This window comes from Cryptomeria japonica, chromosome 10 (assembly GCF_030272615.1).
Source record: "Cryptomeria japonica chromosome 10, Sugi_1.0, whole genome shotgun sequence".
NCBI lineage: Eukaryota > Viridiplantae > Streptophyta > Pinopsida > Cupressales > Cupressaceae > Cryptomeria > Cryptomeria japonica.
Genome location: NC_081414.1, coordinates 221,341,966 through 221,486,144, shown reverse-complemented (window position 1 = coordinate 221,486,144; position 144,179 = coordinate 221,341,966).

Sequence of the window (144,179 nt, the reverse complement as noted above, 5' to 3'; positions counted from 1 at the left end):
ATTACATGTTTCTCTGGTGATCTTTTCCCTTTAATAGTTGCCTTGGTTAGCTCATTCTGGTGTGTTAACAAGTTTACCAATCTAGGACCAAGTTTGTTCTTTAACTCTCGGGTTTTCATCTTTAACCTTGCTTTCTCTCTTTCTAATTTTTCAATCTTCTCTTCATAAATAACCCTTTCCTGATCCAAAACTGAAGTGAGTTTTGAAGAACCAATCATATTGTCAACAATATCATCAATCTCTTTCTATGTTTTCTTTATTTTCTCATCAATATCTTCTGTTAGATGGTGAGGCTTAGATGGTTCTCTATAAAATTCCTTGTATTTGAGAATGGTGGAATTCAGTGTTGGTATTAATGAATCAATTTGTTTTGTACAGGCCTTTATTGTTTTGTCAAAGAATTCATCTGTCTCCTTATTTACCCTTTCCTTAATGGTCTCCTCATTTATCTTATCTACAGTTTGAATGTTAGAAGAACTGAATTTGGGTAATGTGCCCAATTTACCTAAAGATCCAACAATGTGATCAACCTTGCACGTTGGTGCAATCATCTATAAAATTGGTAAAGAATCATCAATAGCCTTAAATGTAAGGCATTGCATTTTGTTATCTTCTTTATTGAATCTAATATTACATCGGTAACATTTGTTGGTCTATAATCCATAGTGGAAGTACTGGGAGGAGTGCTAGGTTCTGCAATTAGTTCCTTTTCTTCTCCAAATACTTGGTCAGTTACCTTAACCACTTCTTCTACCTTGTCGTCAACCTTATCCTCATTTTTACTTAGTGTCTATTTAGATTCTTTTTGTTCTTGTTCTATTTCTACCGGTATCTCAATGTTCAGCTGAGTGTCAACAGGAATGGATTTTGATTTCTTATCCTCAAAAATTTTCTTATACATTACAATATTGATATCCTAAGTGTCCACATTCATTGTGAAAAGAATGTCTAATTCCAGATCAATATCATCTCTTGTCACTTCCTCTGACTTCTCTTCTTTAGGCAAATTTTCCATTTTTGTCGGTGCCTCTGATACTACCAGTGGGGTGTCCTATGCTAGTGGCGATAAGTTGTCCTTAACTATGATATCAGGTAAACTGGAAACCATACCCTTACCTTTATCTGCTTTCTGATAAACTTTATTGAATGATTTATCAACCTTTTGTATATCTTTCTCTTCTTTCTTCTCTCTCTCAATAAAAAATATATCCCATCTATTAGTTGGTTCGTCTGCAATTTATTTTACTCTATCGACCATAAGACTAACTTGCCAGTGACCACTCACAAAAATAATCCTATTAGCTTCAGATATTAAATCATCTATTTCTTGCTTAGAATTTACAGGATGCATAGCTAACAGAGCTTCAACCTTCAATTTCTTATCTAGCTACATAATAGACATTCTTTATGCTTCAAGTCATACATACAAATCATTAGGAAGACCATCTATAACCTCAATAAGAACCTTCTTATATATGTATAGATACAAAATAATGCTCTCCTCAATAATGTCCTTATCCGAATCAATAAAAGAATGATAGAATTTATTAACATTGCTAATATTACCATCTAGAGTAATTTCATTAAACAACTCTTTCGGTGAAAGAGTATCCGGTTCCTTTTGTTCAATTTGTTTCTTTGGTGTGACTTTCTTCTTGGGACCACTGGGCTCTCTTACAGACTGTTGTTTCTTTCTCATTGTCCTTGATTTCTTTGGTGATGGAGTAGGTGCCGGTGAGGGTTTTCTCTTCTTTCTTTTCGCCCTTTTGAATTCAGCTGCCTTATTACTGTTAGAATCAGATGAAGTAGCCACATGAGAAATATGTGCTACCAGTTTCTATTCTGATTTTCTTTCTTTCATGGTCATAGCAACACCACTAAGATTCAATAGCCCCTTTGTAACATCTTCAATAAATTTGGAAGCACCTTTTAGTATTTTCTCTCTTTTCTTCCTCTGCTTCTGCATATCAACATCTTTCTCAATTGTTTCAGCATTTCCAAATATTTTCTCTATTGGTTCTGGTGGACCATCTAGGAGTATTTTGGCATATGATTCCAAGATATGTGAATCCACCTCATAACCCATTTTTGTTATCTAGACAATTCTAGGTCTAACTGCCTCCATCCATACATCATCTCTTTTAATCACAAAGCATATTTGTTTATCATACTTGTCAACAATGCTTTGGGGAATCCTTTCCCTTTGTCTCATTTTTGATTGAAATGTTTTGAAGTATTCTCTTACCAGTTTGTCACCATCAGATCCCATGTTGGTAATTGCCTCCTTTATCTGTTTTCCAAGGGAAATATCATAGGCAAAGCCCTTGTGTCCAATATCGGGAATCTCCTTTGAGAAATATAACATTAAGCACACAATCAAATTTCCAAACTTAAATGTCCCTTTCTTATCACCTTTAATTTTATCTAGATTTTCTAATAATTCATCTTTCAACCATTCACAAATGTCAATTTTCGCATTATTCATGATCATCTCATAGGCACTATGAATACATAAACTTGAAACAAAATTTAGCCTATTAGTGTGTGCAACTTTGTATCCAATGACCATACTTGCATATTTGACATTGTTATTTGTTATATCACTAACCCTAAGTGATATGTTATCTGATGTTGCTCCAGATAAGTTCATAACTTATTTGTTTAGAATTTTCTTTTTCTTGTCAGGCCTAGTTCTGATAGAAGGTAAACCAGTAACAACCCTTATCGCTTCCTTAGCGATCTTTAAAACTAAATCTAACCACAAAAATTCATTGTGAATCCTGCTAAGAACATAACAAATAGTCTCATCTCAAACCTCACGCATGTGAAGGATGTCAATGAACCCTAAATCTTCAACAATATTGTGTTCTGGTTTAACTATACCTTGTTTGTCAGTGATAACATTCATGAACATATTCTTTAAATCTTCGCACCCTAACATTTCAATGTTACAATGTATGTATGCCCTAGGGTCTTGAATAAATGCAAATCCCTTTGGGATTTTTGAAAATTCACCAATGGAGTCATCAACTTTTCTATCTTAGGGATTATCTTGAAGATGGGTTTAGGTCGTTTTATGTTTTCCACAATACTAGGGTTTGCAACAAATTCAAGAATGGAGGATTCAGAAGTCATTATGTAAGATAAATACCTTTTAACTAAGAAACCTTTGAATGCCTTGAAAAACCTTTGTTGCTTCACCTCTAGAATGCATGTGCTCAATTTCGTGCTCTTCGAATGCTTGAATGCTTGGTGAGTTGAAATAAGAACTTATAGTGCTTTATAACCAAAAAGTTAACTTACAACCATAATAAATGCTTTGCTGGTGAATTAAATACTCAATATGTCTGCCGATAAAGAAGAATTATGATTTCTTACCACCAATTGAGGGTAAATGAATAATCTTAAATTAGTTGCCTTACCCCTAAGGATTATTCCTTAGTTAGATGAAGAATCTCCTGCCGGTGCAAGATTACCCTGTTCTACCGGTGTACAGACATATTCATCAATTCTTTGATCTCTCTTCCTGATCCATTGTTTAGAAAATTCTTGCTTGATTTCATTAACCTTTTCCTTGCCTTTGTCATTAGATCCTTTGTTGTTCGTCAGTACAGTCTTACTTCTGCAAAATCTTGCAATTTTCTCAATCTTGTTACATGCATAACAAGTTACTTTGTTCCTCTAAATAGATTTTCCATAACCTTGACTGGTTTGAGTTCTACATTGATTAGATAAATGTCCAAATCTACCACAAGCATAGCATTTTACATTCAATATGCAATTATCTAAGTTATGACCATTCTTATTGCATTTGGAACATTGACCTGTGGGTAAGTTTGTATTATGATTATTCCTAAATCTGCATTGATTTTCTCTATGACCAAATTTTTTGCAATTAAAACATTTCCCATTGAATTTATAAGCATTAGGTTGCCTTACCGGTTTGCTCTAATCATGATTGTTTACAGTCCCGAAACTTACTCCATGTTCAAATCCAAGTCCAGTTGTTTCTCCATCAGGTTTATGACTTTTCAACATATCATCAAACTTGTCTAAACTCTTCTTTAAATTTGTCTTTGTATTCATTTGTGGTGACCAACTCACTTTCCAGAGTGCTAACTTGTCTCATAAGTTCCTCTTTATCATGTTGCATGTGAATCAACTCCGTCTTAAGCATATCATTTTCATGACTAAGCCTTAGAGATCCATCATCTCTTTCATTAAATATTTTGGCCAAATCTTCTTGATCCCTCTTTTTATCTTCAATATCCTTACATAGTCTCATGGTTAAATCTTGCATCTCATTCTTCATGCTAATGTTCTCTTGTCCCAATTTTTCTGCAATATCTCTGATAGTTTCCTTTTCTTCATCATCTTGTTTCTGCATTTACTCACGAAGTTCATTTATCTTATTTTGTGTCATAACCAAGTTTTCTTGAAGTGCTTTAATGAGTTCCTGGGCAGTTTTGAGTTCATCTTCCATGTTGATATTCTTCAATTTTTCTTCATCAAAATCTTCAAGGGCTCCTTCCAACTGTTGTCTCAAACTTTCCATCGGTACCCGTTTCAGAAGCTTCCTCAAGCTATTAGGCTTCTCCAAATATAGGACTGGGCTCTGATACCAATTTTCACATACTTGGTTAGTCCCAAAGACACTGAGAGGGGGGGGGGGGGGTGAATCGGTGTCTAACCGGTAGAAGAAAGATTTAAACTTATTTGCAACTTTACAACCCAAATTAATATACTGATAAACTAATAATAAAGTAGTAAAGAGAAGAAAAAGTATAAGCATCAATGCACACCATAACAAAGATATTTTTTTCAAGGAAACCCGGTAAGGGAACAACGTCAGTGGGATTTGTGACAAGCAATATTTACTCACTAGCCAATATGAATAAATATTACTTAGTACGATAGGGGCTTGGACATGCAGGAAGGCCAACATTCTAGAGCTCACTGCTCAACATTAAAATGGATTCCCACTAACCACAATTGGATGGTTAAATCCAATAACAACGTACTGCTTCAAAATAGCATCTGCAATGTTGGATTCAGTAGCAGTTTAAGCTCTATCTGATACCATTACCAAAAACCTTGCCGGTAAATGATTCTGCTTTCATATAATAGTTATCGCTCTACTCTGCTTCTTATTCGCTCTCAAAATAAATACATCAAAGTGCATAAACAACTATCAGGTATCATAACCTATAATATCTCACATGCTGCTTATTTCTTTGCCTTATCATATTGTAAAATGTGTAACCCCTGCCCTAATCAATTTCTAATCTCGGTTTAATCTTGGTCAGTTTATCTTAATATAATGTTATAGTCAGATGTTTGAGTTAATGCATAGCTGTTGATGTGGCTTTCACACTAGTTGTATGCAAGTTGTTCAGTGTTCCTTTTTCATGGTATTAATATCGAGCTAATGCTTTCATTAAGTTTATATATGTATGCATGTATGACTCTTGGTTGCAGGAGATTCCAGGTACAACGCGCATGAGTGCGAGGTTCATCTTCACCTGGATTTGCAGGTTTGAGTGTACCTCTTTAATACTTAGAGCTGGATTAGGTGGTCGTAAGACCCTAGTTGACCATAGTTGTGCTCAAGTGAGCATCGTCAGTCGTCGTCGGTATTCCCTTTTTGTTGGGTTTGCGAGTCGCTTGTCTGGTTGACTTTCTTGGTCTGCGTGCTTGGTGTGTATGGTTAAATTGATTAATTAGTCCTTAGTATTTAATTTGATTAAATATGTGTTTGTGCATTAAAGATTAATGGACTAAATTAATCGGGATTTAGTTATGCGATTATCGTTGATATTGGATTGCTCGTCTTAAATTGGGAGTAAGTTCAATTAAATGGTTGATTTTGAATATTAAATGCATTTTGTATATGCTGTTGAAAAAGAAAGATTTAAATTTAATTACAATAGAATTAATTTAATCTTTTGGCATTTTTGAAATAGAAAGGTTAAATTTCAGTTGAGTGAGAAAATCAATTTTAAATGGGAAAAGCAATTCAATTTATTGATTTAGTTAGAAAAGAATTATTTTTGAAAATTATTTTAAATAAAAATTTTAATTCCAAAAAAAAGAAATTTTGGTCAACTCTTCCATATAACCTAGTCTTTTGGAAAATTTTGGGGATTGATATTTTGAAAAAATGTTTGTTGGAGAAAAAAAGATTTTTGGAGGAAAATTTGGGGGTTTTTGAGGAGGAGAAATTTCTTGAGCCTCAGGATTGGGCTTTCCTCTGATCTTGCCAAGATTGCTGAATCAGGTAGTCCTCTGATTTTTTTTCTTGGGTTCTTGCTTAAAGAAAGTCATTTTTGGTGTTTATGTAGAAATCTGGTTGTAGATTAAAAATCTTATGCTTTTGGGAAATAGAGAAATTGTGGTTTGAATTTCTAGATCTTAAATTCTCCTTACTTCCTTTCCAAACCTCAAGATGGCAATTCTGTTTGTATAATGGATTCTCAAAAAAAATAAATTTAAAACCAAGTTTTGGGGGTTTGGCTATTCTTGAGAAAAATTCGTTTAAAACTCCAATGATTCTCTCTTATATAAGTTTAAAAATGGAATTTAGATTGGGGTTAGACAGATGTGATGTTAAAATTGTGTAAATCCATCTCTTTTTGCCTGAATGGTATGGTATTGGAAAGATTTCCCTTCTCAAATCTGGATATTTGGTAAATGAAGAAAAGAAAAAAAAAAATTAATAATTTTTTTTTTTTTAAATGATTGTCATTGGTTGGGAAGCTACGTATCCCATTGGGACAACAACGCACCCCAAGGGGTGCTACGTGCTTCCCTTGGGAACAACAACGCTCCCTTTGGGGAGAGTTGCGTGCTCCCTTGGGAAGCAGCGCTTCCCCTTTGGGGACTGCGTGAGCTTTCCCATGGGGACCACATGGGGTCCACGTGGAAACCCCCACCCCCTCCTTTTTTAATTTGCATTTTTTTAAAATTATTATTTTTTAGTTAAAAAAAAATAATAAATTAATAAATAAATTTATTAGTTTTAAAAGTTTTTTTTTTATAAAGTGTTTAATTAATTATTAATTAATATTAATATATATTTATCAATGGGAATAAATGTATATATGTTGATTAATACTTAATTGGATTATTATGCAAGATTTAATATTAATTGTGTATATTTTGGGAAGATGAAATATTGTTGTATTGGAAATTTTTTTTTTGAGATAAAGCAGACTTTATTCAAGAATATATATTGCTTGAAGATTTTAATGATATAGGCCATCTGGAAATGTTAGAAATGAATATTTAACCCTTGGACATTATGAATTTAAACGATGTGCTTTTGGAAATTTAATTAAGTATCATTTGGGAAAATTGTTTAGTCACTAATATTCTCATTTAGTAAAATGAATGGTTAATTTATATTTTTCCTTTGTTTGAGAAATAGACAATGGTACTATTGCAAATTGTGGTAATGTACTCACCTGGTAACGGTGATTTTTCCGTCAATGCATTTTGAAAACTTAGATCAATCAGAGAATTGGATCAACTTTTATGCTTAAATCAATATGAGAAAATATTGTCTCTTCCGATTATTGCCTTTGCGAGTTTAATTTATGTTTTCGCTTTTGCTTATGTAATGGCGAGTCGTGCTTGGTTTGATAGGACCCTGTCATATGGATTGATATGGGATTCCTATTTCAATCCTCTGATCCGAGTTGACTGTTGTTTTGTGGTAGTGTCGTATTTGGTCATATCCTTTGTGTGGGTGTCGAATGTTGATTCGTGTTTGACCATGGTTGGTTAGGTCTCTGGTTAGAGTACCGTTAGTAAGTGTACCACTTTTGAGTCGCGTTTGACCAAATGGTTGTTTCCTCCTTTGTAACTCCATTCATCTGACCATGGTTACTCCTTGGTCTCTGAGTTCGTCTGAGTATAGTCTAGTGTCGTATGGGAAAGTGGCTTTTGATTGGGGGCCGCGCCCAAAGTGGCTGCTGGGTAAACCATTGAGAGTGAGTCTACTACGTGATAACCTATCAGTAGATTAGAATGTAATCTCTAAGTAAGATAAAATTTGCCTCACACATGGGACGAGTGCTAACATAGACCCGACATGCTGTGAGAAGGCCTGAAATGGCAAACCATCATCCTTGTCTTCACGAGAGGATGTGTGGGTCCACATAAGGCTTGGATGGGCCGGAGGCTCAGATTAGGTTGCCAGGGTAACCCAATGTATGGGGCCGGGACCTATGAAGACCTGCCATGGTAACCGTACCAGGTTGTGTGATGACACTTGTCCCTACGTTTGCTAGTGTGTTGTCGTTTTGTCCTGTTAGGAGTACCTTTGTGGGTCGTCCTTTTGTCTATGCCCTTGTGAGTATCAGTTTCATGTTAGACCTTGGGTGGTGATGGCTCAGTCTTGTGGATGCTCTCCTGGAACTTTGTATTAGCTTTGATTATGTTCAGCTGGATCCTTTTCTTTTTAGGGATTGTTTATGTATTAATTGACCGATGCGGTCGCTTTTATATTGTTTATGTTTCGCCTTGATGGCAGGATTGTAATGGTGTAACCTCTTGTATTCTTAACTTTATTAATTATCAGAGGGGTCTTGCAGTTGAGCAGACCCGGAGATGTAGCCCTTTAGGGGTGAACTCCGAGATCATTATGGTGTTATGTGATGTTATTCTCTTATGTTTCCCTTATTCAACTTTATCATGTATGAATAGCTTATGTTAGAATGTATAAGTGGATAAGATGGAATTAACTTTAAATGTTTATATGCAGTTCTTTCTTGAATGCCATTTTGTTCGAATGCATAAGTGGTTTAGATGAGATTTATCGTAGATGCATGTATGCAATCATTTTTTAAAAATGCAATAAATTGGAATATGAAAGAATGTAACTTAGAGCAATGGAATATATTCAGTTGTTGTTAAGGAAATTAAGTATGCTTGAAAAGATCTCATATGTTTATGATGAAATTCTAGTGTGTTAGAATATTAGATGTATGGCTTGTATTTTTATGAAAAGCTTAAATGTAAAGTATGAATAGATCTTAATGGATGAATCTTTGCTTGTGATTTATATTTCCATCTTCTGAAAGAAATTATCCTGATTAAGAATTATCTCATTATTAAGATAATCAGCTTATTGGATTAATTGTGTGAGTTAAGTGAATTGTGTAATTTAAGTAATCTCGTTGGGAAACTCTTTAGGTACTAGTTGATGTCTTTCGCTATGTAATCTGAATCTTTGATATCTTGTTGTATCTTAATGTGGTGTAACTTTAAATTTTTTTTTTTATTGCACTCTATTCTTGTGTTTTGGCTTATCCCTTTGGGGTTTCCTAGCGGGGCATTACATTTGGTATCAGAGCCCATGTTGCAAACACTGGGATCTCTGGTGTCGCGTGTGCCCACTCTTTTGGTGTGAGGTGTATCGACCTTATGTGTATGCTTGTCCTCCATTTTTATGTGAGTGATTGAGCAAATCGTAACTTGTGTGTAACATTTGTGTGTTCACACCTTGTTTCCACCTTCTTGATGTTGGTGTTTGAGTGTTTATATGTGCATTGTTTGAGTGTTGATGTCCGGGTCTATGATTACTCATATTTTGAAAGAGAGTCATATGTATCTTCCCTTATTAAGTGTTGTACTTTTTAGACTAATCCATTTGGGTTGGTCAGTGCTTGTCTGGAATCTGAAAGTGCGTATCGTGCTTGTTTAAGATTATGATCTAGCTTAGTGTTGTCCACTTGAAGGACTAGTATGGCAAATATTGAATGCTTATTTTGTAGAAAATTAAATGATCATCACCATTCTCCTCTCTCTCTCTCTAGAAATTAAAATGATTAGGATATGTGTAATTATCTTTGATTTGAGTTTTCTGTATTTTGCGAGAGAAAGGTTGTGACTTCTTGAGCCCTTGTTTGAGCCTCGTGATAATTATGTGTTTTTAAATAATAAAAGGGCTTTGGGTTTGGAAGTTAATATTGGCTATTGGGAGAAAGTTGTATGTGTGCAATTAAAGAATTCTCCATGTGTATTTTGTAGGAGTAGCACAATTAAATTCTATTTTAGTAAGGTGCATTACTATGCAAATAGTTGAATTATATGAAACTGCTTGGTTTGTAGAAGAAGTATTAAAAGGAGCATATTATTGTAGCTTCGAGAGAGTATTAATGTGTTCCCCGAAAGATTGTTTTATGTGTTTCATTAAACCAGTTTGATTGAAGATTTATTTTAGCAAATGCTCCATTGAACTTGCTTTTGGGTATATGTAATTACCTTAATGTGTTTAGAAAGTGCGAATGAAAAGCTTGTTTGATGTGCATGCATTAATATGTTTTATTTGGGTAATAGCTCCTTGCTTATCTTTGATCGTAATGTGATTTCTATAATAGGTTGCAAATTATGACATGTGTCTGTATTGTATTATTATAAGTGAGTGTTTTCAAGAGGTTTGGTATTATCGAAAAGATTGCCTGTCTTGATCTCTGTTTTGTTTGGAAAACCAGAACCTCCTGTTGCAACCATAATTATTGGAAGTGTTTTGTTAGGCTGATTGTCATCCTTCTAAACAATAGTGAAATGGAAACTGTGTAATTAACATGATAGGCTTATAGTGAGAAATTTTATATTATAGTGTGATCTTGATTGATCTTGTGTCTTGTAGGAAATAGTTTGGTTATCAAACTCTCTTTCCCTTCTCTTTGCCTAATCATAAGATTTTTAGAAATGGTATTAAAGAATGCATTGATTTAAATAGAATGTTTATAAAACATGTGAAATTGTACTATTGCATTTTGGCTCATATTGAAAGATGAAAGTCCTCTCTGGAAAAGAATTTGCATAGCTAAGTAATTTAGTTACGGATGCTTAGTGAAATTTGAGAAAGATATAGGAATGATGTTATTTCCTTATGTAATTGTGAATTGTTAATAATTTCAGTACCTAAATCTAGAGTAAACTTGATTCAGTCATTTATATAGAAAGCATAATTAAAATCTTCCTTGAATAGATGTTAGCGTACTGAAAAGTACTCCCCATAAATGTGACTAAACCAGTACTAGTGTAATTGTGTGTATTGTAAGAAACCAGTGCTTATTATATGTGCCCATGGATTGGTGAAGTAATCAACCATGGAGGATATGTTGCTTATGAGTATGGGAAACCATACTATTTATGTGATGTTGCTTAATTGTTTCCCTACTGAGTACCAAACTTTGGGTTGTGGGTAACTCAGTATGTTAAGGGGTAGTATTTGAAGTAACCGTTCCTTGAATAGTATGGATTGGTGTACGAGTAATGTTAGCGCGAAGCAACTTTAGCTTCTCTACTTCGAGGAATGATATAGTTGTACTATTAAACTGTATCAAAGGTGTACTCAATACTTTCCCTTTTGATGAATCTATTTATAGGTTTATATGTGGCAGCCTATTCCTCTCCTTTATTTGAGCATATGGATGGTGATTCTTGTGTATAGTGATGGTGTAATTTGGAGGATCCTTTGCCTTGTCTTCATGAAAGGTAGGTTTATTCACATGTGCTGCCAGTTAGTATGTGTTGGTGGGCATGTGGGTGGACCCTAGTCATGTATACCTCTGACTTACGGCGAGTATCCTTCTAGATACGTCGCTATGCGGGATGTGACTTGCGCGTGCTTTTTCTGTGAGGTACACTACCATGCGGGATACGTCCATTGCATGTGTTCTTTGCTTGGGGTATTGCCATGTTGCGTGACGACGTGATGCGGGGTGATGTCGAGGTGCACACCGCCATGCCATGTGGGTAGTGTGACTATGTCGCACCACATGATGAGCTACTGCAATAGCTAGTCAGTTGTTCCTTCCTTCCTCGTTGGTGGCTAGATGTTAGTCACATAGTGATGTTATGTGCAATTGTGATATTCTTTGTATTTCTTTGGGGACCAGCAATTTATTTTACTTTGACTTTGAAGGTTTAGCCACGATCTTGTGATCTTTTGCACTTTTGATTTGGTGTTGCAATTTTGGATTATTTTCTTGCCTTACTGTTGGAATTGATGATTTATTATCCTTATTCATCTGTACTTTGGTGGCTAAACTGGATTATCCTTATTGTTTTCGTATGCTGGTCTGGTGTTGAAATGTGAAATTCCTCTCCAAGGACGTATGATACGGATTTGGTAGAGTGTGTGCGAGGAAGTCGATGTAGGGAACCTTGAGGATGGGGGTATGTGAGGCTGTGATGCAGCTAGGATCCACTACCTACCTATGTGTGGTGACTATCTCTTGGAGGCTAACCACCTTGCTCAACAAGGGATATTCACAAAGGTCTTGTATGGAAGGTAGCACTGCTATGGTGTGCCTAGCACCATCGAGCCTTTGAGTGAGATATTGGATATTTATGATCATATTGTTGTTTCGAGATCAGGCATAGAGATGCTGATCGTGCATGTTATCCTTGACCGAGCATTAGACATGCTCACATGTGGCCTTTTGTGTTATGCATTCTAGTTATGTGGATGGTTATTATGTGTATCATGGAGTAAATTATGTTAACTTGTCACTATGTTATGGGACATAGTCTTTGGAAAGGTTTTCTTATGCCTGGCAAGTGTAAACAATTGAGTTATTTATGTTGCTCTTATTTCATGAAAGTTAATTTGGTTGTTGAAATTGATATTTTAAGCTAGTTCTATGTTATAAAGTTTATGAAAAAGATGTATTGGTAAAAGAATTGATCATGATGGCATGTTTTCTTATCATTTTTGGTAGATGATTATGGTAATTGTTGTTTACCTCTTTGTAATGCTTTAATTTGGTGTAATGAAAGGGAGAAAGTTCTTGTATCTCTCCTATGATTATTGATAATTCCTAGAATATTTTAAGGAATGTATGGTTTTAGATGTATCTTGCCAATGGACAATGGCGTTTGTAAAGGATTTTGCAATAATATTTCATTTGATTATGGAAATATTTCTATGTGCAATTTGATCTTTGTTGAATGAGTTTCAGGGCTGATGCGTACGACATGTTCTCCATCTAGCCTTACGACTTCCAGGCTTAAGTCGGAACCTAGGGGGGGAGAATGTAGTACCCCTGCCCTAATCAATTTCTAATCTCGGTTTAATCTTGGTCAGTTTATCTTAATATAATGTTATAGTCAGATGTTTGAGTTAATGCATAGCTATTGATGTGGTTTTCACACTAGTTGTATGCAAGTTGTTCAATGTTCCTTTTTCGTGGTATTAATATCGAGCTAACGCTTTCATTAAGTTTATATATGTATGCATGTATGACTCTTGGTTGCAGGAGATTTTAGGTACAACGCCGCATGAGTGCGAGGTTCATCTTCACCTGGATTTGCAGGTTTGAGTGTACCTCTTTAATCCTTAGAGTTGGATTAGGTGGTCGTAAGACCCTAGTTGACCATAGTTGTGCTCAAGTGAGCATCGTCAGTATTCCCTTTTTGTTGGGTTTGTGAGTCACTTGTTTGGTTGACTTTCTTGGTTTGCGTGCTTGGTGTGTATGGTTAAATTGATTAATTAGTCCTTAGTATTTAATTTGATTAAATATGTGTTTGTGCATTAAAGATTAATGGACTAAATTAATCGGGATTTCGTTATGCAATTATCGTTGATATTGGATTGCTCGTCTTAAATTGGGAGTAAGTTCCATTAAATGGTTGATTTTGAATATTAAATGCATTTTGTATATGCTGTTGAAAAAGAAAGATTTAAATTTAATTACAATAGAATTAATTTAATCTTTTGGCATTTTTGAAATAGAAAGGTTAAATTTCAGTTGAGTGAGAAAATCAATTTTAAATGGGAAAAGTAATTCAATTTATTGATTTAGTTAGAAAATAATTATTTTTGAAAATTATTTTAAATAAAAATTTTAATTCCAAAAAAAAGAAATTTTGGTCAACTCTTCCATATAACCTAGTCTTTTGGAAAATTTTGGGGATTGATATTTTGAAAAAATGTTTGTTGGAAAAAAAAAAGATTTTTGGAGGAAAATTTGGGGGTTTTTGAGGAGGAGAAATTTCTTGAGCCTCAATCCTCTGATCTTGCCAGGATTGCTGAATCAGGTAGTCCTCTGATTTTTTTTCTTGGGTTCTTGCTTAAAGAAAGTCATTTTTGGTGTTTATGTAGAAATCTGGTTGTAGATTAAAAATCTTATGCTTTTGGGAAATAGAGAAATTGTGGTTTGAATTTCTAGATCTTAAATTCTCCTTACTTCCTTTCCAAACCTCAAGATGGCAATTCTGTTTGTATAATGGATTCTCAAAAAAAAAAATTTAAAACCAAGTTTTGGGGGTTTGGCTATTCTTGAGAAAAATTCGTTTAAAACTCCAATGATTCTCTCTTATATAAGTTTAAAAATGGAATTTAGATTGGGGTTAGACAGATGTGATGTTAAAATTGTGTAAATCCATCTCTTTTTGCCTGAATGGTATGGTATTGGAAAGATTTCCCTTCTCAAATCTGGATATTTGGTAAATGAAGAAAAGAAAAAAAAAAATTAATAATTTTTTTTTTTTTAAATGATTGTCATTGGTTGGGAAGCTGCGTATCCCATTGGGACAACAACGCACCCCAAGGGGTGCTACGTGCTTCCCTTGGGAACAACAGCGCTCCCTTTGGGGAGAGTTGCGTGCTCCCTTGGGAAGCAGTGCTTCCCCTTTGGGGACTGCGTGAGCTTTCCCATGGGGACCACATGGGGTCCACGTGGAAACCCCCACCCCCTCCTTTTTTAATTTGCATTTTTTTAAAATTATTATTTTTTAGTTAAAAAAAAATAATAATAAATTAATAAATAAATTTATTAGTTTTAAAAGTTTTTTTTTTATAAAGTGTTTAATTAATTATTAATTAATATTAATATATATTTATCAATGGGAATAAATGTATATATGTTGATTAATACTTAATTGGATTATTATGCAAGATTTAATATTAATTGTGTATATTTTGGGAAGATGAAATATTGTTGTATTGGAAATTTTTTTTTTGAGATAAAGCAAACTTTATTCAAGAATATATATTGCTTGAAGATTTTAATGATATAGGCCATCTGGAAATGTTAGAAATGAATATTTAACCCTTGGACATTATGAATTTAAACGATGTGCTTTCGGAAATTTAATTAAGTATCATTTGGGAAAATTGTTTAGTCACTGATATTCTCATTTAGTAAAATGAATGGTTAATTTATATTTTTCCTTTGTTTGAGAAATAGACAATGGTACTATTGCAAATTGTGGTAATGTACTCACCTGGTAACGGTGATTTTTCTGTCAATGCATTTTGAAAACTTAGATCAATCAGAGAATTGGATCAACTTTTATGCTTAAATCAATATGAGAAAATATTGTCTCTTCCGATTATTGCCTTTGCGAGTTTAATTTATGTTTTCGCTTTTGCTTATGTAATGGCAAGTCGTGCTTGGTTTGATAGGACCCTATCGTATGGATTGATTTGGGATTCCTATTTCAGTCCTCTGATCCAAGTTGATTGTTGTTTTGTGGTAGTGTCGTATTTGGTCATATCCTTTGTGTGGGTGTCGAATGTTGATTCATGTTTGACCATTGTTGGTTAGGTCTCTGGTTAGAGTACCATCAGTAAGTGTACCACTTTTGAGTTGTGTTTGACCAAATGGTTGTTTCCTCCTTTGTAACTCCATTCGTTTGACCATGGTTACTCCTTGGTCTTTGAGTTCGTCTGAGTATAGTCTAGTGTCATATGGGAAAGTGGCTTTCGATTGGGGGCCGCGCCCAAAGTGGCTGCTGGGTAAACCATCGAGGGTGAGTCTACTACATGATAACCTATCAGTAGATTAGAATGTAATCTCTAAGTAAGATAAAATTTGCCTCACACATGGGACGAGTGCTAACATAGACCCGACATGCTGTGAGAAGGCCTAAAATGGCAAACCATCATCCTTGTCTTCATGAGAGGATGTGTGGGTCCACATAAGGCTTGGATGGGCTGGAGGCTCGGATTAGGTTGCTAGGGTAACCCAATGTATGGGGCTAGGACCTATGAAGACCTACCATGGTAACCGTACCAGGTTGTGTGATGACACTTGTCCCTACTTTCGCTAGTGTGTTGTCGTTTTGTCCTGTTAGGAGTACCTTTGTGGGTCATCCTTTTGTCTATGCCCTTGTGAGTATCAGTTTCATGTTAGACCTTGGGTGGTGATGGCTCAGTCTTGTGGATGCTCTCCTGGAACTTTGTATTAGCTTTGATTATGTTCAGCTGGATCCTTTTCTTTTTAGGGATCGTTTATGTATTAATTGACCGATGCGGTCGCTTGTATATTGTTTATGTTTCGCCTTGATGGCATGATTGTAATGGTGTAACCTCTTGTATTCCTAACTTTATTAATTATCAGAGGGGTCTTGCAGTTGAGCAGACCCAGAGATGTAGCCCTTTAGGGGTGAACTCGGAGATCGTTATGGTGTTATGTGATGTTATTCTCTTATGTTTCCCTTATTCAACTTTATCATGTATGAATAGCTTATGTTAGAATGTATAAGTGGATAAGATGGAATTAACTTTAAATGTTTATATGCAGTTCTCTCTTGAATGCCATTTTGTTCGAATGCATAAGTGGTTTAGATGAGATTTATCATAGATGCATGTATGCAATCGTCTTTTAAAAATGCAATAAATTGGAATATGAAAGAATGTAACTTAGAGCAATGGAATATATTCAGTTGTTGTTAAGGAAATTAAGTATGCTTGAAAAGATCTCATATGTTTATGATGAAATTCTAGTGTGTTAGAATATTAGATGTATGGCTTGTATTTTTATGAAAAGCTTAAATGTAAAGTATGAATAGATCTTAATGGATGAATCTTTGCTTGTGATTTATATTTCCATCTTCTGAAAGAAATTAACCTGATTAAGAATTATCTCGTTATTAAGATAATCAGCTTATTGGATTCATTGTGTGAGTTAAGTGAATTGTGTAATTTAAGTAATCTCATTGGGAAACTCTTTAGGTGTTAGTTGATGTCTTCCGCTATGTAATTTGAATCTTTGATATCTTGTTGTATCTTAATGTGGTGTAACTTTAAATTTTTTTTTTTATTGCACTCTATTCTTGTGTTTTGGCTTATCCCTTCGGGGTTTCCTTGTAGTGCATTACAAAATGACTTACAAGATCTCATACATATATGAGTCTTCAGAATACATCATGTCAGCTATACAAATACAATTACAATACAAAACAATATTATTTCCATGTCGGCTTAGAGTGCTAGTATGATCTGTTGTCAGTGTGAATAAACCTTGTAGTGATTGTTGCTGCCCGTAGATGATTTTTGTTGCCGGTGTAACCTTTGAACTCTGTAACCAGTTTGTTGCCATCAATGAAAACATCAACCATTCTCATCTGCGTGTATAATGCCAACAATCTCCCCCTTTGGCATTGATGGCAACACTCATGAAAAAAATCCAAAAACCGATAGACAAAAATTGAAGTCCAAAAACTGATCCAAAATTGAGAGTGCTCCCCCTGAGCAAATGATCTCCTCTATACATTTTTCTCATTACACTACTCCCCCTTTGACATCAATGACAAAGTATGTCAAAAAGAATGTACCTAGAAACTTGTAGCCGATTATTTACAATCTGAAAAATGTCTGCAAAACCAAGTTAAGACTTTGCAAAAACTTTGTACTGTTAGAAATTATAGTCTTTGTCTGTCGGATTATCTCAATCAGATAATGCATTTGTTGCTCTGGTGATCTTTCCCCTTTAATATTCACCTTCATTAGCTCATTCCGATGTGTTAACAAGTTATCCAATCTAGGACCACATTTGTTCTTTAACTCCCAGGTTTTCATCTTTAACCTTGCTTTCTCTCTTTCTAATTTTTCAATCTTCTCTTCATAAATAGCCATTTCCTGATCCAAAACTGAAGTGAGTTCCAAAGAACCAATCATATTGTCAGCAATATCATCAATCTCTTTGTATGTTTTCTTTATTTGCTCATCAATATCTTTTTTTAGATGGTGAGGCTTACACGCTTCTCTGTAAAATTCCTTGTATTCTAGAATGGTGGAATTCAGTGCCGGTAATAATGAATCAATTTGTTATGTACAATCCTTTATTGTTTTGTCAAATAATTCATCCTTCTCCTTATTTTTCCTTTCCTTAATGGTCTCCTCATTTATCTTATCTACAGTTTGAATGTTAGAAGAAATGAATTTGGGCAATGTGTCCAATTTACCTGAAGATCCAACAATGTGATCAACCTTGCACGTCGGTGCAATCATCTGCAAAATTGGTAAAGATTAATCAATAGCCTTAAATTCTAAGGCATTGCATTCTGTTATCTTCTTTATTGAATCTAATAATACATCGGTAATGTTTGTCAGTCTATAATCCATAGTGGAAGTACTAGGAGGAGTGCCAGGTTCTGCAATTAGTTCCTTTTCTTCTCCAGATACTTGCTTAGTTACCTTAACCACTTCTACCTTTTCCTCAACCATGTCCTCATTTTTATTCACTGTCGGTTTAGATTCTTTATGTTCTTGTTATGTTTATGCCAATATCTCAATGTTCAGTTGAGTGTCAACAAGAATTTATTCGGATTTCTTATCCTTGACAGTTTCCTTATCCATTACAATATTGACATCCTGAGTGTCCACATTCATTGTGAAAATAATGTTTGACTCCGGATCAATATCATCTGTTGTCACTTCCTCTGACTTCTCTTCTCCAGGCAAATTTTCCATTTGTGTCAGTGCGTCTGATACTACCGGTGGGGTGTCCTATGTTGGTGGCAAGAAGTTGTCCTTAACTGTGATGTCAGGTACACTGCCAACCTTACCCTTACCTTTATCTACTTTTTGAAATATACTTTAGTGAATGATTTATCAACTTTTTGTATATCTTTCTCTTCTTTCTTCTCTCTCTCAACAAAAAATATATCCCATTTATTAGTTGTTTTGTCTGCAATTTCTTTTACTTTGTTGGCCATAAGACTAACTTGTCAGTGACCACTCACTAAAATAGTCCTATTAGCTTCAGATATTAATTTATCTATTTCTTACTTAGAATTTCCAGGATGTACAACTAAGAGAGCTTCAGCATTCAATTTCTTATCTAGCTCCATAATAGACATTCTTTTTGCTTCAAGTCTTAAATACAAATCATTAGGAAGAACATCTATAACCTCAATAAGAACCTTCTTATATATGTCTAGATACAAAATAATGCTCTCCTCAATAGTGTCCTTATCTGAATCAATAAAAGAATGATAGAATTTATTAACATTGCTAAGATTACCATCTAGAGCATTTTCATTAACCAACTCTTTCGGTGAAAGAGTATTGGGTTCCTTTTGTTCAGGTTGTTTCTTTGGTGTGAATTTCTTCTTGGGAGCATTGGGGTCTCTTACATCCTGTTGTTTCTTTCTCAGTGTCCTTGATTTATTTGGTGATGGAGCAGGTGTCGGTGAGGGTTTTATCTTCTTTCTTTCTACCCTTTTGAATTCATCTACCTTATTACTGTCAAAATCAGATGAAGTAGCCACAAGAGAAATATGTGCTACCGATTTTTATTCTTATTTTCTTTCTTTCATGCTCGTAGCAACACCACTAAGATTTAGGAGGAATATTCCTCACACTTGTTCTTCAGATGCCCCTTCTCTATTTTTATTTGGCATTATTGGTGGGGGGTGTGGAAGCATCCTTGTGTCCAAGAGGATTCATTGGTGGAGTTCTGGAGCAGTTTGGGCAGACCTCCTATCTTGTCCTCCTTCCTCTAGATTGTCTGGTATATTGGGCCCATCTTCATTTTGTGGCAGATCTAGCTCGAGAGGAATAGGAGGATATTTTGTGTGGTTATATTGTTTGTTCAAAAAGTTTGGAATAGGATCATTGTTATGATTCGGTAGACAATGGAAGCTAAATGTGAGGTTAATTTTCCTCTAGGTAGATATGAGGCAGATATCGTGAGTAGGTTTGGTATGCAGGAGTTGTCTCCTACCTCAACTTGTGTCAAGAGAGGTAGACGAGCTATGAATAAGGTGCAAAGGTGGGAAGGTGGATACCCCCTCAGGATGAGCTTATCAAGATTAACACTGATGGCTCATCTAGGGGTAACCCAGGCCCTGTTGGAGTTGGTGGTGTTGGCATGAATAGCATGGGGGAGGTAGTTTTCCTCTTTTTGGTGCATAAAGGGTGGAAGTCTAATAATTTTATGGAGAGATTTGTGATTCTCTATGCCCTAGAGCATTCTTGGGAGTTGGGACAAAGGAAGGTGATTTGTGAATCAAATTCACAAATTGTTGTTAACTTGTTGACTGAGCAAAAGGTGAGTGGGATTCAATGGTAGTTGGCAAGGATTGTTCAACAGATTCTCCAAAATAGTTCTTTAATGGAGAAGGTGTCTTTCATCCACATCCCTCGAGAATGGAATAGAGTAGTTGATTGTTTAGCCAAGTGGGGCTCAGAACATGGCAGTGATTGGAAAGTTGAAGGTTGGGAGCATATCTCTGGGGATTACTGTCAGGACTTGCAGAAGATTTTTACTGAGGACATGGTTGGTTATGAAGCTGGATGATCTGGGGCTGGTTCGGTGGTTCTTTTCTGGGGCCTTGGAGCTCTGGTTCTCTTTGTAATTCTTGTGTCTGATTTTCAATAAAGTTTTTACCACTTTATTAAAAAAAAAAAGACCACTAAGATTCAATAGCCCCTTTGTAACATCTTCAACAAATTTTGAAGCATCTTTTAGTATTTTCTCTCTTTTCTTCCTTTGCTTCTGCATATCAACATCTTTCTCAATTGTTACAACATTTACAAATATTTTCTCTGTTGGTTTCGGTGGAGCATCTAGGAGTATTTTGGCATATGAGTCCAAGATGTGTGAATCCACCTCATAACCCATTTTTGTTATCCAAATAGTTCTAGGTCTAACTGCCTCCATCCATACTTCATCTCTTTTAATCACAAAGCATATTTGTTTATCATACTTGTCAACAATGCTTTGGGGAATCCTTTCCCTTTGTCTCTTTTTTGCTTGAAATTTTTTAAAGTATTCTCTAACCAGTTTGTCACCATCATATCCCATGCCGGTAATTGCCTCCTTTATCTATTTTCCAACAAAAATATCATGGGAAAAGTCCTTGTGTCCAATACTAGGAATCTCCTTTGAGAAATATAACATTAAGCACACAATCAAATTTCAAAACTTAAATGTTCATTTCTTACAATTCATCTTTCAGTCATTCACAGATGTCAATTTTAGCATTATTCATGATCATCTGATAGGCACTATGAATACATAAACTTGAAACAAAATTCAGCCTATTAGTATGTGTAACTTTGTATCCAATGGCCATACTTGCATATTTGACATTGTTATATGTTATATCACTAACCCTAAGTGATCTATTATCTGATGTTGCATCAGATAAGCTCATAACTTCTTTGTTTGGAATTTTCTTTATCTTGTCAGGCCTAGTGTCAGTAGAAGGTAAACCAGTAAAAACTCTTATTGCTTCCTTAGTGATCTTAAAAATTGAATCTAACCACAAAAATTCACCATGAACCCTGCTAAGAACATAACGGACAGTCTCATCTGATAAATCAAGCATGTGAAGGATGTCAATGAACCCTAAATCTTCAACAATATTGTGTTCCGGTTTAACTATACCTTGTTTGTCAGTGATAACATTCATGAACATATTCTTTAAATCTTCATACCCTAAAATTTCAATGTTACAATGTATGTATGCCGAAGGGTCTTCAGCAAACACAACTCTCTTTAGGATTTTTGAAAATGCACCAATGGACTCATCCAACTTTGTTATATTAAAGATTATCTTGAAGGTGGGTCTAGGTCATTTTATGTTTTCTACAATAGTAGGGTTTGCAATGAATTTAGGAATGAGGATGAAGAATCCATTACATAAGATAAATACCTTTTAACTAAGGAACCTTTGAATGCCTTGAAAGAACTTTGCTTCTTTGCCTCTAGAACGCTTGCGCTCAACTTCGCGCTCTTTGAATTCTTGAATGCTTGGTGACTTGAAATAAGAAGTTACAATTCATTATAACCAAAAAGTTAACTTACAACTGCAATAAATGCTTCGTAGGTGAAGTGAATACTCAAAATGTCTGTCAGTAAAGAATAATTATGACTTCTTACCACCAACTGAGGGTAAATGAATGATCTGCAATTAGTTGCCTTACCCCTAAGGATTATTCCTTAGTTAGATGAAGAATCTCCTGCCAGTGCAAGATTACCCTGTTCTACCAGTGGAGAGACATATTCATCATTTCTCTAATCTCTCTTCTTGATCCATTGTTTAGAAAATTCTTGCTTGATTTCATTCACCTTTTCCTTGCCTTTGTCATTAGATCCTTTATTGTTCATTGGTATAGTCTTACTTTTGCAAAATCTTGCAATATGCCCAATCTTGTTACATGCATAACAAGTTAAATTGTTCCTCTGAATAGATTTTCCATAACCTTGATCGGTTTGAGTTCTACATTGATTAGATAAATGTCAAAATCTACCACAAGCATAGCATTTTACATTCATTCTACAATTATCTGAGTTATGACCATTCTTATTGCATTTGGAACATTGACTTGTGGGTAAGTTTGTATTCTGATTATTCCTAAATCTGCACTGATTTTCTCTATGACCAAATTTATTGTAATTAAAACATTTCCCATTGAATTTATAAGCATTAGGTTGCATTACCGGTTTGTTATGATCATGATTGTTTGTAGTCTTGGAACTTTCTCCATGTTCAAATCCAAGTCCATTTGTTTCTCCATCAAGTTTCTGACTTTTCAGCATATCATCATACTTGTTTGAACTCTTCTTGAATTTGTCTTTGTATTCATTTGCAGTGACCAACTCACTTTCGAGAGTGCTAACTTGTCTCATAAGTTCCCCTTTATCATGTTGCATGTGAATCAACTCTGTCTTAAGAATATCATTTTCATGACTAAGCCTTAGAGATTCATCAACCCTTTCATTAAATCTTCTTAATCCCTCTTTCTATCTTCAATATCCTTACATAGTCTCATGGTTAAATCTTGCATCTCATTCTTCATGTTTATGTTCTCTTGTGTCAATTTTTCTACAATATCTCTGATAGTTTCCTTTTCCTTCATCATCTTGTTTCTGTATTTTCTCACGTAGTTCCTTTCTCTTATTTTGTACCATAACCAGGTTTTTTTGAAGTGCTTTAATGAATTCCTAGGTAGTTCTAAGATCATCTTCCATTTTGATATTCTTCAATTTTTCTACATCAAAATCTTCAATGTCTCCTTCCAACTATTGTCTCAAACTTTCCATCAGTACCAGTTTCAGAATCTTTGTCAAGTTGTTAGGCTTCTACAAATAGAGGACTGGGCTTTGATACCAATTATTTGATACTTGGTTAGTCCCAAAGACATTGAGAGGGGGGTGAATCAGTGTCTAGCCATTAGAAGAAAGATTTAAACTTATTTGCAACTTTACAACCCATATTAATATACCGGTCAACTAATAATAATGTAGTAAAGAGAAACAAAAGTATAAGCATCAATGCACACCATTACATAGATATTTTTGGTGAGGAAACCTGATAAGGGAAAAACCTCAATGGGATTTGTAACCCACAATATTTACTCACTGGCCAATATGAATAAATATTACTCAGTACAATAGGGGCTTGCATATGCAGGAAGGGCAATAGCCTAGAGCTCACTGCTCAACAACAAAATGGAGTCCCACTGACTACAATTGGATGGTTAAATCCAATAATAATGTACTACTTCAAAATAGCATCTACAATGCTAGATTCAGTATTGGTTTAAGCTCTATCTGATACCATAACCAAAAACCTTGCCAGTAAAGGATTTTGCTTTCATAGAATAGTCTTCTCTCTTCTCTACTTCTTATTTTCTCTCAAAATAAATACATCAAAGTGCATAAACAACTATCTAGTATCATAACCTATAATATCTCATATACTGCTTATTACTTTGCCTTATCATATTGCAAAATGACTTACAAGATCTCATACATATATGAGTCTTTACAATACATCATGTTGGCTATACAAATATAATTACAATACAAAACAATATTATTTCCAAGTCGGCTTAGAGTGCCGGTATGATCTATTGTCGGTGTAGATTGGATGTCAGTGTGAATAATCCTTCTAGTGACTATCAGTGTCAGTAGATGATGTATGTTTCCAGTGTAACCTTTGAACCTTGTAACCAATTGGTTGCCACCAATGACAACATCAACCATTCTCATATGAGTGTATAATGCCAACACAAGGTTGAGAAAAAGGAAGTCAAATTGGTTTATGTGAACACTAAAGAGAAGATTGCAGATATATTCACTAAACTGTTGTCTAGAGAATCATTTGAGTATTTGAGAGACAGGTTAGGGGTTTTTGCCCCTCTGACAAAGACTTGATTGATGCAGTTTGGCATCAGTCTAACATGCATTATCAGAGATACTATTTATTCTGGCACTGATGAGTGGTGCTACTACTCAGGGGGAGTAGTCAACTTTGAGATTCATAGAGTTTTGATATCTATGTCATGTCTCTGGTATTGATGTCAAAGGGGGAGAGATATTGATGTGAAAAAAGAAAACTCAAGAGCTATATAGAGATATTATTCAAAGGGGGAGTTTTTTGGATGTCTTCCATTGGGGGAGACTTGTTTGGCATTTCTTGGTACTTGATGTTTTTCACATCTAGTGTTTCCATCAATGCCAAAGGGGGAGATTGTTGGAAATATGGAAGGATTGATTATTTGTTGCATTGATGTTTTATCATTGATGTCAACACTAGCTATTATGGTAGGTTACCAACAAACAAGTTTTGGTTATCGACAGAAGATCTAGTGTTGCCGATAGTAGTGACTATCTATTGGACACTTCTGGCATGTTTGGATCAATGGAATATGTTTGGTTATATAATTCTGGAGCATGTCTTGGTCCGATGGTATTGACTTGGTAATTGTATGCTAGCATACACTCTAGTAAACCCTTACTGGCATAGGTTTAAGGTTTTACCGATGGAGCTTTTACTGAGAATTCTTCACAAGATGCATATGTGGTTTTGGTGTGGCTTCTAGATGGAATTAAGGATACTGAAGGTGATCATTGGTCGAGCTTCAACCACTTGAAGACTTAGCTTTGGCGTGGTGGACTCAGAATAGGTTCGGTGCCTATCTAGGTTATGGCCCGGTATCATGTGAATGTGTTCTCTACACGTTACCAGGATAATTTATGGATTGGTTGATTTTATTTTGGTCTAAAGCCGACATGGAATATCATTGTAATATGGATACATGTAATGACCTTATTGTAATATCTTTAGGTGGCCAACCTAATTGGTTTAGGCCTTAGGGATGGTATAGATCAATTTAAGATCTCATTGTAGATCATGATATATATGTGTGGATATGGGAAAGGAAATGTAATGTGTAAATATTGTAATATCATTCAGGCAGAGGATTAGTTTGATAATTGAAGATCAAATTAGTGTTATGTAAGAGGTCAAAGACCTCTGACATTGAGCTTAACCAGGACTGTAATTAGGCATGATAGATGCTATCTCTGGCAGTTCACTTTACTAGATTGTTGTCCAAATATCTTGAGCTTTTTTTAACCTCTCTATAGTCAGTGAGACTCTTTTGTAATGAGAAATGCGCTCTACATAGTGTGCATTCCTTCATGTGCAGGCCCCTCATTGTATCACATACTTTCCATAGAAGTATCATCTAACTATGGGTAGGCTTCCCACCATGGTTTTTCCCTTTATCGGGTTTTCCATGTACAAATCATGGTGTTATGTGGTATGGTTGCATTGTGTTGATTATCTGTTTTATTGTTGAGTTGCATTGTTTACCGGTATCTATTTCTTCTATTCTGGTAATTAATGTTTATATGCTCTAGTTTAAGGTTGTATAGTGGATTAATTATTATAATATGTTAACAACTGATTCACCCCCATCTTAGTTGTTCACCGGTTATCCTAACAAGAGAGGTGTTAACCTACAAGTCATACACCAATAAATCATTGTCCTCCCAATATTGATAATATGGTAAGGGAGAGTGAGACCAAAAGGGGATAACTGCAAGTGGAGTGCCTGGCACAACACTAGGAGAAAGAGCTAGGGATGAAGTATCTTCTACATTTTTCTCCAAAATCCCCTGGGAGGAGAGGATCAACAATCATGTAAGTATCATCGACAGTGTCAAGATATCCTCTAAGGATTCAAACAAAAACCTTTCATCAGAAGATGTGGGTGACTCATGGTGAGGTGGCAATACAGGAGCTACACTTCCCACCTTAGAAAGAGGGACAGACACGAACTCCAAAGAAGGAAAAACCTCCTCAACAAAGAAAAAGAATTTGATAAACAGGCTAAAACACACAAAGACACAAAGATCGATGGTGCCAAATATTTTTGATAGTGAAACTCAAGCACGAGGCCTTGCTCAAACTTTCACTTCGGTTTATGCATAGGTGAAGACCTCCAATCAATTGTAGTAGGTTTGAGTACCCTGAGAAAACTAGGATGCAAAGATGGTTGCAAAGCAAGCAGAGTAGACAATGATACACTAGGCACTACTTGAGTTTGAAGCATGTTCACGGGCTGGGAGAATGGAGGAACATCTAGCAAGGAGGTGATCAAGGGAGGCTCCAAGGAAGGAGTGACGAAAACGTGCACCCATTTATAGTGAGGCTCATCAATAGTCATTGGAGTCAATGACAACATGATAGAAAATAAAACAAGAGCAAGATAAACATGCTAAGAAGTAGGCACAGAAATGTCAGGGACAAACACCATTGGTTCACTTGTGGTACTCATAGTGGCTTCATTCTCATGGGCCATCATGTGTCGATGACACTTGTGCTCACATGCTTGTTGATTATGATGTAGATGGGGTCCAAGATTGGAAGTCTAGGAAGGTTCAACAACATTGTGCTCCATAGGAGAGGGATCTAGAGCTAGAACTAGTGAAGGAAAAGGCCCAAATGATGAAGTAAGAGGTGCAACTAACATAAGCCTCACATTCATAGGTATGGGTTCCCTTCCTTATTTTTCTCAAGGAGGAGTCAGAGGAACAAGGGGCACCTTCAAAAGCTGTGATGTGGGAGCTAGTGGAGATAAATTAATGTGAGGTGAATGTCACCCCTTATCATACCAGGTAGGATGAGGATGTCAGCAAGGATAGGAAGATCAAAGGGAGGGAGAGATGCAAACCATGTTAGCACGAATTCCTTTCCTTTATTTGTACTGGGTATGGATGCAGGAAGAGTAGGCACCACTGGGGACTGCATGATCTTAGGTGGACAAGGAGGTCAACCCTGAGGAACAAGTTTAACCTCAACCCCTGATGAAGAAGGGGCATAAGGTACTACCTACTCAAGCACAAGAATAGATGGGGTGGTGATGTGTGCAGAAGGAGGCAAGGAAATTGTAGACTGGGTTGATGAAGAGATAAATTCTCCTATCCTATATTTATAATATACATTATACAGTAAACCTCCACAGGGAGTCATGGGCCCAACTAGAGAAGGCCAAAACTGGTCTATGGTAAAACCCCCATGGGAAATCAGTGGCTAAAATCCAATGTCCTAGACTATGTGCACTGTGCCCTCGTGAGGAAACTTTAAACATTTACGAATTGTTGAAGGGACTCCTTCCATGGCGATTAACTAGGGAATACCTATCTTGACTTGGAATAGGTTTGAGTCAGGAATGACAACAAAGGTGGTGGAGACCATTTTGGGACCCACAAGGATCATCAAAGTGGTATTCTTGAGAGGTGAAAAAAATGTCATCATGTGTTCAAACAAAGGCACAACACTCATCATATCTCATCCTATGTCAGCTATTAATGAACAAATATTGATCTGTAATGACATCAACTTGGCATGTGGGATCTACCATTACACCTATAATAATGTAATTATTGATCTTGGTTGGGATGTGTGATGGAGTAGATTCCCCATTATAGGGAGTTTCCAAAGGTATGAATGATATATCTTTGTTTTGCATCTTCTAGCTAGGGGGTGAGATAGGAGTGATAGTGACCATGTTGACAAATGGGCCACCACTCAACTCAGGGTTTGATGATGAAAAAATAATAGAGAAGACAAATGGAATAAATAGGAGATGAATCTAATCTAAATATATGCAAGGTGGGTTCATGTCAAATTCACCAAAATGTAGAGGGGAAAAATGAACCACTCCGATAGGTGGGTAAACACCAGTCAGGGACTCACTATTTGGACTCTCCACTGGAGATGTGGTACAAAGTGTATGACTGTCTGGTACCCCTTAGATGACACTGAACATGGCACATAAGTATTCTGTTGCAACTCTATAACACTCTATCTAAGGATGCACACATGACTCTTAGATGACAGTGTGATGTACAAGTGTCCTATACAAACAGAGTCACAGAGTCCGTATTAAAAAAAGACTATGATGAAAACATGTCTAAATGATAAAAACAAAGTAAATGATAGAGAAAAGAGTAAATATTGTTATAAATTTGAACCCTTAGGCACGAATTTCAAGAGATTGTTCAAGCTCGTGAAATTGCCTTAAATAGGCGTGGGATGATAAAAATTGGCGAAGCCCACCAAGCAAGGGACAACGCACCTAAAGGCCGCATGAGGACCCAAAGTCATCGATTTTCGCTTAAGAATAATGAGAGAGATTGCATGACATTTATTTTTACAAGTTTGCGAGATTTGTATGAATGGCGATTCTCGCCAGCTGAAAGCCAAAAGGGGTGAATTTCGGACCTTTGAGCTGAAATGCCAAAAAATCCAAAAGCTGCCAAAATGCCCAAAAGGGGCGAATTTCAAACCTTTGAGCCGAAATGCCAGAAAATCCAAAAGTTGCCAAAATGCCCAAAAGGGGTGAATTTCGGACCTTTGAGCTGAAATTCCAAAAAATCTAAAAGTTGCCAAAATGCCCAAAAGGGGCGAATTTCGGACCTTTGAGCCGAAATGCTAGAATATCCAAAAGTTTCCAAAATGCCCAAAAGGGCCGAATTTCGGACCTTTAAGTCAAAATGAAAGAAAAGGTGAAAATTGACAAAATGGCCAAAAGGGCTGAATTTCGGACCTTTAGGCCAAAATGTTAGAAAATGTGAAAGTTTGCAAAACACCTAAGAGGTCCAAAGTTGGCGAAAAGGCTAAAAGTGCCAAAGTTCGCACTTTCTAGTAAAAACGCGAAAGGGGTAACATTGGCAAAGGCCACCAAAGGTCTGAGGTTTTCAAACAAAGTAAAATCACCTAAGTTGGCAAACCCCTTAAATTCGCCGAAGTTTGCAAAATGCTTATTATCGCTGAAATCCACATTCTAGGAGATAGGAGCGGAAAGTTTGAAGTTTGACGAACCACGCCCAAGCACCGAACTTTGCATGACCAAGGGTAAATGCGAAGTGTTTAAAAATTGAAAATAGCCCCACTCCATCGAAGTTTAGATGGAGTCCGAAAATAGCGAAAAAGGTAAACCCTGTGAAATGTTTTAAACTTGGCAAAATGCCCCACGAGTCCAAAAATGAGCGATTTGGAGGAACAATGGTAGACAGTTCAAAGTTTAAGCTCGTAAAAGAAACTGAAGGTTCGAAGTTTGCATACCAGGGAGAAACCATGATTTACGTAAAATTTGCAAATCATATGAAAGCTCTGTGAATCGCAAACCACACAAAAGTGTTAAGGTTTCAAAGTTTTCAAACCCTCCAGGAATGTCGAAGTTCGACAGCTATGGCAAAGTTATAATTCTGTAAAACTTGCTAAATGTTTTAAAACCCCAAATTTCCAATAGGAGGTGAGTCACATTTTTTTGGGGGGGTTGAAGAGACGTAAATATCAAAAGTCAAGCATTGCAATCACGCCAAACTCCCCGCTCCATCTGTGAAAATCTCACCAAGAAGAAACCACATAGAAGTGTGAAGGTAGGAGTTTTCAAAATCGCCCAAGTTTGAAGCCGTAAAGAGAAATGCACAAGATAAAATCATGCTGAAACAAATCGCCCATATCGCCAAGGTAACTGAAATCGCTAAGTGTCAAATTCAAATTCAAGAAGTAAAATTGCAGGTCCTTTTCAAACCATAGGCGGGAAATTTTTTTTTGAATAAAGAAGTTAACCGTTAAAATTAAAAAAATTGTAGACCCTCCCATTGAAAATTTGGAGTTCATTCTTGCAAGGCAAATCATGCAAATTTTCACCATTCATTTTTGCCAGGTAAGTGTGCTTTACGTCTCTCAATTGTCTAAAATATTTACAAATTGGATGGATGTCTGTGCAAAAAATTGATTAAAATGATTAATTCTTGAAAATCGCATCTTTTTCCATTTGTAAGACGTCATGCAAAGCAATTGAAACATAGTCCCAAAATTAAATAGGAAATGCATTGTCAGACTTAAGAAAATTTCCCAAGCTTTGTCCATTTTGAAATTAATGCCTAAGTATAAATCCGCAATCGAAAAGCTTCATAATTATTTATGTTAAAATCAATCAAGCTTTTAGCTAACAAAATCATGTTGTTCTTCTAATTTGGTTTTTTGAATTGATCCTTGAATGCTAGCATATTCTTTATCTAACCCACTTTACTTCCCCTATATCACCTCATAATCTGCATCCGACTATGTAGGATAAATGCCTAAATCGGCGGTAGAATCATCAAAGACACCTACTACAGCCGAGACATCATGAGCATCCAAATTAGATATCCCTTGCCGAGTCAAAAGGATGAAGTGTCAATATCAAAGAGGAAGATTGAGGGAGTCAAAAGTTCAGAGTGTCTGGGAAAATGTCGGTGATACTGACCTAGGCTATATTGATATCCAAGATTTTAGGAGCCAAGTCTTCTCCCCTGATGCCTATGGCAGGCCCAGGTAGATGATGGGAAGTGGAATCGCCCAAGCAGCAGGATTTCCCCCAGTAGTGCAAAACTATGAGTTAGTAGTGGAGGTTGCCCGACATTACGAACTAGGTTCTAGATTGGTGCTCCTCGAGAACATGGTCCTTGCTAATTTCACTCCTGAAGCCATTAGCGACACATTTTCTATTCCCTTCCCAAACAATCCCACAACCATGACTATAGATGAAGTGCAGGGGGAGTATGATATGAATCCTACCAGATGCAACACACTAATCAATGAAGAGTGGTACAAGGAGAGAAGACCTCCAAGTGTCAGAATTGGGAAAAAGACCCCAAGAAGTGACTTTCACAATGAGCATGGGGACATGGTCACATTGCTCAATAGGGTTATGGGACTCCCCAAATCCAACTACTTTGAAGAGTGGATGTTTTACTTCACAAAGCAAGTTTCACTGGGAAATCCAAGTTTGACTAGGCCCAGATCATAATCAACAATATCCACACTCAGTTGATCGAACTCGAGATAAAGAAGTACTTCACCATGACCTCCTATTTGGTCTACATGTTTTCCAGGAACCAACCACTACCAAGTTTAATAATGAAAGGTGAAATTGGGAATGGACCCGATTAGGTAAAAGTATATGATTGCTACCCATAACTTCACTATTAGAATATAGCTCAGAGGGAAAAGAGTAGCCTGGCCTATGCAGTTGGCCAGTATGAGCGTGTCAACGACACCTTCACAATGTGCTTGGTAAGGATAATGCAGGGAGGATTACACATAAGGCTCTCAGAGTAAGCTACTATTCTAGTACAGAGATACGGAGCTTGGTTCATCCAGTTCCCAAGGTTCTCCTACATTTGGATAGTTGGCTTTGATGGTGCCCCTCTCCGGCTCCCATGGTACCCAACCGACAAGATAGTTCTTATGGAGGTCACAAGGCAGTCACGTTTGACCAACAACTTACTCAGAGACAACAAGTAGGGTGGATTCACATTCCCCATGATTATAGGCAACCAAAATGTCCAACTAAAGACCCCATCCCAAGCTGAGGAATTGTTTGCAGAGTTGGCTTCCCATGGCCTACAACAGAATTTTCCAAGGAAATGCTTCGATCACGACAATCTGGCGAAGAGAGCCTATGATAGGCAGTACAGAGCAAAAGAATCAGTTGAAGATTATTCGAAAAACTACTCTGATGACTATGAGGTCTGAAGGCGTGGATATTCGAGCCTGAGTGTGCAACAAATGTGACTCTATGAATATCGTCGGGTCCCAGATCAACTCACAGATTCAGGAAACTACATGCAAGTCTGAGAATTTGAGGCAGTAAAGCATATTTTGCCAGGTGTTGATTGGACACAAGACCCAATCACTGATTTTGAGGCAATCATGGCAGCCCTGGGAAGATATATAGACCAATGGTTGCATTAACAGATTGAGTGACTAATTCATGAAGGAGTCCAGTTCACTTACCACTTAATGGGTAGCTTTGATTCTCAGTCTTCTGAAGATGAGGGAACTTCCAGTGCACCTAGGGAAGAGATTGAAAAGCCTAAGAAAAGGAAGAAGGCTAGGGTCAGTAGAGGAACTCGGACATCCAAGAGAACAAGAAGGGAAAAGATCCCCATTAGGAGACAAAATTCATCATCAAAGGACCCTAGTTCATCTGATGATGTAGTAGAACTAGATTATATACGTGCTTCACCCTCCCAGAGTGATATTGATGCATTTGGAGTTGATGATCCTCCCGCACCCGACATGCTAGAAGCAAAACTAAGAGCCTTTGAATCAGCTAAGCCGGGTAGCCAAATTAAGGAAGGAGAGATTCCATCCATTCAGGCTATTGAATTGATTGAACCCACCCAACAAAGCCACCATGAATTGCTTCTCCATAATGCTACCAAGGATGACTCTACCATTGAAGGAGAGCAAAGGACAAAGGAGACCCATGAGCTCGAAAAAACTAAAGAGCAACCATCACACGAAGGCACCAGACAATTGTTCAATGAAGTGGGAGAAAATTCTACTGCAAGCAAAGAACTTGACACCTCCTCCACTCCTCCAGTAACTGAACAACTGCAAATTATGATGAGGCGGCTGAAAACATCAAAGAACAGAGTGCAAACTTAACCATAGCATCAACCCAGACTGTACCTCAAGAATGGTTAATTGCTCGAGCTTAGCGCAAAGCTGCCACAAAGCCACCCATCGATTTAGAGGATATATTCTCATGTATAGATCAAGCTAAAGCCAAGGGGAATAAAAATCCCAAGCCATATTATAGAATGACCAAAGATAAGAAAAGGAACCATACTCTTCACATCGCCACCCCACCTGTAGACAAGTCGGAAGATCAGATTACACTGGCATATTATAGCATCACAACTCTCCCCATCGGATGAGCCACCAAGGAATAGGAAAAGGAGGAATTCAAGGATTCAATACAGAACATACTCAAGCAACTTGAAGAAATAACAGCTGAAAAGAACATGTATCGAGCTCATGCTGAATAGGCCAAAGGATACATCGATCAACTCCTGAGACCATTACACAATGCTTCTGAATCCCACATTCCCCCAATGGCATTAACACAAAGGACCACAACAAAATTTGAAGGAGTACGGGATGCTACAAAGGTCATCAGGGAATGGATGCAGAGCATTAAAGAGAGAGGGGAGTGAATCTTTGAGGATCTATGCGAAATGGCCCTCCATAGGGAAACTATTGTTATTAAAATGTGTAAACTAAAGAAAGAATGTTATAACATTCATGAGGCGATGGCAAAGAATTTTCCCCTTGTTTGGGCTCTCTTCTAGATCTTTTCTTAGATCCCTGTTGCTGATGCTATCCTAAATCCTTATAGCATCAGTACCTTCAAAGACTGGTATTGGACCCTCAGCATGAAGGACGACATGAGGGATAGTATCAATAAAATGCATGATAAGTGCGATGACACTTTATCAAATGTGAAGGACCTTGGTGAGAGGATCCTCAAGTCCATGGTTCCTAGTTGGAAGAACAGTATGGAGGATAGTGAGGTGCAACCTCAATGGGAGGACCGACTCATTCCCAAAATTGCGTACTCCATAGAGGACCTAAATTTTTCTTCCGAGCTTCAAGCAGACATATCATGTTTTGAAAATCACAAGTCATACTGGAGAGAGGAGCTGGAGAATTTGGATGGCCTCCTACAGGGTATCCATTACAAGATGTTCAATCCACCTATGCCACCAATGACCGAATTATTCAAGTTATGCTTGAGGTTTCAGGACTACATTCAGGTAGAACGTGCAGCTAATCGAGATATCTGGGGAGGATATTTGCATGACAAAGTCGAATTCATCACCGAAGAATCTAGAGCTGGAAAGGAGAAAGTGCTTTCCTAAAGTGCTTTTTCCCTTTTAATTTTGAAAAGTGCACTTTTTGGCCAAAGGGTCATATTTGACTTTCAAGTCAACTAAATGTAAACTTTATGTGTATGCACTTTTTGAATTATTTTTGGATAATTTTTAATTACCTTTTTGGGTAGTTATTACTCCCTTTGAGGTAGTTGTTGATATTTGCCTCCCATTTATTGGTATGGGCAGCCATGTTTTATGGATGAATTTGGGCCTTATGTTTAGATTAGATCTTGGTCATTCATCCATTTTTGAAGCCTATTTAAGGGACCGGTTTTCCCTCATTTTGTAAGAAGTTCATGGATTGTTGCTGAATCTCTGGTGAAATTTACAAGATTTAATGCAAATTTAAGACCTATCTATCATCTATTATCTTTTGTAAATGTCAACAAAATCAAGATCAGTATCTTATAATTGAGGCCAATCTACTGTCTAGCATCCATGAGAGTCTAGCACTACTTTTAGAGTTGTGATTAGGAGTGTCAACTCAAATAATCTGCAATTTTGTCAATGATAACCTTTTTGGGGTGAATATTGAGATGAAATATCCTAGAGGTAGGTGGACCACCTTTAATGTCGATCATTACAAAAATTCCATTGTGTCTATATGAATTGGAGAGCCTTGTGGTCTATGTAATGACAATATTTCTCCATAAAATATGGTGCTTCCATTGTATATAGACTCGAACAATGGCATACAACTCCTTGTCATATGTGGAGGGAAGCCAACAACTCTCCTCTTTAGTAACCACTGAAAGTTTCAAAGGCCAATTCCCCTCCAAATTCCTTAAAAAATGCAAATTACAAAAACATAGAAAATATTGCAATATTAGATTTCTATATTTCCAACATATAACCATGCAAATGCCATTGGATGTCAATCAAATCATTAGTATCTTGGGCCAAAAAAAGTTAAAAACATTCAATGAAATAGGGACAAAAATTCCTAATAGGAGAAAAGAAGTAGCAGTCAAACATTTTGACACATCATTGCATTCATGTCAATGAAGGAAGATTCCTCCCCTATTTTAGTTTTAGAAATAAAAATAGAAGAGTAGATGTTATATGATCCTATAGAAGGGAAAGGGGATGAAAGGTTAAAATGGGAAACAAAGTCCCATCATAGGTATATGCTACAGTGGTAAACAACATGTAAATCAGAAATATCACATGAGTAACAACCAAAAGCTCAAGAGGCACACAAATAATGGCACCAACATTGCAAGAAATGTTATTACCTCAGAGAGGGAGTATGCTACCACTTTAACCAAGGACTAGCCCCCGAAGCCTACTTCCTTTAAAGGAAAAAATACAAGTTTAAATCCTAGTGCAATACCATTAAGCACAAATTTAGAAATATTAAGCATGTAACCAAGAGTTGGAATCAAAATGCACTTTACAAAAATGTTTACACAAAGATATGCATAAAATATGTATTAAAGCTAGTAAGAAAAAAAAATTAATAAGTCATGATTTTGTGGCATTCAAAAAAATGGGAATTAAATTGGGGCTACACTATGAAGAAAGAAAACTACTTATAAAAACAATCATTCATTTAACCTTTGGGAAAACATTATCATAATAATCATGATAAACAAGTTTTATGTAGACATAGAACTTTATGAATGGTAGGCGTGTCCTAAGACTTGCCTCTCAAACATCAATATCCACCTATTTCAAACTACAAAGCAAAATTGATTACTACTAACCACATCCCAAGGAGACAGACATTGACGATGAGTTGAGTAAATGAAGAAGCCAACAAAACTAAAAAGGAAAATGAAAAAATGCCTTGCAACAAAATAACCGGTATTGAACAAATCATTATGCTGATAATACATATAATTTCCCTGATTTATTATAGTAAATTCTGATTAATCAAGACAAATCAAGTTATGGTCCTAGTAGATCGTGATATATATAAAAATGGTCACAATGGTCCAAGAGGTAAATGGCTTTAGACGTGAGGTGGCTACATGTAGCAATCAACCCATCACAACTAAAGAGGTATTGAACAAATCATTATGCTGAGAATACATATAATTTCCCTGATTTGTTACAGTGTGATTAATCAAGACAAATCAAGTTATCATTCTAGTGGTTTGTGATATATATATATATATACATATATACATATATATATACATATATATATATATACATATATATATATATACATATATATATATACATGTATGTATATATATACATATATATATATATATATGTATGTATATATATACATATATATATATATATATATATATATGGTCGCAATGGTCCAAGAGGTAAATGGCTTTAGATGTGTGGCAGTTACATGTATCAATCAGCCCATCACAACTAACAAGGAAAAATGAAAAATATACCCTGCAATAAAATATCTGATATTAAACAAATTGTAATGTTGAGAACATATCTAACTACCCTGATTTGTTACTGTAAATAGTGATTAATCAAAATAGATCAAGTAATGGCTCTAGATATAAGAGTCTGACTTCATCGGTTAACAAGAACAATGATGCAAGATGTAAATGACTTCAGACGCAACAAGCTTAGAAATCAGTTACAAATCATAAGAACCATACAGTTTGCAACTAGCTAACAATCACAAAATCAATTACAAAAAACTTCCCCATTTTCATAAAATCTTTTACATGTTATAAAAAAGTTGAACAAGGATTGAAGATAAAAATTGTGGAGAGAATTTTAAAATATTTTCTAATTTTCTTCAGATTCTATATAGTTTATGCAAGTTTTAACAGATATTAGATGGATAGGAATTGGATTAAACCTTATTTTCAGTTGACAAATACTTTTTGGAAGTTTTCTTTATAAAAAATAGACAACTAAAAAAATATTAGCTATTAAAACTTCCCAAATTATCACTTAAAATGAGAAAAAGTTGAATGTACCACCACATGCAGCTCTGCAGTTTGTGACTCTTCTCAAAAGACTCAACCATCTTCACTTGTTCTATTACAAAATTTACAATCACTTGACTTTGTGAACTTGTATAGATGTTAATTCTAGTATAAGAACTAATGATTTTGCATTGCTTTAAATTTTAACCATCCAAATTAGGCATCAGATAAATTTTGGACAATGACAAATTGGATGTTGTAAAGAACATATAGCAACCTGATCATATAATCTCGTTTAAATGTTATTTTATTATAAAAGCATGACCTAGGTTCAAAATTTGACACACTCTAGTCAGACTTTGATTTTGATATGTTGAGGACAGGTTTCAAATGCATGCCCAATATTTCTTACACTCATCCAAGTTACTTCCCTGCCTTCTAGACACTCACTAGATTTCCACTCCAGTTTGTAGCACTAGTTAATACACACCTGTCTCACAAGCAATCTGATGAACCCCAATAATACTCCAAATTGTAGGAAGAATGACTACAACCCTACAAATGATGGCTTCCCCACACAATTGGGAGTTCACAATAGAATGCCTATGGGGTAGGTGATACACACCAGTCTCACAAGCAATCTGAACAACCCCAAGAATACTCTAAATTATAGGAAGAATAACTCCAACCCTGCAAACTATAAAAGGTCCATGAGCCTCACCTTTGCAAATGTGGCAAAAGGGGCTTCCCTACACACTTTGGGGTTTGCAATAGAATGCCTACGAGACAAGTAGGGAGGTAGTGGTGCAATGGTTGTAGAATAGATTCAAATTTGATCTATAAAATAAAAAATATTTACAATGTTAAAATTATTGAAAAAAGGAACATATACAGAGTCATAGAGGAGATGGAGATGAATTACCTTGAGTTTCAAGTAGTTGAATATCATTGTATGAAGGCAAGGACTCCTCCTTTGATAATATCTGCAAGGCCACCTTCATTCGCTTCATCCTAGCCTTCCCTCTATACCAAAATTGAGAGACTTTGAAAACAAGGACCTGGTTTATTCATTAAATAATCCAAAAAAAAAAAAGGAAACTGAGATCCCATAACCCCAAGTGAAATTCAAATAAAAAGAAATGGTTACAATGTTAAAATTATTGGAAAAAGAACATACATAGAGTGGGAGAGGAGATGGTGCTGAATTACCTTGAGTTTCAAGTGGTTGAATATGCAGAGATTCATTCACTTCATCCTGGCCTTCCCTCTATACCGAAACAGAGGGACTCTGAAAATGAGGACTTGGTTTAAATGTCATCTTCGACAAAATCCCATGATATTTATTGTTTGGCATGTCTAACGGAACCCTTTGTTTAAACAGTAAAATTTGCTTTTTTGTTTTGTTTTTTTAAATTGTGCATCTCAATTTGTTTTATTTTATTTTATTTAATATATATATATATATATATATATATATGATTTTTTTAGCATAAAATTTAATTGTTTTGATATATTTGTAAGTCGGATTATTTTATAATTAAAATATGTTATATTATTTTTTTTAAATCTAGAATTTATTTTATACTTAAAATGTGTCATATTATTCTCTCAAGATTTTTTCTAATCTAATTTTTAGAAATATGCTCACCTTAGATAAGATTATAATCCATGATCTTTCTTTCCCATAAGGTTCTATGTATTTAAATTTGAATTCTTGTATTCTAAAGTTAGCGTTCTTGGGATTTGACTGCAACCCATCAACATAAGTATCTAAATTTAAAGGTGTACTTAGATTTATGTATTTATATGGTGTACCAAGGAATATGATATTGTAATATATGGTTTGATGGAGATGATAATGTGTGGCACATCCATTGAGTTGGTTAAATTAGATTATGTGAACAAGTTTTGCAATCAATTATATTGAACAATATACCTACATGAAATTAAGTGGTTTAACCTTCCATTGTGTTATTAGGAGGTCTTTATAAGGGAAGTGAATATTATTGTAGGGGATATGAAAAGAATATCACATGCTTCTAAGATCTCTTAGAGTGACTTCTTTCTTGAGGAGTATTGTATAGTGTTATCCTACCTCGAGGATTCAATCTATTTCTACAGATATTGAATATTAGAACATCTTGGCCCATAAACAAATCATGTGTAGTGTTTAATCTCTCTTTTATGTTATCTTATAGGCAGTACTATATTCTTGGATCTTAACAAATTATATTAGAGCTTTGACTAAACATACTAAATTGGTTACTAGTTTTTTCTTTTTTTTTAAAGAGTCAAAATTATTGTTGATGGTCTTGCATCTCACATGTGTCTTCAAACAAAAGGATTTTAAATCATTGGAAAGAGAAAGGGAGAGCTTTCTAAAAATTAATTACACTGAAGATTTGAGGTGGTATCAAAAGAGATATGGTGATCTAAATTTGTCCTAAATTTTGACTTTTAATTATTTTTTAACATAGAACTTTAAGGTAAATTGTGGTATATTGCAAACCAAGTGAGAAAATCAACTTCCAACTATTAAAAAAAAGTTGAAAGCCTAGTTTTAATGGGCTTCTCAATTTTATCTTTTATGAGTAGTTGGTTTACTATCTTTTTTAACTTGTATATTTCCTTTGATAGTGATTGATTTAATAGTCATGTAATGTGATTTTATGTTTGTTATTTTTTTTTATCATTCCTCAATGTTGTGCCATTATCCTTCAATCATGAACCTCTTTGTGGTTGTTAAAATTATTTGTTCTTTATTTTGACTGTGGCATTTTCTTCTACATTTTTCTTATTTACTAATTGAGTCCTTCAATGACATCCTATGGTGTTACCTTATTTTCCTTGATTGAAAAAAAATCTCTTTGTTGCATTATGGCATTTCATCATTCCTCATTCATGTGACATTTAGCTATATTTTTCATGGTTGATAGATTTTTTAAATATTGAAAATTGTTTATGAATATTTTTTTTATATACGCATCAATATGAGACCAATACAAGCTCTTGTGAGTATAACCATGAGACTAATACCAACTACTTTTCACCAGTCACACTAGAAACCACCTATTGAAGATCAAGACTCACCATTTAGAAATCCATTTAAACTACTCCCACATTAGAAGCCAACTATGGAAAACCGAGAGTCACAACTTAGAATTCCATATTATATGTCACCTTGGGTTTTAAAATTTGGTCTATACCTTGGATAGATTTTCTCTTTGTTGCATTGTGTTATTTGATCATTCCTTAGTTATATGAAATTTGACTAAATTTTCCTTGGTTGTTTCTTGCATTTGGAGGAAAGACATTAAATTCTCTAATAGCATGGAATAATTTTAATCCCTCTTGGTTTGATCCATTCTTAGATGAGGTATTTTGTTATAGGATCTCATTTGGCTTTTCTTCCACATTCTTAAGTTGTGATTGCCATGCAAGAGAATCTAAGTGCACACATGATCCTCTATTGTGTTAGGAATTAGGTGTTGTACTCCTTGCATAATACTTTTAATATTTAATTTATTTGTGTGTTTGGTTCACCTAGGGGACCTAGATGGACATGCATCGCCAGGAATTAACATTCATGGGGCCACTTTATGTATTGTATGTAACATGAAATGTATTTATTTAATACTGAGAAAAAATAATTACTAAAGTATCTAATATAAAATTTGAGGTTAGTGGTTTTGTAATGTCATGGTATTAGTCACATAGTTTTATGTAATACTAACTGGTGGTTTTATGTGGGCTTGTTTCTATAAAAGCTAACACAAGGGTAGTTGTTTCAAGAAATTGGTTATTTTGGCTAAAGGGGTTGAGAGCATCTCTTGTTTATAATTTCTAAGGGTTTGAAGCATGACATGGATATGTGTAAACATGCTTATTTGCATCCAAAGTGCTTGTAGAGAGCTTACATTTTAGAAGTGTTCATGGAGGACTTTAAAGACGTATTGTAATGACTTCATTGCTCAATAATACATGGAGTATAGATGATTTTGAAGGTTATTTTTCCCTCTTGATAGTTTTCCCAAGCTATATCTTGTGTTAGTTTTGATGGATGTGTTGTTTATTATCTTGCATGTAGATTTTGGATACTTTTTTGCATAGATTTCTCTTTTGGATTATGTTGAAATTGTCATTAAAAGGCTGCAAGTTTCATTTCATTTAGTATCAAAGCCTTAGTTGTGGTTGTTATAACCCTTGGTGGAGTAAATCTTTGTTAAGTTTGAATCTATGGCTTGCATGAAAGAATAGAGGCATGGCAAGATATGAGGGTATTGTGTAAGTTGTTCTTTGCAAATTTGAACTTTTTGGGTTGTAGATTTGTGGTCATTTTTTGCAAATTTGATTTTATGAGTCTTTGTTTGAAAAAGAGTTTTTGGGTGTTCATTATGAGGGTTTTGGGAGGAAGGTTTCACAATGAATCACAGATAATAAATAAAAACAAACAAATAAATAAATAAAACCTCACCTTTGAATCTAGGATGCCTGAGAGACAAAGATTGACATAAAATTTGCCCTATTTGGGCAAAGTTAAAGAAAAGGCAAAAAAATATGCCTCGATATGCATAATGGAACTATTGAAGAATAAATAAATAAAATATTTGTATCCTACATAAAAAAAAAATGGAATAAAAAATATTGATGTATGGTAGGAAGTGCATAGAAACCCCCATACTCTCCATACTATGCACTTTGTATATTGACTACGAGGTTGATAGGCCTTGTTCACCAGCACCAACTGGTGGTGTCAAGTTAGTAGGGATAAGCCCCTAGTCTCTAGGTCTCGGTTCGATGGACCCTATGTCCACAAAAACTTTATTTAAGTCACCTCAAAACTAAAATTCAAATTGCCAAGACAAACTTTAATTAAATTTGATATGCTTTGGCAATTAGGTTTTGGCATGATTTTTTCGTACTACCCAAGGCAACATAACCTCCAACAAGTCGCTCGAGGGCCACCAATGTGCCACCACTAGTTAGCAGATATAGTCCAATTTGCAAAAATCTCAATTGGGCATAAATTGAGCATATGGTATCAACTTTTTTACTTCTTTTAGTTGTTGAAAAGGTGGTTTTGAGCACTACACAGTGGTGCAATTCATTTTTGTCAAAATTTTCATTTTAATAGTGAGATTCTTGTTAGGGGCTATATATTGTTTTTCAACTTTAAGAGGTTGTAACTTGTGCAAACAAAGTCAATTTTTGGAATTTAAATAGTCGACAAAAATCTTGTTCAAAGTACTACGCGATGGATCAAGTTTGGAGTTATTCTAGCATAGTTTATTTGTTGTTTTTCCTATCTGATTTGTTTATGGGTTTCTGTGACTATAATGATTCTATGAGTTTATGGAAAATTTAATATTTGACTCATTGTATGCTTGATTGTGTATCTCAAATTGCCCTCATTTTGACATGGTTATTAGTGTTTGCTTGGATTTGTATGTTACATTATTAGGTTGATAAATTGAGCAATGTTGTACATTGTCTATACTTATAGGTTGTATAAGTGGCTTGGATATGGGTTTTTTGTACCCATATATATATCAATTTTGATGTATATTTAGATTGGTAGCTTGGTTTAGTCACTTGGTTTACTAGTTTGATTGTCATGATTGAAGAGGAGAGATTGTGTCACTACGTATAATCATGGTTTGGGACCTACATTGTTGACTATATGATGTAGACAGGTGTGACATAATGAGAGTTAGATACTTGTTTAGTTGGTGGAAACCATGGTGTCATGGATGTTCCTTGTTCTTTGGGAGTTTAGCATGACATGGTTATATTTTTGGGTGCTTTGTTGGTGGTGTTAGATTAATTTCTAACTAGTTATGGAAGTGTATCTTCTTGTTTGAGGATAAAGGTTTTGTTTATTTTTCAAATAAAAGACATTATTGTCATGATGCCATGGATAGATTGATTACACACTCCAATGGGAGATTTTGATAGTGATGTTTGGTAGTGATGTATCTTCTTGGTTTGGATATGGTGGTTTGACTCTTCCCTTTGGGATCTTTTGGTGTTGAGTTCTTTAATTATGTTTGGCAATAGATGATCTTTAATTAGAGGATGTTTTGCCATGATACCATGGAGAGGTTGATGTCAAAATTTAGTGGGAGCTTGTGGCAGTGATGTTGGATTCACCATTGAATGGTGGACGATCTTATTCAATGTTTTTCATGTCATGGATGGGCCCTTGGATTCTATTTCGTTTGCATTGAAGGTTCTTTGTTATCTTGGGTTTCACTAATGGGAAATGATTATTTTTAGATGATTTGGAGATGTTGACATCTTGGAGCCATGTTGGACACTTGGAGTCTTTTGTTGATGTGTTGTATATGTTGCCTTTTGACATGTTATCCTTGTTTGACAAGATTTTTACTATTATATTATGGTATACTCTTGATCACTAGTTTAGAGTTGTGGTATGATATAGGTTCTTGATATATTGATTAAAGCATATGTTCTTCCTTTGTAGAGATGTGAGATCATGATGTCATGTTTATGTTCTTGATTTTGCAATTGGAATTTGACATTGATCTTGTTTAGTTCTCTTTGTATTGAGTACATGACCATTTGCTTGATTACTTCATGATGGTGCTATGTTGCATTTTGGAGTTTGCCATGGATTGATCGATTATAGGTGGTCATGGATACTTTGAGACATGGGTAAGGCTTTGAGATATCTTATTATTAGAGACATGTGTCAATATGGATACTCTTGATGGGATTTTTCATAATAAAGTTTGAGGATTCTACATCTTGGTTGGATGTGAGTTCAACATGGATCTATGAGGAGATTGTTCTCGAATGAATCATGAGTACTTAGATATCTTGGTGGAGTGTTCTCATTCACCACTCATAGTGCACTCAACAATTTATCTCTTGAAAGGTATTTTCCATTGTTACATTCAGGTGCATTATTTTGTATGCTTTCCTTCTCATGCATATAGATCATAAACTATCAGTTGTTTGGTTTTGGAGTGTTAATTTGAGAAGTATATGGCATGTTTATCTCCTTAATAATTGTGATATTTTTCATTGATTTTGAGTTTAGGATATGGTTTTGGGCTTATTCCCTTAAATTAGGAATGTTATTGGTATAATCTTCTTTGGTTTGTGAGGCTTACATCGATGTGGATTACATGATATATGCTTTATTTGATCTATGGGTTTGAATAGATGGCTTTTTTGATGTTATTCTCTTTAAGGTTTTATGAAGGAGATCATTCTTGTCACAACTTAGCATTTAAAGGTGTTCATAAAGGATGTGATACAAGTTTTGATTTAGAGTTTCTCTCTTTGGTCTTGGTTATCTTCCAAGATGTTTGGTTCCACACAACATTGGTTTTGAGGTTTGGTTGGAGCTATGGTGATCACTATTTTGTGGTCACATGTTGCAAATTGGTTCTTGGGTGATGGTATGGAGGTTCATTTGTCTCTTTCCTTTGTTGGGTGTGAAGAACTTATGAGAGATATGGAGACTTATAGTGAGATTTGTACTTGCAAGTTACTATTTTGTAGGTTTTGTATATCTTTGTGGATGTTCCTTGGTACTACATGATGATGATGATTAAACCTTCTATATAAAGATATTAGTGGATCTTTGGATGTCTTGATCATTTTCAGATTTGACATTACCTATGCAGTGAGAGTTCCTATGTGTATGTTCTTTGATGATAGGTTTGGTACTTTGTGCTTATGACATTATGTTATATGTTGTATATGATGATGGCATGAGATTAACTTGATATGTTTGTATTCCTTTGATTTTTGGATAGTTGGATGTCCTAGAACTTTATGTGGGTGCTATTTCAACTTTGAATATGGTTTCTTGATAGCTATTGGTGCATATTGATACCATTGGATTGGGTGTTTGTGTTTGTGATATTAGTTGAGATAGGATTTATGTTTTGTTGTTACAGATAGTGTGGGTTCTCTTTAGATAAATTCTTATCTTTATGCATTGGCATGATGAAGAATGAGAGTTTTTATATTTGAGATGGTGGTCACCTTGTTTCTTGTTACAATTATATTGATGGGGCACATGGAGCCCTTTGATTCCTTGATGATATATGTGGCTGTAGAGATTGTTGTCTTCTTCATGTTTGAGATTACTCGTCACCCCTTACACAATGTATACAATGGGCATTGTACACATTGCATATTTTTTTTTAATATTTAATTTATTTATGTGTGTGGTACACCTGGGTGACCTAGATGGATGTGCATCACTAGGAGTTAACATTATTGGGGCAATTTTATGTCTTGTATGTAATATAAAATATATTTATCTAATATTGGGAAAATTTAATTAATAAATTATGTAATATTAAATTGGGTGTCAATGGTTTTTTAATCTCATGCTCTTAGTCAAATGGTTTTATGTAATACCACTCAGTGGTTTTTGAGAGTGTGTTTCTATAAAAGAAAACATAAGGGCAGTTGTTTTATGAGGTTGACTCTTTTTACTAAAGGGGTTGAGATCCTATATTGTCTAGCATTTGTGAGGATTTAAATCATGGGATGGGATGTGTGGTTACATGCGTGTTCACATGGAGTGCTATTAGAGAGCTTATGTTTCAAAGTGTTCATGGAGGACTCTAAAGATGTATTATAATGACTTCATTGCTAACTAATACGTGGAGTATATATTTCTTTTAGAGGTTGGGTTTTTCCTCTTGAAGATTATCTCAGGGCATATCTTATGTCGTATTTGGCTGGTGTGTTGTATATTCTCTTGCATGTTGATTCTACATACTTGTTTACATATATTTCTCTTTTGGATTATGTGGAAGTTGTCATGGAGTCTAGTTAGGGTAACTGTCATTTTTTCTTCAACAATAATATTGTTCTTCAAATGTTCATAGCACTATTCTATCTCATTACCATATCAACTATACCAACATGTTAGAATCTATTATTGAAAATTTATTTGAAATGACCATAATTGTTAAGTCTCATCACAATATTGCCTTTGAGATTGTTAACACGTTACAATGGAACACATAAAATTATTGATATGCATTCGAAGGAATATGACAAACATCGTGGGGTTCATCAAGGGAGCCAACTGAAGGCATTTAGTTATGTTGAAATAACTATTTGAAGACTACAAATATCACTAGACATTATAAAAAGTGGAGTAAGTGTTAAATAGGTGTGAGTGGCTAATTTATGATGGATACCCTTCCAAATGATTAAAAAAATATAACGTTATGGAGATGCTAATTGTTGATGTTCTAGTATTTTAACTACAAACCATCTAACATGCTTAATTTTATAAAAATATAAGAGAGATGACAGGTTTGGTTAGGGTAGTTTTGGTATTGTTTGGAGAAGTATTGATATTTTAACAATCAAATAATAGAGTATATAGTTGTATTAATATTATAACAAATAAAGAACAAAATATATAACTGAATGGATGTTGCACATATTGATGAATCTAGGATCATGATGGACCAAACAATTAGAAAATGGATATCCATTTTGAAAACCCAAAAAAGCACACTTTAGCAAAATGGGCATAACTTTTGCATTACTTATCAAAATTTTAATTTTCACAAGCATTGGAAGGGTAATTATTAGCTATATATAATGGATAAAGTAATCAATATATATTGCACCAAAAATTAATTATAATCATTTTAAGTCAATCCTTCATTTTTGAAACTTCAAATACTCCAACTTTTGCATACAAATTCCTTTATTATGATATTTAACCCTCTCTCTCTCTATCTACCCACTATTCTCTTTGTCTCTACCTCTATCTCACAAGCTATCCTTATCTATCTCACTCTCTTCCTCCCTCCTCTATATTCCCCATTTATCTCTCTATCTCTATCTCTACCTTTCTCTCTTTCTCTTCCCATTCTCTATATCTCTTTGTCTTTATTTATCTTTGATGATATATCTTGCTATTTGTACATTTCTATCTCTTCCTCTTCCTCTATATCTCTATCTCTCCTTCTGTATGGATCCCCCTCTCTCTTCACCTTTATTTATCTTCCTCTATCTTTGTATTCATATCTTTCTCTTTATATGCACTCCTCTCTTCCCAGGCATTTGTATCTATATCTTTATTTTCCTTGCTATCTTTCTACCTCTCCCTTTCTTTATCCCCATCCCTTTATCTTTCCATATATCTTTAGTCCTATCTCTATATGTATCTTTCTATCTCTCCCTCTCTCATTCTATCCATCTCTATATATTTATCTATTTCATCTATCTTTGTCCCTCCCCTTTCTCCTTATCCCTTTCCATCTACATCTACATCTCTATTTATATCTCTATTTTCCTTTTTATCTTACTCTCTATTGGTAATGAAGCTTAATTATCTCCTTGATTTAGATAATTTATTTTCAACTATATTTAAATCTCAATTCTTGATGGGAGTGTAGGATGGCTTGCCCATCCCACATCTATTGTTCAACATGACTTGTGAAATATAGAAGGGGGAAGACAAAGAGAGATATATAATTAGATATAGACACTTGGAGAGAGATAGAGAAAAAAATACAAAAGGTACACTTTAATATTGAAAAATTAGAAATATCAATAATGCATCAAATATGAAAATGAAACCCTTATATGATTGCCAAGGATGGGTAGCTTAAGTAAAATATATTTTACAATCAAGATAATTAAAAAGATGTAATAATATATAAAATCAATGAAGAATTAGTCATGAATATAGTTTCGAACATAAAATTGAGATGTAAATTTCATAAATGTATAGATCTAAGAAACCCTAATACATATAAGGAACTCTAAAAGAAAAATAGGTTGTATAAGATTGATTGGGTTCGCTAAAATACAAAGAGGTCTAAAGAGGGACAAATATAGAAGAGAGAGAGAGAGAGAGAGAGAGAGAGAGAGAGAGAGAGAGAGAGAGAGAGAGAGAGAGAGAGAGAGAGAGATGATGATAGATTTTTTACTCTCCTTAGTACATGTTATCCCTTACAAACACACTGTCACAACCCTTCTTTATCACCTTTTGATTTAAATGCAAAACTCTATTATATTTCTTTTGGATAAACTATTGAATGAATATCGTAAAGGAATAAAAAAATAATAAATCACACACACACATGGGAAATATATATATATATATTTTTATTAGTTATTTAAATTCCCTCACCCAAATTAAGGCACATGTTGTAGGAGGAATAAGAAGCTTCTAGAGGCTTCTCCACCTCCTTGCATGTAACTCCTCCCACTAAGTCTAATTATTTTGCATGAAGGCCAAATTGGGAGAGAATCTCTTTTTTTTTTTCAATTAAAAATTAGGTAGTGGAAATTTGAAAATTTTTTATATAAAAGATGTACAAGTTTCAAAAAGAGTGGTTGGCTATTCCATAAGAAATTCTTCAAGTAAAATTTTCCTTTGTAGTCAATTTTCATTTTCAGCTAAGATTTTGTTTGGGAGGACTTCTCTTCAAGTTTGGAGGATCAAGGAAGATTCATAGAGGATTCTACACCATTTTCAAGCACCCAGGTTTTTTCAAATTTAGTTTTCATGCATCTTATTTTGTTGCAAATTAGATTTGATTAAATTGTTTAGGAAATTAGAATCATTTGATGAGAATGAGATTCATTTGTTTTCAGATTCTTGAAAGAATTAGTTTCAAATTTTTATAAGAAGTAGGTAATTAGAATCATTTGATGAGAATGAGATTCATTTGCTTTCAGATTCTTGAAGGAATTAGTTTCAAATTTTTATAAGAAGTAGGTGATTAGATTCACTTGATGAGAACTAGATTAATTGTTTTTTTCAGAGTCTTGATAAGAAATTAGTTTCAAATTTTTGATAGGAATTAGATTCATTTGTAAAAAAAAAAAATTTGTTAGATCAAGGTTTAATATATTGTTGAACTTAGTTGAAAATCTGTTTGTAGTGGATGAGTTAAAGAATTAAAATATTATTTTTCAACTTCTTGTTGTAGATTGGATACTGTTAATTAAAATATTATCCTTCAATTTCTTGCTGTAGATTGGATACTGTTAGTTGAAGATTTAAAATATTGTCTTTCAATTTCTTGCTGTAGATTGGATACTGTTAATTAAAATATTATCCTTCAATTTCTTGCTGTAGTTTGGATTTTGTCAGTTTGAAGAATTAAAATGTCATCTTCAAATTCTTGCTGTAGAATTAAAATATTCCTTGCTATGAATAAAATCTTGTTTTGAATGAATTAAATCCTCCTATAGGAATAAATTTATCCCTGTAAATTTTAGATTGAAATCAGATTAACGAAATACAATCATAAGCCTGCATAAATCCATCTACCTTTCATGGCTGGAAACGATTTACTCTCTGGAATATTTTAATCTCTGTGTGGAAGCAAAATATGAGTTACCTTTAGATACGCATCTGGTTTTCAATCCTCTGCACTATGCTGGGATCTAGTTATTCTCCCTGGATTGTTTATCCCTCTGGGTTATTTATTCCTGAGAATGAACCCTATTATTACTTAATATTTTAATTTATTTTATCCTTAAAGTTTAAAATCTACTCTCTATCTATTTAAATTAACCTGAGAAAGAAAAAATAAGATAAAATAAATTAAATAAAACCATATATATATATAAATATATATATAAATATATATATATATATATATATATATATATATATATATATATATATATATATATATACGAAGTGTTTAAAAAACCATCGCATGAGAAATTGTAATTGCAATGCGGTACGTTGCATGGGACTTCGGTCGCAGGCGGAGTTAATAGCTCTGCAGGTGGGGAGCGGTACCGTTACGGTACCCTCCACTAACCTGCGGTCACTGCTACGGCAGTGGCCGCAGGGTAGTGGAGGGAACCGTGGGGTCCCCCTCCCACTAAATGCGCTGGGCACGCAATACCACGACTTGCATATTTCAAATCCCCTTTTTTTTGGGGGGGAATGTAATTGTTAATAGTTGGTAATAAAGTTTTTAGTTGTTGATAATTGACAAACTTTAGATCATTTTTTTTTATAGTAAGTTTTGGATTAATTAGCAATAATTATTAATAACTTATTAATAATTATTATTAATGTAATTGGTAATAATTATTAATAAATTATTGATAATCATTAGTAATAGTGAAGTAAATTTGAAATTTTTTTTAATAATCAATAGAGATTATTGTATGGTATATTATTGTAAAAGAATGGGACCTCCCAATCCATTGAGGATCTAATTGATTCTTGGGTGATAAACTTAAGCTTACTTAAATCTTTAAGTCTTATGATTAATCCCAAAAGTGTAAACTAATTGCTAGTAACTCTATATTTAATTGTTCTTACAATAAGGGTAAACACTTCTTCATTTTGTATGCAATGACATTATTTTACCTTGCTTTTATTCCGCATTCATTATCTACATGCAATTGCTCATAAGTTCACAATTATCATGCCAATTGTAGAATAACGTTATTTCTCTTTTTTTTCAATAGTATTTAAAGTTTAAATTGTGTACATCCATTTCATAATTATATTTTCAAGCATGATGTTAGTTTAGAAAACTAAACAAAGGAAGTTGGAAAACCAAAACTAGCAGCGTTCGGTATATACGGTGCCTCTGGGTCATGCTTACGCGTAATGCCATCATGTTGAACTACTGCACTTAACGCCTAATAAAGCTGCATTAACGACGTCTGTGGCATCGTCCCTATAAATCGTCGGGGAGTAATAAGGGACATTTGGAAGTTAAAATCCAAGGGGCGGGTAATCCCCCTTGGATCGATAATTTAATAAGATAACTCTTAAATGATTTTCACATCCGTTGAGATAAACCATAGTAAACCCCCTTTTAGGGATGGTCAAGTTAAAAGCTCTCATGAAATTGATTTCCTTTTTTGAAGGGATATTGGCGTTTTGCAATTGGGTGACGTTTATGATAAGTATTAGGATCTAGTTATTTTCTTTTTTTTTAGGCCACAAGCAATAGGCCATCTTGAGCCTTCGCTTAAGTGCTACCATCGTGGGTAGCAACCGCAGAGAAACTGTCTGGGACACTGACCCTAGAAAGGGTTGCGTACCCACAAATCAGTTTACATCAAACCATAGATTAGAAAATAGAACTACATATTTTACGCCTTGATCCCGTGCCAAAGCGGGTATGTAGGCAGTCTTGGGACGGAGTTGTCCCTCGTACTCAGGCGTTCGTGGGTGGGGTCTAGGCTTGGTTGAGTAAGAATCCTAATTGAAAAATAAGATAATCAATTTAATTCAATGCATACTTGGAAGGAATCCCGTATGGATTCGCTTGACTTCCCGAGGCTTTAAGCCAAATTCCGAGGCAGAATTCAGGCTTGTATTATTTTTAATTACTCCTAAGGATGGCGACCTCAGTGCATTCTTGTTAGAAGAGTGTAGTACTTAGTGAGTGGCTCAGGACCCGAATGGTCCCGATGAGTCTAAGTCTCTGGCCAGAGCATCTCCTATCCCGTTTGGATGGATGCCTACCCCGTATGGGTAGATTCCTATCCCGCATTGGATAGATGGAATTTTAAGTCCCGTATGGACAATTGCCTAACCCGTATGGTTAGAAGCTCATCCCGGATGGATGAATGCCTAATCCTAATTGGATGGATGCCCAGAGTATGCAATTGAATTTAAAACATAATGAAAAAAAAAAATATTACTCAAATTTGTTGAACCGATTTTGGGTGGTTATTACACACACCTCATTAAAAACGTGGACTCCCCCTCTCTTGTTTAGTTTTTGGCTTGGTTCTTTCCTACTCCATGCTCTTGAGAGAGTTTTTGTCTTAAAAGGGGTTTGAAAATTTAATAATGATTTATTATGGTCTGAGGGGTTTTTTCCATTTGATATTTAAAGCATGAGTGTCTTAGAGTTTTCTTACATCTCAAAACTTTTGTATTGTCAAAGTATTACAAAGTTTTCCAATTGGGATATTTTATACCCATTTTCTATTAAAAAAATGTCATACACAAGGAAAATCTTCTAAATTAACCTCCAAATCCCAAAATATTTTTCTTATGAGAATTTTGATAATTTTATTGCAAACTTAACATTAGTGGACTTCATGTTGTTCCATACTAACAATGATTAATGATAGTCAATTTAGTTCTTACAAGAATTTTTTAAATATTTTAAGGCTCCTTTTAATTAACAATGTTTGTGTTTGAAGTTTACAACTAAGTTTGAGGAGTGATTGCTTTAAATTTTCTTAGTCGATCAAATTAGTGAACAAATCAATTCCATTTACAAGGTATGCTTGTTAAATTTGGTCACCTATTTTTTGATTTCACGAGGGTTTGAAGTTTGCTTTTAATGAAAATTTCTAGAGCTCTGTGATTTGTGCCTTTGTGAGTTATGATGAGTAAGAGGGGTTAATTATTTGTGAGCAATGCTAACACAAATTAGTAGAGCTTGATGATTCTTTTTTTAAACCACATGCATAATAATTCCTATATTTTAAAGAATACCATGTGTGGTTGTTCAATGGTCTCACATGGTTTACACCACTCAAAAGGGTCTAAACTTTAATAAATAATAATATCTAAATATCTAAATATTATGAGGGTTTCACATTTAATCAAAGGAATCCTTTTAATTTTGAGTATTATATGAGCTAAAATGATAATCTTTTTTAAAACCACAAAATTATAACCTTTATATTCCATGTGTCTATGATTTGCTATTGTACCCTAATTCCTAAACATAGTAAATATTAGTTTATCATGGAACTTAGTGATTTTTCACCATCAAATTCTTATAATAGCTCTTTGTGTTACTTTTACTACAATGTAGTTTCATAATATGGAATCTCAACCCTATATTTCTACTATTAACTTTTAAAGTTACCAATTTTCAAGTGTTCATTTTGTTCACAAATTCTTTAAAAAAAAAATTGCATTTAAGAAACTCTTATACCAATTTTCTAATGTGAAAATTTCATGCTTGTTTTCTAATTGTAAAACTTTGACCATATTTTTTTGAAGTCCAAACCCACGTTGAAATTCCACAATCCAAGATTCCTTTTGAAAACTCACAACTACCTTTTGGGATCATTAAACCAAAACTTGAGGAATCTAATAGACTTTTCTAATGTTTGGCTATACCCAAAATCTCTACAATTATCTAGTACCTCCTCAATCCACAGTTACATAAAAAGGTATTTTAAATGAAAAAAAAAATGGTTTATAATGATCATTTTGAGAATGTGAAAGTTAAATAATTTTGATGAATAGAATAACAAACATTAATTTAATGGAAAACATACATTAATTTTTTTAGTAATTATTTTTATAATCCAAATTAATGTTTTGAGGATTATAAATGTTCAATTTCTGATATCATGGGTCTCTTGCAAAAGTATTAACTATATATAGTTATGTTGAATATTCAATAGGGTTTATTCTTAAATATCAAATGTCAAAGATTTTAAAGACTACACAAATGAAATATGAATCCAAATAAGTTTCTTTTCTACCTAAACTCACTTCAAATTCAACCCTAATGGGAGACACTAACTTAGGCCATGTAGACATGGATGATTTTAAAGAGAGAACGTATGGGAAGAATCACTCTACGGAATCAAAGAAATTAGTTGAGGATGGGATTGCCCAAGTTGTGGGTTTTCAATCATCAATCCAATTTTTGAAATTGATTATGAAACGTGGAGAGCACTATTTGGCTTCGTCAAGGAAGATTATTCCTCTTAATGATATGATTGTGGAAAACTTATCAATTGAGGCATTTGCAAAAGCTTTTGAAATTTCTTACTTACCCTATGATAATAGATGCAACCAAAGATGAAGCATAAAGAAGATTTATGAATAAGGACTTGATAAATGTTGAAATATATATTAATGAAAGTTGAATGTTGAGACCTAAGACATCATATGTTAAATTTCCTAACAAATTATTCAAAAGTCATTTTTATCTCAAAATAAATGATACGACTATCCTACTTAGTAGAATAATGGTATTTAGCTCTATTTCTACTTTTGAAGGATAGTTGTTCTTCTTTGTTGAAGAGGTGATAAATGGAAGTGAGAACTAGGCTAAAATTGTTAGTGACGATCCTCATGCCTAGTATATGATGCTCAAAAAGACCTAATTTTTTTTATATGAGTTCATATGCAGTGTTGGTGGCCTTAAATACATAATAAGTATCTTACCCAAGCTCTCCTTAAAGAAGTGATAAATGGTGAGGTTTTCTCCCCCAGGTCTTGGGAGTTTAGTCACAATGGTATTGTGTAGCCTAATGGTCTTATGAGGTTTGTTTGTTCAAGGAGGTACGTTGGTCTTGATAGTCAAACTATAAAATTTTCTAAACTACTCCTAAGTAACCATATTTTAAAGAAATATCAAAAGATAGATCAAGGAAAACAAGTGAGGAATGTTATTAATAGTAAATTTCACTAATTCAATTTATCAAGTTTGGAGAAGAATGTAAAATAGTCATATCATCAATAACTAGATCAATTTTACAATTCAATCTAACTTACTAATGATCTGAGATTCAGAGAGTTACTTTCAAAACATTAAATGTATTTGCTCAAACCAAACACCATGTGCATGTTCAATTTAGCTTCAAGAAAATGATATTATTTAAAATAAAATTACTTCTCCAAAATTATCAAAATGAAATTAAATTAGAGAACAAGACCAAGCACAAGGGAGACAACTATTCAAATACAGTCTCCAACACAATCATCTTCATTAATTCTTTAATAGTAAAAGATATCAACGTACATTCCTTGATATGAGTTTACAATCTTCAATGTATGGTCCAAAAAAACCTCAAGCTCCAAACCAATCCGGACCCAAACATAGCACTGAACAACATCTTACAAAAAACCAAAACATTCAGTAAATCCAAGAAACCTCCAAACACTTAACACACCTTATTCAAACTTTTCTGCTCAACAAATCACATCTAGACCTAATCCAGACCACATGACTTGACATCAATGACAACATATTGTAGACACCTAAAAATGTTTCATTAATCATGTACTAGTTATTCATTTTAATTGATTAAATAATTATTTAATTAATTTAATTAATCTTATTCTTCTAAATTCACATTTCTTCATTATCTTGCTAATTATACTATTTCAATTTCTATTCCTCATCAAATTAATCATTTAATCCCTTTTCTAAATATTAATTAAATATTTGTCATGTCCAAACTATTGGGCAAAAACATAGCAAGAAAAACAAATTTAATGTAAATTACGGTATGATTTAAGTGCAATTATGATATGGATTAGGTTTTACTATGATGAGGATGAATTCTAAAAGTCCCTACTCATTCATATGCTAGTGACATCTTGTTACGAACATGAACGTGTTCGGTCAAGGTTGATTAATTAACTTTAACTAGTGAGGTGATACCCTCTAGAGGTAGAGTTTAATTAAGACCAGAACCTTGCCATTTATATAATAAAGTTAGGTCATGGGAAGTATTTAATTAATAATTCAATTAGTTAAGTTCTCTAAATTAAATTAAATACACTAGACCCTCGGATTAAATTTCAATGCTCTCTAGGTTATTTGACCCCTTGTTTACTCCCTCATCTATCACTTTAAATAACCACATTGCTTATTGAGTTTTCTCAAAGAGGGTTGCACCTCCCATTCTAATTTAGATAAACTATAAATGATTAATATTTTAAATCATCATAAATACTCATTAGCCTATTTCCATTTCAACTAGGTAAAGACAATTAAACAATGTCTTTACCAAAACAATCTTGACAATATTTTTCAATATAAATTGTCAATTTCACTTTAATATTATTAATATAAGTCCATTATATTAATATTAACATTAATGTATTAAGTGTTCTTATAATAAAACATTAATATCTAATTGTAAGGTTTACGTCCTTACAAATGCATAGCCATCTGATATTTCGCGCGATTATTGACATATATACATATACCTAGTTTATGGTATATGATATATTTAAGTTCAATACCATTTATTTTATTTTTAAATAATATTTACATGTGACTTAAAATGAAAATCTTTTATTATTTTTACTTTTATTTTATTTTTATGTATACATGTAGATATACATATACCATGTATATAATAGATATGTACGTCTATTATTTACATATTCGATAGCTTGGATATACCTATATACATGTATATGTACCTATATGCATATCTTATTGCTTAATGATTCTCTACAAAAAAGAGATTGTTAGGATGACAAACACAATCAAGAAGCAAGAAACCAATTGTTAGTGTTAGTGATAGAAATCATAAATTAAAAACTATCCTAAGCAAGCATATCAAGAGAGACACTACACACAAAACAGAAAGCTTAATGAAACTAAGAAATGCAACAAGACATCTCCAAATGCCCTCCACCATTTTTTTAGTTTCTCCTCCCTTGTTCCTCTCCTCTCCAAGTTCCCAAATGAGTGTAGCTCTCAGTAGCTGTTTGCACTATTTTTTTGGATGTCTTATGGAGGTTCAAGATTGTGAATAAAATCTCATGAAAATGTAAACATGAACAAACTAAAAATGAGATATTATCTAATCTAGTGTTGATTTTAGTCCAAAAGAGTAAATGTAAATGATTATGCTAAATTCTCTCTAAATTTCACTATAGGTTAAATGCATACAAGTTTTCAGGATTTGTATTATGAAGAAATCAATACTATTTATAGGTAAAATGGGGCGATGGAGGGTTGAGATTGAGTAATCTCAACAAGGGTCGGGATTGAAGGACTTAAGATCCATGTAAGGACTTTCAACCCAATCCCAAGATGACAAATGTCAACAAGAGATGGGTTGAGAGGAGAGGGAATAAGAATTAAATGCTTGTCATGACTTGAGAGTTAACTTGGGAGGTAAGGTTAATGTTGAGTTGAAAGAATAAAGCCATTATCCAATAAATAATGTCTTTATCCAATGGATACGATCTTGTGCAAGAGTTAGTGAGGATAACCATGGTCAAAGCAATAAATGCTTGAAGAGACCCATGGGTTAAATGAGGGTTGAGTTAGAGGTAAAGTCTCTAACCATGGGAGCAAGTGGGTTTAACCATAAATGGTTATGTAAGAGCCATTAATGGTCATGTAAGAGCCATTAGTGGTTTGGAAGACTTAAGGGGTTAGCTTGTTGAACACATAAAGCATTAAATAATTTTCAAAGACTTTGGAGTCTTTGAGAAGTGACTTCAAGTTGCTTAGGAATGTGACAATATTTAGGGGATGGATTAGGCTAATTAAGAATGATTAGAAAGTGGTTAGAAGGGTCTAGAAGGGGATTTAGGATTTGCAAGTGGATTTTGTGGGTGAGGGAAAATTGGATTTAAATTAAAATAAAATTAATTTATTTCAACTTGTGGTTGCAACTTGCATTTGTAGGAGAATGCAAGTGGGGGGGGGGGGGTTGGGGGGTTAATAATTTAAATAAATATTTTATTTATTTATTTAAAAGAGAAAAGGGGATTAATTTAAATAAATTAGAATTTATTTATTTAATTGATTGTGATTTTGGTGTAATGAATTAATTAAAATAAATTGAATAATTTATTTAATTAATAGGAGAATGGTTGAGGATGAATTAATTAAATGTTAATTTAATCAACTGTTGGCTAGTGGGTTTATTAATCAAATAAATAGTAAATATTTATTTAATTAAATGGACAGATTTATGTGACTATACTTAATGTATATAAATACTTAAACATATATTTCTGTATTTGATAATGTTTAAAACTTCCCCTAAGTTATTCATATATATGTATGTATGTATGTATGTATGTATGTATGTATGTATGCATATGTATATGTATATGTAATATGTATATGTATATGTATATATACATAAATATAGATATATATGTATGTATATGTATATGTATATGTATATATATATATACATATATATATTACATATACATATACATATATACATATCTATATATATGTATATATACATATACATATACATATATATGTATATATATGTATATATACATATACATATACATATATATGTATATGTATATATACATACATATACATATATATACATACATACACACACAGAGATATATATATATATATATATATATATATATATATATATATATATATATATATATATATATATATATATATATATATATATATATATACATACTTTAATACCTAACCTTTTTTTTTTTTTTTAAATATCCCTATGTAAATGGGTCCTTTTTTTATATTTAATACTATTATCTTTCAAACCCTAAAATCCCCCTTTCTTTATTTTTATTTTACCCAACCCCCTGCCATAAATTTTCTTTGTTTGTAGCCAAGGGCAGAGAAGTGGGCTTCTCTTTCATGACGGTAGAATTGTTTGTCGGGGTGTTGTTTACAATCTGGCTACATCAAAGGAGACAAAGAGTGTGAGGGAGGGGGGGGGGGGGGGGTTGGGGGGGATATTTCCTTGGCCCATAGTGGTTGGGTCATGCCCCACCCACTGTGGGTCATGGCTCACAGTGGTTGGCCGCCTCGCCACTGTGGGTCGCGGCCATAGTGGTGGGTCATCCCCTCCACTGTGGGCATGGTCCGTTGAGACATTGTTTGCCCATTTTTTATTTATTTTTAAATATGATATATGTGTGTGTAGGTTTTGAGTATATATATATTTTTTAAGAATATATGTAGCATTTGCAGGTATATATATATATATATATATATATATATATATATATATATATATATATATATATATATATATAAAAGATAGGGTTCTTAGCTTTCTTCATTCACCATTAGATTTTTTTTTAACAACAGGCTGAAAATATATAAACACACACACACACACACACACACATATTAAAGGGCACGGGCTCTCCTTTTTTTTAAATAGATTCATATATGCATTTTTGTTTTCTGATATTTTAAGTCCATATAGTTTTAGAAAATAAATGCTGATTATATATATATTTATGTGTATATATTTGTTCATATATATATATATATATATATATGATCTACCATCCTCAGATTGATTAGAAGCGATTTTATACTTATAAGGTCTCATTTCTTTCATTTACATGCACAGATTTTAAATAGTTCATTTCTCCTTTCTTTTTCTAAGATACTACTCCATATGTCTCAATGCAGGAAGGTAAAGGGAGAAAGGGAGAGAGAGAGAGAGAGGGAGAGAGAGAGAGAGAGGGTCTCCCTTTCCATGAGACTCATCCTCCTCTCCTACCCCCAAAAGTAATTTGAGGGCTTGAATAAATCAGCCCTAATAGTTTCTCTTTTATTAAATTTAAATCTATTTTTTTTTAATGACTATTTTGATATACTAACTCTCTAGTTTTGGAATAACTAAATGCTTAAAATGTAAAATGGAGATGGAATGTATCTCAACCTATTGTTTGTAATGAAATTTACTTCTATCTTAGATTTAAATATAAACTAATATTTCCTTCAAAACTCACTTTATTTTATTACAATGCCTAAAATATAATGTACATCTCCTTATCTCATATTTGGGAATAAAATTTATTTATTTTTAGCTACAAAATAATGCTTAAGGTAGAAATCAGATATATGCAAAGATTTATTTCATGCCAACACTTATTTAGTTATTAATGAAAAATGCAGATTTTAGGAATGCTTTATTCTTTCTAAGTTGTCATAGGAATAAATTTAACTATGAGATTGTAACAAAATAGAAATAATGCAATCTAGTTTAAATGACTTGCAGATTTATAAACTCTTAAATTCACTAAAATCGGAAAGGAACTTCTCAATACTAGATAAGTAGATTTTACTTTTAATTTAAATAAAGATTTTGGCAGATAGACAAGATTACATTCCTTTATTTCATTTTTAAATGAATGAACAATATTACAAATAGAAATAACAAATATCTTTTCACACCTAGCCTTTTTATATAGTCAATGGTAAGAGCAAGGAATACATAAGTCTTTCCTTTCCATGTTATTTTTCTAGAATAAAAAATAAAGCAAATACAACACTATAGTCTTTCACTTAACCAACTTTCTTTTGCAAAGCTTAGGATAACATTGCACATGTTGCAAATACGTTTAGGTGCAATAGAGTAGAAACTCCTCAAATCTACAACTTAGGTAGTGGATTTTCTTCATTTCATAGAGTCCATTATGTAGACCTGCATATAAAATGTCTTTGAAGTGACCATGGAGGCTCAACTCCCAACCTAGGCCTACATGAGGCCACCCCCGAGCAAGGGAGATCTAGAAACCAAACAGGTTACAACCATGCTTACACACATTCAAAACAGATTTTCCACAACATAAAAATTTAACACAAAAACTCTTTTTTTCCCAAGCTTGCACAAAGTCAATTTATGACTTGAAACATAGGGGTGAAGGTGGACCAAATCAAAGGGGAGATCTACCATAGTAATGAGCAACAATACCCCCATAACATTAGCCATTAAATTTCATTAAAAACAACAACCTCTCTCTCTCTCTCTCTCTCTCTCTCTCTCTCTCTCTCTCTTGGTTTCTCATGACCCAAATCAAAACTCCTTATGACCCCCAAAGGAAAACATGCCAAACCCTCCTTATGGCCCCCAAATTTATAGCAATAAAAAAAATGCAACAAGGATCCCAGATTCAAGTTTCCCTCTCTTCCCGGAAGAGAGCTCTACACCCTAAGATTGGCAAACTCCCTTCACCCCAAGACTACTTTGCCCTCCCAAGGGTGAGTGTGGTCTTAACTCCCATAAATAAACAACCATGTGAAATTCATACAAAATAAGCAACAACACATCATAACTACATTAACTCAAAACTCATAAACCATACACAAACACCTTTATAAACATGCAGATTTAAATATAATAGCAAGAAAACACATTTAAATTCTAAGGGTTCCATGCACCAACGTCAAATCCTGCATTTGGATTGTGGAGATGAAAATTTGATGAAGAGCTTCCAAACCAAGAAAATAAAAAACCCCACCAAGTACAAGCTTTCTTCCCTTAGCTAAATTTTCCTTCTAAGCTTTCAAATCCTTCAAAACTCTTTATCTCCAAGTTTGGAGAGTGGGTAATGAAAATCTAAGTTAGAATTTTTCTCCTCCTAAGTAGGACTCTTCTCACATCTTACAAATTCCTTGGAAAAGGAACGTGAGAGCTCATAGGTTGGTCTTCCTAACCCTCTCACAAGGTTTCTAAAAGAGGAAAATGAAAAGGTAAGTGTAAGGTGAAAGAAGTGCATACATACACAAGAATAGAAGGTTGTCTTACCCAAGATTAATCTTCTAAAAGCTGATTTTCGTGCATCAAGAAAAGGTCACTTTTGAAGTGACTTGGAAATGTACTGTGAGTGGTTCTATGCCCAAAAATGTCCCTTACCCATAGGTATATCATGTGGGCCTTCCAAAATGACTTAACCTTAACTATAGGAGTTTGTTTGACCCTTCAAAAACCCACCTAAAGTTTACCTACAGGTCAAGCTTGATTTGACCATTCTAAGGATTCCCTAACCAAGTTGTCTTTTGGGGAAAGTAAATGGGGTTTGAAAATGTATTGGTTCCCACATTTTCCTTGCAAGGACATGCCACATGACAACTCAACATCACAATACAAGTGTCAAGTGACACCATAAAATACAACACATCAAATATACCGGACATGCCCTTTCAAGGTTGAAACAATTTAACTAATTGACAAATTGAACACACACACATGCATACACTTGTACAAAAATAAACACATTACATGCAAATGAGGTGTTGTATTTCCAAATAGACAAACCTTGGCTTCACAATCACACATAGGTTTGGCCTAGATCTCCTGTGTTTTTCCATGGTCACATGGGTTAATATCTTGTACATCTCAATTCACACATTAGTAGGTCCAAAACAATATTTACATATGAACGAAAGAAACACATGTCAAGAACATAGCATTCAATTTCACATTGTAACATGTAATGATCTCCTAATCCAAGAAAAATAGAGATATAATTCAATTACTTTTCCTAACAATCCACATGTGACCATTTACTCATTTGTAAACATCATTGAAATCATATAAGCAACTATCAAATAGGCATGCATGAATGGGTTAGAACATCAATCATAAGTACTGAAATCAAGCATAATGTGGGATACTTCATATCTGCTATTGTGCATAAAAATTGTATGTCACATGGCCTCAAGGGCCATGATGTACCAAAATAATGTTCACTGAACCACCCATCAAGCATGGTCCATCACAACATATCTCTAGAATCAAGTATTACAGCATAGTGTATCAACCATCCATGCGAGCTACTAAGAAGTCAAACATGGTCAAACTAAATTCAAAGAGTTTGATCGGAGAGAGATATTACAATATTAATTATTTAATTAATTTTGATTTTAATCTTTTAAATAAAATAATCTTTATTATTTAATTAAATTCAATTTCTAAATAATTAAATAGTTTCTTTAAATTATTTAATTAGCTAATTCATTCTTGAAATTCAAATTCCAATTTCATCTAATTTCATTAATTCCTCTAATTCAAATTAATTCATATTTTACAAATTTCATCTAATTTAAGTTACAGGTGCATTTCAATTTCATGATTCGAAATCAATGTCAAAGATATGCAAAAATCAAATTGAAAATCTAAATCAAGTTTGCATGAATTCAAATATCAAATTGAATTTAAAATTGCAGTGTCATAAAATTGTGACCCTTGCAATTTTCACCACATTCTGGGTCCTCACCTTAGCAACAACATCTCCTTCCCTAACTGAGACCTATTTTTTGCATTCTCACCCCTTCACCCTTCCTCCTTCATGTCCTGTATATTCTCTAGACCCTGTCTGGGCCCCAAAATAGAGCAAGACAAGGGCATGGCACCCTTGTCCCCACCCCTTAGGGTGGCCCTATGTCAAGTCTTCCCAGTCTCCTATGCATAATTTGTCTTCGAGGTTTGCAATTCCTCTTTGTTGGCCTTTGACAGTTGAAAATTAATCCTTGAGGCATGTATAAAAGGAATTCAATACCATCATTCATGGATGAATAGACAGATGATAAGGGATAAGAGACATAAGGAGAAGATACAAGATTTCAAAGTCATCATCAAGCATTCAAGTCTTCTTCATTCATCCATTGGAGCAATATTACAACATTCATTTGCAAGCATGAATGTGTGTTAGGGTTTTGTCATGTTACATGCTATTTCATACAATATTTATGATTACATTCAAGAAGCAAAGCAATCATCATCAACAAGTTGCAGATCTACAAGGTATAAATTTCCATTGTTTACAGTCAAGCATTTGCAATTACTTTCTTTCAAGGTTGATTCCTCAATTGGCGTTTGACTAAGGCAAACAACTATCCATGACCATTTTCCCTCTCTTTTTTGTATGGAGGTTATAGGTGCACTACTGTGATTGTAGGTTTGGGCTTCATTTATAGAGATATAAGAACTATTTTCGTTTTGTGGATTTTGTGGCGGACCATGTACATTCCTGCCATGATCCTGATGACTTTTCTCCAAATTTGTAGGGAAAATCTGCATCATTCTTATTAGCTCAGATCCGAAGTTACAATGCAATCCCGAACTGGTAGCTCCTTGTTTCATTCATTTCCTCTATCTTTTCCACATAGTCAACAAGTCAACTTTCTCATTTACAAAAGAGGGTAAATCACACTTCAACCACTTGCAATATACTCAGAATTCACATCCTTATTTCCCTCAAATTTGGATCTCATGTATTCAAGCCCCTCTTTTGAATGTAAAGTATCTCCCAACTGAAAATCATCCTAGTGGCTTCCTTTTTCTCTCCTAGGTGGGGAGTCACTAGGATCCAATTTTCCACATTACATTTTGGTGAATCCAACGTCTTACACATTAATTCTGATTTATCATTCTTAGATTTGATTAATTGTAATTTGAATTTCAAATTTTCATTTTCAAGTTTGATCTATTTGCAAATTTTAGAGGCTAATTGCATAAAAACCCCAATTTTTCATTTTGAGAAAATTAAGCTTGTGAGGTGTAAAATTTTAATTGCTTGTTATAGATCTGATTTCTATTTAAAAATTGAAATTCAAATCTATCTCTTTATTCTGAAAATTTAGTGGTTAAATCATAAAACCCTAATTTTTAAGATCTTTTCATTTTCGACCTTTGACTGTAAATTTGACTAATCTAGACATCTCCAACTCGACTGGTTTTTTGGATTCCACATTAAAATTATAATTTCTATCATCCTTGTAAATTTTGAAAAAAGTTGGTCAGACCATGTGCGTTCCCGTTGTGATCCTCGACTTTTTTCCCAAAATTTTGGGAGACAGAATTGACTGTATTTTTTTACTCAGATCTAGAAAATTAGTGTACTTTATCAATTTTAACACTCTCTAAGGTCAAACACAAATTCAAAATTCATCAAATTCACATCTTAAAATTAATTTTCATAAAAAAGGTCCTAATTTTAGATATGCTTTTTCAGCAAATTCAAATTTCACTTAAGAGACTTTTAATGGCAATTAATAAATTGGATTTACTTGCTCTTTTGCATGTGATTACATTAATTTTTGCATATATTTATCATATGTCGGATAAGAGTTTCTTTCATTTCCTGTCGCTTCTCTTTCTTCATAGCACTTGGTCATATTGTGTTGTTAGGATTTCCAAATTATTTTCTCTTCAATTTGATCTCAAAGCTTCCATGTATCACTTATGTAGGATTATGGTGATGTTAACAAAATACATTTACTATGTTGATTGTCTTAAAGCTTTTGTAGATACTAAACTGAGAGATCCTAACCTTTGTACCTCTCTTAGGGTATATTGTGTGGATGAAATGAGATATAATGCTTTACCCAATGATCTTTCTACAAGAGAGAAAGCATTGGAAAGTAATATGGACCCATCTTTTCCTCATATACATACCCTTAAGCAAGGGGGGCAATATGAAAACATCAACATTCTTACATCTTTAGATCCTCCTTATTCTCCTAAGACCTATCTTCAACATCTAAGTCTATGTAGAGAGGATATTGTCATTCATTTTATTCATGACCTTTCTCCTCGCATAGAAATCACTAAAAATGAGCTTTTAGATGATGAAGATGTTCTTCTCCAATCTTCCAAAAAGGATAAGCTTGATAAAGGCAAAGAGATTATTATTCCACATGATACTCCTCCTTCATCTACAAATCCTTTTCTGCCTCCTTACACATCAGATTTCAAGGAAATTCATGATCACGTTCCTCCATCTAGTCAATTGCAACATTCTTATAGTCACGGCTTTCATATAATTACAAAACAAGGTTTTAAAGGACAAGGAATTGAGAAATTTGAGTATGGAATTCATCTCCCTATAAACCCTCCTACACAAACTACTACAAGAGGCCTAGGAAGTGGTACCCCTCTTTCTATGGACGAACTCCTTAGGATTCAAAACTTTCAAGATTATTTTAAAAAACAACAAATCAAGAGAGCCCACAAGAATGCTTCTTCTTCAAAGAGTCCTTTTTGTTCATTTCATCAAACCCATGCCCATAATGTTGATGATTGCCCTGATTTTCAAAAATATATTCAAGATGGTATAGATAGTGGCAAAATTAGAATTGTAAATAATGAAATTTCTTCTCCTAACAAACCCTTTTCTTCATGGCACGATGATATTTACTATCCTGATAGATTAGTTGCAAGAATCTATTGGAAGTTGAAAAATGACAAGAACATTTCCTTTCCTCCTCAAAATAAAAACAAAAAGCAAGTGAAAGGTATTGAATATTGAATTTTTCATGATTTATATTCACATTCTCTTGGAAAATGTTATGCATTTAAGAAATTTGTTCAACTGCAATATGATCTTGCACACATTTGTCTCACAATAGATCTAGCTGTATTTCTTGGTAAAAACATAGTGCCTTAGCATTTCTTTTCCCTTCATGTTGCTCTTCACCCTATGGCATAATTATCCCATTTAACAAGAGCTCTTTATCATTAGTGGTGGTATTGTTTCACTTTAACATACTTTGGGGCAGCAAAATGAAGTCCATTTTTCTTCTTCTTTCTATAAATGTATCTCTATCTTTGTGCATCATTCTTTATTAGATCTTTTTTCTTGCATAGGGTTGTTCTTATGTGAGCATATAATTGTTCTTTGGTTTTCCTCTTTGCTTGGAGAGGGGCATCTTTAATGAGTACTGCACTTCTTCTCTTTCCTTCATTCTTTTGGAAATCTTACCTCTTCTATGGTTTCAATTATTTGAAAGTATGATATGCCCCTTAGCAGAGAATGATCTCTTGAGAAGTATGTATCCTTTCCTTGAGAGGATTTTGTTCCACTTGGATGGCATGTCACTTGAAACTAATCACCATCAAAAAATGTGTAATGTTTCTCCTTGTTCTCCTCACTTGGGGGGCAAGGATTTTCACTCCTTTCCCTTTCTATCTTTCTCATTTATCATTATTTCCTTTAGGGGCTTTATTTTTCATATGTGATTATCATTTCTTACAATGGTATGCTTTTATGATTAATCCTCCTTGGGGAATATATGATTCTTTTTCTCTCTTCTTTTCGAAGATTACCACTTCTTGAGACGTGTATTTTACATTTACTAATGTCTTTTCTTGCATGTGTTCATGTAAGTTCATTGTACATTTGCTTATGTTTAATCTCTCTCTAGTCGATTTTTTAAGCTCTTCTCATTGTCCCATTATCTTGGGGGGCAATGATCATTCTCTCTCTCTCTCTTTCTCTAGGGATCCACTTTACCCTATTAAGTGGATGGTGTGACTTCTATTACTTGATGCCATTTCTTGTGTGAAATTGTTGTTGTGCACTCAATTATTGTCTCTTATATAAGAGGTGTTAGTCCTTGACTACAACCTCTTTTACACTTGGTAATCTACATCTATGATAAATTCACCCATCCCTATGGGGCTAAAAGTGAGTTATCCCTCATCAAGAATCCCTTTCACCTAGAAATAGGAAGGACTGCATTCTTGTTCTTTCCTTTTCTTGTTCTAGAAGATGTTATATTTGTCTAAGACAACTCCTCTTTGGGGTAGATGTCTTTTGAACAAAGATCTCTTCTTCTCCAAAGATCACCTTTACACTTACATCAAGATATCTCTTGTCAACTATCTTATCCTTTCTTGAATAGTATTCCCTCTCTTGCTTGGATTTATGACATCGTTGCATAGCGGATATATTCTTTGTGGTGAAGGTAGGTATCCTTGTTATACTGTCCTTAAGATATCAACATTAACCTATGTTGACATCTTAAGGGGGCGCACCCACATTGCTCCTTTGTACTATACTTCTCTCATGTATTGTATAGTGAGACATTCTTGGAACTAGAGTAAAACCTCTTAGAGAAAGATGTCATCACTTTTCTTATACAGTGAGACATTCTTGGAACCAAAGGGAAACCCCTTAGAGAAAGATGTCATCACTTTTTGTATAGTGGGTCATTCTCGAAACCAGAGCATGGTCTCTTAGAGTGAGATGTATTCACTTCTTCTTTTCTTGTACAGTGAGACATTCTTGGAACCAGAAAAAAACCTCTTAGAGCAATATATCATCACTTTTATCTTGTACAGTGGGTCATTCTTGGAACCAGAGCACAGTCTCTTAAAGCGATATGATGCCACTTTTCTTTTATGTAGGGTGATTATTTTCAAAACCAAAACACAAACTCTTAGAGAGAGATGTCACACCTTTCTGGACACTTGTACTATACATTCTATACAGGTTATATCGTACTCAGGCATAGACTCCTATGAGGCTCTTCAAACCTCACTTGCACACACATGCATGAGGTTGAGTGGAACTAACGATGTTCTCACTCTCTCTCTTTATATGGATCACCTAGACAGGCTCTAGTGGCGAGATTTTTCATGTTCTTCTCTCCATGGATCACCTAGTTTTAGGTGTAGGATGTCCATGGTTTCTTTCTTCTTCACTTTTCTTCTCATGGATCACCAAAGTGTGTATTCATGTTCTCTCTCTTCTTCCTCTCATAAACTCAAAGTTTTACTATTTATAGTTCATGGATGATGTCAACTTTTCTCTTTCATGTGATCGCCCGTGTTTATGTGATGACATTGGTCTTTGTGTCCTGATTAGTTGTTGAGACATCTTAGCCCAAGATTTGGATAGTCAGTTTGTCGTCTTGTGTCTTTTTTTTTCATGTGTCTTTTTGTGATTTTTCTTTGTTTTATGTGTCTTGTGCCTTATTTGTGTTCTCTTGCATATGTTGGCATGAGTTGAGACCCTAATATTGGGGGATTTTTTCTCCTCAATATTAGTGGTGTCCTATACTCCTTGTGGAATTGCTATGCATCTCTCATCTTCATCTCTCCTTTCTTCTACTTTACTGGCAGTATTGGTGTAAGCCATACTCCCACTAAAGTGGGGGCTAAATGTAGTGTCATAAAATTGCATCCCCTACAATTTTAACCACATTTTGGTTCCTCACCATGGAAATGACATCTTTTTCCCTAATCGAGACCTATTTTCTGCATTCTCACCCCTTCACCCTTCCTCCTCCATGTCATGTGTCTACTCTAGACCCCGTTCGGGCCCCAAAATAGGGCAGAATAGGGGAGTGGCACCCTTGTCCCCTAGGACAGGGGCATTACACCCTTGTCCCCATCCCTTAGGGTGACCCTATGTCAGGTTTGCCTAGTCTCCTATGCATAATTTATCTTTGGGGTTTGCAATTCCTCTGTGTTGGCCTTTGGTGGTTGAAAATTAATCCTTGAGGCATGTATAAAAAGGAATTCAATAACCTCATTCATGGATGGATAGATGGATGATAAGAGATAAGAGACATAAGGAGAAGATACAAGATTTCAAGGTCATCATCAAGCATCAAGTCTTCTTCATTCATCCATTGGAGCAACATTACAACATTCATTTGCAAGCATGTGTGTGTGTTAGGGTTTTGTCATGTTACATGCCATTTCATAAAATATTTGTGATTACATTCAAAAGAAAAGTAATCATCATCAACAAGCTGCAAATATATAAAGTATACATTTCCATTATTTACATTCAAGCAAGTGCAATTAATTTATTTCAAGGTTGATTCCTTAACTGGGTTTTGACTTAGGCAAACCCCTATCCACAACTATTTTCTCTCTCTTTTCTATGTGTAGGTTGCAGGTGCACATCTATAATTGTAGGTTTGAGCTTCATTTGCAGAGATGAAAGAATTCTTTTCGTTTCGCGGATTTTGTGGCGGACCATGCACATTCTCACCACGGTCTTGACAATTTTTCTCCAAATTTGTAGGGAAAATATGCATCAGTCTAATTAGCTCAGATCCAAAGTTACAACGTGATCCCAAACTAGTAGCTCCTTATTTCATTCATTTCCTCTCTCTTTTCCACATAGTCAACAAGTCAAATTTCTCATTTACAAAAGAGGGTAAATCACACTTCAACCACTTGCAACCCACTCAAAATTCACATCCTTGTTTCCCTCGAATTTGGATCTAGTGGATTCAAGCCCCTCTTTTGATTGTAAAGTATCTCCCAAGTGAAAATCATCCTAGTGGTTTCCTTTTTCTCTCCTAGGTGGGGAGTCACTAGGATCCAATTTTCCACTTTACAAAAATAAATTCAATATTTAAATCAATTCTCATGCAAAGATTAAATTGAAAATCTTAATCAAGTTCAAGAATATGCTAAATTAATCAATTTAATTAATTGGTTAATTAAATCAATTATCTTTCCAATCTCTATTTCTATCTTCCACTTTGGTTTTTACAAAAAGCATTCAATCAGAGATCTCCGGTTAATAATTCAATATATTTTAATTGATCAATTCAATTAATTGATTAATTGCATCATTATTTAATTCTTGTCCAATCATTATTTTTCTATCTTCCAATTAGCTTTTATAAATAAAGCTTTCTTTGTCATCAATCAGTTACCTCTATTCAATCGATTCAATTAACAACTCAATCAATTGAGTTCCACCTCCAAATCAACAGTTTAACTATCAATCAACTTTTTATCTCACCTGAGTTCCACCTCTCATTCAATCCTCCCTAAAAATCTATAAATTCAGCATCAATTCTCCATTTTCAATGATCACGAACAATCACAAACTTCGAAATCTCCTCTCATTTTTTAGGTTAGTAGCACGATATCTGAAATCCATCATGCCACAAGAACCAAAAGAACAATGGAAGCTACATGTGATCATAGAATAGGGAGTTTTTGATTGAATATTATAAACCATATTGCTTTTTTTTCCATTATTTCATTGGTTTATTTAGAATTCTTTAATTAGATAGGGATTTGTGATTTCCATTTAATTCTAGTTAAGAAATGATGAATTTTACCGATATACATTTGGTGAACCCAACGTGAACAACATCTAGTTAAACCTCTATGTTTCTTTTATGTTTTTGCAAGATTGTAAAGATTTTGGAAAATTTTGTAGGTTTTGTACAAATTTCACAAGCGGATCTAAGTTTTGCGCATTTGTTCAGACACATTATCACATTCGTATAAACAGTTTCATGCAATTGCTTAGATAGATGTAATGGAGGAAATTTTCCACCTCAATGATGATGTGTCCTTGAGGACAAATTGTCCTTTTGATTACCTCTATGAACTGGCACTAAGATGAGCCATGGGATAACAGAATCATGCAAGAAGTGTTAGAAACTCAAGAAGCGTCTCTGGATGGCTATGCAAAGCCTTTGTCCTCGGGATGAGTGCATGGAGCTGGGACACCAACATGATGCGCTATCATCCTATACAGACAGAGCACAAAGGTCAAGCAAAAAGCTCTGGGCGTGCTAACATAATGTATTAACTGATTAAAATATATTGAAATAAATCAATAACACAAAACACGAGACTAAACTAAAAGATAAAAAGGAATGAGAGAATATTACACACGGTCCACACTAAGAAGCCTTCCACAAGTTAATCTCTTCCTCACGACAATGTGCCTACACACATGCAAAAGAGAAAATGTTGGGGGTTGTGTTTTGGAGCCTACCTAAGTCAGACCCCCATTTTGGTGTTTCCACCTCCACAGTCAACCCAAGAAGCCACAGGAATGATAATATGATAAAGATAATTGAAAATGCAATACGAGATTGGAAATGAAGATTTGGGAAGTAAGAAAGAGAGGTTTTAGAAAACTCCCCTTTCATGAACAATCATTGGAAATGTCGGTGTAGTGTGCTTGAGATGCTGCAGAAATGGTAGTGTTGATGGGATGTTGTTTAAAGTGGTCTCCAAGAGCTTAACATGCAAGAATATTGCCAAACTTGCCAAAGAATCCCCTCAAATGCCTTTGAAATTGATTGATAAAGGCTCTGGATGGAAACTAGATGTTGGTGGGTGCATACAAAGGCGTTACGATTCCTTCCAGGTGCAGGTATAATGCTCAAACAGTCACCTACGGACTGTCAGATTCCGAGGACGTTAGCACGTCATGTGGATGTCTCTGCATCGCACATTTGTCCTTGAAGGTGATAGTCTAGCAGAGTTGGTAATGCTTTGGTCAAAGCTGACATGGATGGTCTGAGTGGACAAAAAGACATTGTTGGCATTTGGCATAACTGATACAGATGAGGTGATGTAGTTAAAGACTGACGACTGCACTGGTAGAGGATAGAAGACTAGTTGTGATGAAGAGATTGAGATTTTGTGATTAGATGACTTGATCAGTTATTTGTGTTGTCATTTGTCATGCCCAAACTTTTGGGCACGAACGGAATAAATTTTTTTTTTTAAAATATGTAACTTAGGATGTCTTACTTAATTAAAATAATGCAAAACTAGTTTGGTCTTAACTATATTTTGAGTGAATCAAACCATTAATTTAATTTGGTGATAAAATTAACTAAGTTATAAGCGAGCTAATATTTCCCAAAAATAGTTAACACTAATCTTCCATTAATAAATAATTAAAATCTCAAACTTAACAATTAATCTCAAATTTAAGTGGTCAATATTTTTCCTATAGTTCTTAAATTACAGAGGTCTAACATTTGATTTGCCCTAACCCTTTGGTTAATAAATATATTAAATAAAATATCCATTAACAAACAAGTGTCTAATAAATTTCAAATAAATGGACCAATAGGGCACTACATGAATCGTTATGTTTACTCAAAGGTTTAACCTACCCAACGTTTAAATTTAAAAGAATATTCCTTATTTTACAATTAACTATTTGCTTTCCAAGTAAATAAAGAAATTAAACCACTTATATATATATATATATATATATATATATATATATATATATATATATATATATATATATATATATATATATATATATATATATATATATATATATCTTATTTTATTATCTAACCCCTTTTATACATCCCACTCACACACCTACCTTATTTCAAATTTCTAAGTATGTTTGCTCTAACCCGAAACTAAGGTTAGGGCTAATGTGATATAACATACACATCTTTTTTTTTTAAAACTAATTGCATTTTGCCCTAACCCGAAAAATGGGTTAGGGCTTGTGAGTGTGTGTGTGTGTGAATGCAGGTTGGTGGCCAAAGGAGGAGCGGTAGCCAAGCAATGGAGCGACGGAGAGGGAGTTTGGAGATGGGGAGAGCCGAGCGGGGAGAACCAAACGGGCAGAGGAAGTGGTGATGGCAATGGGCGGGGGGTTTTCCCCGGGCACCACTGTGTTTATCCACAGTGCGACCGAGCACCGTCCACTGTGGGTAAACACAGTGGCAGCGGGGAGCCACCACCACTGTGGTTGCCCGTAGTGGGGGACCCGGTGCCGCTCGCTGTGGTTTCCCACAGTGACAGCATCGAGCCCTCCACTGTGGGCAGCCATAGTGGGAGCACGGCCGCGCCGTCCCTGGTTTTTTTATAGGGGTTCGGCCCTTGGTGTTATTAAATTCTTTTTATTTATTTATATATATATATATATTTATTTTATTTTTAAATGGTAAAAAAAATGTTTATATATATATATATATGCTCCCTATTCTTCTTGAAAATTTTAACATGTAAATACATCACTTAGTTTTTTTTATATTATAAACAGATTTGTAGAATATCATTTAAGGACATGAAATACTTGAATATATATATATATATTGCTGCTTTTTAAACTATAACCCTTTTAGGGAATTTTTTTGAGTTTATTATTTCTGTGTATCTTTAAAATGCATACAAGGTTTTCCTAATAGTATTTGCAGATTGAATAATGAGGAAAAATATATATATATTTTTTTCTAAAAAGGTTGAAGAAATATATGTTGAATATTCTATTTTTTTTTTTGTTTAAAAACAACACTTTGCAACTAACATTTACAATGCATCCTAACAGCAACTTAAAATATAATCTTTTTGGTAACAAAATAAATCTAAGACTAAATGTTATTTCCTCTTCCTTTGATAAAATAAGCTACTAAAATAAGTTTCATTTTCTGCATTAAATGAGAAGTTAAATGACTAATTTATTTATTTTGCAGCAGCATAAATAACAAAATAATCATGTAGTAATGAACTAAATTTATTTGCAGAATACACAAGAATGCACATCTTCATATATATTATTTTTTTTTTAAATGAGGATTTAATCACATGCTAATACATTTCATTTTCTTTTTGCAAAACTAACCAAAGTAAGAAAAAAAATAAAATTTCTTTAGCAAAGGTAGATACAAAGTAAATATGAATACAAATGGGTTTGAAAACCCAACAATATTTTCCTTTCCATGGTAATATAAATAAAATGATACATTTCCTTTCTTTTGGGTAAATAAATGCAACAATGTTCTCTTTTTTTTTTTTTTTTAACAAACTTCAATATTATAAACATTTGTCTTTCAAACTTTTCTGCAACATAAAACAACAACAAAGCTCTTTTTTCTTTCATTTCCCATCCCAAGCAACCTGCAATAAAAAACACAACTTGACCATGGAGAGCTCACCTCCCAGCCCAGGCTTACTAGAAGCCACCCCCGAGCTTGGAGAACCAAGTACTAGATGGGTCACAAACAAGCAAATCAACACAACAACAATAGCAAACACTCAATAGGCATATTCCCATCCTAAGCTACACTCTCACCACAACTTGTGATGAACTTTCCATGGGTGGAAGTGGACCAAGTACCATTGGGGAGGTTGCAAGCTTAATACAACTCAATGCCACCTCATGGCAAAACAAAATACAACAAATTTCCCTTCCACACCTTATGCCCCCCAAAGGCATCAAAGCCACATTTCCTCCCCTTATGACCCCCAAATGCATACACAAGGCTATGCAGCAAGGGTCACAAAGGGCACCCTTGAGAATCACTCTCCATAAGGAGAGCCTCTCACCCAAGGCTGTCATGCTTCTTCCACCCCAAGACCATCCTACTCTCCCAAGAGTAGGAGGCCTTGGACACTCCCAAAACAAGAACACATAAACAAAGAACATGGAAATGAAAACTCACATTTTTCTCCTACAACAAATTACATATACACCTCCTTTCATGCAAGGATTTCTTTCTTTCAAGAAACAACATAAACAACATAAACAAAAGGAAGTAAAACCAACCTTAACCTGCCAATAGGTATGTTAGACTTAGTTGGGGATGAGCTGCCCAAATCCACACAAACTTTCCACCAACCCTTCACCAAAATTCTATCCTATCACTAAATTTCAAGAATTGCATAATCTCCAACAATGGAGAGTGGGTGATTACTCACTAAGTCCCTAATCCTTGCCTAAGAAGGCCTCTCACACACTTCCCAACCGCTTGGGTGAGGTGAGAGTTCCCATTGGTTGCTCTTCACATTACCAAAACTAGAAAGGGAAAAGGTGAGAGAGAATGGGGAAGAGAGTTTGACATCAAAAGGGAAGGTTGTCTATCCTAGGAGGGACCTTCTAAGTTGAATTTTCGCTCACCTTGGGAAAACCACTTTTTGAGGTGACTAAACAGTCACATGGGAGTAGTCACATGCTTCAAAATACCCCTAACCCATAGGTATACCCTTTGGACCTTTGGAAAAGCCCTAAAACTAACCCTAGGAGTCCATTTAACCCCTTAGAAACCCAACAGAAGTTAACCTACGGGTCAAACCTGAGTTGACCACTCCCAAGACTCCCTACCCAAGGCACATTTGGGACCACACTCATTTGTTTGAATGGCTTTGGTAGAAACAAAACTCCCTCCAAGAGACAAGTCAAAATCAATGACACTAATCATCACGTGTCAAGTGGCACAATAAAATACACTATAAAAAATCACACATGGAATTTGTCTCTTGTAGGTTTACACAATTACATAAAATCAAATTAACACACATGCATAATTTACTTCACAAATAAAATACATTACAAACGGGGTGTTGTCTCTCCATATAGACAACCCCCTGGCTTAACAAACGTACATTGGTCTAGGTTTGGTTCTCCATATTTATTCCATGGTCACATGGATAATTTTCCTGCACATCTAAATTAACACATTAGTAATTCCAAGTAATCACAATTATACATAATCAGATACATAGATTTCATTGCACATCAAACACTCATACATTTGACAATAATAATTCAATATCTCATTCAGTCAAATTTGATTCCACATAAGCAATTATCGTAATTCTCAAAATTGAACCATTCATAAAATAAGCATCATTTTTCTATCATCAAAATGAAGTCCTGAAATTCCAATAATGACATTCATCATTTCAAAGTAATTCTATTCTAGCAACATATACAGTTTCATAATCAGCAAGCATAAAATAAAGCATCAACATATGTCAATGTGATCCAAATCATGGAATCATATAGGTTTTCAAATTCATAGCACATCAAAATGTACACCACAAGGTGAAATGATTCTATAACTTGGTTCAATTATTTTTCTCACCAATCTATCCATCTAACATAGCCCCTCCTATTGAATTATAGCATTTATTAATAGGATCAACCATGGTCACTATGTTAATCAAAGCTTGATTGGGGAGGGGCCTTACATCATTGATGGCAATTGATGTCAAATGATGATTACCGATGTTCCTGAAGTTGTTTTTTGTCATCTAAACTTGATTTGGTTTACTGGAAGACAGGGTTTACCGGCAAAAAACAAAAGATTGTGAACTAGGACTTTAACTGGTAAAGAAAAGATGTTTTGGTTGAATTGGGAGATCAATGATGATCGGTGTTTTGCAGTTTTGAATGTGAGATTGTGTCACAAAAAGGAATATCTGACTAGAACCGGGACTTGTGATGACTACCAGAAGGCTTGTTTCAAATTTCTGATGAAGTTTTGCTAGGCTTTTAGTAGGGTTTAAGGACCGGTGAAGATATCATCAAACCGGTAGTGATTTTTGTTATGGTGGTGATCGACGATGAGTCTACATGAAGGTGGTGACATGACACAACCTGCGTGGAATGTTTGATTTCTATTTTGGCACAGTTCAAGGAAGAATTTATTGGGAAACAACGAAACGCTTAGTGGAGTGTTTTGAGGTTTTGACTTTCGTAAAAATCAAATTTTTGTGATGGGTTTTGATCAACTAATGGTTGATATTGCATTGTAATTTGATGTAATGATTTGTATATTGATCTGATATGATCTCTTATGATTTGTATTATAATTATATGATGTAATTAGGGTTTAGTGGTCAACCTAGTTGAGATGACTATTTAGGATGGCACAATTGATGTTTATTGTGTCGACGGTCTTAAGAGAATGTGTTGAGTCATCCAAGAGTAGTAAGAGAACTTCCTAGGAGTTATAGAGTGTTGATCATAACTAGATTTGATCTAGTAAGCTGAGAAGTGAAAGTAATAGATCACTTTTTCATTGTTGTTCCCTAACAGTTGCAGCAGATTAGATCCCTTAACCGGGTAGGTCATAATAGAGCATCTCTCAAAAAGAGTGGTAAATCCTCTCATGAGGTTGATCCTAACATATCATCAAGCTCCTAACCAGGCTGCTAGGCAAATCCCTTAACCGGGTGACTCTTAACAGGGTCTGCTCCTAACAGGGCATATTGTAAGCTCCTAATAGGGCGTACTTAAAAAAAGTACAAATATTTGTGGGTACCAACTCCCACCATTTTTTTGTTCCTATTTGGGTTTCCATGACAAAAAAATAATCAAATTTATATGAATTCTTATGTGGTGAAAGCATTGATAGATGTGGTAAATTATTTGATTAATGTGTTAGCAACTCTAATAAAGAGGTTGTTAGATCTGATAAAAGAAGTTGAGATATTTGATAAATAATTTTAGATCTAATATAAGTTTGATTTTGGCTTAATCTTGTAAATTATTATTAATATTGATTCACCCCCCCTCTCAGTATTAACCAGATTCTCATAGGATTAACAGACATGATGGTGGATCTTGTCCTCCAAATGAAATGGAGGAAAAGAATCATTTGTCACATTAATTACAAGGGATAATATTTTTGATATTACATTCCCCCCCCCCCCTTTAGTGAGCATTCCTTTGTCGAGGGATTCTCATTGATCAGATGAGGTTTCCCCCAATGAGATGATGTCAAGATTTGGTACAGATATTGCTATTTGGTACATCTCAAACACACTAGCTATAGACTAGCATGATGGATGATAAGATAAAGAAATGGACAAGATAGCATAATAGAAATAAATCTTGCTCTGGAGGAAAGCTCCTAGCTACAGAAAGATACAAGATAAGAAACCCCCATTGGTATAAGATACGTTGGTATGGGTAGCAAGATGTGTTATGCTAGATGGCCATACAATAGGGCATGATATGCCAGTATGGATAACCATACGATAGGGCAGATAAAGATAATTTTTTGTTAGCATAGGCAATGACATGTTAGATAGCCATGTGATAGAGTAGATGAAGATAAATTTTCCAGCATGGGTAGAGACGTGCTAGATAGCCATGCGATAGAATAGATAAATTTGGTAAGTAGTAGATTGGTCCCTACAAAGGCACTTAAGAATGGTTTGGCCCCCATGTAGGCAATCTTGGGAAAAGAAAAAGATCAAGTGGTTTGGCCCCACCTAGGTGATCTTGGAATAGAGAAAGATTGAGTGGTTTGGCCCCCACCTAGGCGAACAAGGAAAATAGTCGATAAAAGACACCAATACCAAAGATGAAAGGATAAACATGCCAAAGATAAAAAGATAAGTGTAGATATGATGGCCTCCCCTTAGAATGATAGTCATGAAAGGTATGTTATTCTAAGGAGAAGAGCAGTTGTGGAACGTCAACATAATGAGATATTTTTGTGGAATGCCACCAATAGATATTGACACATAAATGTCCACAAAATCAAAAGATTCAATGCAAGATGACAAGGGGATCCGATAGTTTGGCATCAGAACCCATAGCAGTTTCAAAAAGATATATAGTATTACTACGTGATGGGTGTATCATCATAGTGCCAAATTTCTCGGATCTGAAGAAGAGCACATGAAGATAAAGAAAGAAAAAATTTGGGTCAACATGGAAGAAGGCAAAGAATGCCCCCAATGCTTTATATCGTTCTTGAATGTCAAAAAGCAAGATACGATAAATAGAAGGAGGTAGACAAATAAAGGAATGTGTACAGTAGAAAATCCCCTATATCTGAGTACCTATAGAGTAACTCAGGTATTTTGAGAGAGCACAACAGATAAAAATAGTCCACCTCCCATATCTAAGTACCTACGGAGTGACCTGGGTCCTCTGAGAGGGAACAAATAGATAAAGAAAGCATAGGGGAATAAAATTAGAGGCACATGCAACTAGATGTAGATAAAAAATAAAGGTCCCAATGAGAAGCCTTTAGGAGGGGATCATACTATAGGGGATCATCATCCTCAAAAAGAACCTCATCCTCCCAATCTAGGTCATAGGGAGAAGGGGGGCGAGCTTGAAGAGGAATTACCACAAGGGTCACACTGAGTGCCTCACCAACAATGAGAGCAAGAGATGAAGAAACAATGACATCTTCATCTACAAACTCGGAGGTGGTGAGGGCCAATGATCGTGTGAAGATCCTAGACAAGGCCAGGATGTCCTCCAAGGAGCCAAACATGTAGGCCTCCATGGAGGAAGCAAGTAACTCACTTGGAGAAGATGAAACAAGACCATGAATACTGACCTCTAGAAGAGGGGCAATGACAAAATCTAGAGAAGGCAAAGCCTTCTTGATCATACAAATAGAAATAGACAAACTAGCAGGCACTGAGACAGACAAAGGAAGGGATGAAGAACATACTTACGAGACTTGCATCATCGAAACTCCAGAACAAGGCCCTACGCAAACTTGTGTTTACACAAGATAGGAGTGTCAGGCCTCCTATCAACCATAGTAGGCTGAAGGCTGCCAGGAAAACTTGGATGCTAGAGTGATGGAGAAGCAAGCGGGGCAAACAAAGCTACACTAGGCACCACCTGTGTATGTGACATATTAAGGGGTCGGGACAAGGGAAGCATGTTCGACAAATAAGTGATAAGAGTCATATCCAAAGAAGGATCAATGAAAACCTGTACCTATTTATAGGGAGGTTCATCCAAAGCCCCTGAAGCAGCAAGGAGCGAGATCAAAACAGGTGCAGAGACAGGAGCAACTGAGGGAATAAGCTCTGAAACAACAACACTAGGTGTCAGATCCACACTAGCAGACTGTAAGGTAGTGTCACACTCCTGAGATCAAGCCCATTGAAATATTTTATGCTCACATGCATGTTGATTACAACAAAGGTGAGGACCACCAACTAGAACCAGAGAGGATTTAGGAGCATCGTGCTCCATAGGAGAGGCCTCGGGAATTGTGTAAAGGATAGGAGAAGGCCCAACTAATGAAGTAGGAGGTGCATCCTAGAGGGGCACCACATCCACAACAATGGGGCCCGACCTCATTTTGCTCAAGGAGTGGTCGAAGGAATAGAGGGTACTAGCATAGGCTATGAAAAAGGGAAACAAGAAGAGCACTTCCTTTTCTCATAACAAGAGGGCTGAGGAATATCGTCCATGATCAAGAGCTTGAAGGAAGGGTGGGCCGCAAACTTTGACAACAAGGGTGCCTTTCCCTTGGCTGTGCTGGGTGCAGTCACAAGAACAATAGACACCATTGGAGTTTGTTTGGTCCTAGGTGAACACGGAGGTCTATTTGATGGAGCAAGCTTAGCCTTGACCCCCGATGATAAAGAGACATGAGGCACTACTCACTCCAAGATCGGAATTGATGGAGGAGGGGTCGATGTAGGAGGTGGCAATGAAACACTAGGCTGCACAAATTTAGGGGCTGAATCCCTCATTTTATACTGATAATAAGTGTGGTAAATTAAATCACCACGAGGAAGCATGGGCTCCACTGGAGTAGGCCAAAAGTGGTCCAACAAAAAATCCCCATGTGTGATCAGGGGTCGATATTTAGTGTCCTGGATGACATGCATTGTGTCCTCATGGGAAAACTTGAGACATTTGTGCACAACTAAGGGGACTTTTTCCATAGCAATCAACTAAGGAATGTTGAGCTTAACTCAAAAGAGGTTTGATTCGGGAATGATAATGAACATAGAGGACACTGCCTTAGGCCCTACGAGGACCGTCAAGGTGATACCATCCAAGAGGCGGATAGAGAACCCATCATGTGTCCTCAAGGTTGTGTGACACTCATCATACACCAGTCTATGCCAGGCATTCACAAAGAGATTCTCCTCTATGATAACATCGACTCTACTAGATGGGTCAACCATCACACTTGTGACAGTTTGACCATTCATCTTGGCAGGGATGAAAAGAGGAGTAGGCTATCCACAATACGGGGCATCCAAAATGAAAAGGACAAGTTAGATACCTTCCCATTTTGGGATGGAGGTGAGATAATGGGGGTGATGGTGATCATGTTCACATATGGACCATCATCCAGAGAAGGATTTGATGCAGAGATAAAGTTTGCCGAATGCAGAGGGAAAGGATCGGTATAAATCTGCAAGTTGTTGTTGGTTTTATCAATAGACTTGTTTTATTTGTGCTTCCATGCATCTACCTTGATTGCACCACTATTGATGTGGTCTTGGAAAACATGTCAAAGATGATAACATCACTCAATGTCATGACTAGGCACATGATGATGATGACAAAACTTCAAACCTTCATATCAACACGGATAAGGTTGACTATCAAATAGTGGTTTGATTTTCGGAAGGGTAATAAGCCTGTCTTTCAATAACTACTACATTATACTGAAGTAGGTGCCATTCAACTTAGTGAAGAATCTATTTTGTTTTGGGGCTTGTGCAACAGTCATTTGAGGAATAGCCGCAATATTAGCAACAACTTTATTCTTCCAGGACCCATCTGTGGATGTGCCTACAAAGGACCCACTGTGAGGGTTCAAAGAAGTATCTCTGAACTGCGACACAGTGTGGTGGTAATCGGTGAGAGAAGAGCACATGTTGTTGGGATCCAAGAACACTGAGAGGGGTGGGGGGTGAATCAGTGTTCTACCGGTATGATAAGATTTTATTATTTATACCATACACATATAAATTGATAAACAAATAAACATATAATCTTGAAGAAAATAAACCATCCACATAAATGAACACTATAACACATAGAATTTATATGTGGAAACTTCAAAGAGGAAAAAATACGGTGGGATTTGTGACCCATAATATCAGTTCACTGGCCATATGAAAAGATATTAATATAATGGGGGCCTGCACATGTAGGAAGGCATACTGCCTAGAGCATATTTCTCATCACTAAAGAGTCTCACCGACTACAAGCTTTCTACTTAAGTAAAATACTGAAAATTGAACTCAAGAATGCATTTGCTATGCCAAATAGAGTTTCGATTCTAGCTCTGCTTTGTGCCGGTTTATAAACCCTGAACACTACCGGTATCACTTCCCCTCCAAGAATGCTTTCCAAGATATCTATAGATGATTATATGATATAATATTTGCATACACAATGATCTTCACACATATACTTTGCATTATACAGTTCTCTATATACTCATATATCCATATCATGTCTCTCATATATATCAAAATGACCTAGCAGACTGACCTATATACTGATAACTCAATGATGAACATTGAGTACCAAACCGGTACTGAGAGGGGGGGGTGAATCAGTACAGACACAAAAAATTTTCTTGAACTAGTTTGACTACGAATAGTGCACTTGACAGACAAACCCTAATACCGGTCTAAACCAGATTACTACCGGTTAAACATAATGAGACTGTGAAAGACATAAACTGGCAACACTTAGCTTTCCATACAACCTACTCCCTCATTTCCACTTTATCCTTATGCATAAATAGATAATCTATCATCAGAGATACAATAATTTACTAGATCAACATGGTTCACGACTAAATAGGAAATAACAAAACATCACATGAAAGAGGCATCACACATGACACATATTTTTCACGTGGAAACCCAACTGGGAAAAAACCACAGTGGGGATGAATACCCACAAGCTATTTTTGAACTCTTTAGAAGTCTGCTTTGTTAGGAGCCTAATCTAGTTAAAGACTGTTATAACAGGTTCTATTAGGAACCGATCCTGTTAGGGATCACCCAGTTAAGGGATGACTAGAATACCTGGTTAAGGGTTAAACCCTATTAAAGGTTACCTTGTTAGAGGATTTTATTAACTCAATGGCTTTGAGTCACCCTGTTAAAGGATTTACAGCAAGCTCGTTAAAGCTATCATGTTAAGGGATTTTTCAATTGTTGAAGTGATTAGAGATCAATAGGTATTACAATGATCTAGTAATAGCACTCAATGCCAATGCAGATCCATTTTAGTTCCTTCCTTCTACACACACACTTTGCAGGTATCAATTCTCTTATTTGGTCTGGCAAGAATCACATATCTCTGCACTTAGATACACACACAACATTTGCCAACAACCTCAGCATGAAACACAACATTGACCTTATAGGAAACAGATAGGTCAGAAGAATAAACCCTAAACCCTACGCATTTAGGTTGAGCAATTAAGTCGGTTCAATCCTAACCATTGAACACTTTGCATTTGAATGCAATGGTCTTGAACATATCTCACGACATTCTCGATTGTTCGTTCTTCACCACTTCTTGGAGGCGATAACCCATCATGCATTCTTCACCATTTGCAGGGACTTCAAACATTCCCGAGGTAGATAGTATCAATCCCCTTCACGCAAGATCCTTCATGCACATAAGGATAATATGGCAACATAATCTGATCTCCATTACAATGATATCGGTTGAATCACACAAGCTCCAAACACTTCAACCAGAAACTCTGAGGCTGGGACTACCAACCAGTAGTCATACCATATTAAACCTGATAGAAAACGTTCCATATACCGATTCACTTGGACAAATGTACCGCTTCACCTTTTGCACATATACTGGTTCACAATATTATACCAGTTCACTTTTCCAGTTGCTTAACTTCAATAAACTGGTTCACTCTTCAATATATTACTGGTTCACTCTTCTGCATATTACCAGTTCACTCTTCAGCATATTGACATCAATGACAACATAATATCATCATGCCAACATACTTTGCACATATGCCAACAATCTCCCCCTTTGGCATTGATGGTAATATACAAATATATCCCTCTTTCTGCATCACATCTTCTCCTTAATACTGCAGATATCTTCTCCACTTCACATCTTCTCCCCCTTTGACAACAATGCCAAAGTGGAGGCACGAGCTGCCCTGTTCCACTATGTTGCTCCCCCTGAGGAGTAGCATCCTTCAACACATCAATCTTGAAAAGATATAGCAAAGTAGGATCTGACTGATGTGGAGCACAAACCTTTAGTTTACCTCTTGAAGGGGCAACACCCCTAATTCACCTCTCAAATAGGTAAATGTAGCCTTCAGTAGAGGCTTGGTGAATATGTCTGCTAACTGCTCCTTACTAGAAACATGTTCCAATACTACCTCTTTGTTCTGAACCTTTTCCCTCAAGAAATGATACTTGAGTTCAAAGTGCTTGGTTCTAGCATGTAAAACTGGATTCTTGGAGATTTTAATTGCACTTGTATTGTCACAAAATATACTTACCAGTTCAGATATAGTAACTTTGAAGCCATTCAATACATGCTTCATCCAAATAGTCTGCATGCAGTTCATAAAAGCTACAACATACTCTGCTTCTGTTGTAGACCGAGAGATACAACTTTTCTTTTTACTCATCCATGAGACCAGTCTACCACCAAGAAAGAATGCACCACTAGTTGTGCTCTTCCGGTCATCCACATTACCAGCCCAATTAGCATCTGTGAACACTTTCAGGTTGAAATCATCATTGTATGGATACCATAATCCATAGTCAATAGTTCCCTTCAGATATCTAAGAATCCTGTTGACTGCTACCAAGTGGGATTCTCTTGGGCTTTTCTAAAACCGAGCAGTAATACCCACTGCATGTGTAATGTCCAGTCTGCTATGCACTACATAATATAACTTATGAATCATTGATTGGTATTCCTTCTCATTTACCAATGTTGAGTCATCCTCTTTTGATAGTTTACAACTTGTCACCATTGGTGTAACACCTGATTTGCTGTCTTCCATGCCAAAGGTCTTCAACACCTCTTTGACATACTTGGATTGAGTAATAAAGATTCCATCTTTCATTTACTGAATCTGCAATCCAATGAAGAACTTAATCTCCCCTATGAGTGACATGTCAAATTCCTTCTTCATCTCATTTGCAAAGTCATGACTCATCTTGTCATCTCCACCAAAGATTATGTCATCAACAAATACTTCATAGATTAGAATTTGATCTCCTTTTGATTTCAAGTAGATATTGCTATCTTCACTTGTTCTTTCAAATCCAATCTTCATAAGATGGGAGTGCAAGCATTCATACCATGCTCTAGGTGCCTACTTCAGTCCATACAAGGCTTTATGTAGCCTACACACCATGTCACTATCTTCTGATAGGGAAAACCCATCTGGGTTCTCTATATACACCTCCTCTTCAAGTATTCCATTTAGAAATGCATATTTTACATCCATTTGGTATACCTTGAATACTTTAAAAGCTGCATATGCAAGAAGCATACAAACTCCTTCCAATCTTTCTACTGGAGCAAAGGTTTCTCCATAGCTTCTCCTTCTTCTTGGGCATATCCTTTACATACTAGTCTGGCTTTGTTCCTTACCACTATACCATCCTCATTCAGTTTATTTCTGAAGACCCATTTGGTTCCAATGACATTTTTATGCTCCGATCTAGGTACCAAAGACCATGTACCATTCTTTTCTATCTGATCAAGTTCCTCTTTCATTGCCTTGATCCAGTCTTCATCTTTATGTGCCTCTTTGAATGATTTAGGCTCAAATTCAAAGATCATACATGAGTTTTCTCTGACCTTTCTTCTTGTAAGAACTCCTGCATCTTTGTCTCCTATGATCTGCTTTGGATCATGATTGAGTTTTACATACCTAGACATATTTTTAATAGATTCCTCTTACTTTTCTTCTTCATCCTCATCTTCATCAGCATCAACATCCACCAGTGTAGGAGCACAATTACTAGTACTGGACTGATTTGCAACTGGTTCCTAGAAGGTTACTACTGGTTCATCTCCTACATGCTCTCAGCCAGTTTCCTCAGGTTTCTCAGAGTTTTCATCAACCCTAACATTGATGCTTTCAATAATTCTCTGAGTCCTATTGTTGAAACATTTGAGAGCTTTACTCTTGGTGGAATATCTTAAGAATATTCCCTCATCACATTTTGCATCGAATTTTCTCTGATGTTTACTCCTCTTGGTATAAAATTTGCTACCAAACACTCTGAAGTAGCTTACTATTGGTGTCTTACCAGTCTAGTACTCATAAGGAGTTTTATCCTTTCCTTTCTTGATGAGTACCCAGTTCATTGTGTAGACTGCAGTGCTCGCCGCTTCTCTCCAAAAGGTGTGAGCAACCTTTCCTTGGATCAACATAGTTCTAGCCGCTTCAACCACAGTCCAGTTGTTCCTCTCTGCTAAGCAATTCTGCTGTGGAATCCGGGGGGTAGACAATTGCCTCTGGATGCCATTCTCTTCACAATATTTGTTGAATTCATCGGAAATGAATTCCCCTCCTTAATCAATTCTAAGGCATTTGATTCTTCTACTACTTTCCTTTTCTACCACTGCTCTGAAAGCTTTGAACTTTCCAAAGGCTTCAGACTTGTCCTTCAAGAATGTGACCCACATCATTCTTGAGCAATCATCTGTAAGAATAATAAAATACCTATCTCCCTGCACACTCCCAGTTTTCATAGGACCACACAAATCAATATGCACAAGATCAAGTAAATTGTCCGCAGTGAAAGATTTACCTTTGAAAGTTGAGGAAAACATTTTCCCCAGTTGACACTCTCTGCACAAAGGATTTTTCAGTTTGTTCAGCACCAACAATCCTCTAACTGCCTTGATCTTACTGGCCTTCACAATGTTATCAAAGTTAACATGGTAGAGTCTCTTATGTCATATCCAGCTATCATCAAACTTAGTCATAAGACATATACTGACATTTGCATTCAGCTGAAATAGGTTACCTTTGGTCTGTATACCAATAGCCATCAGTTCACCATTCTTTCCTTTGATTTTGCACACTCCATTTTTAAATTCTAGAGTGAGTCTACTATCATTCAACTGGGCAACACTCAATAGGTTATGTCTAAGACCTTCCACCCAATACACATTGTCAGCACTGCTCTTTCCATTCAAAGAGATAGACCCTCTGCCTTTGACCATACATGGTGCATCATTACCAAAATGAACCACACCACCATCATACTCTTCTAGAGATAAAAACTTTCTCTGGTAACTAGTCATATGGTGAGAATAGCCACTGTCAATAATCCACTCATTGGAATTATCAAAGCGAGAGACAAGAGCCTTCTTGTCTGACACATCTTCCTTGACTGCAAGAAACACAATATCTTCATTTTCTTCATCTTCTGATTCCTCATCAGTGACACCTTCATCAACTGCTACAAAATAGTTTCTCCGATTTCCTCCTTTGAACTTCTTGAACTTTTTTGGTTTGTCCTTGCTATCACCATTAGGACAGTTTACAACAATGTCTCCTATATAGTTACAAGAAAAGCATTTCAAAGGGAGCTTACCTCTGTATTTACCAGTTCCCTTAGGAAGTCTCTTGGCAAGAAGAGCTTCAGATTCCATCAGGATCTCCTCATCATTCATTTCTTTGTTCTGTCTTGGTTCACTACTGGTGCTTGCTTCTTTTCCTTTCCTAGATGGTGTAGCAAATGCTCTAAAAGCCGATTCAATCTTCTGAATACTGCCATCAAAAATATTTAGCTCATATGCTGTCAACTTTGCAATGATGGAGTCTAGGGATACCTTGGTCTTGTCTATTGACCTCAACTCCTAAATAGCAACAACCCTTATTGCGTAGACCAGTAATAAGGACCTCAAGACTTTGCTAACAACAGTGGAATCATCAATTTTGCCTCCTGCACTCTTGATGTCTCCAACAACAGTTTTGATTCTTATTCCATATTGTTGAATGGTCTCTCCTTCAACCATCCGCATGTCTTCAAACTTTCCCCTAAGGCTTTCTTCCTTAGCTTGTTTCACATGCTCGTCATCACCATAGATATTCTCAAGAGTATCTCATACTTCTTTGGGATTCTCTTTGTCCTAAACATCAATAAACTCAATGTCAGATAAACTGCTAATTAGGGCTTCCATGACTTGCCCATTCTCCTAAATCTCTCTTTTTTATCATCAGGAGAGTACTGGTAGGGATAACATAAGCATTCTCAATATAGCTCCAATTTTGAGCACCCATGCTTGTGATGTATATCTTCATTTTGTCCTTCCATATTTTAAAATTATCTCTGTTGAACTTTGGACCTTCCCTCTTCATCATTACAATAGGATCTTTCCCTCTAGTGGTTAAGCTTACAACACAAAGGACCTGGAGGACGCTTTGATACCAATTGATAACTCAATGATGACCAGTGAGTACCAAACTAGTACTGAGAGGGGGGGTGAATCAGTACAGACACAAAAACTTTTCCTGAACCAGTTTGACTGTAAACAGTGCACTTGACAAACAAACACTAATACCGGTCTAAACCAAATTACTACCGATTAAATATAATGAGACTGTGAAAGACATAAACCGGCAATACTTAGCTTTCCATACAACCTAATCCCTCATTTCCACTTTATCCTTATGCATAAACAGATAATCTATTATCAGAGATACAATAATTTACTAGATCAACATGATTCACCACTAAACAGGAAATAACAAAACATCACATGAAAGAGGCATCACACATGACACACATATTTTTCACGTGGAAACCCAACTGGGAAAAACCACGGTGGGGATGAATACCCACAAGCTGTTTTTGAACTCTTTAGAAGTCCACTCTATTAGGAGCCTAGTTCGGTTAAAGACTATTACAACAGGTTTTGTTAGGAACCGATCCTGTTAGGGATCACCTGGTTAAGGGATGGCTAGAATACCCGGTTAAGGGTTAAACCCTATTTTTGATTAAGGTAAAAATAGGTTTTGAAGGGGCCCTGAAACCCTTTAAAAAATAGAGCTTAACAGAAAAAACACCACGAGACAAAAAGGAACAGGCCAACTAAAAGCTAGCAGAAAACCATAAAAAACAGACAAAAGCCCCACAAAGCCAGCAAAACCAGCCAGACCCAAAAAGAGTGACTAGTTGATTTTTTCCAAGGCATTAGCCAAGGAGATGCTAATCCCATGCAGATCTTTGATTTTATCCCTGAGATTTGGGAGATCCTTAGCTGAAGCAGCCATGATTTTCTTGACACTCACCCTAGTCCTCTTAGCAGCACCACCTACCGGAGTAGCTTCACCTCTACCAATCTAGATTGTCTCATCATCCATGTCAAGATCCACCACCGGTTTGGGAGAGTTGGTATGATCAAAGAACTTAGCAATATCCTCCAAAATTTTTGTGACAGCTAATAGGATATTCGGGATAAAGCCCAACAAATTTTTCATTGCTTCTCTCCCTTCTTCCAGCAATTTGATCTTCTCCTCCATATCCTGCTTCCATTTTATCTGCTCCCTATCTTCATTCTCCCTCTTCTCATCCATATTTTTCCCCTTTTTTTCTAGGTTCTTCAGGAGTTCATAGGTCCACTTGTCATAATCCAGTCTTGCCTCGGTGAGTTTTTTGAGGTTATCCAGGAATAACCCATTTTTCTCACTTTCCTTGCCCTCGCTTAAGCTGTCCTTAGTCATATCCTTCTCAGGATCTTTGTTCCTTTCCCCCTTGGGATTCACGTTCATTTCCTCATTATCTTGTGTTCCACATCCTCCATAGGATGGCTGTAGTCCTTGATAGGGAAGTCATTGTGGATAGGGCTTTCATTAGCAGACTCATTATCACCACTTTCTTCCTCAATACCCACCTCCTCATCTTTCTAGCTATCTTCACCATCAGAATCATCCGTCTCCATTTCACTGCCTTCTTTTTCAATTTCCTCTGTTTCCGTCCCAGGGGTACTCTTTCTTTTTTTGCTAGAAGATGCCTTCTCCTTGCCAGAATCTCCTCCCTCCATCTTTCTCTTCCCCTGAGAGGTGGATAACCTCTTATTTTCCAGCAAGGTGAGGGTTTTACAGTGTTCATAAATGAGCAGCAAAAGCCAACAGTGGAGAACCGGGTTCGAGGGATTCTTAGTATGTTTATTAAGGGACCTGAAAAGGTAGTAGGGTAGAAATACCTTTTTGTTGTGTCTGAAATGGTTTAAAAGAATGAAGTGGTAGGTGTGGGCCCTAAAAAAATTGACCCTCAACTGTGTTATATTCTATTATAGCATTCAAAACCCACCCCCAGATTTTCTTGATATTAGCTGCTTCATAGTACCCCCCTGTGGCTTTGCCGATTCTTTCCCTCTCTTTTTCCTTCCATGGGAATAGGTTAACCGCATTGTTAGAGACTTTAAGGTCTCTAAAAAAATTAAGCCCAGAATGGGGCATGCCAGTCACAGTAGCTATAAGGCCAACATCCAACTTAAACTTAACCCCATAGATTTTAAAAGAACCATTACACCAATTTTCAAAGATTTTGGAAACAACGAGATTAACCCTACCTTTGTCATAATCCACAAGCTTCTCCATAAAGCTTGTGAGGGACCCTTTCTCCAACTTTGCCCACACTCTTGGCATCACTTTCCATGTTGGCATATTGTCTGGTTTCTCCCTCCTAAGATCTCCTCCCATCTTTGAATTCGGATTTTTGGCATTGTTCTTCTGCAAACTCAGTGCTTCTTTCATGTTGATGCTCAAGATTTTGAACTAGGTGATCCACAAAGCGTGTGGCATATTATAAGAAATGGTTGAGGATCTACCGCTTTCCTAGGTAATGATTACCTTACCATCAAGGCATAAATTAATCATAAACTCTATCATGATTGAGTTGTCCCTCCCTCCCCGTATATTTGTCCTTTCTCAGGAGATTTTTTATGTTTGAGTTGACATCTTCCCCATGCTAGATTATTTAGGAATCAAAGTTAACTCCAAGGTTCACCAAATAGTCTGCCACCACATTTTTTTCTCTAAAGGCATGTTGAATTATAATATCTTTAAAACTGGCTATAATTTGCCCAGCTTTCATGATAATATTTTCAATTGACCGTGATGGCTCCGACTCCCCCTTCAAACACTTCATAATATTAAGTGAATCTCCCTCGAGCCATAATTTCTCATGATTAAAATTCTTAGCTATAATTAAGGTGTTCAAGTTAGTGGAGGCTTCGATAAAGTGACTAGTTTGACTCCCTAAAGGACCAGCCACCGCCATTAAGCAGCTTCCAGCAAAATTCTTGACAATGCCCCCATATCCAACTTTACCCGGATTCCCCTTAGAGGCCCCATCAAAGTTAGCCTTAATCCACCCCCGAGGAGGAAAACACCAGACAAGTCCTTCTCTTCCCTTCTCCTTGCTAGTAGTAGTAGTAGTAGAGATGTTCCACCTATCAGTGAAGTCTTATTTAGCAGCTGGTCCATAATCAATACCATATATACATTCAAACATACTCCTATAAATTTTATCCACCACCACTTTAGGGATGGAACTTTTATCCCTAAAAATCCTATTGTTGTGCTCTTTTGAAATATTCCAAATAACATTCGAAAGAGTGAGTCTCCAGGTTTCCACAATCTTAGAATTAGAACTGGGGCAGTGCCATTGCTACCAGGAATCCCCTAGGGAGTTTGGAAAAACCCAGCTCAAGTTCCACCTGCTTAAGATGATTTTCCAGATTTTCTGGCTAAAAGAGCATTGATTAAGAATATGGCAAGCATTCTCTTCTTCCTTGAAACAAAGAGAACATCTGTTAGGAAAAACAAAACCTCTCTTTTGAAGGTTGTCCAAGGTTAAAACTTTATTTTGGATAAAAATCCAAAAAAAGATATTAACCTTAGGAACTAACTTCTTGTTCCAGACTTTAGCCCAAATAGGAATTTCCTCCACAGACTCATTATGGATAGCCACTGCTAAGGAAACAGAGTAATTCCCATCTGGGGTTTCCCTCCATATCAATCTATCATCTTTGTTGTCTCTAGGAACTTTAGAAGAGAGAGCAATCTGAAGGAACTTAAGCCCCAGACTCTGTTGGCTAAAATCAATCCAATTCCCATTTCTCCAGTAGTCTCTGACCCACTCCCCAAACCTACTTTTGAACTAGTCTTTCCATTCATGAAGGATAGGAACTTCCTCTAGAGGTTTGTCCAATATCCACCTATCTTCCCAAAATCTTATTTTCCTACCATCCCCAAGGTTCCAAATTCGTCTAGTAGCAACCCAGCTTTTGGAAGATTGAACAACATTCCATATAGCTGAACCTTCAACAATAAAAGAATCATCCAAGAATTCTTCTTCAGAAGGTTGCATACAGAGATATTTATTTTTCTAGATAGAGTTCCATTCTCTTTCCTCCCCTTTCATTCGCCAGATTTGTTTAGCTAATAAAGCCTTATTCATAGGCCTAATATTCCTTAAACCCAACCCACCTGAGGCCTTAGGAGAGAAGATTTTATCCAAGGCTATTAGGGGAATTCTTTTTTTGACTTCCACTTCCGACCAAAGAAACCTTTTTTGGATTCTTTCAATAGCTTCTACAAATTTTCTGGGGATTTTGAACAAACTAAGAGCATAAACAAGTCTATTTTGGAGGGTAGCTTTAAGCAAAGTAACTTTTCTTTCTTGACTAAGAACAACCCCTTTCCATCCAACAAGTTTTAAGTTAAATCTATCCACCAGCTTATTCCAGAAAGAATCCTCAGGCTTAATACACAGAGGAAGCCCCAAATAAGAAGAGGGAAGCTCAGAAATTTTGCATCCAAGAATTCTTTCAATCCTTAGTTGCCTTTGAACAGGGGTGTTAATGAAGAATAAAGAACTTTTATCCCAATTAATTTTTTGACCAGAGGCAGATTCATAAGTATTCAACACCTTCTTCATATTTTTAGCTTCCAAGATGGAAGCTTCCCCCATAGTAATAGAATCATCAACAAACTGTTTGTGAGAACAAGTGACATTGGATGAAGATGGTTTTAGACCCCTAAGATTGCCATCTTCCACATTTTTAAGAATAAATCTACCCAGGCATTTAGCTAAAATAGTAAACAAGATAGGGGATATGGGGTCCCCCTATCTAATACCTCTAGAGCTTTTGAAGAAACTAGACGGGGATCCGTTGACAATAACAACAGAAGAGGAAGTTTCCATAAGTTGAGAACAAAGCTAAATAACTTTTTCTCCAAAACCAAACACTTTCATTATCCTAAGGAGAAACTGCCAGTTCACTCTATCAAAAGCTTTAGCCATGTCTAACTTCAAGAAGAAACCCTGGTTATTCGCCGCTTGCAAGGAGTGGATATTTTCATGAACTGAGATGATCGAATCCAGAATCTGTCTACCGAGGACAAAGCCATTCTGTTGGACGGAAATAATTCTAGGAAGAATTTCCAGCATCCTAGTAGTTAGAACCTTAGATAAAATCTTGTACACAGAATTACACAAGCTAATGGGTCTAAACTTATTGAGAGAGTCAGCACCTGGGATCTTTAGAATGAGGACAATGAAGGTAGCATTTAGTTCCTTTAGGAGCCATCTGGAGCCAAAGAATTCTTTTACACCATTGATGATGTCAGCCTCCACAATGTGCCAGAAATTTTGGAAGAAAAACATTGGAAAATTATCCGGACCAGGGGATTTATCTCTTTGAAAAGAGAACATTGCCCTTTTTATTTCTTCATTAGAGGGAATACGAGATAAAAATTTATTATCATCAGCAGTCAAGATAGAGGGAATTGCTTGCAGGAGGATGTTTTGATTACTAATATCCAAGTTATCCACTTCTCCCAACAGGGTGCCAAAATACTCCATAGCTTCCTTTCTAATGTCATTATCCTCCATTAGGATCCCTTTATTGCAAGATAATCTGGATATCCTGTTAGCCGCCCTATGCTTAAGAGCAGTTAGGTGAAAAAACTGGGTATTTTTATCACCTTCCTTCAAGAACAAGGCTCTTGATCTTTGTCTCCAGAACGTCTCTTCATTAGAAATAATGGTATGGTATTTAGACAAAAGAACATTTTCCTTAACCCTTAGATCTTCAGACAACCCCTCCTCTTGTATTCTATCCTGAATATCTTTGATTTTAGTTTTAATTTGAATTTTATTCTTGAAAATATCCCCAAAAATCTCTTTGTTCCAGATTTTGATTTTGGCCTTTATAATATTGAGCTTTTTGGCAATTATAAAGAGATCCATACCCTAAACCTCATAATTGCAACAATCAGTGACGCTAGCTTCCAGAGAAGGGTGGGATAACCAGGCTTTTTCAAATCTGAAAGGGAAGTTTCTCTTGGCTGAAAAAGAGTTAGCAATAAAAGAAATAGGATAATGGTCTGACCCAATTTTGATAATAGAAGCAAGGGAGCAACTATACTTGGTTAACCACTCAGGAGAAGTTAAAGTTCTATCTAACTTAACTTGGATCAAGTCAGCTCCGGTTCTTCTATTAGTCTAGGTGTAGTTAATGCCCTGAAGATCCATATCCATAAGAGCTTGTTCATTGATGAACTCCATAAGGTCTTGTTTTCCATCAAGCTGCAAGGGGAGACCTCCCATCTTCTCTTCCTCCTTAAGAGGAGTATTGAAATCTCCCATTATAATTCATCTTTGATCAACAAATTTAAGTCTGTTGTCGGTAAGGCTTCTCCAAAATTTAACTCTCCCAAAATTTAACTCTCCCAGATTTGGTGTTAGGCGCATAGACATTAGTTAAAACCCAAGCAAAATTATCCTTAATATGCTCAAGTTGCACTGAGTTCCTATTTAAATCTGAGATAATTTCCTTACCTTTGATGGTTTTTTGGTTCCAAAATATCGTAGTTCCTCCAAAAGCTCCCTCCGAGCTAGATCCTATGACACCATTATTCTTGAAAATTCTAATCTTTTCCACTTTTTCCTTAGACATCTTATTTTCTTGAACAAGGACCACATCCGGTTTATAATCTCTTATGATGTTTCGTAACACATCCTGCTTATGAGGGGCATTCAACCCTATTAAAGGTTACCTTGTTAGAGGATTTTATGAATTCAATGGCTTTGAGTCACCCTATTAAAGGATTTACAGCAAGCTGGTTAAAGCTACCCTGTTAAAGGATTTTCCAATTGTTGAAGTGATTAGAGATCAACAGGTATTACAATGATCTGGTAATAGCACTCAATGCCAATGTAGATGTGTTTTAGTTCCTTCCTTCTACACACACACTTTTCATGTATCAATTCTCTTATATGGTCTGGCAAGAATCACGTATCTCTGTAGTATCTCTATACTTAAATACACACACAACATTTTCCAACAACCTCAACATGAAACACAACATCGACCTTATAGGAAACAGATAGGTTAGAAGCATAAACCCTAAACCCTAAACATTTAGGTAATTTAGTCGGTTCAATCCTAACCATTGAACACTTTGCATTTGAATACAACAGTCTTGAACAGATCTCAAGACATTCTCCATCGTTCGTTCTTCACCACTTCTTGGAGGTGATAACCCATCACGTGTTCTTCATTGTTTGCAAGGACATCGTACATTCCTGAGGTAGATAGGATCAATCCCCTTCATGCAAGATCCTTCACGCACACGAGGCTGACGTGGCAACACAATCTAATCTCTATTACAATGCTAACTCATCACACAATGCCATCGGTTGAATCACATAGGCTCGAAACACTTCAACCGGAAACCCTGAGGCTGGAACTACCAACTAGTAGTCATACCATATTAAACCTTGATAGAAAATGTTCCATATACAAGTTCACTTGGACAAACGTACTGCTTCACCTTTTGCACATATACCGGTTCACAACATTATACCGGTTCACTTTGCCAATTTCTTAACTTCAATAAACCGGTTCACTCTTCAACATATTACCGGTTCACTCTTCAGCATATTACGGTTCACTCTTCAGCATATTGACATCAATGAAAACATAATATCATCATGTCAACATACTTTGCACATATGCCAACATATACCCATTACAAACAATATGTCTTATGTTGGCTTACAATACACTACAAAAAGATATTCATTGTTGACCTCGATAATAATTACAAAATTGTTTACTAAATAAATCCTCCTTGATGTTGGCTTCCTTGAAGTATTGATGTCAGTGTCGGTGTTGATGTAGGTGTAGTCCTAAATGTTCCAAAGTCGGTGTTTGTTGGTATATGCCTCCTAATGCCTGTAAATGATTCCATCTAACCTTGTTGCCATCAATGACAACAAAATGAATCCAATGAGTGTTAATTGCCAGCAATCTCCCCCTTTGGCATTGATGGCAACACTCATGTGAAAAATGGATTCCCTGCCAGTTCAATTGAAATATGCTCCCCCTAAGCAATACACTTCTTCTGATATCCTGATATCCTTCTCATGTGTTCTTTTATGGTATTTTCTGATATTTTTCTCATATATACATACTCCCCCTTTGACATTAATTCCAAAGACCAGTGAAAGAATTGAAAGAATTTCAGAACAAAAGAATAAATGAATACTGTTAATTTCATTGGAGCTTGATCATCCTCAATATTTCTGGATATGCCTTATCTAATAATTGAAGATATGTATCCCAGCTGGTTTTGAAGGTTTCAGAAATGGATACTAGTCCACTTAGTAATTGTGCTAGTGTTTCCTTCTCTTTGACTTCTGACAGTGTGGGTTTGGTTATCATGTCCATGCACTCTCTCTTATGAACACCCAATGAATCTAATGTGGGACTTACAAGTCCTCTAAGACTTCTTCTCTTGTAAATGATCTTATCTTTCTCTTTCTCCAAAGCAAAAATTTGGTTCTCCAAGGACAAAATTTGTCCATCAATGGATGTGGTTAATGCAGTTAATCCATCAAAATAATTAGCAATTCTATCTATCTTGTCATATAACTCCTTCAATTTTCCATCTACACTAGCTATAAGAATTTCTATATTACAACACACTCTGTAGATATTTGTACATTATTTGAAACAAACCTCAATAAAATAAGTTTGTCCTCAATTTTCTTCTTTTTTGTATCTATAATATGATCAAAAGCTATTCTTTTAGCTGCTCTGAACTTTTCCAAATCCTGTCGATCTGCAATCTGCTTCAGAGATTGAAAATTGTTAGAGATTTGATCTATTAGAGTCTTGAGCTTGTCAGAAGGGCTTGCTCCATCTTCAATCTGACAATCAGGTATCATTCAATGCAATATTGTGACTGATTGATCAATTATTCCCTTGTCTATAGTACCTTACTTGAGTAATTTTTGAGTAGCCATCATCATCAATTCAGTTGGACTCATCTCAGAAACTGATTTCTTCTCAACTTGAGAAGTGTCAATTGCCAAAACCTTTGTCGGGGAATCAGTTTTAACTACCGGTATAGACTCACTTGATTTTACCTTATCCACTTCAACCTCTTTTACACCAGTGACTTTGCCACTTGGTGCAGAGTCAGTTACTGTCGGTGGAGTATTATCCACAATATTTATATAGTCCTGTACATTGCCTTGCTCAAAAATGGTTTGTATCGGTACAAACTGTACACTCTCCTTTACTGTCGGTTGTGTCAAAACTGGAGTTGAACTGCCCAAAATACCTTTCCCTTTTGATTTGTCAGGAATGGTGGAAGTTGTTGCTTTTGCAAATTCTTCTTGAGATTTGAGAAAATATGGATTTTTCTGAAAGAATTTGGTCCAACCCTTGCTAGTCTCATTTATTACCTCATTTACTTTGCCCATCATAAGGCTTATCTATTGGGGTTTACTACTGAAAATTGTCCTATTTACAACATCTATGCATCTTTTCATTTCCTCATTGTTTACAGCACCACACATTTCCAAAACTGCTACTTCCTTAATCTCCTTATCCCTCTTGACAATGTCAAGTCTTCTAGCCTCAAGTTTATTATACAAGGATAGAGGTATCTCCTTCAAAATTTCAACTAAGGCTTTCTTATGAATGTCTATATACAACAAATAGCCTCTTCTATTTCATTTTGCTCATTTTCTTCTAAGTCTTTATAATACTTAGATATATTTTTCAAAATTCCATCTTTTGTAATTTCATCAATAAACTCAACATAGGTCATAGTGGTCTTATTGGTTCCAATATCATCACCCTTCTTCTTTTTGCTTGTGTTTGCTGGTGTAGGTGTGATTGGTTTCCTCTTTTGCATAGGATTCCTTGCCGGTGGTGGAGGTACAGTAGGTTTGGTTACCTTTCTGACAAGTCTCCTCCTAGGCTCTACCTTTTTCTGCTCTACCAGTGGCTTATCTGCTTTCTTCCTTTGTACTCTTCTGAAAGCTAGAGGTTCATTGTCCTCAGGGTCAGAATCATAAGTGATAGGGGAAATGAAATTTTATGGCTTCTTCACTTCCGGAGTAATAGCCACTACCGGTTTGGATCCAAATCCCAATTGAGTGTCTATCTTATAAATTATATCCTGTACATATGCATACATATTTTCTATTTTCTTCTCTCTTCTCTTCCTATTAAAACTGGTTTTCACTTCAAGGGCCTTCTCTCCTTCTACACCAAAATGCTTTGTTTTATCATCCAATGGGGCATCTAATAGCATTTTTGCATAGAGTCAAAAATACTATCATCCACCTAATATCCAAGTTTTGTAACCCAGATTGCCCTAGGTTCAACTGCCTCCATAAGAGTTTAATTGGTTTTCACCTTAAAGCAAATATCAATGGAGTGCTTCTCCATAATTTTCTTTTATATTCTCTCCCTTTGCCTCATGTTTTCTTGGAATGTTTTGAAATACCCCCAAATTTTCTCATCTCTGTTGATACCAAGATCGGTGATTGCTTCCTTGATTTGCATACCTACCAGTATGTCATGAGCCCAATGCTTCCTTCCAAGACTAGGTAGGTCATTCAGGAAGTAAAGCATTAAACATACTGAGATTACCATATCTAAAAGTGTCTTTCTTAACTCCCTTGATCTTTCCAAGGTTTAACTTCAATTCACTCCTCATCCATTCACATAAATCATACTTTAAATCATTTCTCAACATTTGATATGCAACATGAATGCATGAACTAGCAACATAATTGAATCGGTTGGATTGATTTACCTTATAACCTATTATCATGCTTGGAAATTTTACATCAGTGTTGGTGATTGTGCTAATCCTCATTGATTTGCTATCAGGATTTGCATTGGTGATTTTTTTGACCCCTGTGTTGGAAATTTTCTTGCCAAGTTCTTGTTCAGTCTTTGGGTAAGTCGGTGATTGCTTGAATAGCCTCCTTGGTGGTCATGTAAGGCTGATCCAACCAGATAAACTCATTGTGAACCCTACTCAGAACGTATCTGATAACCTCATATTTGAATTCCGGTATGTACATAATACTGGTTAACCCTAGATCCTCAATTGCTTTGAATTTTGGTTTGATGGTTCCTGAGTCTCCCAGTATCATGGATTGATACATGCTTTTGATTTCCTTTGTGCCTAGATCCTCCAGTGTGCAGTGAATGTATTCCCTTACATCTTCAACATACCTCACACCATCAAGAACCCTAGAAAATGCTCCCACAATGTCTTCCTTCTTAGCAATTTCAAAAACCTCCTTGAATAGGGGCCTTAACCTATCCTTAACTTTGACAATGGTGGGGTTTGCATTGAAATTAGGAGCTGAAGATCTAGATGCCATTTCAAAGAATACCTAAAATTGAACGCCAATGGAAGATTTATAACTATTCAAAATCCTTTCATAATGCTTTTGCTCACTCTTAATTCACTTGAAGTTTTTCTTTGTTGGCTTGATGATGATTGTAATGAATTCATCATATGTTTTCATTGATGAAACATATACACAAAAATATGTTCATATTGTCTACCAGTGTGATTTCAAAGTTGTTTATACTACAACTGGTATAGGCATGGAGATAAACAATGGTTATACATATCTTGACATCAACATGAAGATCCAATGGAGACTATCTCAGGTGCATCAAGGACAAGCAGTTTGACTCCAACCAGTGTTATTATTCCAACTGGTATTCATTGATTATGTGATGAGTTATCACAAGTTGTGATGAGTTACCCTTACCGACAAGTTTTGGTGGTATTTTGTGATGAGTTATGATCACTTGACCAGATACATTGCACCTAGGTAATTGTGTTATGATTTCTAGAGGCTGACATGAAATATAAATGTCTATATTTTGACATCACAATGAATTATTTTGTATGAGAAAAAGTGATATTTTATAAACGAATGCAAAATTGTTAAGTCACAGAGTATGTTGGTAAAGAAGTGTTAAGTGCGCAGAAGAGGATCTATCCAGGAAAGTTGTGCTATTACTAGATCATACCACCTCTTGTTTTTTAATCACTGCAATAGTCAAATCCCCTAACCAGGTAAGCTCTAACAAGCCTCATTATACAAATCCTCTAACCAATTGATCCATTAGTTTGGATTTAGAAATCCTCCAGCGAGATTACTCCTTACAGGGTACTACCTTTTACAGGGTAAATCTTTTAACTAAGCTTTGGGATGTTTAACAAGATTCACTCCTAGGAGAGCATTTTGTAGACCCTAACCAGTCAGTTATCTATTATTGAAAATAGTTAATTTGTGAGTCCCATCTCACCGTGGTTTTTACCTATTTGGGTTTTCCATGTACAAACACTTGTGTTATGGTGGATTTTTTACTTATTGTGGATGTTGTTATATCATTTTTTATTGCATGCATAGTGTTTATCAAAATTGTTATGTTTATCTACCACTCAGTGTTTAAAGTAGTGTTTGATTTTGTGTCACTAATTCACCCCCACTCTTAGTTCTTTACAAGTCCATCAACCTTTTCTTTTCTTTGAATGCTTGAATGCTCGGTGAGTGAAAATGAATTCACTTACCTTTTTATCAGTGAATAAAACCCTAATCTTTCTATGTAATAAATGCTTCAAACAACCCTAACTGATGCCGATTTCATAGTCTTGTGTCGGGTGAACCTTCATCAATGATGAACACAAATCTCTAGATCTCCTCTAGGGTAATACACAAGATTTTTCAATGACTTTTCCAACCCCTAAGGCTTATGCCTCGATGGAGGAATACCCTATTCTACCAGTGGAGTTACTGGTGTAGATCCATCTCCACTTGGTTCTTTAGATTTTTTAATCCATCTCTTGGTATAATATTTTTGTACTTCATCTACCTTTTACTTTCCTTTCTCATTATCTTTATCATTGCTAACTGGGTGAGTCTTACTTCTACAGTATTTAGCAATATGACCTATTTTGTTGCATCCATAACATGTAACATTGTTCTTTTGAATTGCTTTGACATATCCAGTATCATTTCTTGACCTACAATGATTAGCAAAATGTCCAAACTTTCCACATGCATGACATTTGACATTAATTTTGCAATCCTCTGATCTATGACCATATTTCTTGCAATTTGTGCATTGACCGGGAACATAATTGTAGTTTTGATTTACTTTATTTCTACATTGTTTATCCATATGCCCAAATTTATTGCAAATAAAACATATACCATTGAATTTATAAGCATTATATTTCCTTACCGGTTTCCTCTATTTTGACGAGTTCTGCATATCAGTTGTCAAATCTTCATTTGCAGTACCGGAGCTTTCACCTTGTACAAATCCAAGTCCTCTAGAATCATCAATCTGTCTTTGTCTTTTCAACAAGTCATCCAACTATGCAACACTGATCCTGAATTTTTCTTTATACTCACTTGTAGTAGTCAGATCATCTCTCAGAGTAGTTATTTGTCTTTCAAGTTCTTGTCCATTGTTCCGATAGTGTGCAAGTTAGCTCTCAATAGATTATTCTCATGAGTCAATCTGCCACATTCATCAAATTTTTTCTTTAGAGATATAACAAGATTATCTTCCTTCTTCTTTTTGTCATCAATATCTTTTGATAACCTCATAGTCAGATCTTACATTTCATTCTTCATGAGCATGTTTGCTTGACTTAGTTTCTGACATTGTTCCTTAAGTGCATTCTTCTCCTCATCATCCGGGTTTTGAAAAAGTTCTTTTCTCTTGGCTTGAGCTGATGATAACCTTTCTTGTAGGATAAGAATGAACTCATTAGCAGAATTCAATTCATCTTGCAATTTCAAGTTCTTTATCCTTTAAGCATCATAATCCTCAAGAGACATCTCAAGTTGCTTCTCCATTGCCATATTAAAAGATTTTGGTTTTAGGATCTTCCTCAAGCTGTTAAAATTCTTCCAAGGTACCAAGCTCTGATACCAATTGTTGGGATCCAAGAACACTGAGGGGGGGGGGGTGAGTCAGTGTTTTGCCGGTATGATAATATTTTATTCTTTTATACCATACACATAAACCGGTAAACAAATAAACATATAATCTTGAAGCAAATAAACCATCCACATAAATGAACACCATAACACACAAAATTTATACATGGAAACCTCAAAGAGGAAAAACCACGATGGAATTTGTGACCCACAATGTCAGTTCACTGGCCATATGAAAAGATATTACATATAATGGGGACCTGCACATGCAGGAAGGCATACTACCTAGATCATACTGCTCATCACTAAAGAGTCTCACTGACTACAAGCTTTTTACTTAAGTAAAATATTGAAAATAAACTCAATAATGCATCTGCTATGCCAAATAGAGTTTTGTTTCTATCTCTACTTTGTACCGGTTCATAAACCCTGAACACTACTGGTATCACTTCTCCTCCAAGAATGGTTTCCAAGCTATCTACATATCATTGCATGATATAAAATTCACATACAAAATGATCTTCATACATATACTTCACATTATACAGTTCTGCTATATACTCCTATATCTATATCATGTCTCTCATATATATCAAAATGACCTAGCAGACTGACCTACATACCTATTACAAACAATGTGCCTTATGTCGGCTTACATTACATTACAAAAAGATATTCAATGTAGGCCTCGACAATAATTACAAAATGATTTACTAAATAAATCCTCCCTGATGTCGACTTCCTTGAAGTATTAACGTCGGTGTCGTTGCCGGTGTAGATGTAGCCCTGAATGCTCCAAAGCCGGTGTCTGTTGGTATATGCCTCCTAATGTTGGTATATGATTCCATCTAATCTTATTTCCATCAATGACAACAAAATGAATAAAATGAGTGACAATTGCCAACCCATGTTAGCAAAGTTCTGATATCCATTAAGAGATAGTTTCTCCCTCAATTTTGGCTGCAGAATGTTAATAAACATACTCTACAGATCACTATCTAGCAGGGAAAAGGGGATCTTGGTCAAGATAGCTTGATATCTCAAAATGAAATCAGTGATCTTCTGATTGGGCTTATGTTTACAATAAACAAGGTCGGTGATAGTGACCCTGCTACCAATGTTCGCCTAAAATAGCTTGAGGAAAAGATCCATAAGATGGTCAAAGGTATGAATAGAGTGGTCAGTTACGGAGATATACCATTCTAACTTTGTCCCTTTGAGGGAGTGCGAGAATAGTTTCAACAAGATTAAATCCTGACTATGGTAGTCACTACACATAGTCATAAAGGAATCTATATGCACGTTGGGTCCCCATCACTATTGAACCTATCAAACTTCAAGGATTCAAAGACAGTTGGAAGGATAGTATTTAGGATGGTAATGTCAAGGGGACTCTTTTTGTAATACGCAGGAACAGATGATTGACCAGAGGCAGAGGCTAAGTTCGTCAGCTACAACTATAACTACCTTATGTTATGTAAGATTGTATTCAGGATAGGATTAGAAGGCAGAGGAGGTAGAGGTGGGCCAGATCTACCGCCACCTCCAGAAGGACTATTTCCATTGGCAGATGTAGTGCTAGTGCTGATTACTGAAACATGAGCAGCAATGAAGGTCAAACTACTAGCCATACTTATGTAGCCCAAGGGAGTGAGTGAAGCACTAACACTACAAATGGTGGTGTCCACCATGTGTGCACTGAGCCCTAGAATGCTAACACTAACTTGGTTACTAAAAAGATCATATTGATTGTCCACCGGGGGTGCATCTGCTAGGGGCACATTGTTTTTAACAATCATGGACAAGGCCCTCAAAATATCCAAGCCTCTCTTGTTAGAGATTAACATGTCTCTCAAGGTACTCATGACATTTTTGGCCTAGGGGAGAACATTCTCTCTATTCAAGAAACCCTCAAAGTCTCTCAAATTCTATAATAACCGCAAAATCGTGATCGACCATAGGAGGGGAGGACAGGGTAGAATTCCTAGGAGAGTTAGGTTGTGAATTAGAAGGGGAAGGCCCCCTAGTCAAAATAGATTTTAGACTATGAGAGACCAAGAACTCATTGGGATTGGATGACTGCTCACCCTACATGGTGTCAGATAGAGGAGGACTATAGCAATCAGGGAGAAAAATTCACCTGGACGACCTCTTGACTATGACTCCTGTTGCAGTCTGAGTCATAAAGCTCATAAATAAGCTACACGACGTTCAAGACCACACTACAGGGACACCGAATGATAAAGTTGGTTTTCAATGATAAACGAAAAAATGTACAAATTTAAACTAAATGTGAATGAAAGTTTTATTTTGATTTTCTTCTTCTTATTTTTTTAAATTTTATGTTATTTTATCTTATTTTCAAATTTTTAAACTTTTAAAAATTTAAAAGACTAAATGCACTTAAATGAAGCAGAAAGCAAGTAATGCAAAGATAATCTTGTTTCATGTCGGGTTCACCAAAATGTAATGGAGGAAATTTTCCACCTCAAGGATGATGTATCCTTGAGGACAAATTGTCACTCCAATTACTTCTACAAACTAGAGCTAGGATGAGCCACGAGATAATTGAATCATGCAAGAAGTGGCAAACACCCGAGAAGCGTCTTTGGATGGCTCTACAAAGCCTATGTCCTTGAGACAAGTGCGGGGAGCTAAGACACCAGTGTGGTGTGCTATTGTCCTATATTGACGGAGCGCAGAGGTCAAGGAGAAAGCTTTGGATGCGCTGACATAATGTATTAACTAATAAAAAGGTATTGAAATAAAGAGATAACACATAACACGAGACTAAACTAAAAGATAAAAAGGAATGAGAGAATATTACACATGGTCCACGCTATGAAGCCTCCCACAAAATAATATCTTCCTCACGACGATGTATCTACACACATGCAAGAGAGAAAATGTTGGGGGTTGTGTTTTGGAGCCTGCCTAAGTCAAAACCCCATCTTGGTGTTTCCACCTCTATGGACAGCCCAAGAAGCCACGAGAATGATAATATTATAAAGATAATTGAAAATGCAATAGAAGATTGGAAATGAAGATTTGGGAAGTAAGAAAGAGAGGTTTGAGAAAACTCCCCTTTCACAAACAATCATTGGAAATGTTTGTGTAGTGTGCTTGAGATTCTGCAACAATGGTGGTGTTGATGGGATGTTGTCCAAAGTGGTCTCCAAGAGCTTAACCTGCAAGAAGATTGCCAAACTTGCCAAAGAATCCCCTCAAATGCCTTTGAAATTTATAGATAAAGGCTCTGGAAGGAAACCAAAAGTTGGTAGGTGCATATAGAGGCATTATAATTCCTTTTGGGTGTAAGCCTAATGCTCAAATGGCCACCTGCGAACTATCAGTTTTGCAAAACTCTAACGCATCACATGGATGTCTCTGTGCCGTGCATTCATCCTTGAAGGTGACTGGTTGACATGGATGGTCCGAGTGGACAAAAGGACATGATGGTGCATCCTATCCTCCAATGACATGGATGAAAAGCGCCATTTGTCACATTAATTACAAGGGATAATATGTTTGATATTATAATAGAATTGTACAATCATGCAGATACGATTGTGTATTCATCCACACCCTCTTTTACATTCATCATTATTTTGTTTCACATTCATTTAGGTTAAATTTGCATTTATTTAGTTTTATTTTGTCAGTTGTCTATCCTCTGTTCTATCTAAATTCATGTTTTAGTCTGGAAATTTAAAGATTTTATTTTTGTATGTTGTTTTCAATAGATGACATCTTATGGCTACAAAGGTGATATTTAGGATTTCAGGGTCTAGAGGAAGAGCAACAAGGAGAAATTGACAAAGAGAATTCAAGAGAGCATTAAAGGCTCAATTACAAGAAAGAGATCAAAACTACGAAGCTGCCTATTATCATTATCAGAAGATTGTCCTTAGATACATACGCAAATATCAAACAATACAGGGAACCTCCTTGAGATTCTAGATTCTTTAATCATCTATTAACTTTCTGTTGTTTTATGTTTTTTTGGCTTGGGTTTATTGTCTATGTTTTCTGATTGAGCAAGCTCATGCTGTCAGAATTGTGCAAGCATCCTGACAGAATTGGCCAATTGTCTAGTTTTTTGGTTTTTTGTGTGATTTTATGGTTACTAATTACCTTTTTGCAACATGTGGTGAAATTACAAGAAGGCTTGATCATTCCTAGTTATTTTGAGACTACTGATACTTTGATTGCAATATCTTTTAGGGTTAACTCACTTTTGGATTTTGGGATTAAAATTGACATGCATGATCTCACACTTCATTTTGGTGTTTAAAATAGACATGCACATGCGTATCTCACACCTCATCTTGGGCTTTAAAATTGGTGTTGATTTGGCTTATCAATAGATTAAATCCCACATTTCTATATCTTAAGGGGAAATCATAAGCACTTGCTCTCTATTTTGAGTGGTCTTATTGTTAACACACACTATCCTCTCCCCTGGCTTTCGTGGACCTAGGTGCAAGAGGAAAGTGTTAACTCCACTCAATTTTTTAATTTTTAGAAATTAGGGCCTGCCTTTTGGAACCCTGTTGGTTCTAGAAGGGAACTAACCAAGCAGTACTCTCTTTCAGTCTACTATTGTAAAGCGGAAAATCGCGATCGAACCCTAAGTGTTCCCCCCACCACTCCAAGGAGAGAGAAAGGGGGTCACTAGGGTTGACGGTTTTCACTTAAGGGAGACTTTACATTCAAAAGAGGGGTTGAAACCCACAAGATCCAATCCCACACAATGCAAGATTGGATTCTAAATGAGTTTCAAGGGTTAAGACAGCAAGGCTACCCTCTTTTGTAAAGAATGTAGATAGAAGGATTAAGCTAGGAATGCATGAAAAGTGAGAAAGATTCACTTATAAATAGAGATAGGGATATAGGATGAAGCTGCGGACCTGGAATTAGCAGTAAAATGTTGAGACGACACTGTCCTATAAATTTGAGCGAAAGTTGACGGGACGATGGCACCCGGCATGCACACGGTCCTCCGAAAAATCCGCGAAATGAAGGGGGATCTGTTCGTCTCTGCACAAGGATTCCAAATCTTCAATTACAGCTGCGTACCTACAACCTACACACAGAAAAGTGAAGACGATTGGGGGGTTAGGGATTAGGGGTTTTCCCTTAGGTCAAACCCCAGTTTTGGAATTAACCAAGAAATGAGAAATGCTATAAATGTAAATGACTGTAATGCAAAACAAGTACTAGTACCTTGTTGTAAGAATGTTTGTATTCTTACATGCGAAGGTGTAGATGTTGTTGTATGTTGTATGTTGTATGTGATCTCCTCTTCAATGGTTGAATCCTTGTCTTGAATGCAACACTTAGCCTTGAATGGAGACTTAGAATGATCAATTGCTTGAAGGAATGCTTGAATGCTTGAGTGCTTGAATGTTTGAATATCACTTCCGCCTTTTTTCCATCTTCTCCAAAATGGGAGAGGAAATGTAGTTTATATACTTGCCAATTAGGGTTGATAGACTAATTTTTCCGACCTTAGGCTGACCAGGAAAGATTATTTTCCAAATTGCAAACATAAAGACCTGAAGCCCCAAAAGAGATCGGGCCCAAAATAGTGCCAGGTACCAGGGCGCTGGGCGCCATGGTCCTGGGGGACCAGGGTGCTGGGTGCCATGGTCTTGGGGGACCAGGGTGCTGGGCACCCTAGTCCTGAAGGACCAGGGCACTGGGCGCCATGGTCCCACCTCCACGGACAGCAGGGTGCAAGGAGGATCAGGCCAGGGTGCTGAAAAATGCAGTTTTTGATGTCATGAACAAGTTTTGGGGTCTCCATTTAGGTTCAGTGTTGCGTCGCCATCGTGAAGACCCAAATGCGGTCGAAATTGCAAGTGTCACAATTTTAGGATGCTACATTTAGCCCCCACTTTAGCGGGAGTATAAGCGTATGCTCATACTTCTGGTAAAGTACAAGGAAACAACATTGAAAGAATTTCACCATGTCAAGGAGGCAAGACACACTAAGCCCCCAGTGGACTAAGGATCTTATGACTTCGATTGACAAAGTAAAAGGGAAGATCACGAGGGAGGACCATGACTGTCAGTAGTAAGGTTCCCTCACTATGAGTCATGCAAGAGAAATACCAAAAATTTTCAAGGCAAAGCTAAGTTCGCCAAGAAATTTTCAAGTATCCTGAAGGGATAGACGGGGTGTATGCCCCCTACGTTAAAGCGATCGCACATGCCTCAACGGGGGTGATTGTTTTAAGGTAGTGATACACATAAGAAATGAGAAGGGAAAGGAGCACGTTATCACAAAGATTTAGCCCCCAAGTGTGAGATAAACCCAAGGATAATAGACACAAAGCACGAGGTGACTTCACTTTCCTCGGGGTCAGTATGCTGTATGATAATTCATGTATATCATATGTATGTATGCATAATTGTTCTTCATTCCCCAATCAAGGAAGGTCACCTAGAAGAAGGGAACACATGTGTCTTTTGAGTCAACATGAGAGAGACCAAAAGAGATCTCAATGCTTTGCATCATCCTCAAGTAGACAACACTAAGGACAACAAATAGAAGAATGAGAATAACACATAGAAGAAGTAACAAAAGAAAGAGAGGAGGAGAGAATCTGTTATGCTAATGAAACTAGTCTAGCACGTAATCTACCCCCCGATCTTGCTGATCAATATTTCGGGAAGGCAGGAAACACGCTAGAGGAGGAACATTCAACACAGCAAATGGAGCTATCACAAGATCCAAACAAGGGCTATGTTCATGTTCCAAGCCACGTTGTTCTTGTCTAGGAGCTAGGATAAGTGCTTTAGAAAATTCGTTAGATAAATGGTTATCCATATCAACAAATTCATATTCACTATCAGAAGCAAGAGAAGTAACATTTTCATCATGAATAACATTTTCATCTATATCATCATCAAGATTTATAAAAATAGGATCTTTAACTTGCACAAGATCAAGACCATCATGCATCTTATGTTTAGGAGATTTTGGAGAAAATGGAATAATGCTTGTTGAAGGTGTTTTTGGGGATTGCAAAGTTTGAGAAGCAGCTGCCTGAGCTCTAAGACGACGCTTTCGTCTGCGTTCACATGCAGAATGATTTCATCTAGTCTTAATAGGAAGTGGAGAAGATTGAGGAGGAGGAATGTTCTCATCCTTATCACTTGGATGTTTAGGTTGTGGTTTCTTAGGCTGGATAATAGGAGAAGAGGAAGGTCTCTTCTCTTTATAAAAGGAAGGAGTTGGAACTACTCCATATAAAGGAGGAATATTTGGTTTAGGAAGGAGACCAAGTCCATCATGATGAGGAGGTATAGGCCTACTTTTAGAAAGTTTATTAGACATAGACATAGTCACATCCATAGGAATGGGTTGGGAATCTTCTTGAGGAAAGACATTAGTTTTATCTTTCAAAGGAAGAACTTCCTTCTCAAGAACGATAGGAATATCAAGTTTGGGTGTTCTAGGTTCACTTAGAGATAGGATCATATCTGTTTTCCACTTTTGATAAGATTTAAAAAGATGATCACTTCGCGGAGGAAGAGATTGGAATTGTTTAGGCCAAAAATAATCAATAGGAACGCTAGAAGTTCTTTCAGCTGGTTTAAAGAGACTATGATTGACAGTAACAACTTCACCGTTATAGGGAAATTTCAAACATTTATGAATAGGAGAAGCAATAGCTTTCATGGAAGATAGCCAAGGATAGCCTAGCTTCACACGAAATTGTTCGGACGAAGGAATAATAGCAAAGTTCACATCAAGGGATTTGTTATGGACCTCAATAGGTAATGTAATAGAACTAATTGCAGGAGAAGAAAATGCATCAAATAATTTCACAATCACATATGTTTTGTCATAAATCACTTGATTCAATTGCAAAGTAAAAAGAAATTCTTCAGTAATAACATTAACCATGCACGAAGGGTCAATAAGCACTCCACGACAAGGTGTATTCTTGACTTTTGCAACTATATATAAAGGACCATCAGGTGCCCTGATAGTTTCACTAGAATCAAATGTGATGGAAGGTTGTTTAGGGTTTTCTTGCTTCTCTACAAAGTTAATCACATTCGGAGTCATAGACACAAGACCATCAGATGAGAAAGAGGAATCATTAGTCTCAATCACATTAGAGGTATGAGAAGGTAATGGATCAGTAAAAATCTTAAGATTTTGGTTAGGAGGAGCTACATATGCGTTGCCTTTATCATTCACTCCTGAAATAGAGATAGTATTTGTAGCGTAGAAGATTAATTCGTCCACTGGTGAAAACCTGGCAAACAGGCGCTTTGGGCAAGTACCGTGATGAAAACCTGGCAAATAGGCGTCATGCGTAATCTATGAACTTCTTGCACACCACACTTGGGGGCAGATCTCTTCCTTCATATCCTATGGCCCTTCATTATACTATCATATCATGTCATTATCCTTCATATCCTATTGCCCTTCACTATCCTATCACGTCATTACCCTTCATATCCTATTGTCCCTCAGGTCCATTTCCTCTTTCCACCTTTGATCTTGACAAGGCTGAGGATCTTCATGAGCATCATGCATCTTGTTTGCAGCTTTTAGTCTATCATAGCTTTTGGTCATTTATCCATTTGCTTATTACAACCTTTCATCCATATTCCCTGTCTTATTGCACCTTTCTACCACTATCCCGTATCCTACCCCGACCTTCTGTCCATGTCCTTTATCCATTCTTGGTCTTGCTTATCCTATCCATATCTTATCACTATCCATACACTCTTTCTGTCCCTTGATCTTGATCTGACATAAGGACAAAAAAATTTAAACATGGTTTCAAAACACCTCTTGACATGTCCCTCATGCCATGTCACTGCTTTACATTGTCATATCCAGTCTTTTGTCCCATCACACAATAGCTCTTGGAAATTGCGTCTGCGTTGTCTCCATAATAAAAGGCCTTTGTCTTCCCTCTATCCACCATCATTGCAGCAAGCCTATTTATTCACCTGTCATATTCCTTGCCTTGCTAGACACTGGGGGCAAAACTCAAAACATTTAATAATGTCCTAAAAAAAATTCATAAAAAAATCGCAAAATGTCCGGAAAATTTTTTCATAAAAAAATTGAAAAATGTCCTTAAAAAAATTCCTAAAAATTGAATAATGTCCTGAAAAAAATTCATAAAAATCAAATAATGTCCTGAAAAAAGTCATAAAAATTGAATAATGTCCTGAAAAAATTCAAAAAAATCAAATAATGTCCTGAAAAAAGTCAAAAAAAATCAAATAATGTCTTGAAAAAATTCAAAAAAATTTAAAAATGTCCTGAAATAAACCAAAAAAATTAACTAAAGTCCTGGAAAAATTCATAAAAATTGAAAAATGTCCTGAAAAAAAAATCATAAAAATCAAATAAAGTCCTGAAAAAATGAAAACAAAAAAATTGTAAAACATTAAAATCAAAAAACATGCATTCTGCAATAAATTATCCCCTTTATGCATTGACAGATCACCGAGCATTCATCCAACGACACTCGCAATCCATTTAACGCCATGCTTTAATGAAATCATGCTTTAACAAGATGAACTCTTTCAATCAAAACCAAACATTCAAACTGATCCCAATTGTCTTATCTCAATCGAATATCGACATCAAATCATTTGTCCTTCGTCACTTCTCTCATGGGTCTTATACAGGGTGTGGTATACTCGAAACCAGACTGTGTCCTGTCTTAGATGGGGTACCGCATATCCTGAAACCAGACAGCATGATCGTCCTATCTGCACGTTCAACTTTTGACAATGAAGATCAAGATGTTTGTTTGACTTGTTTGAATTTGTGCATCTTATTTTCTTATTGATTTTGGCTTTGATCATGTTCCTATGTTGCTCGATGATGTCACTGAGTGATTTAGAGTGACCGGGATGGCTCATGATCCCTTTCTTTTTTGATTATGGTTGTCATTTGTCTATGATGTGTTTGTCTTTTGCAAAAAGGGTTGCATTATCGCTCTGGCCTTCATTGCCATGTAGCGTCGCATCCACTTTGCTACATTAAATAAAGGTTCTCACCTACTTCTGTGCATTGGTGAAAGCAAGTATTTCTTCATCTCTACCTATCCTCTGTCTAATTTCTTCTTACTAACATTTCTTCCATCAGTCTTGGCAGTCTGTTTGATCCTATCATTTTCTATCATTTTTATCGATCAATTGGCCTCTTTTCTGCACGTTTCCGGCCAATTCCTCGAGGGGGCATGCATATGTCATTATTATTGTCTAGGGCATTTTCATTATTATTCTTTGAAACAACGCTTAAAATTGCATTGTCTCAAAGAGGGGCAAAATGTAGACACCCAAAAATGGTCAACGCTTGCGAGGTCATACTTTAACATTTGCGCATTGCCTCATTTTAGGTTTTTGCATCGCATTAACATTTCTCCTATGTCACGCACTTGGTTTTTATCATTTGCAAGCATTGAGTCATTCTTCTACATTCCTCATTTTTATCACTTTCGAATTTGGTCTTGTTGACAACAAGCTTCAATCATGATTTTGGTCGATTTTTGTCCTTGTCAATCTTGTCATATTGCGATCAATTTCGTCATCGATCCTTGTCCTTTTCAATCATGTCAATTTGGTCAATTTGTTATTGATTTTTGTCAACCAATCTCAATCAAATCTTTTATCACATTGGTCATTTATCAATTCAAAATCATGATCGAATCGATATCAACTATCCTTTGTCAAGACCTAATTGTCATCTTTGCATTTCTAATTCATCTTCCAAGGTTTTATGATTTATTCATTTAATCTTGTTTGTCATTTCTTCCTCTAGGTTAAATAATTTATTTATTTATCCTAAGTCTTCTCACCACAATTAAATATTCATTTAATTGGCTAATTATTCCTCTTTTTGTGAATTAATTAATAAATGACAAATTATTAATTAATTTACCTAATTTTTCTAATTTTCATTAATTTCCTAATTTCCTAAATTCTAATTCCTAATTTACACCTATTTTCTAATTTTCTAATTCAAATTCCACCTAATTATCTTGTCTCTAGTTCTCCCTATTTGTGTGCTTCATGTGTCATACTCTTGACATAGCAATTTGTCATAGAGTCTTGTCTTGACATAGCAATTTGTCATAGAACTTGTCTTGACATGGAAATTTGTCATAGAATCTGTCATAAAATTGTCATAAGCCTCTTTGCATAGCAACATGTCATAGCTTTTGCTATTCTTGACTGGAATTTCTATTCGAATCATTGTCATGCTAATTTGTCCATTTCTCTAATTTCTCTATAAATTGGATGATTTTCTTCAATCAAACCCCTTGAAAATCCGAATTTCTATCAAACTACCGAACCTTCGTTTCTAGTACTCTTGAGCCTTTTTGCTTTCAATTGTGTGAGCACTTGTAGGTGAGATCCACAAACCTATTGAAGAGGAAAGAACAACAATGGAGCCGCATGGAAGGAGTATTCAATCTTACATCTGGTTTGCATAATGTTTTCTTTTGAATGCTTCATTTTCATACCTCTATTGAATGTGCTTTAGAATTAGGTTCATTTCAATGAGTATTCTCATGATATTGCTTTGATTGTCTTGTGTTTTGATTGATCTACTTATTTTGATGATTCCTAATCTTCTACGCTACATTAATTGGTGAACCCGACGTGAATACTAACCTTCTAACCCTTCTACTGTGTATTTGAGTGCCTCTAAGTTGATTTGTAGGTCAGAAAACTCAAAAACAGGGCCGTGCAGGGTATTCTGGAGACTTCTGCGCTTGTGTGAAGCATCTTGCGCCTGTGTTGAAGAGTCTTGCGCCTGTGTCAAGACATTCTACGCTTGTGTCAGACATCTTGCACCTGTGTCATAACTTTTGCGCCTGTGTAAAGTCCAGAACAGAGGTGAAAAATGCAGTTTTTACTTGAAAAATTTTCTATGTTTTAGTAAATTGCAATTTTGAGGCTCTTCGGTGCATTTTTGGACAAATATTTTGCAACATGATGAGGCATCATTGATGTTTTTGAAATTTGGTTCTAGATTATTTGAGTACCTTTCCAACACATCAAACGGTTTGTAATTCGGAGCTAGGATGAGAAAGTTATGCCTTCTCAAAGTGGACTGAAATTGTAATCTAGTTTTCATAAATCAGATCATCTGTGCTTTGGATTTTGGTACTAATTATTGGTGTAGGATCTTGGCATATGCATGGCAAAGACTACAAATCAAACTACTAACATGTGTTATGCAGATTCGATGGTCAAAGACAACAAATCAAACTTCTGACATGTGTTTTGCAGGTTGCCTTGGAGAAACAACCAAATCGTGTGTTTGAGTTTTTTTAATTAGGCACTTAGTGATTTATAAGTAGGTGGAAATGAACCTTTGTTTTCTTTGATTGTTAAGTGTGACATTGGAGTAGGAGAGTATGCTCTCATCCTTCATAGGGTGATCAGAAATCCAGATCTTCGGTACCATACTTGTGTTGTTGATTGTTTGTCTCCATTAGAGGGCCTGCCTTCCCGACCACTTTTCTTTAGCAAGCAAGTGATAATCATGAGAAGGGGACGACCCAAAGTGAGTACGGCTAGAATTCCTTGGCATTCTAACTCACTATAAACAAATGCCTGATGGGCGAAAGCTTTGAAGGAAGTGTTACGTGGGAATTGCAGTTACTTGGGAACTGATGACCCTTGAACTCTTTCTCATATCAACATCTAAGTAGGGCCTCTTGGTCTCAATCGCGCTTGCGCGACTACATTTGTTTGGTATCTTGATGGGCTTAATGTCTCAATCATGCTTGCATGACATCAAGGAGTAATGCTTAACAGAAATCCTTACTACATACCTTGTTTTTAGAGGCCAAAAACCCTTCTAGTTGCTTGAGAAGGACAAATTCGGATACTGGGAAGAGATACTAAGTTCGCCATGGGGAGATTCCATGGGGACTGATGCTTGGCTGCCCTGAGAAGTGAGTGCCGTGGAGGGGAGCCCGTGGGGTCAAGCATCTATGTATTCTCCTTGAATCCCATAATGAGTCTACCTCTCAAGTACCTAATGTCTTTGCCTACCCTAAGGAATGTGGAAATGAGCATGATTGCCTTGAGTCTAAGTTGTAACATCTTGTATTCTTTGATTGTCAAAAGTTGAATACCATTTCAAGAGCAAACACATTGATATAACATAAAATCAAACACAAGAGACATTCATCCAACAAACATTCAACAAGGTTTGAAACACACCTTCAAGCATGGTTATCCAACATTGTTCAAAGACTTGTTTCAACTTTTATGTCACTTACATTTAGGTTCATCCTAGGTTGCATTTTGCAAAGTCATTGTCAAGTACCAAGGTTAGATTTCACCTAAGTTATACTCCTTTCAATAAGGGTCATCCATTTGCATGTGTCCTCTTGCATTAAAGTCATACCGTTGTCATACTTTGCATACCCTAAGTCTCTTCATTAATCTTAAGTCATTATCATATCATATTAGGGTCATTTTCATAGCAATTGTCCTTTTGCATATAGTGTCAAAACTAGGTTTTGTCATGCTTGAATAATCAAAATCTTTGATAAACCCTAAGTCATTGTTAAGAAGTCTAGACCTTATCAAATCTTTTGTCCTTTTGTCATCAATATCATTTCGTCAAACCTAGCTTAGTATCCAAGCATATAGGGGAGACATTGTCATCTTGTCCTTTGTCAATTAAGTCCTTTTGTCCGTTGAGGTCTAGATATCATTCCAATTTCCTAAGGGTCCCTCTCTTAGATTTTCATTCCAAAAAGTTTGTCAAAATCTTCAAAAACAACAAAAACATAGATTGCATTTTCATTTATTTAGTTTGCATTTAGTTGCATATCATACATTATCCTTGAAAAATTCCAAAAAAAATATTGCATTTGCATAAGTGACATGTCTATTGAAACAAGGTTCCAAGCACCAATGATGCAACAAAGTTTGACATATCAACCGACAATGCAATCACAATTCTATCCAACCCAACAACAAGGCAATATCGATCAAACTCTTTATGATGAAACAAGTCTCCAAATACGCAAACTAGAGGAGAAACTAGCTCAAGAAAATGAGATATTGGAACAAAGAGTGAAAAACATTGTGAAGAATAGATCACAAATGTCCAAAATGCTTCGAAAATTTCCAGGTCGAAATCCAAATATTGAGCCAATTGATGTAAGATCTCTTCTTGAACGCTCAGACATACCAGCTCTCCTCTCCCAAATAGAGATGATGAAACAATTACAAGAAAGGAGACAACATCAATTTCAACATTATGTGCCTCCACAACAAGAACAAGGTGTTGACTATCAATCAGATTTTCAACCATCACAACCAATGGTCCAACATATGCAACCAACACAATCAATGGTCCAATTTCAACAATATGTCCAACCAACTATACAATGTCAACATCAACCAATGGTGGAATATCAACAATTTCAATCAACATGTCAATATCAACAACACCAACCAAACATTCAAAAACAAAGGTTGCAGCACACACCAACCCAAGTTTCAAACATGTCAGAACAATTGAACCAAGTCCAATATCAAAACATGAAATCAAACAAAATTATTGCCAAACAAGTTCAAATTCCAGATCCAATCATGTCAAAACCTCGAAAGAAAGGTGGATTTATTGCAATGCTCTTAAGGAACCGACCAAGCGAATTCTTTGAGGAAGATCAAGATAATACACTTATGTCTAGCAATGCCTCATCCCCTTGCAAGAAAATTGACTCTCCAGTGGCATCTATCCCTACACCTTTAGAAGTTTCACAAGAACCTTCCATATTGTCCTCATTAAACAATACACCTAAGGATGCGATTATCCAAGGGCTATCCATAATTGATTCCCAACATAATCCAGTTCATGATGCACATCCTTGTCATGTTTCAGAAATACAATACCCAATGCCACCATGCACTTTATTGCCATTACCTGTTTTAGAGGACCCCATTCGAAGTCCCTCTTCCTCATGTTCAAGCATTGATTCCTTGCCAGAATCCATCACAAATATTCAAAGTGCATTTCCTTCATGCCAAAACATTGATCCCTTGCCAGAATCCCCCATCCATATCCAAAGTCCAACCTCATGTCAAGAGGATAATTTAGAGCACGAAGAAATGAGTCCTAAAGCAAATCAAGATCAAGATCCTGAAACCTTATCATCCCATCCAATTTTTGACCAAGATCCCATTTCCCCAGACACTCATAATGATTCCCCTATTCTTGTCCATCTTATCCAAAGTCCTATTGGCACTCCATTCCCTGGGCAAGATCAAGATATCCCAGTCCATTCGATCCCAAGGGATCCCATTCCATTTAATGAGCAAAATGTCCTTTCAAATCCCATTGACATTCCACTTCCTCAGAAAGATCAAGATATCCCTTCCATTCTTTCCGATGATCCCATTGAAAGTCAAGAGCAAAGCACCTTTGAAGAGGATTCCAATGATCTTCCTCCTTGTCAAGATCAAATCATTCCTTCAGATCCTCCACAAGATCCACTTGTCCCTCCATCTCCACATCTTAATGCTCCATATCCACTCCAAGATCGTATTTCTTTTGACGATCCCATTATTTCTCCCATTCCATCTATTGAAGAGCCTCAAAATTGCAATTTACTAAAACATAGAAAAATTTTCAAGTAAAAACTGCATTTTTCACCTCTGTTCTGGACTTTACACAGGTGCAAAAGTCATGACACAGGCGCAAGATGTCTGACACAAGCGCAGAATGTCTTGACACAGGCGCAAGACTCTTCAACACAGGCGCAAGATGCTTCACACAAGCGCAAAAGTCTCCAGAATACCCTGCACGGCCCTGTTTTTGAGTTTTCTGACCTGCAAATCAACTTAGAGGCACTCAAATACACAGTAGAAGGGTTAGAAGGTTAGTATTCACATCGGGTTCACCAATTAATGTAGCGTAGAAGATTAGGAATCATCAAAATAAGTAGATCAATCAAAACACAAGACAATCAAAGCAATATCATGAGAATACTCATTGAAATGAACCTAATTCTAAAGCACATTCAATAGAGGTATGAAAACGAAGCATTCAAAAGAAAACATTATGCAAACCAGATGTAAGATTGAATACTCCTTCCATGCGGCTCCATTGTTGTTCTTTCCTCTTCAATAGGTTTGTGGATCTCACCTACAAGTGCTCACACAATTGAAAGCAAAAAGGCTCAAGAGTACTAGAAACGAAGGTTCGGTAGTTTGATAGAAATTCGGATTTTCAAGGGGTTTGATTGAAGAAAATCATCCAATTTATAGAGAAATTAGAGAAATGGACAAATTAGCATGACAATGATTCGAATAGAAATTCCAATCAAGAATAGCAAAAGCTATGACATGTTGCTATGCAAAGAGGCTTATGACAATTTTATGACAGATTCTATGACAAATTGCCATGTCAAGACAAGTTCTATGACAAATTGCTATGTCAAGACAAGACTCTATGACAAATTGCTATGTCAAGAGTATGACACATGAAGCACACAAATAGGGAGAACTAGAGACAAGATAATTAGGTGGAATTTGAATTAGAAAATTAGAAAATAGGTGTAAATTAGGAATTAGAATTTAGGAAATTAGGAAATTAATGAAAATTAGAAAAATTAGGTAAATTAATTAATAATTTGTCATTTATTAATTAATTCACAAAAAGAGGAATAATTAGCCAATTAAATGAATATTTAATTGTGGTGAGAAGACTTAGGATAAATAAATAAATTATTTAACCTAGAGGAAGAAATGACAAACAAGATTAAATGAATAAATCATAAAACCTTGGAAGATGAATTAGAAATGCAAAGATGACAATTAGGTCTTGACAAAGGATAGTTGATATCGATTCGATCATGATTTTGAATTGATAAATGACCAATGTGATAAAAGATTTGATTGAGATTGGTTGACAAAAATCAATAACAAATTGACCAAATTGACATGATTGAAAAGGACAAGGATCGATGACGAAATTGATCACAATATGACAAGATTGACAAGGACAAAAATCGACCAAAATCATGATTGAAGCTTGTTGTCAACAAGACCAAATTCGAAAGTGATAAAAATGAGGAATGTAGAAGAATGACTCAATGCTCACAAATGATAAAAACCAAGTGCATGACATAGGAGAAATGTTAATGCGATGCAAAAACCTAAAATGAGGCAATGCGCAAATGTTAAAGTATGACCTCGCAAGCGTTGACCATTTTTGGGTGTCTACAGTATTATTATCAATCAAATCTTGAATTTTACCCTTTAAAGCAAAACATTTTTCAGTATCATGCCCAGGTTGACGATGAAATTGACAAAAAGATTTGTTATCAAAATAGGGTGAATTAATCTTTCTAGGATCTATTTGCTTTATGGGAGGAAGAGTAAGCACATTTTGTTCCAATAACTTATTCATAATACTATGCAATGATTCATTCAAAGGAGTAAACTTTCTTTCTTTCTTGAAAAACTTAGAAATAGGAGGCACACCTGATGCTGCATTCACATTGTTGTTGATGATGTTTTCATTGAATTTAATGGTCTCTCTGTTCGGTTTAAACTTCCCAAATGGTTGTTGACTACTATCACCCTTATCACTCGGAGCCATAGGATTTGCTTGTTCCATTTGACTCACAGTCAGTTGATAATTGTGAAGAGTTGCACACAACTGGTGGAAAGAAGTAAACTCAGAAAACAGGAGTTTGTCTCAAATATCTTTTTGTAAATTAGAAATAAAGATTCTTTGAATATCATTGCCAGGCACTAGAAAAGAAATTTGAGCATACAAATGCTTATATCTACCAATGAAATCAGTCACTTTTTCTTTAACACCTTGTTTACAATGCATTAAATCAATCAAAGTAACTTTAGGACTTATATTGTTTTGAAATTGTTGAATAAAAGCATTTGCAAGTTGTTCAAAAGAAGTAATAGAATAAGAAGGCAACGAGCAATACCATTGTAGGGCTTTATCTCTTAATGTTCTAGTAAACAGTTTTGCAAGAAACCTTTGGTCATAAGCAAAATCAGTACATATTGTTTGAAAAGTCTTAACATGTGTTAGAGGATCACCTTTACCATTATAAAGCTCCAAATGCGGGATTTCAACATGTTTAGGGGAAATAGCTCAAACAATGTCAAGAGAAAGTGGGCTCGCAACATCAAATGTGGGCACACTAAACTTAGATTGATTCATAGAGGCAATTTGTAGCTATAAAGAAGAGACAGTTTGTGCAAGATTGTTAATGGTTGCTTCAGTCGAAGAGTTCATATTAGACATCTTAGATTGTGATGGAGGTATTATGTTATTAAAAGAAGGTATTGATTGAGAGTAAGGTGGCGGGACACTATGATAGTTAGTCATAGGAGATGATTGGAAAAGAGGAGCACTACAAGGAGGAATGGAATGGTTAAATGAATTGCCCCCTTACGTCATGTTCATTTGTGGAGATATAATAGGGACACTCATTGAAGGAATGAATGAAGAAATCGGATTAAATGAAGGAAGAGGGTTAATTGAAGAAGAAGGATTGCCCCCATGACTGGTGATCATAGGGAGAATGTCTTGTATAGAAGTAGTCATTATGTTTGATGTAAAGGTAGGTATGCTAGCAATAGAAGTTGTCAAAGGAATAGAATGATTGACTTGAGTAGGAGGTTGTGTATAACCTAAAGTTTCAACACAACTCTTCATAGGCATCACATTTGAATCCATAATGTGTGCAATACCATGCAAAATATCAATTCCATTCTTATCACTTTGAACCATACATTTTAGACCCTCAACTAATGAAAGAGCTTGACTATCGGGATACTCTTGAGACATCCACTGCTGAAAATCATCAAATTGGTTATCCAATTTTGAAAGTTGCTCTACAAAAACCTCATGGAGAGCTTCTTCATCATTAGGAGGATTAGAGGAATTACCCGTGTCCTCATTAAAAAGGCTATTCAAATTAGGTTCCATCTCCTCAGTAATTAAACCTTGGAAAGACTTAATTCTAAGGCTTCGTCTAACGGGAATAGTGTAAGTAGGGCTTATTGTTGTAAAACTCATGCACTAGAGAGGGAGAGAAGATTTTGAATTTAGAGGTAGAAAATTTCAATAAAATCAGCCAATCTCCTAGATTTAAGCTGTTCAATGCAATCATGACAATCTCGCGAAATTTCGGAAAAAATGTCAGGGACCGTGGCGCTTGGGGTGCACACAGTCCTCGCAACTTTTTTTAAAATTTTTAGGGATGAAAGTTATGATGATTTTAAAGCTAATCTGAAAAAATTGAGTGATTTTACGATCTGTAGATAGGCCAAATTAAAGTTGCAATCTCAAAATTGAACCCTACCAAGATTGTTGAAAAATGCAAAATTTGAATTTTGAAAAAGAGAGGGAAACTGAAATTTTGAATTTTATGATTTTAGAGGGAATACTAAAAGCAATGCAAGCTTTTAAATTTAAAAGTTGACTCAATTTCACGCAAAAGTCAATTTTGAAAGTGGAAATCAAAGTTGTTGCAATTAAACACTTAATTTCAAAAGTCACAAATTGCAAAAATTTGAATGAAGCACTGAAATTTCGAATGAACACAAACACACTTTTCAGATTTAGGATAGTAAGAAAAACAATTTTGACATGAATTTCAGTTTCAACAATTTTTGAATGATTAGAAGCCTCAAACCAAGCAATCCCTAGACCAACTTTGACTTTAATTTTGAAAGTGTTAGAATTGATGAAATCAGCCAAAATTCTGGATTTTAGTAGAAAAATACAGTAAGATCTTGCTCCCGAAATTTTGGAAAAAATGTCAGGGACGATGGCGCTCGGGGTGCACACGGTCCTCGCAACTTTTTTCCAAATTTTCAGGGATGAAAGATATTATGATTTTGTTGCGGAATCCAAAGTTACAGTTGATTTGGAGATGTTTTGATCAGTGAAATTGTCGGTTAAAGGTTGAATCAAGAGGGTTTTAAAAATTAGGGTTTTGACACTTAACCACTTAATTTTTCAGAATTAAAGCACAAATATGAATTGATAATTTGCAATAGAAGGGTATATCTAAAACAAGCATTAACCATTAAACATTTCACAAGCTCAATTACTAAAAAGAAAATTTAGGGTTTTTATGCATTTAACCTCTAAACTTTGCAAAAGATCAAACATGGAAATGTAATCAAGGCATCCAATTTTCAGATCTAACCATGAATAATCAGAAAGGATGAACACGTCGGGTTCACCAAAATGTAAAGCGGAAAATCATGATCGAACCCTAAGTGTTCCCCCCACCACTCCAAGGAGAGAGAAAGGGGGTCACTAGGGTTGACGGTTTTCACTTAGGGGAGACTTTACATTCAAAAGAGGGGTTGAAACCCACAAGATCCAATCCCACACAATGCAAGATTGGATTCTAAATGAGTTTCAAGGGTTAAGACAGCAAGGCTACCCTCTTTTGTAAAGAATGTAGATAGAAGGATTAAGCTAGGAATGCATGAAAAGTGAGAAAGATTCACTTATAAACAGAGATAGGGATATAGGATGAAGGTGCGGACCTGGAATTAGTAGTAAAATGTTGAGACCATGCTGTTCTACAAATTTGAGTGAAAGTTGACGGGACGATGGCGCCCGGCGTGCACACGGTCCTCCGAAAAATCCGCGAAACGAAGGGGGATCTGTTCGTCTCTGCACAAGGATTCCAGATCTTCAATTACAGCCACATACCTGCAACCTACACACAGAAAAGTGAAGATGATTGGGGGGTTAGGGATTAGGGGTTTGCCCTTAGGTCAAACCCCAGTTTTGGAATTAACCAAGAAATGAGAAATGCTGTAAATGTAAATGATTGTAATGCAAAACAAGTACTAGTACCTTGTTGTAAGAATGTTTGTATTCTTACATGCGAAGGTGTAGATGTTGTTGTATGTTGTATGTTGTATGTTGTATGTGATCTCCTCTTCAATGGTTGAATCCTTGTCTTGAATGCAACACTTAGCCTTGAATGGAGACTTAGAATGATCAATTGCTTGAAGGAATGCTTGAATGCTTGAATGCTTGAATGTTTGAATATCGCTTCCGCCTTTTTTCCATCTTCTCCAAAATGGGAGAGGAAATGTAGTTTATATACTTGCCAATTAGGGTTGATAGACTGATTTTTCTGACCTTAGGCCGACCAGGAAAGATTATTTTCCAAATTGCAAACATAAAGACCCGAAGCCCCAAAAGAGACTGGGCCCAAAATAGGGCCAGGGACCAGGGCGTTGGGCACCATGGTCCTGGGGGACCAGGGCGCTGGGCACCATGGTCTTGGGGGACCAGGGCACTGGGCGCCCTAGTCCTAAAGGACCAGGGCACTAGGCGCCACGGTCCCACCTCCAGGGACAGCAGGGTGCATGGAGGATCAGGCCAGGGTGCTGAAAAATGCAGTTTTTGATGTCATGAACAAGTTTCAGGGTCTCCATTCAGGTTCAGTGTTGCGTCACCATCGTGAAGACCCAAATACGATCAAAATTGCAAGTGTCTCAATTTTAAGACGCTACAACTATATAAATATTTGTGAATTTGGTGAAAACCATAAATCAAACAGTGTCGATGTGTTATATTGATGGTTTCCCTTAGTATAGACATGAAAATACCTCTATGGTCTTGATGAAAGTCAAAATCCCTTGTTGATTCTTTGCCAGAGGAATAAAAACATGTGTTCTATAGGTTGGGATATCTCTTAAATGATCTAGCCATTGCATGTGTATCCACCTAATTTACCCTAAAACTTCCCCCACTATGAACCAAATTTAGTTGCCAAAAATCCTACATTCATGATTTTGAGAGTGCGGATCATACCCCATAGATACCCTTCATGTACCTTGCATGATGAGACATAAATCTTTTAGTGATAAGACCTCAGGATCTTTGGGGTAATAGAGACTAGAATGCCTAAGAAGTGTGTGATGTGGAGTGGAGCCAGTGCTGTCAGAATCTCTAGTTGTTCATCATGTTTTGGTATTTTATTGTAAGGGCCTCATCGAATGGTTTCCAATATCTAGCCCAAGAATTGTTTGCTATGTTTTTACATGTATTGTTGTGTTAAACCAGTATTGATTTTGGGCTATTTCACGCCCTACTTTACGTGACTTTGAATTCAAAGAGTTTGTTAGAAAATAATTCATCCAGCTATATTTATCTTCAAATAAAGTTCTTGGAATTGGAAAGAGACTTGTCCCACAAACAGAGTTACTTAAAACAAAGTCTATCTTGAAATATCAAATAGTTCAACAAGGTCCAAAATTTTCACAGCAAAGACATCTTACATACTTGTGACCATAGGTTTTCCTAGAGTCCTTAGGTTTTGCATCAGTCCTCATTATAGTCCTCATTTATGTCCTTACTTTGCATAAGTCCTTGCATAGTCCTAATTATTGTCCTCATTATAGTCCCCATTTACGTCCTTACTTTGCATAAGTCCTTGCATAGTCCTCATTATCATCCTCATTATGGTCCTCATTTATGTCCTTACTTTGCATAAGTTATTTCATAGTCCTCATTTATGTCTTTACTTTTCATAAGTCTTTGCATAGTCCCCATTATCATCCTCATTATAGTCCTCATTTACATCCTTACGTTGCATAAGTCCTTGCATAATCTTCATCTATGTCCTCATAGATTTCATATATACATCATCATAATATTCGCACGATTCCTTGCATAGTTTTACATAGTTCTTAGAAAGATGTTATTTGTGTCCCATTAGCATCCTCATAAATCTTTACATAGATATTCATTTTAGTAGCATCATAATCTTCATTTTATTCCTTGTTTAAACTCCATATACGTCTATCACAATCCATAATCATCATCTTAGAAGGTCATACCATGAGTCATAATGGGTCTACCAAGTGATGGTTTGCTCCCCTTTGAGAAACCTAATCTAGTGTCAAATGATAGTCAACGAGAAATCCTTGATGGCTTAGATAACTTGGCTTGGGAATTAAAGACAAGTCCACCTCAATACAAAGGAGTCGAGTTTGAAATAAATCAAGAATATAAGATTTCCCATAGAATTGATAAAGAAATTATGGAAGAACTCCTCCAACAAGAACTTGAGAGACTTACACTACAAACACCTCAACAAATTCCACGTCCTAATCCCCAATAGAGAGTTAGGTCTAGTTTTGCATACATCACTTTTCTTTGGTTTAGAGTCTTGCATTTGTACCCTAGGTCTATCATCATCCTTCATTAGGTCTCAATGTCCTCATATAGCTATCTTAAATGCCCATCACAAGGTCACAAAAATTAAAGGTTAAAATGGATCCAAACAATGACCCTTTGATTAACCCTACTTGGAACATGGATATGTCAAAGAATAAAAAATATCAATAGTTGAATCCTTATGTCATGCCAACAATACAAGAGGTACAACAAAACTTGACACATGAAGAGATTGAGTCCACTCAACAAGATCCAAATGTCCTCATGATTCTAAATGCTCTAAAAAATAATGGTAGAGATAGATATATTTCTTTTTTATTACAGAATGGTGCCAAGTTACCTCAAAATTTTGATGTCATAACGATCTTACCACTAGGAATCACCTTAAGTCAAAATAGCAGTCAAGTACCAAATGTAACACAAACACAGGATATGACTTCGAGCTCCTCCTAAAGAGCATCAACATCATCAACTCTAGCAACTTTGGTGTCAGACACAAGTTCTCAAGTAAGTGTATCATTCTCAACTATGAATGTTAGCACACAAATGCAGGCTACCATTACTTCTCAAACCACACCAAAAATATCAAGTGCTTCTACACCAAGTCAAACACAAGCCTCACATGTTTCCCATATGACAAGCGCGACACAACCTCCGGTATCCCACTCAATAGGTTTCATATGAAGTCATCAAAACATAAATCCAAGTTCCGCTAATACAATGGGTGCAACTCAGCCAAACATTGGTACACAATTTTCTTATTTCACAACACCTAGCGGAAGCCACAATATGCAGAATTACAGTCATAGTACATTTCAACAAGCTCCTATTTACACTACCCCTAATCCTTTTGTGGTAAACATGAATGCACAGAGTGTATCATTAATTCAAATGGAAATTCTAACCCAACAAGTACAAAATCTCCAACAACAAGTGACAACTATGCAAATTGGTAATGACAAAAAGAGATATACAATGCAGGACTTACGTTCTTATCCCTTTGATCATACACTATACATGCCCTCTTTCCCTCCACACTTTTAAACACCAAAATTCTACAGATACTGAGGGAAAAGTGATCCTAGGGATCACATCAGAGAATTTTTTACTCTATGTATAGAGGTTGCACATGAGGAAACCTATCTAATGAGTTTATTTCCTAAGAGTTTCAGAGGTTCCACTTTGGAATGGTTTTGACACCTTCCACCAAAGATAACATCTTGGGGTGAACTAGCTAAACAATTCATTGCAAATTTCTCACATAATATTGATACCCCAATTACTTTAATGGATCTATGCGCTACAAAAAAAAAGAAAAATGAAACCTTCACATCCTTCTTACAAAGATGGATATCTCTCTATTGAAGATGCCAGAGTCATATTAAAAAAATTGAACAAGTTGACATGTTTTTAGAGAACTTAATTCCAAAGATTAAATACCCAATACAAATGCAGTGTTTGACCTCATTCAAACAAATCATGGAAAAAGCCTTAAAATGCGAGAAAGGGCTTGTAGAGAATGGTATTATAAAATATGGAGGCTCTACAAAAAACACAAACAATGATAAACCTAAGTTATGGTCAAGAAACAAGAATGTGACTAATGACATTTTTGTAGATGCTTATATAGTGAACTGATGCAGGAGCATCCCTGGTTCATAGCAATCTTGCATCAACCAAAAAAAATATTTTCTTTATGTTTTGCTTTATGTTTGCAATTTCAATTTTCCTTTCTATATGTCCCGGTTTTGGCTCACTAGATCCTGTGGAGTTAGATTCTTCTTGAAGACTTGATCATATTTCTTGCTTCTAGACCACATCGCTTTTGGATCATTTTTTGGTAAGATATCTCTATCAGTTTCCTTGACAGTTTCCTATTACCTGTTGGCAGTTCTTGTTTCTAGTTCCCTAGACCTATTTTGGTGATCTATTGTAACCCCTTCTAAAGCTTGCGGAGCCTTGGGCATTAATTTTGATGTTCCTTTGTGTGTGGCGGACCTTTTCCTGTGATTTATGTTTCATCCTTTGGATTTTCCAGAGGAATCTCTTGGTGAAGGCCGACCTTGTTATTTTTACATGTTAGGTCTTATTCTTTGGGTTTTAATCCCTTTTGGGTCAACTAGATCCTTTGGATAGATATATATAATTGTAATTGCACATTAAAAGGTAATCAGGAAGAGAATCAAGTAGCTAGACTATGTGTAGAAGATAGATCTCAATATCCAAGGTCCTGGTTGTGACCTATTATGTATGTTCTACTGGCTTGTGAGCCGGTATGCTGTAACTCGGTTGTTACCGGTTGGTTGTAATCAATTTTCATGTAATAAAACAATCTGTTCTACATTGCCTTCATCACATCTTTGTGTTTTTTTTGTGTTTACTCTTTCTGACCGGTCTGGATTGATCTCTTGGATTTCCCTCCTCATCAGTGACTGCTTCCAGTGGTATGAGAGAGAAGTTTCATTCTAGAGGTTGTGTGTCCTGAAATTTTGTTGTAGGGTGGTGGATTGCAAATCTGACTTACAGCTGCAGAGGACTAGCATGAATGATGGCATGAAAAGGAGCTAAGAATGGTGGAGCATGTGGGAATGTAGACCCTACTATGATGGAGATGTTGTGAGGTATAATAGTCTAGTTGGAATTCGTGGAGATAGCCCAGAGAAGAGGTTGACATATTGAAGATGTAAGTAAAGATGAAGGAGAAGAAGCCCCAGCAGAACAAGAAAACGTACTGGCAGTTAATCCAGATGAGGAAATGTTTTTGAGGGTTTTGAGTAGGATGAATACTAGACCTCATTTTACCCCACTGGAATATGATGAGAAGTTAGATTCAAATGATTTGATTGATTGGATCTTGGAGATGGAGAAGTATTTTGATTTTGAAAATACTGGAGAAGAGAGGAAGGCAAAATATGCATGTACCCAATTGAAAGTTCATGCATCTCTTTGGTGGGAGCATTTATATGTTGATAGACACAAAAGAGGTAAAGATAAGATTGATACATGTGATCAGATGATTGATAAGTTTCATTTGAAGTTTATGTCAGCTGATTATCAAGTGAATTTGTTCTAAAAGTTGTAGAATTTGAGACAAAAGCAATCTAGTGTGGAGTACACCGAAGTATTTTACAAGTTAAATATCAGATCTAGACATGTTGATGATGAAGTTGAACAAGTTGCATAATATTTGAATCGATTGCGGATGTCTATACAAGATGAACTCAGTTTGATCAAATTCAAGAGTGTTGGAGAGGCTTACCTATATGCCCTAAAGGCAAAAGAGAATTTAAGCAAAAGACATGAGTAGAGATAGAGAGGTAGAGGTGGAAGGTATACCAGAGGAAGATTTCAAGGAGGAAGAGGAACCAGTACAAATCAGAGAAAGGAAAATGAAGTGAACAAAGAAGGCAATTCATACCAGAAGGATGATAAAAATTTCTACCAGGGAAAGAACCAGATGGTTACTAGAATGAGAATTTTGTAAGACAAGACAAGAGGATATTTAGAGGAACCTTCTTTAAGTGTGAAGGAGAAAGAAATCATGCATAGAAGACAAAAACTATCAGAAGAGTAGCAGTGGTGGACAAAAACCCCACCAGATTAGACAATAAGCTGGAAGATGGAGAACTGTTGGTGATGAGGAGAGCTTTGTGTATTACTGGAGGAGATGAAAAGCCCTTGCAAAGGAATAATTTGTTCAAGACCAAATGTAAGGTATCTGATAAGTGTTGTAAAGTTGTTATTGATAGTCGTAGTTCAGATAATCTTATTTTAGAAGAGATGGTGAATAAGTTGAAATTAGAGAGATTGAAACACCCTAAGCCTTATCAGATAACATGGATTCAGGATAAATATAAGTTGTTAGTAAGTGAACAATATTTGGTGAAATTGAAAATTGGGAATTATCATGATGAAGTCTTGTGTGATATTATGCCTATTGATATTTGTTATCTTTTGTTGGGTAGACCTTGGCAGTTTGATAGATAGAAAGTACATGATGCGAGGAAGAATACATACACTATTGTGGCTAATGGGATGAAGAAAACTTTGTTACCCTTGGAGGAACCTTTGAAGAATGAAATCTGTACAAATGCTAGAATTTGTTTAGTGGATTGAAGGAAATTCCTGGATGGATTGAGACATGAGAATGTGTGTTTTGCCTTAATTCCTAAGAAGACTGAGAAACTGGAACCGGAAGGAGAACACCCGAAAGAGATAAAAGATTTGTTGACAGAATATGAGGACATCATTCAAAATAATGTACTTGATGGATTGCCACATGTGAGAAGTATTAGTCATTGCATGGACTTGGTTCTCAGAGCTAATTTGCCTAACAAAGTTGCACATCAATTGACACCGGTAGAGAGTGAAGAACTGAATAGAGAATTGTAGGAGCTGTTGAAGAAAGGTTTGATTAGGGAGAGTCTGAGCCCTTGTGGAGTACCAGTAGTATTAGCACCTAAGAATAATGGAGAATGGATAATGTGTACTGATTCCAGAGTAATAAACAAGATCATAGTGAAATACTGATTTCCTTTGTTTAGGATGGATGGCATAATGGATTGTTTGAGTGGAGCAAAATACTTTAAAAAGATAGATTTGAAGACTAGATATCATCAGATCCAGATCAGAGAAGATGATGAGTGGAAGACAACATTTAAGACAAATGAAGGACTATATGAATGGTTGGTGATGCCTTTTGGATTGACTAATGCACTGAGTACTTTTTGTTGGCATTTTGAGTTTGTTGGAATTTTGCATAGAGATTGCATTAATGATATGTTGTCATTGATGTCAATTGAACTAGTAATGGTATTCATGTTATTATTGATATTATTGTTTTTGATATTGGCTAGTAACTGGTAAGAAGAGCTTTGTGGAAGATGTTGTAAACCAGTATGTAAAGTTTGTGAGTTGAACCGGTGAACCAGTGTAAAGGGTTAAACCTTTCTATGTAATGTAACCGATAAACCCTATCAGTTGTTAAACCCTAACCGATCAAGTTTGATGGTTTATTATCTGATAAGCGGCAATGATGGAGACACGTGTGATCATTGTATGAGGATATGTTCAAATTGTTTTGGTGCATTTATTTTTTGTCTAGGGAAGGAGCAAAGTGGATTGCATCTAATGCACAATGCGTGATGAGTTACAAAGTCCGATAAAGCAATGATCACAGAGCGGTTGCAATTTTCTTGAAGAATGTGAAGAGATTGTCATGATTTCTAATGGTCAATATTGTACCAACTTGTTTGTAATATCGATGATGAGAATTAGGTTTTTGTTGTATTACTGATCTAATTGATTTGTATTTAAGGTCAATGAAGTTGTTTGTAAAGGTTGTTGGCAAGATTGATAGAAACCTGTTGAGTGTGTAGTTGCCTAACCAGTGAATGGATATACACTTTGAGTGAAGGCAGAATGAAGCTTAGAAGGATCTGATCAAGCAAATGTAGTGCTACTCAGACAGATAAAAAAAAACTTGTCGTTTTCTAACAATTATAGAAGAAGTGAAATCTCTTAACTGGGTACACTCTAACAAGCTTGGTTACTCATTAATCCTCTAACAAGGTGGTTCATTAGCTTGGATTCTTAAATCCTCCAACGAGGTTACTCCTAATAGGGTATTGTTCTTTTCATCAAGGTATATTTGTAAATCCCTTAACTGGGTGATTCCTAATCGGAATTAGTTCTTAACAAGACTCATTGAAAAGCTTTAACAGGCTTGTCTCCTAACAGGGTGAACTTTAGAAGAGTTCAGATAGCTATCCTTGTGAGTCTCATCTCACCATGGTTTTTACCTATTTGGGTTTTCCATGTATAAACATTTGTGTCAAGTGGTGAATGCTTTTGTGGTTGTGATCTTATTTGTTGATTTGGTTAACTTCTGATTAGGCATATTAAGCAAAAGCATTGAGAGTTGAATATGTTGAGTTATGATTAAGCATTGTTGATGTTTACAAGATTGAAGTTGTTTACTGTTAAAGTTGTCATAACAGTTAAACTGGTTGATGTCAAGTATTCTTATGAATATTGATCTTGACTGAGATATGTTTCCTTTGTTTGACTGAGTTTGAGTTTGGGAACTTTGTATCAGTTTTTCAATATACTGATTCACCCCCCCTCTTAGTATTCTACCAGATACTTATTCTTTCATCATACCATCACTTTCATGAGGCTGATGAATGAGGTGTTGACGAAATTCTTTGTTAAGTTTGTTATTGTGTACTTGGATGACACTTTGATTTTTCATTAGGCCAAAAGAAGAGCACTTGTTGTAGTTGAGACAAGTTTTAGGAAGGTTGAGAGAAGAGGTGTTGATCAATATCAAGAAGTGTACTTTCATGAAGGATGAGTTAGTCTATTTTGGATTTGTGATATGTGAGGATGGTTTGAAGGTGGACCCTAAGAAAGTGAAATCAATTGTTTTGTGGCCTACACCGGAAAGCATTGGAGAGGTAAAGATCATTTCATGGATTGGCTATTTTTTGTCGGAAGTTTATCAGGACTTTCAGTTCAGTTTGTAACCCTATGACTGAGATCATGAGAGGATATTATAAGGAATTTAAGTGGACCACCGAAGAAAACAAAAGTTTTGAACTATTGAAGCAGAAAGTGACTGAGGAGCCTATGTTATCTTTAACTTATTTCAATAAAGTATTTCAAGTAGATTGCGATGCAAGTGGAACAGCAATAGGAGCAGTATTGAATCAGGAAGGGAGAGTAGTAGCTTATTTTAGTGAGATATTGAAGGATGCCCGAAGGACATATTCAGTGTATGATCAAGAGTTTTATGTCATAATTAAAGCCTTGAAGAAGTGGAGACATTACTTGTTGCCTAAGGAGTTTGTGTTGTATACAGATCATCAAGCTTTGTAGTATTTGATCAAACAGAGTAAGTTGAATTAGAGACATATGAGATGGGTAGAATTCTTACAGAGTTACACATTTGTGTTGCAGCATAGAAGTAGGAAATCTAATAAATTTGTTGATGCATTGAGCTATAGAAGGAATTTGCTGACAGAGATGAGATTGACAGTATTAGGATTTGAATATTTAAAGACCTTGTATGATGATGACTCAGATTTTGTAGAACCTTGGAAAGTATGTAGAGAAATGGTAATGGTAGATAGAAGAAAATTCTTGGATTACTTCATTCAAGATGGGATGTTATTCAGAGGAGTTCATTTGTGCATACCTAAGAGTTCTATGAGGGAGGATTTGAAAAAGGAGAAACACAGTGGAGGACTAGTTGGACATTTTGGCATTGACAAAATAGTAGCATTGGTGAGTGAGTAGTGCTTTTGGCCCTAGAACCATAAGGATGTTAAGAGATATGTGCAGATTTGTAGAGTTTTTCAAGTTGCAAAGGGTAGTATTCAGAATATGGGATTGTATAAACCTTTGATAGTACTGGTAAGACCTTGGGATGATATAATCATGGATTTTGTACTTGGATTGCCTAAGAAACTAAGAGGGAATGATTCTATATTTTCGGTAGTGGATAGATTATCGAAGATGGCTCATTTCATACCTTGTAAGAAGACATCAAATGCATTTCATGCAGCAGACCTATTTCTCAAGTAAGTGGTAAGGTTGCATAGATTACCTAAGAGCATAGTTTCAGACAAAGATACTAAGTTTGTCAGCTATTTTTGGAGAGAACTTTGGAAGAAGATGAAGACACACTTTGGAAGAATATGAAGATAGATTTGAAGTTCAGTTCTACTTTTCATCCAGAGACTGATGGACAGACAAAATTTGTTAACCGGAGTTCGGCAAACTTGTTGAGATGTTTAGTGGGAGATAAAACTAGAAGTTGGGATTTAATCCTTTCCCAAGTAGAGTTTGGCTACAACAATTTAGTGAATAGAAATACCAGAAGAACACCTTTTGAGATTGTTACTGAAGTGTATCCTAGAGGTATATCAGAATTGATAAACATTAGCAGTAAAGACCAGAGAAGTTCAAAAGCAGAAGACTTTGCAAATCACATGGAAACATTGCATATTCAGGTTAAACAACATTTGGAAGACATGAACAACAAGTATAAGGAGAAGGCAGATGATAAGAAGAGACATAAGGAATTTGAAGTTGGTGATGAAGTGATGGTATATCTGAGAAAAAAGAGATTCCCTATTGGAACTTATAACAAGTTGCAGATAAAGAAGTTTGGACCTTGCATAATTTTGAGGAAGTTTAGTTCTTGAAATGCATATGAAGTGGAGTTACCAGATAGTCTAATTATTTCAACTACGTTTAACATTGCAGATCTTCATGAGTATCATGAACCAGAATTTAGTGAGAATAGTGTTGCGGACTTGGAGAAATGGTTGCCCCGGAAGGAACTAGATTTGATTGAAGAGATTTTGTATGGTAGGATTGAGCGTAGTACCCAAAGCAATCAGTATAAGGAATATCTTGTGAAGTGGAAGGACAGACCAGTTGAAGACTCATCTTGGATTTCTTAGGAAGGGGTAGACTGCCTTGGTTTCCCTTTGACCCTAGCAAAGTGAGAGGCTCACTTTTTTTTAATAACCCCATATGTATGATGCAGGAGCATCCCTGGTTCATAGCAATGTTGCATCAACAACAAAAAAACATTTTCTTTCTATTTGCAGTTTTCTTTTTCTTTTTTGTATGTCCTATTTTTGGTTCACCGAATCTTGTGGATTTGGATTCTTCTTGAAGACTTGATCATATTTCTTTCTTCAAGACCACATTGCTTTTGGATCATTTTTTGGCAAGATATTACTATTGGTTTCCTTGATAGTTTCCTATTATCAGTTGGCAATTCTTGTTACTAGTTGCCTGGACCTATTTTGGTGATCTACCAGAATCCCTTTTGAAGCTTACAGAGCCTTGGGCATTGATTCCAATGTTCCTTGGTGTGTGGACAACCTTTTCCTATGATCTACATTTCATCCTTTATATTTTCCAAAGGAATCTCTTGGCGGAGGCCAACCTTGTTATTTTACATGTTAGGTCTTGTTCTTCAAGTTTTGATCCCTTTTGGGCTAATTGGATCCTTTGGATCGATATATATAATTTTAATTACACATTAAAAGGTAATCAAGAAGAGAATCAAGTAGGTAGACTATGTAGAAGAAAGATCTCAAGATTCAAGGTCCCAATTGTGACCTATTTTATATGTTCTACTAGGTCTGTGAGCCGGTATGCTATAACCTGGTTGTTACCGGTTGGTTGTAATCAATTTTCATGCAATAAAATAATCTATTATGCATTTCCTCCATCATTTCTTTGTGTTTCCATTGTGTTTACTCTTGTTGACTGGTACAGATTGATCTCTTTGAGGTCCCTCCTCACTGGTGACTGCCTCATGAATAAGGCTCAACCAACTATGTCTTTACAAGGATCGGTCCAATCACCATTTCAAAATAAAAGTTTGTATGTAGAAAACAATACAATATTTACAAATGTAAACTTTTCACCAACTACAAATACAAGATTCCCAAGAATGAATGCTCCAAGAAGGAATTACACGCCTTTAGGAGAGCCCATTGAATCAGCATTAAAAAAATTGATACAAACCAATGTGATCACTTTTTCAGAGATTAGAGTGTATGAACTAGGCCCCTTCAAACAAAACTGGTGGAATGATAATTATTTTTGTGACTACCATCGCACAAAGGGTCATAAGACCGCAAGTTGCAACAAGTTGAAGAATCTAATTCAAGATTTGATAGACCAAGGTCATATCATAGTGGACACAAACAAAGGTTCGACAAACACAAATCACACCATATTTAAAGACCCTTTTGTCAAATACAACAAAGGCAAGGAATCAACATCATGAACACAAGACAACACTACCAACTACACAAAGGTCTCACACGAGTATACCATTCATGCTATTAGCGCAGGAGATGCAATAAATGTTGGCTTAAAAGGAAATTTTGATGATGTGACAAATGGTGATGAGAAAAGTCAATGGACAAATAACTGTGATAACCAAGTTTGCATGATGTTAGAAACATCAAGGTACGATAAAAATGAGAATCTTTGTCTTATAGACTGGGGGCAGGAAGAGCCACCATATTTAGGATGGTTTGAAGATGATGAGGTTATAGAAAAATTCATGGGTGTTAAAGTTCCACATGATGATTATAAGATGGGATATGAAATAAACCTTGATAGCACAACATATATTGAAGGAGTAAAATATAGTGGCCAACATCATATAAAATTTCAAGAGACAGAGATTGTGTAATAATCACGCATCAATCAAAGGTGACCTTACAAGGGGTACCATCAAATCATTCACCAGCAATAGGAAACTATAATGTGGTTGAGCAACTGAAGAAAACCCCAATAGAAATATCCATTTTTGAGTTATTGTGCGTATCACCGAATCACAAGGCTATCCTAGATAAAGAACTTCAAGCCTTAGTGGTTTCCAGGGACATAGACAAAAATTCTTTTCAATCCATGGTAGGGAATTTGGCTACTTCTACCTATATTGCTTTAACAGAATGAGATTTTCCTATTGATAGGCCTTTTTACAATGATTCCCTACATATAGAGGCATATATACATAAGAAGAAAGTCAAAAGAGTATTCATAGATGGAGGAGCTGGTCTTAACATCTATACACTAAAGTTGGTCAAGGCATTGGGCTATTATGAGCTTCACATTGATCCCAAAAAGAGAATAAACATCAAGGCATATGATGATGAAGAACACCCTTCAAAAGGTATGGTTACATTACTAGTGCAAGTAGGACCCATCAAAACAGATGTTACCTTTCAAGTTCTGGATAGAGAGCTGGGATATAACATACTATTGGGTTGCCCATGGATTCATGCCATGTAGGCAATACCTTTGACATTCCACCAATGTGTTAAATTTCCATACAACAACATTGAAATCACCATCCATGGTAACCCAAACCCATTTCAACATTGTAATCACTTAAAGGCAAGTGTGGATAACCAGGTACATATCAATCAAGCAGCCCCACTCACCACACAAATGGAATCATTGACAATTACAAAAACACGGAAAGCTACACTTGTGAAATATTCTTTACAGATTAAAGAAGTCAGATGTGGGGAATATTCCATTACAGGTACATCCAATGTTAGGAAATCATCTCTTTCTCCTAGATATTTTGGGAAACCTCAAACTACTCTAATAAAAAAAGACAAAGGAAAAGAGATAATCAAGTACTCAGATTCATGCTCATTCATTAGATGGGGAGACTTACAAGAATAATCCTTAGATGAAGATGTAAATAAATGGTTATATAAAGAAGAAGATGACATGACAATAGCTAGGTTACCCTTAGATCAGTATGGCAATGGTTTCAAAATGCTACATAAACATGGGTATGATGGTAACATAGGCTTGGGACCACAGAAACAAGGGAGAATAGAACTTATTTTACCTTTGGAGAACCCAAAGAATCAAGGGTTGGGATACAAACACATCACAAAGGTAATAGAGCCAAGACAACAGACACTTGATATATTAAATAGGCCTAGACTAGCCTCAGAGAAAGTACCTCAAAGTCATTCATCAACACGAGTATTTCCTCCTTCATCTCATAGAAGTGAAAAACATAAACATACCCTAGTGAGGAATCTGATGGTGAAGATCTCAAACACCTTTTATAAGAAACTAATGTGGCATCATCCAACAATTTGGTACTTGAAAGATCTTCACAAGAAAATATGGTAACAAAGATTGGGTTAGCACAAACAAATATAGTAACAGAAACTAGATTAGCACCTGCAAAGGAGTCTAATACTTGGATTCTACCAATGAATACCATAATTATATCAAGGGAAGCAAACCTAGCTCTACCAAATGAGTTAGATGAAGAAAAACTGGAACGTCTTATACCAGGATTGAGAGAAGTATCTACCACAGAAAGAGGGTCCACAAGTCAAGAACAAATCCCACTATTCATTACTACAACTGAAGTTTCCCTATCACCCATTAAGGAAGAATATGAGATAAATGATGCATCGTCAAATAGTGGAATATATATATATATATATATATATATATATATATATATATATATATATATATATATATATATATATATATATATATATATATAAAGTATAACATATTCTCATGACTATTAATTTCTATCTCTTCATGACAGTCGCCCATGAATAATAGACATGGTATATGACAACCAACCACTTATTGATAATGGTATTGTTTATGAGGATATACAAATTCAACCAAGATCAGCAAAAAATGTTCAGAATAACTAGGTTGCATGATGTTAGAGACCTCTCCAATAGAGGGAAGTAAGGATTTACCCCTTATACATTCACATTTAATTGACTAGGAGCAAGAAGAGTCACCAAGTCTGGATTGGTTTGAAAATGATGAAGCTATCACAGAATTCCTTGGTGTCAGAGAAGGGTTTCCCTATGGTGATCATAAGGCAAGGTTTTCTATAGACTTGGATAGAAAAACATACTTTGGGGAGGCAAGTTCCTCTACATCAGAAGATGTAGATGAAAGTGATAACAAGGGTAAAGCTAAGTTAGACAATCTCCCTATTGAACAAGAAAATTTTGCATTGCTTGTGGAAAAGACTAAAGAAATCAATATAGCAGAAGGAGAGGTTATAAACTATATCCACTTCACTGAGTTATTAAATCATGAGGAAAAGAACAAGTTTGTATAGTTCTTCAAACAACTCCCAATCAATTTTGTTTGGTCATATGCAGATATGCTAGGACTACACCCAAAGTTGGTATTACATCACTTACCATTGTTACTATGAATTAAATCATACAAGAAAAAATTTTGAAAGATGCATCCACAGATCACATTACTGGTGAAGGTGGAACTATAGAAACTTTTGGGTGTGGGCTTCATCAGACCTATTGACTATGTAGAGTGGATATCCAATCTAGTATAAGTGACTAAACCCACTGGGGGCATAAGAATTTGTACAGATTTATGAGATTTTAAACAAGGCATGTCCTAAGGATGATTTCCCATTACCTAACATAGACATGATAGTTGATATAACTATTGGGAATGAAATTCTTTCACTAATGGATAGTTTCTTATGATACAACCAAATCAGGATTGTACCAGAAGATCAATACAAGATTGTGTTTACCTATCCATGGGGAACATACTACTGGAATGAAACATCATTTGGTCTTAAGAATGCTAGAGAAACATATCAAAGAGCCATGACAACATTATTCCATGACATGATCCACAATATCATGGAGGATTATGTTGATGATCTACTAGCTAAATCAAAAACCAAAGAAGTGTAAGGAAGTTAAGTAGCATAACAACTTCCTACACTAACCTTACAATGAGGGTAATGCCAAAAGATTTACAAATCATCACAACAATTAATGAAAATAGAAATAGACATAATAACATTCAAACAATAACATAGTGATTTACGTGGGGAAAACCCTTTTGGGAGAAAAACCCCACACCCCAAAAGTCATCCAATATATTATTCAGCAATAAAAAATAGATTATAATATACTTACAGAGTAATCTCTTTACAAAAGTACAACTAATCAGAGATTCAGAGGTAACTCAATAGCCATAATACTCTTACACACAACCTCTATCTCACACACCTCATATATAGGAGGTACAATATAAGAAATCGTCAAACGGTATTACAAAACCATGGGCTGAAACCACCCAATAAAGTATAGCCAACCTTATCTCCAATCTAGATGCCCTATGACATGTTAAAACACACATCAACATGTGTCCCTCTCTTTTACAACTCATGTGTGTGTTCGATACAAATTATATTTCCTATTTCAGGAGTACAAACTTCTAGAGGCCATAACTTGTGAACCATGTGTCTGATTGACAAATTGTTAGAAGCATTGGAAAGCTCACAAAGTGCTCTATCATCTTGTAAACTACTACATCATTTACACCCACTTTTTAAGGTGTTTCAGAGGATCTAAGCTCCTCAAATATAATTTTAAACCTTTAATCGCACCCCTCCAAAATGAAAACTTTAATATCTTCAAAACTAGTCTTGATCTTGTGACGAAACTTTATTGACATGCTTATCTAACCAATAGGAAGCTTATGGGAGAATTTTGCAATATTTTGTGCTTAAATGAAAAATTACTATAAATAGTAACCTCATGTAAATGTAAGATTGAGACACCATTTTCCCAACAAGAAGGTCACTTGGAAGTTCTTGCTAAGATATTTCATCACTTAGAACAATACAATGCCAGGTTAAATCCAAAGAAGTGTGTGTTTGGCGTCATAGCTGACAAAATTCTAGGTTGTATTGTTTCTAATAGAGGAATTGAGGTAGATCTAGTAAAGGTTAAAACATTCATTGATATGCAGCCAGCATCAACACTCAAGCAGTTAAGGGGATTACAAGGAAGATTATAGTCTATAAGAAGGTTCATAGAACAACTAGCAGCAAAATGCCACCCATTTCAGCATTTACTCAAGAAAGGAGTCATTTACTCAAGAAAGGAGTCACCTTCAAATGGACAGACTAGTGTGAAGAATATTTTCAAGCTTTAAAGGATTATCTTTTGACGACTCCAATGTTAGTTCCACCTACTCCAGTCAAGCCTTTATTACTATATATATAAAAAACAAACTCATCTTTGGGAGCCCTTTTGGTGCAACATGATGATCAAGGAAAGGAAAGAGAAATCTACTATATAAGTAAAACCCTTATTGGATACAAGGTTAATTATACTCCCATAGAACAAGCTTGTCTAGTAGTAATCTTCGCATCTCAAAAGCTTTGACACTATATGCTGAGTCAAAAAGTTCAACTCATAGCACACTTTGATCCTATCAAGTATTTGTTGACCAAAGCAACATTAACCAAAAGATTGGCCAAGTGGGTCATGATTTTAAGTGAGTTTGACATTAAATACATAGACAAAAAGGCAATCAAAGGGAAAATTATAGCAGATCAATTGGTAGAAGGTCCCTTGCAAGACAATCACTTGCTACTAGTGGATTTTTCTAATGAATCTATTATTGTTGTATGGATCCTAATCAGACTCAGAGGTTAAATTTTCCCTGGTTCTATTGGTGGGTCAAGGGGCAGCGCCCCGTGAGGCCAAAAAGGCTTTTTTTTATAAAGGCGTTGGGTGTTAATTTTGTATTGGTTGACGTGTTGTAACCCTAATTTTGTAACCGACATAAATCTTGATAAAAAGGCTAAGGGTTAGGGGTTTTTTTTTCTGTAGAGAATTTCATATAGCATTTTGCATATTGAGTTGCAAGGGATTGTTGGTTGTAATCGGTTTTAATTTATTGGATTATAATATTGGACTCTCTATTTGGTGGATGTAGCACGAGTTTGGGCGAACCACGTTAAATATTGTCTCTTTGTTATTATTTTTTTTGTGTTTTTCATTGGTTTAATATTTATCTTCATATAATTGATATTTTATGCATGCAATTCCTAACATTTGTGTTTACATTGATAACATACACCACTTGGAAATTGTGCTTTGACAGTTCTTACACCAATCATGGAGCAGGAATTGGGATTATTTTCATCATCCCTCAAGGTGATTCTATCTTGAAGTCATTTCAAATCAATTTTCCTTGTACAAACAATATAGCTGAATATGAAGCTCTCATCATAGGACTTCATACTGCTATACAGTGGAGGATAAAAGAACTACAAGTCTATGGTGATTCACAACCAATTGTCAATCAAGTCAATGATGAATATAACACAAAAGATGATAAATTGGTTCCTTATAAATAAATGGTAGAAGATTACAAACAACAATTTGGTAACATTACTTTTGAGCAAATTCCAAGAATACAGAACAAGGCAGTAGATGTCATGGCTATGGTGGGGTCTCTCCTAGACATGCCTAACAATGAAACTTAGTTTGAGTTTGTTGTAGAATAATTGATGGTACTGGCATATGATATTTCCTCATCAGAATATGTGTGTGTAATTGTGGGTCCTGAATCCCCATGGTTTAACAAGATATACACATACTTACATAATCAGTATATGTCTCATGATCTCTAAAGAAATCAAAAGAAGACTCTCATTTGTCAAGCATCTAGACATACCATTATTACTGACACGTTGTATAGAAAGAGCCTTGATGGAACACTTCTTCAATGTCCTAATTTTGAAGAAGCACAAATTTCCTTAAAAGAGGTACATGATGGAATTTGCGGTGCACATTCAAGTAGCCCTACACTAGAAAAGAAGTTATTGAGAATGGGGTACTATTGGCCTACTATGGAAAAGGATGCCTATAAATTTGTACATAAATTTAGAAAATTTCAAGTGCATGGGGACCTCATTCATGCACTAGCGCAAGATCTCCAACCTATCGCATCATCATGGTTGTTTTCGTAGTGGGTGTTAGATCTTGTTGGTAAAGTCAATCCTACTTCATCCAATGGACACAAATTAATCTTAATGGATATTGAATACTTTACCAAGTGGATCAAGTAAATCCCTATAACATACACCACTGGTAAGAAGATAGCAAAATTCATGCTTAAGTACATCATCTCCTGGTATGGGGTTCCAATGTGTATAGTGACCAACAATGGATGTTCGTTTAAGAATCAAGAAATGAGAGAATGATGTGAATAACTCATGATACAATAGCGATTTGAAACACCATATTATCCGCAAAGTAATGGACAAGAAGAGGTAATAAACAAAACGATGTTGAAGATCCTAAAGAAAGTTGATACTGACACAGGACGAGACTGACATCTACAGTTAAATCTCACTCTTAAGGCTTACAGAACAAGGGTATGTGCACCTATAGGAGAAACACCTTATTAATTGGTCTATGGTACATAAGCAATTCTACCCATTGAAATAGAACTACCTTCTTTAAGAGACTCCTTAAAACATATCATATCATAGGAAGACTATCGAGTCACAAGATTGCAAGAGATTGAAATGCTCGATGAAAAGTGACATACCACTTTAAATCACTTGCAAGGCTACTAGAACAGACTAATAAGGAGTTACAATAAACAAGTAAGGCCAAGGAATTTTGAAGTAGGAGATCTAGTTCTCAAGGAGAATCAAAGGAACTTAGCAGAATGTGAAAAGAAATGAAAGTTGAACCTAACTGGCTAGGTCATTTCTCCATAATAAGAGACATAGGAAATAGAGCATATAACTTGGCTACCATGGAGGGAGATCCACTTTCTTACCTTATAAATAACATTCACCTTAAATGATACTACATCTAAGGGCTCGGATAGCTTAGGTTTTACTTTCTACATTGTATATCATTTTCTTATGACAACTTTGCATCACATGAGCTTTATTTTTTAAATACATCGTGTTCACAAAGTTTCTGCATTTACATATAACAACATCAATAAAACAAGATAACTATCCAAATTTATCATTTGTTTTCATTCAAGAGAAGCTAGGGTCGTCTCCTTTCTTAGATATTTAGACATGAAGTTCTTGAGATCCTAAGATCCTTCATTTTCAACATCACCCCGTGATGATACTTTACCTTTGGTTACGTAGAGATTTCACTATTTGTGACTTGTTAACCCAAAATCTACTATCAATTGCTATATCTCACACATTAATAAAATCTCTAATTCATTCTAGACGCCTATTTGATCATATGACTAGTGAAAATCTAATATTCTGCTTCGACACCATTGTAATTGCCATACCCAAGTAGGTTTCATTACTTACAAGTCAAGGCAAGAAAATAAAAATAAAAAATGCTATGCCAATATCCCTCAAGGCAAAAGAGAAATGATATATAATTGAATATCACGCATATAAGTGTGACAAAAAGCTTAACTATGGGAACATGCGAATAACTCCATCATGGCTATGGATGCCTATTGGCAATGGAGCAATATTCAAAAGATTACAGTGTATAACCTCGTTAGAGCCCTCAAAGCTTGCTGGCAGCGAGGCTCTATCCAGGATGCTTTTGAAGTTAGAATAATCCATGCAGCTAGTCATATAGGATGCCAAGGATCTTTAGTGAACACAAGAGCAAGAATTAACTCACTTGCATACATATGGGCAAAAGAAGATTAAAGTTTCAAGAATTAATGGGGAAGTTTTATGTGTCTCCATTTGCAAATCCTAGTCACTAAGTGTGTTAATTTGTATGTTCCAAGGGATCTTAGGGATTGATTGACCGCTTATGTATTAAATATTTTTGCAACTCCAATTCAATTGGTGTATTACAAAATGCTAAATAAACACATTCATCCTTGTTTGAATAGGAAACACATTTTTCATCTCGCATGTTGCATTAGCATAAGTTTATGCTTAAATTCATTGTCTCCATGTGCATTTTACAAAATCAGCATATCATAACAGGTCTGCATATTGGGGGCATAGTTGAAAAAATCTCTAAAAATCAGATAAAGTCCTAAAAAAAATCCTAAAAATTGGATAAAGCTATGAAAAAATCCTAAAAATCAGATAGAGTCATGAAAAAATCTTAAAAATCATATAAAATCCTGAAAATATCAACCAAAAAAATCCATATAAAGTCCTGAAAAAATTAACCAAAAACATCCCTATATGATCCTCAAAAATCCAAAAATATTCAAATACGATCCTCAAAAAAATTCCAAAAACATTCAAATGAAGTCCTAAAAAAATACCAAAGACATTCACATATGATCTATAAACCAATCAAAAACATCGAAACAACTCTTGGAAAAGAACTAAAAATCAAAAAACAATCAAATCAATCAAATAACTTGCAATAAAATGTCTCACAAGAGTCAAACACCACTAATAGAAATATGGCAAATAAATGACTACGTGGCCAAAAAATTTAGTCACGACAAGTAAAAATGATCAAATTTTAGTCATTTTTACAACAAAGCTATAAATGACTAAGTTGGTCATCGAGTGAGATAACACAAATAAAAATAATTAAATAAATGACTAATTTGATAGATGATAGAGAAATGACTAAATAAATGACTAGATAATTGTCTGGCTCTTCTCTTAAAGAAATTGGGTACTTGTGGAAATGATATAAAAAATTGATCCTAATATTTTTGTTTGTAAATTATTTATTATTTAAA